Source organism: Equus caballus, chromosome 22 (assembly GCF_041296265.1).
Source record: "Equus caballus isolate H_3958 breed thoroughbred chromosome 22, TB-T2T, whole genome shotgun sequence".
NCBI classification, from domain to species: domain Eukaryota; kingdom Metazoa; phylum Chordata; class Mammalia; order Perissodactyla; family Equidae; genus Equus; species Equus caballus.
The window spans coordinates 25,311,121-25,426,261 of NC_091705.1; the positions used below are offsets into that span (position 1 = coordinate 25,311,121).

The following is a 115,141-nucleotide window of genomic DNA, read 5'->3' on the forward strand; positions in this document are numbered from 1 at the left end:
TGAATGAAAAGCTCCTGTTGGCATAGACATACTCAACTTTGACTTACAACGCAGAGCCCACAGCTTTAACACTGGACATTGACATCTGTGGGCCAGTTGGGTGGAAAGGAACAGGGCCAAAACAGAGACAGCTACAAACATGTCTTAAAGTAAATGTTTAGCCTTCTGAAACCTCTTATGCTTTTGTGACAAGGTGTATTCACATGTGTAGTTGTAGTAAAAAGTGTCAAGATAGCTCTATCCTCCCACTGAAAATAAAAACTTCGGAAAGACATTAAAATGTCTCTATACCTGCCTTCATTCTGGTAAAAGCAGTGTAAAGGATCCATTTTGGGGGTAAAGAAAGATGCCAAACAATCATACCTTCTTGTTGCAAACAAGGTGTAAATAGCCACCAAAATCTAGGTAAAATCTAGGGAAATGGTATAAAATCTGACATAAAGGTGGGGAAAAAGCTGAAAATAGCTGATGCAATAGTAGATGATGATGACCGTGATGATAGTAAATTATGGAAAACTCACCTGTGCCAAGCATGGTGCTAATCACCTGACATAGTTCATCTCATTTAATCCTCGTGGCAACCCTCTGATAGGTACAAAATTACTCCTACTTTATGGATGGGTGTCTAACTGAAATGGGTAAACAGTTAGACATTGATGATTAGGTAGCTAGTGACTAAGCTTCTTTTTCAACTACTAGTTATAGGTTTTACTTGTTCACCCGCCCACTATTAACTGTGCTGCCTTAGCAATAAGCTATCTGACTCCCTATAGATAACATCTCCCGGGCACCTGGGTCACCATGGTAATGGATGTTTGAGCTGTTTTTCAGGACAATCAGCCTTTTCCAGATCAGGCTGGTTGAGACCACCAACTCATCAACCGGACCGGTGCAGGTGCCCATAAGTGACCTTAAAAATTATAATCATCCTCATCAGTTCATTCAGCCCTGTGTGATTGATTCTTGATCTGAGTCTCTGTCAGCAGTTTCATGAAGTCACAGTTTCTCCGCAGGCTTCTGTAATTTCTTACCCAGGTCCGCTTTACGATCTGAGGTTTATCACAAACATGTATTCTAGAGTAAGTGTCAGAACCCTTTCCATGAATCTCTCTGAAGGTGAAACATATTTGCAAAAGCATCAGAGTAAAACAGCAACTGTCTGCAAATGACAACAGACTCAAAAGGGTACTTAACAAAGAAATTTGGCAATTTCTGTGATATACAACACTTCAAGATAAACACTAGAATCATGGCTGACAACCAGGATAGATCAGAATTTTAGCAAGGTCATAATTTTTACAACACTTCTATCAATGACATTTACCCACATAATACCATGGGTCCCTGTGAAACAGCACTTAGTTATCCATTTAACCAAAGTGTTACCAGCTCTTAGTTAATATCAGCGCTGATATTGGTTAAAACTAAAAGTATGCATTCCCAGTTCCCCCGTCTTTATTTACACTCATATGTAAATTATTTGTTTCTTTAACCTCTGACTCCCTGAGCTTTACAACAAAATAGAAGTTACAAATTGTTAAAGCCCAGATGGCCTCAAACTGGGCTTCCACCAAAGTTGCGGCTGATCCCAGAACCTTGAGATCCTTTTACAGAGAAACTAATGTCCAAAAAATATCAAGAAACCGAAGCTTCCCAGGCCGAACTCCTTGGCTTCCCGACATCGGGGTCTACCTCCACTATGGAAATAAACAGCCAAGGACACTCATCTGAGAAATCCTTCGTCTCCAAGCAGCCCCAGACACAGGCCGATGGGAAAACTCTGACCAAGAAGTCCATGGCCCCCCTCCCCTACCTAAAACCCCAAATAAAAACCCCTACTCATTTCTTAACGGGGAGCAAGTAATTTGGGAGTCACTAGCCCTTGCTTTGCTCCCTCTGCCTGGCAAAATAAAGTCTTTCCTTTTTAATCCAAGACTCTGTTCTTGTTATTTGGACTGGCATTGGGATCAGAGCCTGAACTTTCAGTAACAAAAGTAACAACAGATGTGCAAACAGTTAAGAAAAATAAAAATAAAAATAAGAAATCTTAGTTCTCTTAATTGAGAGAGTTTAGCCTTTTAGAACAGAGGAAATTATTTTGAAAAAACAGGAAATTTATATCTTTTAGGTAGATTTACTCAAAGGTAAGGAAAAATCTTTATAATCTTATTATCAAGAGCAGACTAAAAGTCCAGGGAAATTATCCTTTTAAGAGAGATAAAACCAAATACTAATTTTGCAGCAGCTTACCCAATCTTAGCCAATTTGACCAGGTACAACACTCTTCTCTCAGGGTTTCTCTTCCACAAACCTTCTATAATTCCGCTTTCACATTCAGAATTTGTCCCATGCCTTCTTTTTTCCCTCCTAGTACTTTAGGACAAATTTATCTTTCTTAGCAAAACAAACAAAAGTTGTCCCATTCTTTATAACTTCTTTACTGAAAACATACTCTTACTTTCCTTCCACACATAGATGTTTCCTGATTGATTTTTAGTAGCTTTAATCACATACATTAATTAGAATTTTTAGCCCTTACAGACCTTAGTGAAAACTAAAACGTAAGCAATTATGAACTGTCTTTTACATTAGCATTCTAAACGCTTTTCATAATTTCTAGAAACATGCTGGTTCATAGTACAATTGTTAACAAAATACAAGACATTTACTAATAGATGCAAACATCTTTTAGTTTCTCTGTAATAAGAAGCCAAAAGTGGATAAACTTAGACATATTTGGCAATGTTTCAGTATTTTCTCCTATATGAAAATGACGCAGATATTCAACAAACTTTTTATCACTTAATTTCACCTAGCAAAACTCAAAAGTTTCAAGGTACCTGAGAGATTTTGGAAGTCATCTTAAATATCAATGCCGTAACACATAATTATTGTTAAAAAGTTCAGCCAACATTTTTATTTTTTTCACACCTATTGAGTTCACTCATTGCCAATAATTTTGTTTTTTGAGGAAGATTAGCCCTGAGCTAACATCTGCTGCCAACTCTCCTCTTTTTGCTGAGGAACACTGGCCCTAAGCTAACAGCCATGCCCATCTTCCTCTATTTTATATGTGGGACGCCTACTACCACAGCATGGCTTGCCAAATGGTGCCATGTCTGCACCCCGGATCAGAATCAGTGAACCCCAGGCCGCCAAAGCGGAACGTGCACACTTAACCACTGCGTCACCAGGCCAGCCCCCATCATGTGGTTTTTACTCCTCAATTTGTTGATGTGATGTATCACGTTGATTGATTTGCGGATGTTGAACCATCCCTGTGTCCTTGGTATGAATCCCTCTTGATCATGATGTATGATCCTTTCGATGTATTCCTGAATTCGAGTTGCCAAAATTTTGTTGAGGATTTTTGCATCTATGTTCATCAGCAATATTGGCCTGTAGTTTTCCTTTTTTGTGCTGTCCTTGTCAGGCTTTGGTATCAGCGTGATGTTGGCCTCATAGAATGTGTTAGGAAGTGTTCCATCTTCCCTAATTTTTTGGAATAGCTTGAGAGGGACAGGTATTAAATCCTCTCTGAAAGTTTGGTAGAATTCCCCAGGAAAAGCATCCGGTCCTGGGGTTTTACTCTTTGCAATGCTTCTGATTATTGTTTCAATCTCTTTCCTTGTGATTGGTCTATTCAGATTGTCTGTTTCTTCTTGACTCAGGATTGAGAGGTTCTAAGAGTCTAAGAACTTATCCATTTCTTGTAGATTATCCATTTTGTTGGCATATAGTTTTTCATAGTATTCTCTTATAATCTGTTGTATTTATGTGAAATGTGTTGTTATTTCTCCTCTTTCATTTCTAATTTTCTTTATCTGAGCTTTCTCTCTTTTTTTCTTTGTAAGTCTGGCTAGGAGTTTCTCAATTTTTTTTATCTTCTCAAAGAACCAGCTCTTTGTTTCATTGATCCTTTCTACTGCCTTTTTTGTTTCAATAGCATTTATTTCTGTTCTGATTTTTATTATTTTTCTCCTTCTGCTGACTTTGGGCTTTGTTTGTTCTTCTTTTCTGATTCAGTTAGGTGTAATTTGAGATTGCTTATTTGGCATTTTTCTTGTTTGTTAAGGTGAGCCTGTATTGTGATGAATTTCCCTTTTAATATGGCTTTTGCTGCATTCCATATGAGTTGGTATGGCATGCTATCATTTTCATTTGTCTCCAGATATTTTTTGATTTCTCCTTTAATTTCTTCAATGATCCATTGCTTGTTCAATAGCATGTTGTTTAGTCTCCACATCTTTGTCTCTTTCTCAGCTTTTTTCTTGTAATTAATTTCTAGCTTTATAGAATTATGATCAGAGAAAATTTTTGTTATTATTTCAATTTTTTAAAATTTATAGAGGCTTGCCTTGTTTCCCAACGTATGGTCTATCCTTGAGAATGTTCCATGTGCACTTGAGAAGAATGTGTATTCTGCTGTTTTCAGATGGAATGTTCTTTATATGTCTATTAAATTCAACTGATTTAGCTTTTCATTTAATTCCACTGTTTCCTTGTTGATTTTCTGTCTGGATGATCTATCCATTGATGTGAGTGGGGTGTTGAAGTCCCCTACTATTATTGTGTTGTTATTATTATCTTCTTTTAGGTTTGTTAATAGTTGCTTTATGAACTTTGGTGCTTCTGTGTTGGATGCCTAGATATTTATAAACATTATGTCTTCTTGATGGAGTGTCCCTTTGATCATTATATACTGCCCCTCTTTGTCTCTCTTTACCTGCCTTATCTTGAAGTCTACTTTGTCTGATGTGAGTACTACAACACCTGCTTTCTTTTGTTTGCCATTAGCTTGGAGTATCATCTTCCACCCCTTCACTCTGAGCCTGTGTTTGTCATTGGAGCTGAGATGCATTTCCTGGAGGCAGCAAATTGTTGGGTCTTGTTCTTTAATCTATCTCATCACACTGTGTCTTTTTATTGGAGAATTCAATCCATTTACATTTAGGGTGATTATTGATGTATGAGGGGTTAATGCTGTCATTTTATCATCGTTTTTGGGTTTTCCTGCATTTCCTTTGTTTCTCATCCTCTGTATTTTGGTCTACCCATTGAATTATGTAGTTTTTTTTATGTTGTTCTTCTTTTTTTCCTCCTTATTTATTATTTATGTCTCTGTTCTGCTTTTTTGTTTAGTGGTGACCATGAGATTTGTATCCAGAATCTTGCGTATTGAGATAGTCCATTTTCTGATGGCCTCTTATTTCCTTAGTCTAAACCAATCCAGTCCCTTTCCTCCTCCCCTCCTAAGTTGTTTTTCTCATATCTTATTCCAACTTTGTTGTGAGTTTGTGGTTAAAGCAGCAAGATCGTCTTTGTTTTTGGTGTTTTCCTTCCCTTTAGACTGATGCTATAGTTGAATATTTGCTATCCTAATCTGATTCTGTCTACCTGTTTATCTCCTTACTCTGCATTTTGTGACCCTTTTCTCCCTTTTTTCTTTTTTCAGATATGAGGGCTTTCTTGAAGATTTCTTGTAGAGGGGTTCTGTGGCTATGAAGTCCCTTAGCTTTTTGTTTGTCTAGGAAAGATTTAATTTCTCCCTCATATCTAAAGGGTATTTTTGCTGGATAGAGTATTCTTGGCTGAAGATTTTTGTCTTTTAAAGATTTGAATATGTCATTCCATTCTCTCCTAGCCTGTAACATTTCTGCAGAGAAATCTGCTGAAAACCTGATAAGGGTTCCTCTGTAGGTTATTTTCTTCTGCCTTGCCGCCCTTCGTATTCTTTCTTTCTCATTCATTTTTGCCAGTTTTACTACTATATGCCTTGCAGTAGGTCTTTGTACATTGACAAATCTAGGAGATCTGGAAGCCTCTTCCACACATATTTCCCTCTCTTTCCCTATATTTGGGAAGTTCTCTGCTATTATTTCTTTGAACATGCTTTCTCCTCCATTCTCCTTCTCTTCACCTTCTTGAATTCCTATAATTCTTATGTTACATTTCCTCATTGAGTCGGATATTTCTGGGAGACTTTCTTCATTTCTTTTTAGTCTTAGTTCTCTCTCCTCTTTCTGCAGCATTTCAGCATGTCTATCTTCGATTATGCTGATACACTCCTCTATGATGTCCATTAGAGCATCCAAGGGATCCATATTTTGTTTTATCTCTTCCATTGTGTTTTCCATCTCTAATATTTCTGACTGATTCTTCTTTATAGTTTCAATCTCTTTTGTGAAGTAGCTCCTGAACTCGTGGAATTGTTTCTCTACATTCTCTTTTACCTTTTTGAGTTTTTTGATGATAGCTATTTTGAATTCATTGTCATTTAGCTTTATATTTCTGTGTCCTCAGGACTGAGTTCTGAGCACTTGTCGTTTTCTCTGTGGTCTGGAGATTTGATCTAGTGTCTGATGTGGGGAGGTTGGGTCTTTCTCATTCTGATATTATTTGGTTGCAGTTACCGCCTATTGCCACCTGGTGGGGGTTGAGAGCCCTCCACCTTCAGCCGAGGTCCCAGGCAGTGGAGGGGCACCAGGGCAGGTGGAGAGAGGGGCGCTTTCTCCTGCATGCACTCTGGAATTTTTCAATCAGCTCTCTATGTGGTCTCCTGGGGTGTTGTCTTGATGAGGTCACACCCTGTGAAAGGTTTTGCCCCATTAGAGGGCTACCCAGTAGGCTGAAAGGGCCCTATGGAGTCCTTCGTGATCCTGCAAATGAGCATCCCCTCCCCTACTCCTTCCCTCACAGATCCTCCTGTGGTCCCAATCGCAGTCTTTAGGGGAGGGAGCAAAGATCTCTCTTACCCAATTCCAGCTCTTCTGAGGGGAGCTCCAGGCTCTCCACCCTCCATCGTGTGGCTGCATGTCTCTCCAAGGTTTTTGTATTGTGTTAGGGTGTCCTCTGTTGGAGTATGGATGTCCCTTTTTGTTGTATGTTGCAGGGGAGAGAGTCCTGGACAAGTTCACTACTCCATGATGCTGACATCATTCCTTCTTTTTCTTTTTTTCTCAGTCCCAGGAATAAGTGATGGGCTAGATATTCCCTGGAGAGTTTGCAAGTTCTTTGAGATAAGGGAAATGGGTGGAATCTGAACTGCCTCTAAAAGTGCATTTCTAGTCTTGTAAGGATTTTTTTAAGGACAGTTACTCTAATTCCTCAGAAATTAGTTTGCAACTTAAATGACATTATAGATGGATGTACTTGTCCAAATGCATCACAAAGGCAGAGAGAAACCACTTAAGTTTTCTCCAAGATGCAGTTTCTGGGGCATATTTGCCTTATCGGTTTCTAACACCCCAATATCCAGGAGCATTTTGAGAGGAACAGGGGAGGCTTTGGGATTGGAAAAGGACAAGTCAACTTTGAACCACCTTCTAGAGCCCTAACTCTGGCCCTGCAGGGATTTGCAAGACAAAGATGGTTGTTTCGAAGAACTGGTCCCCAAAGAACTGGAGTACAGTCTGAATGATAAGTTGACTCACCTTTTCAGTTACATTTTTCCAATTTAAGGATCTACCCTCTGACCATTGATGAGTAGGACCTTAATAGTGACTCAAACCAATAAGCATTTATGTCTTAACTACAGATGCCATAGTGTCCCCAAAAGAGAGTGAAAAAGAAGCAGCTCTCACAAGATCCAGACAGTTCACTCTCAAAAATAATCCAAGAAAGTAAAGGCTTCTGCTGCACAGGTGTAGCGCACTGACAAGCAATGAAGGCTGAGATGACAAAGGCCCCCAGTGGACTAGAACTCCTCATGACAAACTTCCCTGAGAGATGAAATAGCTGGGAAAATACAGTACATCTTGGAACCCCTGGCCAACTACCCACCAACATGCATGTCAGTATGTGCATCCTCCAGATGGCAGAGACCAAACAGGTCACAAAGCCAGGATCTTAAGACATAGAACAAGACAAAAGAAAAAAAAACCCATTCATCTTCTATGCACATTAGGACCTTCAGCTATGCTTTGGGTCTCTTGGAACCAGACTCATACCTAGGCGGAGAGGTACCACAGTGTTGGGGATCGTGTGTGCTTTACTGAGTACCTCATTGCAAATTTTCTTGAGGTTGGCAGGAGACCTGTCATCATCTACCCCTTTCTGTAACCAACTTATCCTATCACAGGGAGTCTTCTTAAGGTGGTGAGTGCCCTAATGGCTCTCAACTGCTCAACCTGTGCCCACCAATTTTGCGCCTTTTTTGGCTTCCAAGAGGCCCCTTAGCAATAGCTTTCACCTTATGCACACTCTTAACCTACAGAAAAGTTTACTGAGGGCCCGTCCAGACAACAGAGTTATGATGATTCCTGCAGCTTGCCCTGTGCTTTTTCCTTTTTATGACAAATGACACAAAAGACAGAGGCAAGAGAAAATAGTGACCATCTCTGGGAGGCAGGATCAACAAGCCAATGAATACTCAGTAGCTTGTATGACATACTCATAGCTAAAAGTCACCCCATTTGGGGAAAACGTAGCCTAAGGGGCTACACGCAGGGATCGCACTAGTGTCTCCCATTGTTTCAGAATCTCGACGTGACCAGTCAAGAGTATATTAATGCTGCAGCTAGAACCAGATTGCAAAAATTTCAGGCGTCTCCAAAACCAATATGATTCCCCTGAGGCTGATGGCAGTTTGGTAGGACCCTTAACCACAAACAGGAGTGCACCAAGAATTTCTCTCTGACCATCTCTGACCACTAAATGGAGTGCAACTGCATTTTGGCCCAACCATCTTCTGGGATCTCCAACCTGATGATTATTAAGCCAAGCCCTCAAGACACTAAACAAGCTTGGTCAGATTCTGCAATTCTCTGTAAACAGTTACAGCTTCTGGAACCGTTAGGCTTTGGACAATGGTGCCAGAAGGTGGCAAGTTTGACTCTTTAAAAAATTCCTCTATTACCTGGCTCTTAAAAAGGAGACCCAAAGTGGCCTAAATTATCCAGGGTTATCTTGCCAGCTGTTTACAATTATCCCCATTTTAGGGGGTTTTTCCCAAGGTGACCGCAATAAACAAGGTAATTTCTAAAGAGAGTTTATTATGATCACTGAGAAACTCAGTCCCCAAACAGCCAATGTTGACAAATAAAACAGTAAGACATACGTAAACATAAAGGGACACAGAAATCCAATATTCTGGGACTCTAACCCAGGGCACTTTGGGACCCTACCCCAGAGCTCAGGACTCTACCTGATCCTTTGGAGTGCCGCAGAGGCTGTAACCCTTTTATGTTGCCTCCCTTGAATCCACAGTCCTAGCCTTGGGACTTCAATCCAGCAAAAGTCTCACCACTGGGGCCTCTAACCCACAATCCAGACGAGATATAGACAATTTTAGGCACAGACGAGTTTTCACGAGGTCACTCACCCTAAAGACATATGATCCTGGAACTGTTTTCTTCTCCCAAAGGAAAAAAAAAAACATCCTGGGGCCTGGAGCAGGAAGTGGGAATCTGGTCAGTCAAGCCTCTAGATGAAATCGTCTAGGTGGCCGCTTAGGGTAGACGAAAAGATCCACACCACTGGGGGTTCCAGAGCTTCAGGCAGGTAGTCATAGGAACTTGTCCCTTCATGGTCACCAATAATTACCACACAAAATTGGGATTCTCTGGCCTGATGCACATAAACAGTCAATTAATTACGGCATCCCCTTCGGGAAGGAGATCAGCTTTATTCTTTATTCAGCATCCCTGAAATGAATGTAATTCCTCTGAGGCTGATGGCAGTTTGGTCGGACCTTTTGCCACTGACAGGAATGCACCCTGCATTTCTGCCCAACTATCACTGACTGCAAAATAGGGTGCAACCAAATTTTTGCCCAACCATCTTTTGGGACCTCCAACCTGATGATTATTAACCAAAGCCTTCAGGACAATAAACAAGCCTGCTGAGATTCTGCAGTTGTTTGTATACATTTGCAGCTTCTGGAATCTTTAGGCTCTGAAGAGTTGTGCCAGATGGTAGCGAGCTGAAATCTTTAAAACATTTCATCCACCCTAAGCAGCCGTCTAGACAATTTCGTCTAGAGGCTTGACTGATCGGATTCCCATTTCCTGCTGCAGCACCCGGGTCCTAAGGTTTTTGTTTTCCTTTGGGAGAAGAAGACAGTTCCAGGATCAGACATCTTTTGGGTGAGTGACCTCGTTAAAACCTGCTTGTGCCTGAAATTGTCTAATATCTTGTCTGGATCATGGGTTAGATGACCCAGAAGTGAGATGTTTGCTGGGTTAAATCCCCAAGGATAGGATTGTGGGTTCAAAGGAGATAATATTATAGGGTTACAGTTGCTGGGGCACTCCAAAGGATTGGGTTAGAGTCCTGAGCTCTGGGATAGGGTCCCTGAGTACCCTGGGTTGGAGTCCCAGAGCATTGGGTTTCTGTATCTGTTCATGATGTCTGACTGTTGTATTTGTTAAAATTGGCTGTTTGGAGACTGAATTTCTCAGTGATCATAACAAGCTGTCTTCAGAAATCACCTTGTTTGTTGCAGCCACCTTGGGAAAAGCCCCCCTAAATTGGCGATAAAGTATAAACAGCTGGCAAGATAACCTGGAGTAATTTAAAATTACAGTGGCCACTTTGGGTTTGGTTTTTGGACCAAGAAACACAGAAATCTTTTAAGAGTCAAGGGCTCCACCTTTCAACCTAAAGCTTCCAGAAGTTGTAAATGTTTACAAAGAACTGTGGAATCTTACCAACCTGGTTTTGTGTCCTTAGGACCTGGCTTGATAATCATCACACTGAGGGGGTCCCAAAACTATGGTGGGACAGAAATGCAGTTGCATTCCATTTTCTGGTCAGAGATGGTGGGGCACAAATGCATGCTGCACCCCCATTTGTCTTTAAGAGTTCTACCAAAGTGCCATCAACCTGAGGGCAATTACATTGATCATTAGAAGGAAGCTTTGGTTTGGCCTTCATTGTGAGTTTCTTGGTTTCAAGGGTGGCCAAAATTTTTGTGATCTGGTTCTAGCTGTAGCATAAATATACTTTTGACTGGAAGTATCCAAATTCTGAAACAATGGAAGACACTAGTTTGATCCCCACCTGTAGCCCCTTAGGCTGCATTTTCCCAAAATGTGTGAATCTTAGCTACAAGTATGTAGTACGAGCTACTGAGTACTCATTGGTTTTTTGATCCTTCTCCTCCCAAAGATGGTCACTATTTTTCCTTGTCTCTGTCTTTTAGGTCATTTGTCATAAAAAGGTGAATCCTTAGGACAAGACACAAAACATCTCCATAAGCCTGTTGCCTGGGTGGGCCTTCAATAAACTTTGCTGTAGGGCCCACCTATGGAGTCTGTGCTTAAGGTGGAACCCGTTGCTAAGGGGCCTCTTGGAAGCCAAAAAAGGCCACAAAATTGTTGGGCACAGGTTAAGCAGTTAAGAGCCATTAGGGTACTCGCTACCTCACAAAGACTCCCGTGACAGGATAAGTTGGTCACAGAATGGGGTAGATGACAGCAGGTCTCCCGTCAAGAAAACGTCCATGCAACAAGGTACTCTGTAAAGCACACACAATCCCCACCCTGTGGCACCTCCCTCCTACATATTAATCTGGCTCCAAGAGATCCAAGTTGTAGCTAAAGCTGTTAATGTGTGTAGAAGATGAAAGGTTTTATCCTTTTGTCTTGTTTTACGTCTTGAGAGCTTAGCTTTGTGACCTCTTTGGTCCCCGCCATACGGAAGATGCACATTCTGGAATGCATGTTGGTGGCCAGTCAGGTAGACCGGGGTTCCAAGATGTACTCTTTTTTTCTGGTTGTATCAGCTCTCATGGGAGTTTTTCATCGGGGGGGTCCCAGTCCATCAGAGCCCTTTGTAGTCTCAATCTTCAAGGCTTGTTAGTGCACTACCACCTGTGCAGTGGAAGCCTTTGTTTTTTTGGACTATTTTTGGGAGTGAACTTTCTGGATCTTGTGAGGGCTGCTTCTTTTCCACTCTCTTTTGGGGACACCTCTTGTGTCTGTAGTTAAGACATAAATGCTTATTGTTTTGAGTCACTATTAAGATCCCACTCATCATAGGTCTGAAGATGGCTCCTTTAATTGGAAAAACTTCTAAATTGAAAGAAATGTAGCAGAAAGGATGGATTAACATCTTTCCTGTTCTTTGAGGAGCTGGAAACAACCACCTTTGTCTTTCAAATACTTCCAAGACTGGAAATGCAGCTCTAGAGGCATTTCAGATTCCACCCATTTCTTTTACCTCAAAGAGCTTGTAAACTCTGGGAAATGCATAGCCCATCATCAATTCCTAAAAGTTAAGGGGAAGAGGGAAGAAAAGTGGCCATAAGAGCACCTTTGCCAAAAATCTAGCATCTTTAGTGTCTTCTCCACAATTAGAAAAAAGGCTTTGGATAAAATTTGGATTCATAACTAGGGAGTCTTGTGTTACTGTACCTGATTCAAGGTAGTAATTTTAAAACAATACCTGTGGAGTCTCTGTGTATGTGTGCCTATATGTACGTTATATATGTGTGATATTTTACCTCCAGATGATATAATTTCTAAACAGCTCTATTCAACTGGCATAGGAAAAGTGCTTATATGAATTATTCCTAAATGTAGTAGCAACTAACCCAAATGTCTTTCAAGTTAATAGGATATAAATTAATCTTTGGTAAATGAGAGTTCATTTAAGATCATTGGTTTGATTAAAATGGACACATCCTCAGAGTTATTGGCATTGGATATGATGCTGACATGGAACCTTTATTCTATGTTCATTTGTCAAATAAGCTGATATTATCTCTATTACAAAACTGGTTAGCAAAAATAACAACAAAATGACGGCTAATTTTGCCTAGTGCTTCATGAATTTTTATAGGCAATCTAAATAATTATTGGGAAGGAATGAACTAAATGTGAAAAACATAAAAGTGTTGGGTGAATTTTTAAAAAATAATTATATGTTATGGCATGGATATTTCAGATGACTTCCAAACTCTTTCAGGTAACTTGAAACTTTGGAGTTTCGATAGGTGAAATTAAGTGGTAAAAAAATCAGGAATTGTTGGGTTATTTTCAGAGGAGATAAAATGCTGAAACATTATCACTAAACATGTCTAAGTTTATCCACTTTTGGCTTCTTATTACAGAGAAACTAAAAGGTGGTTGTGTCTGTTAGTAAACATGTCTTGTATTTTGTTAACAATTGTATTATGAAGCAGCATGTTTCTAGATATTATGAAGAGGATTTAGAACGCTAACGTAAAAGACAGTTCATAATTGCTTACTTTTTAGTTTTCACTAAGGTCTGTAAGGGTTAAAAATTCTAATTAATATATGTGATTAAAGCTACTCAGAATCAATCAGCAAAATATCTTCGTATTGAAGGAAAGTAAGATGTATGTTTTCAGTAAGGAAGTTATGAAGAATGGGAAAATTTTTGTTTGTTTTTTTAAGAAAGATAAATTTGTCCTAAAGTACTAGGAGGGAAAAAAGAAGGCATGGGACAAATTCTGAATGTAAAAGGAGAGCTATAGCAGGTTTGTGGAAGAGGAACCCTAAAAAAGAGTCTTATGCATGGTGAAGTTGGCTATGATTTAATTAGATCTAATTAAGTAAATGAATTATACTGTCAAAAGTAAGCAGGTAAAAAAGTAGAATTTGGTTTTCCCTCTCTGACTTCAATTTACTTGAACTTTTTGTCTATTCATTTTTTTTTTTTTCTTTTTTTAAAGATTGGCACCTGGGCTAACAACTGTTGCCAATCTTCCTTTTTTTTTTTTTTAAAGATTGGCACCTGGGCTAACAACTGTTGCCAATCTTTTTTTTTTTTTCTGCTTTATCTCCCCAAACCCCCCCATACATAGTTGTATATCTTAGTTGCAGGTCCTCCTAGTTGTGGGATGTGGGACGCCACCTCAATGTGGCCTGATGAGTGGTGCCATGTCCACGCCCAGGATCTAAACCCTGGGCCGCCACAGCGGAGCGCACGAACTTAACCACTCGACCACAGAGACAGCCCCTTGTCTATTCTTGATAAAGAGATTATGAAAAGTGTTTTTGTGAGTAGCCTACCAAAAGGGTAGGGATTTTATGTTTTATCAGAATAAATTTCCTGTACTGTTTTTATCAAGTCTTTAATCACAAGTGCTAAGGTTTTTCTTACAGCTATTTAATTTTCTGCATTGGCCTGAAAATCTTTGTCACCATGATTAAATGGATAACTAAGCATTGTTTCATTGTTTGATAGATTATAGATCATCTGTGATTTTCAGTGGGTAAATCTTATTGATGTAAGTGTTTTAAAAATTATATAACATTCCTAAAATTCTGATCTGTCCTGGTTGTCAGCCATAATTCTAGTGATTATCTTGAAGTGTTGTATGTCACAGAAATAGACAAGTTTCTTTGTCAAGTGCCCTTTTGACTCTGTTCTCATTTGCAGATAGTTGCTGTTTTACTCTGATGCTTTTGCAAATATGTTTCATCTTCGGAGAGATTCATGGAAAGGACTCTGACACTCCAGAATACATGTTTGTGATAAACCTTCAGATCATAAAACTGACCTGGGTAAGAAAGTACAGAAGTCTGACAGAGAAATTGGTGACTTCATGAAACTGCTAACAGAAGATTCAGATCAAGAGTCGATTACACAGGACCAAATGAACTCATGAGGATGATTATAATCTTTATGACTTTTCATTTGAGATATTCCTGATTTTTTCATGTTTTTTTTTCCAGATTTAAAGAAAGCTTTTTCTCTTTTCTCTTAAGCTAACTCTGACTTACAGCAATTTAGTAAATTATAGCTTTGTAAGCAGAATTGAAACAAGTATCTTTTCCTCCCTACCTGATTCCTCCAGAATTTGGAAACTCTTAGTGAGTGAGTATTGTTTTCATGGCGATACAGTTATTTGCATAAGTTCAATAATAATCTGTTCTCCTTCTAACAGGACACAATTGGAAACATTGGTTATATTACCAAGGCTTTCACTGGGATGTCATATTTGAGAGAAACATGCAGACTCAGATATGACAAGACAGCTTTTGATTTTATGGAATAAAGCTGCTTGGAAATACTGGCCTGGTACCTTGCTTATAGGATCCCCATCAACCTTACCAAGCGAGTAAAGAAGGTCACTTCCCTGACAGGTGCAAAGAACCTCAGGATATTTGAGGGAACCTCAAAAGAAGGGAGGAATTCACCAAAATCTATAGGTTTGCAGACGGAGCCTGATGCAGAGTCCTTGGCTTGGTTTTCCTGGCCTTGAGAGGCCTCTAAAGTTCAACCTGAGATTCCATATGAAAAGTTCCAGCAAAGCAGATTTTTAAAAGCCTATATGACAAGCAGAAGGACCTGCAACTAGAGTATACAACTATGTACTGGGGGCTTTGTGGAGAAGAAAAAAGAAGATTGGCAACAGATATTAGCTCAGGTGCTAATCTTAAAAAAAAAAAAAAGCCTATGTGATCAATTCTTCCTGTGCTTATGTAAGTAACTGGACCAATTTTATTGAAACTAGACTTATTCTGCCAAACAGTGAGGTAAAAATGAGGGTGATTTTAGAGAGAAAAGTTATGTTTCAATAAAAACTATAGTCTACATTCAGTGGTATTAGGTTCTAGTTCTGTTAATTGTCTTTGAGGTTTCTGGTTTCTATCTGTAAACTGGACTGAATCCTAAATTCTTCTAGTCTCCTGAAATATCTGGGTATAAATCTCCAAACTACAGTTTTCCATTTTTCCATCATTTTCATTTTGACTCACTGAGAAGTGAAACTGCCCTTTTTCATGAAGCCCCACAAACTGAAGCTGGACAACTTGATATAAACTTAACAGAGATTCATGTCTGTTGCTGTGTAAGCCACTCAGAAAGACACCTGAACACCTGATCACATCATCAGAGACATTCAAACTGCAAAAGATGTTTCAACTCTGACATCTAGAAATCTTTTTGACTGGCTGCCCCCTGGACTCAGAAATTGATCTATAATTTGCTCCAACCATTAATTTTGTTTTTCTTTTTGTTTCTCTAGAAATGCTTCTTATTAAATGCCTGGTTACTTGCTTACACATAGAGGCCTAACTTTGGGAGCTCACTTGCATCACTGGATTACTAAGAGAATGACTCAGTGAGATGGAACAACCTATGCCCCTCATCAGCAGGAATAAGCTAGAGCAGTCATTGCCCTATGTCCCTCAAGACTGAGGGATGAACAAAAAGGCAGGATTTGTAACCATGGGCCCTCCAGGACCAGTTCAACTGACCTCCTCTCTTATCAACAGAGTGATTAAGAAATGCCTTTAGAAAATATGCAAAGTCACATAGCCAGAGAATGCACAAAAGAAAAAATCCTGACCTGAAATGACTGCAGAACCAAAGATCCTCCTTCCTGTGGAACCCAAGGACTGGGACAGGATCAAAACTTGAAAGTTGGACTCTTATCAGAAGTGAGGCCTCCCTCATTCAGGAAAATCTGGTGTGAAAATTCCTTCCCCACCTCATCATAAATGTTTAGAACCCATTTAGTCATAAACATCTAAAACTTTACCATAAATGTTTGAAGCCCACCAATCAAAACTTGTCCCACCTGCATTTCCACATGCCAGCCTGTTCTCCCTAACCTCATAAATTTTGCCCCAAATCATGAATCATGGAGACAGATCTGAGGGCACATGGCCACTGTTCTCCATGGAGATCAATCTCGCAGAACAAAGCTGATCTCTTTCCTGAAAGGCTGACGTCATAATTAATTGGCTTTTTTTATACGCATAGGGCAGAGAACCCTAATTTTGTGCAATAACAGTACCTGTGCTATCACCCGCAATTGTGATCCAAGCTAAGCCCTGGCCAGCCTTGAAAGGACCCTCTGTCTCAAGAATCAGCAGGTCAAATCACTTAGGGCTTGGGAACAAGCAGGTCTTTGTGCCCAGCCTGCTAAACCACCCTGTGTGAAACAGCTTCACGTGGATCCTGGATTATCCAAATTCAATAGATGCCCCACCTCCTAAAGTTAAAGGATAGAGAGAGACAAAGAACCAGGAGGCCACGAGGGCCGTCAGAGGCTGCATCCGGATGTGTCCCTTCTCAGCCTCTGGAGTTGGGTTCATTCTTTGGGTCCAGAGAACCATTAGAGGCACGGAAATCAAGGGCCACGCCCACCAACGGACATCACAAATTTCACCTGAAAAATTACTCCATTTCCCTCAAATGTCCAAGAAAAATAAGACCCAAGACAGTTGGGTTTTGTCTTCTACTTATCATCATGTATAAAACTCTAGATTCTGCTCTCTGAGAAAAGGTCACCTGTCATGTGTTCTATGCATCTGACATCTCAGCAAAGCCCATAATGGGACCTTTGGCAAATGGAACTATAGTTGAGATTCATAGTATGAAACCACCTGGGCTTGGAGAGGGCCCTGCAGCAAATATGCTGAGCCTGTTTGAATGCAGGGGCCCAGCCCAATCCCCTCCCCCAATTCAGGCATTAACCATCCCCTTAGTCAAAATCATCTCCCTCTCTCAGATTCCTGCATTGTGAAGCTGTGGTAACCCATAGCATGATGATGACAGGACATACAAAATCTCAAACCTTCGAGTGTCAGGAACCTAACAGATGACAGGGCGTTCTCCTAAAAGAAGGGAAAAACCTGAGGCCCAGAGAACATGCTCTAGAATTTTGAGAGCCATTAAATGAAATAACTGATGAGAAGGAGAATGGCCTACAGACTGGAATTCTTGAATACAATGAGGACCACAGCAGGCTACTGACACTATTCAAGTTTCATTCCAGGGGCAATAAGGGAAAGAAAAGGGGACTGAGCAAATTATATAACAACGACACTTAAAATCCTCCAGGCCAGCATTCATGCTCTCACCCATGTCAGACACTGTGTACTTTCCAATCCGCTTGCATCCATCACTTCTGTCCCAAATCTTTGCATGTTTGTATCCTTCATATCACACACATCTGATATAAAATGTCGCTTGACAGGGAGACCATCCTTAAACACCACGTCCAAAGGGACCACATGCCCTCTCCTTCAGATCACCACCCTAGTGTTTGTCACTCAGTGCTGAGTGCCGACTATGCCCAGGACACAATGCTGGCAACACAGAGGGCTCTCATTAGATTGGCACCTGCCTGACTGACAGACCTCTCTGCTCTGTCATTCACCCAGCACCCACATGGCTCAAAGGTAACAGGACTGTGCACATGAAAAGATGCTCATCATCACTGATCATCAGGGGAATGCAAATCAAAACTACACTAAGATATCACCTTACACCCGTTAGAATGACAAAAATATCTAAATCTAATAGTAACAAATGTTGGAGAGGTTGTGGAGACAATGGAACCCTGATACACTGCTGGTGGGAATGCAAACCGGTGCAGCCACTATGGAAAACAGTATGGAGATTCCTCAAAAAATTAAAAATAGAGGGGCTGGCCCCGTGGCCGAGTGGTTAAGTTCGCGCGCTCCGCTGCAGGCGGCCCAGTGTTTCGTCAGTTCGAATCCTGGGCGCGGACATGGCACTGCTCATCAGACCACGCTGAGGCAGCGTCCCACATGCCACAACTAGAAGAACCCACAACGAAGAATACACAACTATGTACTGGGGGGCTTTGGGGAGAAAAAGGAAAAAATAAAATCTTAAAAAAAAAAAAAATTAAAAATAGAATTACCATATGATCCAGCCATCCCACTACTGGGTATCTATCCAAAGAGCTTTAAGTCAGCAATTCCAAAAGTCCTATGCACCCCAATGTTCATTGCAGCATTATTTACAATAGCCAAGACATGGAAGCAACCTAAGTGCCCATCAACAGATGAATGGATAAAGAAGTTGTGGTATATATATACAATGGGATACTACTCAGCTGCAAAACAGAACAGAATCATCCTATTTGCAACAACATGGATGGACCTTGAGGGAATTATGTTAAGTGAAATAAGCCAGTTAGAGAAGGATAATCTCTGTATGACTCCACTCATATGAAGAATTTAAAAATGCGGACAAAGAGAACAGATTAGTGGCTACCAGGGGAAAGGTGGGGTGGGGGGTGGGCACAAAGGGTGAAGTGGTGCACCTACAACACGAATGACAGGCCTGTGAAGGTTTAAAATAAGGAAAGCACCGATAATTGGCCTGGTTGCCCCCTCCAGCAAAGGTCCAAGCACTCTGAACATCTCTCAGAAGGACAGTGAGACAAATGTCAAATGTCACAACCATTAGCAGGTGCTGATCTTGGAAGTCAGCCTGTATGACGCCACCCTTATCAGCACACTTGGATCATCACCCTTCGTATCTGACAACTTTTCTGAGAGACATTGGTCTATAAAAACAGGATGCAGCTTTCCCTATGACAGTTTGGAGGCAAGAGCAGGAGGAGAGGCAGCTTCAAAACTTTCACCCATCAACAAAGACCCATCAACACTGCGCAAGGTAAGAACTCACTGAATCAACGAACAAAAAAAACTCAAAACTCTGAGGCAGGAGCAAGCAAAGGACAATTAATCAAAGGTGGGATAACAAGGGTTTTGCATTTAGAATCTCTTTAGCAATGCTCCTTCCCTGCTGAACGCACAGCACCCTGCCTAGCATGGTCGGTGTTAACAACCGCCTGGTATACAACTATTACCGAGCAAGGGCTTTCCACCCAACGTACATAACAAGCCAATTTATTACAGCATCAGCCTTTGGGAAAAGAAACACAGCTTTATTTTGTGAGATCAATCTGCAAGGAGGCAGGGGTCATGTGCCCTCAGATCTGTCGCCCCGATTCAGGATTTGGTGAAATTTAAGAGATTAGGCAGAACAGGCTGGCACGCAGAAACACTGGCAGGACAGGTTTTGATTGGTGGGCTTTAAGCATTTATGGTAAGGTTCTAAACATTTATAGTAAGGCATGGAAGGCATTTTAACACCAGCTCTTCCTGGATAATGGAACCCTCACTTCTGATGAGAGTCTGACTTTCAAGTTCCAGTCATGTCCAATCCTTGGGTTCCGTGGGAAGGAGAATCTTTAGTCCCTTGGTCATTTCAGGTCAAGATTTCTTCTGTGCATGCTCTGGCTATGTAACTTTTCAAATTTTCTGAAATACAATTCTTAATTATTCTGTTAACAAGACATAGGGTCTGTTCAAACTGACTCTAGTGGGCTAGTGGTTACACAATTCCTTTTAAAAATGAGGAATTTATTACTGAGATTCTCAACTGGTTCCACTCAAGACAATGTCTCACAATATTGTTATCAATTCAGTCACAGGCATGGAATTTTATTATTTTTTCCTCACAGGACACTTACATGTCTCCTGAAACACTAAATTCCAATTTCTTGCAGATGAGGGTAAAATGAAAAAATAATAAAGATGTAATGAGTTTTTTCAAATACCTAATTTATATAGTGTGAAGGATTGTCACTGGCTTCCCATTAGGTCTTTCCCAACATTTCCGCAATCACAATTCTTCCTATGTTGTTGGCAAATGGCAGGCAGTTTGATTTGGGCAATGCCTACCAACGGAAAGAGCAAAGATGGACAAGCCCTGTTTTATACAACTTGTCTGGTTAAGAAATCCAAACAGAGTACTGGTACAAAAACATGTGCACAGATCAATGGAACAGAACTGAAAGCCCAGAAATAAAACCACACATCTATGGACAGCTTATCTTCGACAAAGGAGCTGAGGGCCTACAATGGAGAAAAGAAAGTCTTTTCAACAATTGGTGCTGGGAAAACTGGAAAGCCACATGGAAAAGAATGAAAATTGACCATTCTTTTTCACCATTCACCAAAATAAACTCAAAATGGATCAAAGACCTAAAGGTGAGACCTGAAACCATAAGGCTTCTGGAAGAAAATGTAGGCAGTACACTCTTTGACATCAGTATTAAAAGGATCTTTTCGGACGCCATGTCTTTTTAAAGAAGGGAAACAATAGAAAGAATAAACAAATGAGACTTCATCAGACTAAGAGCTTCTTCAAGGCAAATGAACACAGGATTGAAACAAAAAAACAACCCACTAACTGGGAAAAAATATTTCCAAGTCATATATCTGACAAAGGCTTAATATCCATAATATATAAAGCACTCTCGCAACTCAACAACAAAAAATCAAACAACCCAATCAAAAAATGGGCTGGACACATGAACAGACATTTCTCCAAAGAAGATATACGGATGGCCAATAGGCACATGAAAAGATGCTCATCATCGCTGATCATCAGGGAAATGCAAATCAAAACTACACTAAGATATCACCTTACACCCATTAGAATGACAAAAATATCTAAAACTAATAGTAACAAATGTTGGAGAGGTTGTGGAGAAAAAGGAACCCTCATACACTGCTGGTGGGAATGCAAACCAGTGCAGCCACTATGGAAAACAGTATGGAGATTCCTCAAAAAATTAAAAATAGAACTACCATATGATCCAGCCATCCCACTACTGGGTATTTATCCAAAGAGCTTGAAGTCAGCAATCCCAAAAGTCCTATGTACCCCAATGTTCATTGCAGCATTATTTACAATAGCCAAGACATGGAAGCAACCTAAGTGCCCATCAGCAGACGAATGGATAAAGAAGATGTGGTACATATATACAATGGAATACTACTCAGTTGCAAAACAGAACAAAATCATTCCATTTGCAATAACATGGATGGACCTTGAGGGCATTATGTTAAGTGAAATAAGCCAGCAAGAGAAAGATAATCTGTGTATGACTCCACTCATATGAGGAATTTAAAAATGTGGACTAAGAACAGTTTAGTGGCTACCAGGGGAAAGGTGGGGTGGGGGGTGGGCACAAAGGGTGAAGTGGTGCACCTACAACACGAATGAAAAACACTAATGTACAACTTAAATTTCACAAGATTGTAACCTATCATTAACTCAATAAAAAAAAAAAAAGAAATGGGGGAAAGAAAGAAAAAAAAAGAGTAACAGTTGGAAATTACAACACCCTACTTTCAATAGTGGAAAGAACAATTAGAGAAAGGATAAATAAGAAAAGAGAAGATTTGAACAACACTATAAATCAACCAGACATAGCAAATATACATAGAACACTCTACCACCAATGGCAAAATACACATTCTTCTCAAGTACACATGGAACATTCTCCAGGATAGACCATATGTGAGACGACAAAACGATTCTCAATAATTTAAAAAGATTCAAATCATACAAAGTATCTTCACTGACCACAATGGAATGAAACTGGAAATCTATAAAGGAAGGAAATTTAAAAAATTGAAACTATGTGAAATCAAATGATGAACTCTTAAATAAACAATGGATTAAAGAAACCAAAAGAAAAAATTAGAAAATACTTTGATATGAATGAAAACAAAAACCCAACATACCAAAACCTAAGGGATACAGTAAAAACCACTCAGGAGAAACTTACAGCTGTAAATGCCTACATTAAAAAAAGAAGAGTGGGGGCCGGCCCGGTGGTGCAGTGGTTAAGTGCGCATGTTCTGCTTCGGCAGCCCGGGGTTCGCCGGTTTGGATCCCAGGTGCAGACATGGTACCGCTCAGAAGGCCATGCCGTGGTAGGATCCCACATATAAAGTAGAGGAAGATGGGCATGGATGTTAGCTCAGGGTCAGTCTTGCTTAGCAAAAAGAGGAGGATTTGCAGCAGATGTTAGGTCAGGGCTAATCTTCCTCAAAAAAAAAAGAAAAAAAAAAAAGAAGAGGGGCCAGCCTGGTGGCATAACAGTTGGGTTCACACACTCCACTTCAGTGGCCCAGGGTTTGCCAGTTTGGATCCACACAGACCTATGCCATGCTGTGGCAGTTTTCCCACATACAAAATGGAGGAAGAGGGCACAGATGTTAGCTCAGGGCCAATCTTCCTCAGCAAAAAGAGGAGGATTAGCAGCAGATGTTAGCTCAGGGCTAATCTTCCTCAAAAAAGAAAAAAAGAAGACAAAGAAGAAAGAGATTTCAAAGAAGAAATCTCAAGAGAAATTTTAAAATATTTTTAACTTAATGAAAATACTACTTATCAAAATTTGTGGAATACAGCAAAAACAGTGCTTAGAGGGAAATTTATGGTATTAAATGCATATACTAAAAAAGAAGATGTAGAATCAATAATCTAAGCTTCTGCTTTAGGAAACTAAAAACAGAAGAGCAAACTAATCCAAAGTAACCCAAACTTCTTTTCTTTTCCAAAAGAAAAGAATTAAAAATTAGAGCAGAAATCAATGAAATTGAAAAGAGGAAATCAATTTTAAAAAGGAATGAACCAAAAATTGAAAAGATAAATAAAATTCTTCCTCAAAAAGATCAATAAAACTGATAGCCTCTAGCCAGGTTACTAAGAAAAAAAGGGAGGAGACACAAATTACTAAAATAAAAACTGAAACATGAGATACCACTACAGACACCCTGGACATTATAAGGATAAAAAATGACTATTATGAACAACTCTATGACCAGAAATTTGATAACCTAGATGAAAGGGACCAATTCCTCGAAAGGCACAATCTGTCAAAACTCACACAAGAAAAAATACACAATTTTAATAGGCTTATATCTATTAAAGAAATTGAATCAACAGTTAATAATCTTCCAAAACAGAAGCCCCAGGCCCAATGGCTTCACTGATTAATTTTACCAAACATTTAAGGAAGAAATTATACTAATTTACTACAATCTCTTCCATAAAATAGAAGTAGAGGGAATACTTCCTAACTCATACTATGAGGCCAGCATTACCCTAGTACTAAAACCAGACAAAGACATTACAAGAAAAGAACCTACAGGTCAATAACTCTTGTGAAAATAGATGCAAAAATACTCCACAAAATATTACCACACCAACTCCAACATATTACAATAAGAATTATACATCACAACCAAGTGGGATTTATTCTAGGTATGCAAAGTTGGTTCAATATTTGAAAATCAATTAATGTAATTCATCACATCAATAGGCTAAGAAAATTCACATATCAAACAATAGATGCTGAAAAAGTATTTAACAAAATCCAACACCCACCATTCATGATAAAAACTCTCAACAAGCTAGGAATAGAAGGGAACCTCAACTTGATAAAGAACATTCACAAAAAGCTACACCTAACATCACATTTAATGGTAAGAAACTAGAAACTTTCTCATTAAGATCAGGAACAAGGCAAAAATGTCCCCTCTCTCTCTCGTCTGCAACATCAGGAAGCCCTGGCTATGCAATAAGACAAGAAAAGTAAGGAAAAGGTACACAGATTGCGAAGGAAGAAATAAAACTCTTTGTTCACAGATGACATAATTGTCTATGTAGTGCATCTGGAAGAATCAACGAAAAAAACCTCAGACGTAATAAGCAATTATAGCAAGATTGCAGGATACAAGGTTAACATGTAAAAGTCAACTGCTTTCCTATATACCAGCAATTAACAACTGGAATTTGAAATTAACATCAAATTTACATTAGCATCCAAAAAAATGAAATATTTAGGTATAAATCTAATGACATTTACAGAAAATCTATGTGGGGAAAACTACAAAACACTGATGAAGGAAATCAAAGAACTCAATAAATGGAGAGCTATTCCATGTTCACGGATAGGAAGACTCAATATTGCCAAGATGTCATTCTTCCCAACCTGACTGACAAGTCAACAGAATCCCAACATCATCCCAGCAAATTATTTTGTGTATTCTTACGCTTATATAGACAGACAAAAGACCCAGAATAGCCAAGATGTACTGAAGGAGAACAAAGACTGACACTAGCTGACTTCTAGACTTACTATAAAGCTACAACACTCAAGACAGTGTGGTATGGGCAGAAGAACAGACAAATCGATCAATGGAACAGAATAGAGAGCCCCAAAATAGACCCACACAAACATAATCATCTGACCTTTGACAAAGGAACAAAGGCAATACAGTAAAGATAATCTTTTCAATGAATAGTGCTGGAACAACTGAACAGCCACATGCCCCCAAAAAAGCGAATTTAGAAACAGAACTTACATTTGTCACAAAATTTAACACAAAATGAATCAAAGATCTAAATGTAAAATGCAAAACTGTAAAAATCTTAGAAGATAACACAGGAGAAAATCTAGATGACCTAGGGTTTGGCAATGGCTTCTCAGGTACAATACCAAAGACACAATCCAAGAAAGAGATAATTGATAAGGCAGACTTCATTAAAATAAAAAATTTGACTCTGTGAAAGATGCAGTTAAGAAAATGAGAAAACAGCCACAGTTTGGGAGAAGATATTTGCAAAACACGTGTCTGATATAGGACTGGTGTTCAAAACATACAAAAGAAAACTCTTAATAGCCAAAAATAAGAAAATTAATAAGTTGTAGACAAAAGATCTAAACAGCCACCTCACCAAAGAAGATACAAAGATAGCAAATAAGCATATGAAAAGATGTTCAACACATGTCATTGAGGAATTGCAAATAAAACAAGACACCACTACACACCTATTAGAATGACTAAAACCCAGAACACTGACACCACCAAATGCTGGCAAAGATGTGGAGCAACAGGAACTCTCATTCATTGCTGGTGGAAATACCAAACGGTACAGCCACTTAGGAAGAGTTTGGCAGTTTCTTACAAAACTAAACATATTCTTACCATATGATCCAGCAATCACACTCCTTAATATTTATCCAAATGAGTCATAAACTTATGTCCACACAAACACCCATGCTTAGGGGTTTATAGCAGCTTTATCCATAACTGCCAAAACTTGGAAGTAACCAAGATGTCCTTCATTAGATGAAGGGAAAATACATCTATCCATTGTGGTACATCCATACAACGGAATAATATTCAGCACTAAAAATAAATGAGCTATAAAGCCATGAAAAGATATGGAGGAACTTTAAACACATATCACTAAGTGAAAGAAGCCAGTCTGAAAAAGCCACATATGATTCCAACTACATGACATTCTGAAAAGGGCAAAACTATGAAGACAGTAAAAAATTCAGTGGTTGCCAGGGGTTGAGGGGAGGGAGGGATGAACAGGCAGAGCAGAGAGGAATTTAGGGCAGTGGAACTATTCTGTATGATACTATAATGGTGGATACAATTCATTACACACCTGTCAAAACCCATAGAATGTATAACACCCAGAGAGAACCCTAGTGTAAACTATGGACTTTGGGTGATGATGATGAGTCAATGTAGGTTCACCAATTGTTACACACGCACCACTCTGGTGTGGGATGTTGACAGTGAGGGAGGCTATGCATGTGTGGACACAGGAGATGTATGGGAATTCTCTGTGCCTGCCAGTCAATTTGGCTGTAAACCTAAAATTGCTCTTAAAGAATAAAGTCTATTTTTAAAAAGAAAAAAAATAAGATCTCAAATCAATAACTTACCTTCCACCTTAAGAGATAGAGAAACAAGAGAAAACTAAACCCAAAGAAAGCAGAAAGAAGGAAATAATAAAGATTAGAGCAGGGGCTGGCCCCGTGGCCAAGTGGTTAAGTTCGCACGCTCTGCTTTGGCGGCCCAGGATTTCACCGGTTCGGATCCTGGCCTCGGACATGGCACCACTCATCAGGCCATGCTGAGGTGGCATCCCATATAGCACAATCAGAATGACCTAAAACTAGAATATACAACTATGTACTGGAGGGCTTTGGGGAGAAAAAGAGAAAAATTATAAAAAGAGGAGTTTGGCAACAGATGTTAGCTCAGGCACCAATCTTTAAAAAAAAAAAAATTAGAGCAGGCATAAATGAAATAGAGAATAGAAAAACAGAAGTTGGTTCCTTGAAAAGATCTACAAAATTGAGGTCATATTGGCTTTTAAAATAGTGTAAATTTCAAGTGTACATGTTTTTCCCCCCAGAGGAAGATTTGACCTAAGTTAACATCAGTTGCCAATCTTCCTTCTTTTTTCTTCCTTTTTCCCCCCACCCCAAAGCCCCAGTACATAGTTGCGTATAGTTGGAACTTCTTCTGGTTCTTCTTTGTGAGCTACCCTCACGGCGTAGCTACTGACAGACGAGTGGTATGGTCCAGCATCCAGAGAACTGAACCCAGGCCCCCAAAGCAGAGTGCACCAAATTTTCCCACTAGGCCATCAGGGCTGGCTCTCAGGTGTACATTATTATATTTCAGTTTCTGTGTTTATGGCATTGTGTTCACCACCAATAGTCTAATTTTAATCCATCACCATACACACGTCCCTTTACCCCCTTCACCTTCCCCCCACCTCCTTCTCCTCTGGTAATCACAAATCTGTTCTCCTTATCTATGTGTTTGTTTATCTTCCACATATGAGTGAAATAATATAATATTTGTCTTTCTCTGTCTGACTTATTTCACTTAACATAATACCCTCAAGATCCATCCATGTTGAAAATTGATAATATTTTAGTTAGACTGACAAAGAAAAAAAAAGGGAAGACAAATTACTAAATCAGAAACAAGAGAGGGGACATTATTACCAATCTCAGAGAAATGAAAAGGATCATAAAAGAGTAATATGAACAATTATATGCCAACAAATTAGATAACCTAGTTGAAATAGACAAATTCCTAGAAACACACAAACTACCCAATCTGACTCATGAAGAAATGGAAAATATAAATAGACATAACTAGTAAGGAGACTGAATTTGTAATCAATACATTCTATTAACAAGGAATATTATATTGATTGACATTATTCAACCATAAAAAAAGGAAGTAATGACACATTATGCAACATGGATGAACCTTGAAAATATTATTCTTAGTGAAAGAAGCCAGACACAAAGGCCACATATTGTATGACTACATTTATATGAAATGTCCAGAATAGGAAAATTCAGAGACAGAAAGCATATGCTCAACATCATTAACTATCAGGGAAACGCAAATCAAAACTACAATGAACCTCACTCCCATCAGAATGGCTATAATTAACAAGACAGGAAACAACAAGTGTTGGAGAGGATGTGGAGAGAAGGGAACACCCATACACTGCTAGTGGGAGTGCAAACTGGTGCAGCCACTATGGGAAACAGCATGGAGATTCCTCAAAAAGTTAAGAATAGACCTACCATATGATCCAGCTATTTCACTGCTGGGTATTTTTCCAAAGAACATGAAAACACAAATGCATAAAGATACATGCATCCCTATGTTCTTCCCAGCATTATTCACAATAGTCAAGACTTAGACGCAAACTAGGTGCTCGTCAAGGGACGAATGGATAAAGAAAATGTGGTATATATACACAATGGAATACTATTCAGTCATAAGAAATGATGAAATCCGGCCACTTGTGACAACATGGATGGACCCTGAGGGTATTAAGCTAAGTGAAATAAGTCAGAGGGAGAAAATCAAATACTGTATGATCTCAATCATAAGTAGAAGATAAAAACAATGACAAATAAACACATAGAAACAGAGACTAGATTGGTGGTTACCAGAGGGGAAGTGGGGAGGGAAGAGGGTGAAAGGGGTGATTAGGCACCTGTGTGTGGTGATGGATGCTAATTAGTCTTGGGTGGTGAACATGATGTAATCTACACAGAAACTGAAATATATAATGATGTACACCTGAAATTTAAATAATGTTATAAACGAATGTTACTGCAACATAAAAAAATTTAAAAAAAAAAAAAAAAGGGGGAGTATAGTAGTGCTTGCCAAGGGATGGAGGGAGGGGAAAACGAAGAGTGACCACCAACAGATATGGGGTTTCTGTTTAGAGTGATGAAAAAATGTTCTCGAATTAGATAGTGATGATAGTTGCACAACTTTGTGAATATACTAGAAACCACTGAATTGTGAACTTTAAAATGGTGAAATTAATAGAATATGAATTATATCTCAATATAAAGGGAAGAAGAGAGTGAGCCAAAGTGGTTATAGTAATATTACACAATGTAGATTTCAAAGCAAAAACTACTAGAGAGACAAAGAAGGTCATTTCATAATGATAAAAGAAGCAATTAATCAAGGGTACAGAAAAATCTTAAGTGTTTATTCACCCATTAACAGAGCTTCACAATACACAAAGCAAAACATGATAGAACTACAAGGGGAAAAGAGACAAATCCATAATTATCTTCAAAAATTTCAATACCTCTACAGTTGATAGAAGATCATGATTAGAATATTACAGACGTGAACAACAACCTGAACTGACTGACATTTATAGAAGTCTACACCCAACAACAGCAGAACACATATTCTTCTCCAGCGTACACCAAACATTTACAGAGACAGATCACATTCTGAGCCATGAAATAAGTCTCAATAAATTCAAATGACTAAAATCATACGAAGTATGTTCTCTGACCACAATGGAATTAAATTAGAAATCAATAAATTAAGATCTCAGGAAAATGCCCAAATATGTGGAAATTAAATAACCCAGTTCTAAACAACCCACGGGTCAAAGAAGAAATCAAAAGGAAAACTATAAAGTACTTTGAAACCAATTTGAAAATGAAAACACAACATGTCAAAATGTCTGAGGGAAAAATCCATGGTAGTTTGGGGATGGAAGATCAGAAGAAAGAAGGACTACAAAAGGACACAAGAAAAACTTCACAGGTGATGGTAATATTTACTATCTTGATTAGTGATGGCTTCATGAGTATATACATACATTAAAATTTACCAAATTGTACACTTTAAATACGTGCAAGTCAGTTGTATGTCAATTACACATACCTCAATAAAGCTGTTAATAATGTGTATGGTGTATAACCATTTACATAAAACAAATATGCACACTAGTCAGTGTGTATACAGAGATGATCTCTGAAAAGACACATTAGAAAATGATAAAAGTGCTGGCCTTCATAAAAGGGAACCAGAGGAGGGGCCAGCCCCGTGGCCAAGTGGTTAAGTCCGTGTGCTCTGCTGCAGCAGCCCAGGGTTTCGCTGGTTCGGAACCTGGGTGCGGACATGTCACTGCTCATCAGGCCACGCTGAGGTGGCATCCCACATGTCACAACTAGAAGGACATGCAACTAAGATATACAACTATGTACTGAGGGGATTTGGGGAGACAATGCAGAAAAAAAAGAAAAAAAGATTGGCAACAGTTGTTAGCTCAGGTGCCAATCTTTAAAAAAAAATAAATAAAAGGGAACCAGAGGATTAGGAGAAAGTGGTAGAAGGGAAACTGACCAATTATAGATACACACTGTATTGTTTCAATTATTTACCACATATATGTTTTACTTTTTCATAAAAAGTAAAATAAAATTTCAAAACATCTTTTTAAATGCCTTTTGAATAAAGAACTGAGGTGAAGAGCCATAACAAATATTTTCCTTACTAGAAAATGGACCTTGAGAGCAGAAACCAATCTTCCCAGGCCAAACTAGCACCTGAGGAAGAGGTTCTCAGTTTGGGGTTCCCAAAGGCTGTCAAGGTCAATGGAAAGATCATGGTTAGACACACAATAAAAACCTCAGCATATCCTAACAGACACAGTCTATTTTAGAAGGAAAATCTTTCAGTGATCACTCCCATGTGATAAGAACTTACCATGTTCCATACACCGTGCAGAACTCTTTGCAAGCTACAATCTCACCGACCCTGAACTGCATATGAGATAAGCATGTTATTATTATCCCCACATCACATGAGAAAACCAAGGCACAGAAGAATAAAGTAACTACTCAAGTTACACAACGCTTCAGCAATGGAGTGGGGACTTGAACCAAAGTCCTTCTGACTCCAGATATTCTGTTACCATTTTTTGGATTTTTTCTCATGAAATCCACAAAATGACACAATCTTGGTAGTGAATGGGCCAAGAATGACTGATCAGGCCTATTAGCAGGTAATGACATTTCCCCACACTGTTCCAATGTCCAAGTGCTGTCAGAGTTGACAGCAAAGAATGAACTGACAAGCTAAAAAAGAGCTCCATGAGGGAAATCCTCAGGTAAAATATGAGAATAAAGTGAGGAGAAAGGCAGCTGAGTCACTGTCATCAAACCAAAACGAGAGCAAGATCTAGAGCAGTTTTTCCCAAGCAAATGGTTCTCTTCACCTCCCCTCCTTCAGTCTCTAACTCCTAGGGCCCAGGGGAGAAAATCAGAATGGTTATCAGTGTCCACAGCAGAAACTGGGTTGGGAAACACTTAAAACAGACACTGTAAGGAAAATTCCAGAAACAGTAACCAAGGCAAAAATAAAATAAAAGAAGAGAGACAAAGGGATGATTTTAGGTAAATTTAATGACTGTAAAAGCTGTCCACACAGCAGCAAGGAAGTGCATTTTCCATTTGACATAATGTGGCTTCACCACTTGCAGCTTATCTCCAAAGCTTCATTACCTCTTTCTTTCAGTGCCCAATCTGAACAACCGCTCACGTCAACTCTGAGGCCATCCACTCAGGTTAACAATATGCTGAGGAGCCCTTCAGAGTGGTCCTGCAGAGAACATGTCCTTTAAGTGTCTGAGAGCTGGCAGAGGTGATCTGAAAGAAAACCAGTCAGAAGAAGGCAAGGTAAGAATGACGTCAGCATCATGGCAGAGTGAGCTATCCCGGTAATCTCTCCCCTCCACCATACAACAAAAAAGACATACATACTCCAACAGAGGACATCCAAACACAACACAAAACACGTCTGAGACCCAAGCAGCCATATGACAGACAGTGGAAAGGCTGGAACCCCCCTCAGAGGAGGTGGAATGGGGTAAGAGAAAACTTCACTCCCTCCCCTAAAGATTGTGATCTGGGACCATGGGTGGCCTCCAAGAGGGAAGGAATGGGGGGAGGACAAGCCCCTTCACGGGAACATCAAGGCCCTTGCAGCCTACAGGGAAGCCCTCTACCAGGGGCAAAGCTTTCTCAGGGGATGACCTCATCAAGCCAACACCACAGGAGAACAGATAGCGAGAGCAGAGCCAGAAAACTCCAAGAGCAAGCATGAGAAAGTACCCCTCCTCCTACCCTCCCAGCACCTGGGATCTCAGTGGAAGGCAGAGGGCTCAGAATATGTGGCTCTTGACCCCCACCCAGTGGTAACAGGTGGTAACTGCAACCAAATAATACCAGGATGCATAAAAACAGAGAAAATACCAAGTACCCAGAAATCACTCCTGAAGACAAAGAAATATGTAATCTAAATGAAAAAAATTCAAAAAAGCTATCATCAAAAAACTCAACAAGGTAAAAGACAATGCAGACAAACAATTCAACAAGTTCAGAAGCTACTTCACAAAAGAGACTGAAATTATAAAGAAGAATCAATAAGAAATATTAAAGATCAAAGACACAATGGAATAAATAAAACAAAATATGGATTCCCGGAATGCTTGAGTGGACAGCATAGAGGAGTGCATGAGAATAATCGAAGACAGACATGTTGAAATGCTCAAGATAGACGAGGAGAGAGAAGTAAGACTAAAAAGAAATGAAGAACATCTCTGAGAAATATCCAACTCAATTAGGAAATGCAACATAAGAATTTCAGGTATTCCAGAGGAGAAGAAAAGGAGCATAATGGAGCAGAAAGCACGTTCAAAGAAATAATAGCAGAGAACGTCCCAAACCTAGGGAAGGAGAGGGAAATCCATGTGGAAGAGGTTACCTGATCTCCTCCATACGTCCACGTAGAAAGACCTACTGCAAGGCATCTCGTAGTGAAACCGCCAAAAGTGAATGAAAAAGAAAGAATACTAAGGGCAGCAAGGCAGACGAAAATAACCTACAAGGACCCCCTATCAGGCTTTCAGGGCATTTCTCTGCAGAAACTTTACAGGCTAGGAGAGACTGGAATGACATATTTACATCTTTGAAGGACAAAAACTTTCAGCCAAGAATACTCTATCCAGCGAAAACATCCTTCAGATATGATGGAGAAATAAAAACTTTCCCAGACAAACAAAAGCTAAGGGAGTTTGCAGCCACAAGACTCCTCCTACAAGAAATCCTCAAGAAGGCCCTCATACCTGACAAAAAAAAGGGAGGAAAGGGTTAAAAAGCAAAGAGTAAGGAGATAAATAGGTAGACAAAATTAAAATAGGCTAGCAAATACTAAAGTATAGCACTAAAGATAAAGGTAAGAAAACACCAAAAACAAAGATAATTCTGTCATTTTAATCACAAACTCACAACACAAGATGGAATAAAATGTGAGAAAAACAACTTAGGAGGGGAAGAGGAAAAGGACTGAACCAGTTGAGTCTAAGGAAATAAGAGGCCATCAGAAAAGGGACTATCATATCCACGAGATTTTGAATAGAAACTTCACGGTCACCACTAAACAAAAAAGCAGAACAGAGACACAAATAATAAATAAGGATAAAACAAAGAAACACAACATAAAAACATACATAATTCAATAGGTATACCAAAATACACAGGACGAGAAACAAAGAAAATGCAGGAGAAATGGAAAACGAGTCATAAAATGGCAGCATTAAGCCCTCATAGATCAATAATCACCCCAAATGTAAATGGATTGAATTCTCCAATCAAAAGACACAGAGTGGTGAGATGGATTAAAGAACAAGACCCAACAATATGCTGTCTCCAGGAAACACATCTCAGCTTCAATGACAAACACAGGCTCAGAGTGAAGGAGTGGGAAGACAATACTCCAAGCTAATGGCAAACAAAAGAAAGCAGGTGTCACAATATTTATATCAGACAAAGTAGACTTCAAGATAAGGCAGGTAAAGAGAGACAAAGAGGGGAGTATATAATGATAAAAGGGACACTCCATCAAGAAGAAATAACACGTGTAAATATCTATGCACCCAACACAGAAGCACCAAAGTTCATAAAGCAACTATTAACAAACCTAAAAGAAGATATCAAAAATAACATGATAATAGTAGGGGACCTCAACACCCCACTCACATCAATGGATAGATCATCCAGACAAAAAATCAACAAGGAAACAGTGGAATTAAATGAAAAGCTAGACCAGTTAGACTCAATAGACATATAAAGAACACTCCATCCTAAAACAGCAGAATACACATTCTTCTCAAGAGCACACACAACATTCTCAAGGATAGACCATATGTTGGGAAACAAGGCAAGCCTCAATAAATTTAAGATGGAAATAATAACCGGCATCTTTTGTGATCCCAATGCTATAAAGCTAGAAATTAATTACAAGAAAAAAGCTGAGAAAGGGACAAAGATGTGGAGACTAAACAACATGCTACTGAACAAGCAATGGATCATTGAAGAAATTAAAGGAGAGATCAAAAAATATCTGGAGACATAAGGGCCGGCCCGTGGCCGAGTGGTTAAGTTCGCATGCTCCGCTTTGGCGGTCCGGGCTTTCGCCGGTTCAGATCCTGGGCGTGGACATGGCACCGCTCATCAGGTCATGCTGAGGCAGCGTCCCACATACCACAACTACAAGGACCCACAAGTAAAAATACACAACTATGTACCGGGGGGCTTTGGGGAGAAAAAGGAAAAGTAAAATCTTAAAAAAAAATCTAGAGACAAATGAAAATGATAACATGCTATACCAACTCATATGGGATGCAGCAAAAGCCATATTAAGAGGGAAATTCATCACAATACAGGCTCACCTTAAAAAAGAAGAAAAATCCCAAATAAGCAATCTCAAACTACACCTAACTGAATTAGAAAAAGAAAGCCCAAAGTCAGCAGAAGGAGAGAAATAATAAAAATCAGAGCAGAAATAAACGTTACTAAAACAAAAAAGGCAGTAGAAAGGATCAATGAAACAAGAAGCTGGTTCCTTGAGAAGATAAATAAAATTGAGAAGAAGGCACGGTAACTAGGACTGTACTTTAGGGACTTAATGTGGAGCCTCCAGCAGAGAGGTGACCAAAAGGGATCTGAGGGAGATGACAGGCCAGCAGAGACTGCATGGTTCCTGGGTGCCCCCAATCCTGGGAGGAAGAGACATCTGATGCAAGATAATGTACATAATTTAAGAAGTCCGAAATAGTTCAGTCCCAAATAGCCACTTCTCCTTTTCTCTTGAGAGATGGCTCCTCCCCAGCACCAACTGGTACGGTAAGGTTCAGCATGAGCTGCCCATCACAGACCCGGCCCTGATACTCCAGGGGTAAGCCATGATCCAGGATGTACCAGTCAAATCCTTCCTTAGGATATTAATGGCCAAAATTTGGTGAGAAAGGCTCTTTTATCTCTCTGAGATTTGAAAGCATGTGACAAAGTAACGAGTAGTCTCATTTCTTACCATGAGAACAAGTCAGTCCATTAGTAAATATTTACTGAGTGCTTATTATGTTCTAGGAAATGTCCTAGATGCTAGAGGTATCCAGATGAACAAAACAGATGTTTTCCCTGCCCTCAAAGGTACTTTCAGGAGAAGACAGACAACAAATATGTAAACAAACAAAGATGATTTCAGGCACTGAAAAGTGCTACAAAGATAAAATGGGCTACTGGGGTAAAAAGTAACAAGAGCAAGGCAGAGGGAAGCTGCTTTAGCTTCTGTAAAGACAAAGCCTCTCAGGGAGGTGACATTCGAGAGAGAACCTAGTAAAAGAAGGTGGCCAGGCAAAGATCAAGAGCCTCCCAAGCAACAGCATGTCCAAAGTCTCTGACACCAGAATTAGGTGTGAGGGGCAAAAGGAAAGCCACCAAGGCTGGAGGAGAGAGAATAAGAAGAGTAGAGGTTGGAGAGGTAGCTGGGACAGATCATATAAGGCCTTGGACACCCTACATTTGGCTCCAATAACAAGCCACTGGAAGGCTTAAGCAGAGGAGTGAGTGATCTGATTTAGCAAGGGTATGATGACTGCCATGGGCAGACAGACTAGCAGACGGCAAGAATGGAAGCAGGGAATATGAAGCCTCTGGAACTCTCATGCACTGCCAGTGGGAGTGTAAAATGCTACAATCACTTTGGCTATTTCCCTTGGACACACCCCATGACCCAGCAACTCTAAGCCATATACCCAACAGAAATGAATACATATGTGCACTAAAACACATGTTCAGGAAAATTCATAGCAATTCCATTCATAATAGCACAAAACTAGAAACAACCAAAATGGCCATCGACAGTACAATGCATAAATAAATTGTGGTCTATTCATATAATATGGATAAATATAATCATGCATGAATTGCACAACATAAGATTGAGGGAAAGAAGACAGGCACCAAAAATATATATTGTATGATTCAATTTTATAACAATAAAAACAAGCAAAACTGAACTATTATGGTATTAGAAATACCATATAAATAATAATACTTTATAATAATTCATCAAGTAGTACACTTATCACGTGGGCAATTTTCTACATTTATGATATGATTCAGTAAAATAATTCATTCTTTAAATATAGAAGCAAGAGACCAGTGAGGAGGCAACTATAATCTCCCAGCCAAGAAATGACGGTGGCTTGGAGATGGAAAGAAATGGTCAGGTTCAAGATGCATTCCATAGGTAGAGCTGAAACAGACAGGCTGCTGTTGGAGTGCAGGAAAGCAAGTATCTAGGATGACTCCTACATGTGTGGCTTGAGCATCTGAGTGGTGCCATTTACTGAGATGGGAAAGGCTAAAAAAGAAGAAAATTGCAAGAAAGTGGGAAGGATTCATTCTATTTTGGCCACATGAAGTTTAAGATGTAAGAGAAAAAGGAGATAAATGCAAATCTCTTGAGGATAGGAAGGAATGGAAAAGAAGGCACAAGGGGCAGCATGACAGAAGATGAAGACACTTCCTAAACAGTCCCATGTGAGCAGACAGCATGTGTGAGTAGACATATGAGTGAGCTGGTGGAAATAATGATGCGACAATGAGGTTTCATGAAATAGGCAGAGACATCAGTTGAGACTAGAGTTTGTATAGGTAAGTGAAGATTTAAGAAGAAAGTGGGAAAGTCAATTTACCAGGGAAATACAGTAGGATAAGGATTTCAGAGCCATGCTGAGTGCTCATTTGAGTTTTAAGGTCATGAATTTGAACTAAATGCATTTGCGTTCAATGTGGCAGAGACTTTTTCTTGTCCCCAACATTTCTCCTCTTCTTCCTCAGTAACAAAACTCCCAAGATTTAGCTGCGCCCCTGGTCATTCAGAATGAAGAACACACTTCTCAGCCTCCTTGCAGCCTGGTGTGGTCTGTTACTACGGCGGAAATAAAATGCGAAACTCATACAAAGAATGTTGAAAGGAAGAGGGCATGCCCTCCCCTCACTTCTTCCTCCTTCCCGCTAACTAGAACACGGACGTGGTGGCTTGGAGCCACCATTGTGGATCAAGAGAGGACCTTGAGAATGGAGGCCACACACAGTAGAGCAAAAGAGAGAAGGAGCCTGGATTCCTGATGATCATGGAGCCATCACAATCACCAGTTCTGGACCTTCCATATCTAGGGTTTTATGAGAAAGATAACTCCTACCTTATTTAAAGCACTATATTTTGAGTTTTCAACAACCATCGTCTGACCTAATCCATGTAATACATATTAACTGTGTGCTTTTCCCCAGCAACATTCAGCTGCAAGGGTGCAGATGCACAGTAAGCAGTTAACCGCTTTCAGCAGGGTTGGGTTTAGCCAAGTAAGCACCATAGAAGAAAGGGATGCACGAAAGTGAAATTTGATTTATGGTTCTCAAACAGCCCAGAGACTCTGAGTGGAAAGAAATGAGAACAGCAGAGATGAGCGACAGAGAGAGCCAGCATACTTCTGGTTCCACAGCTCCTCCTTCATTTTGATCCTTCCACTAAATCTTACCTGAGGAGTTTATGTCACTTGGGAACAAAAAAAGAGTCCCAAGTAACACAGCATCCCTCTCTTTCTTGACAAATGAAGTTTTCCCATTTTACAAAAGAATATGATATTAACAGTACAACCCAGCCCACCAATCTCATCCCATTTTTCAAGCAACCCTTAGCTACAGTGGAAAGAAAGCAGGAGGAGCTGTGGGAAAGTGACTAAAAATCAAACAAGGAACATTCAGAAGACAGAGAAATAAGAAAACAAGACAGTGTCCAAAATAAAAAAGAACAAAGAATAAACGGAAAAGCCTTAGGAGGGACTGTTTCCAGAGCAATCACATTAATGTTTAAAGTAAGACAATCCTCAGGCAGGACAAGGCCAGAAGGCAGTGGGATCATAAAGTCCCCAACCTACAAATTATGTTTTAAGTTTTTGTCAGATGGAAGGAACAGAAAAATTCTGAGTGGTCATAAACTTCCAGGCCAACCCAAAGAAGTTACATGCCAGGGGAGTGAGCCTTTCTCAGCTGCAAGCCATGGACCATGGCTCCCATGACTCACAACAAAGGTGACACTAAGAGTGAGGACAGAGAGTAGAGCAGAGGGCGAGGCAATAAAGAACAGGGAGGAGGACATAACACTGACCGACATCAGCAGAAAAAGAATCCCCCTACTCCATCTCTCTCTTGCAGATGCTCCAGAGCTCAGGGTTGGAGAAGCACTTTGCTCCTGCCTACCTCATCAGTACATGTCCTGCCAGCCTCTGATCTGGGGCAAAGTGGACATGAGGACCAGAGAAAGGAAGATGAGAGTGGCAGTCCTGCAGTAATGTAAGAAGAAAAGGAGAAAGGAAGGAGGGAAGAAAGGGGAAATCCCATGGCCATTCAACTAGATCGGCTCCAGGGAAGGAACACAGGCACCTGGAGGACATGTAAGTTTGGGATGCTGGGGCATCAGAGACCTCGAAGGGCATGATGACCTGCGACACAGACAACTATCAACTCACTCAAGATCACTTACACTTCCTGGCCTCTCGGCAACAGGAAACTATATACCATTATGTATTCCAACCTCATCAAATCCCCAGAAAGAACCCTTTCAGGGAAGGAGAAGAGAGAAGAAAAACGAGAAGGCACTAATTAGTTAGGAGCAGTTTAAAACTCAATTCAAGGTGTCCTCAGGTTGAATGTTCAGGTTGAGAAGAGATTTTTATTTTACTCAAGAATTTCTCCAGGAAAAAAATCCATTCCCCCGAAATTATCCAATCCAACACCCATTTCACAGTGCAAGCCAGAAGTGCAACAGCACACCTTACCTTCACCAGCACATAGTCCCCAGGCTGAGCTCTGACCCTGAGCCCAGAGTTAGTGACATCCTCTATCTCCACATCAGGGAAGATCACCTTAAGGTTTCCATCATTCCGGCCACACAGGTCAGTGGAAGAGCGTTTACTGTGCTGCAGAAAGAAGAGAGGAGAGTTTATGAATCTGTAACAGTCATCAGTTCTTGGAGGTCAGAAATTATGCCTTCCCTTTCTCAGATCCCCAAGGGTCTTACTCATAGAGCATTCCTTAACCAAGGAATCAGTAAGTGTTTCCTGCTGCTTCACCAACAAGGGCAGTACACAGCACACAACAGAAACTTCATAAAGTTTGGACAACTCTATGTTAATGAATGACTCAATCACTGAGTCTTTGCAGAATTACCTTCTGCAGGAACAGAACTCCAACAGGCCTGAAGCCAAGGATATATAGATAATGTGCTTAGCAAACCAACTGTCACTTTACCCAGTCTCACAGTAATCACTGAGTAATGTTCTGGGGCTGTTTGGCCTGGGTCACCTGCCCCTAATGAATAGGTAGACTCGAAGCCAGAGTCTCCATCACAACTTGCAGAAGACGAGAAGAGGGGAATAAAACCAGTATGAGAGTGTTAACTTCTAGAATATACACAAGTCTTCCTCTTCCAACTATGATGAAGTGAAAAGAACCAAATTTATCCTCCAGCCTTAAATAACCAGGAAACTGGAAAAAATACATGAAACAACTATTTCCAGATATTGGACAACAGATTATGCAAGACTGTGATCCCTAAAAGAAGGAAAACAAATGAGATGAGCCCTCCAATCATCTCCGCATTCTGCCAGAAGGCACACGCCAGACCAGAGAATGCAAAGCAGGGAGGGAGATCTAAAGGCAGAGCATGGTAGTTCTCTCTGAATTGAGAAAAGAGGCATCAGAGTTCAGAGAACTTGTAAGAGCTAGACACTGTGGAGCAAGTTCTAGAGAGGGGGAGCTAAGCAGAAAAAGAGCTGCAGAAATATGCACAGACACCATAACCCCTCACATGAGGGAAACAATAGAAAGAATAAACAAATGGGACTTCATCAGGCTAAAGAGCTTCTTTAAGGCAAGGGAAAACAGGATTGAAACAAAAAAACAGCCCATTAATTGGGAAAAAATATTCACAAGTTATTTATCCGATAAAGGGTTGATCTCCATAATATACAAAGAACTCACACAACTCAACAATAAAAAATCAAACAACCCAATTACAAAATGGGCAGGGGACATGAACAGACATTTCTCCAAAGAAGATATATGGATGGCCAATAGACACATGAAAAGATGCTCATCATCACTAATCATCAGGGAAATGCAATCAAAACTACAGTAAGATATCACCTTACACCTGTTAGAATGGCAAAAATATCCAAAACCAAGAGTGACAAATGTTGGAGAGGCTGTGGAGAAAAGGGAACCCTCACACACTGTTGGTGGGAATGCAAACTGGTGCAGCCACTATGGAAAACAGTATGGAGATTCCTCAAACAGTTAAGAATAGAAATACCTTATGACCCAGCCATCCCACTACTGGGTATCTATCCTAAGAACCTGAAATCAGCAATTCCAGAAGTTCCATGCACCACTATCTTCATTGCAGCATTATTCACAATAGCCAAGTCATGGAACCAACCTAAGTGCCCAGCAACTGATGACTGGATAAAGAAGTTGTGGTATATATATACAATGGAATACTACTCAGCCATAAAAAAGGACAAAGTCGTCCCATTCACAACAACATGGATAGACCTTGAGGGTGTTATGTTGAGTGAAATAAGCCAGACAGAGAAAGACAAACTCTGTATGACTCCACTCATAGGTGGTAATTAACATATGGACAAAGAGAACTGATCGGTGGTTGCCAGGGGAAAGGCGGGTGGGGGGAGGGCACTAGGGGTGAAGTGGTATACTTACAACATGACTAATAATGATGTACAACTGTAATTTTACAAAGATGTTAACTTTTATAACCTTAATAAAAAATATATATATATAATAAAAAAAAAAGCACAAAAAAGGCAAAAGAAAAAAGTTGTATGTCACTTCATAAGATACAATTACAAGAACACAACATTTCTCTGGTATTCCTGCCTAAAATTGCATAAATTGAATCTTATCATGAGAAAACTCATCAGACAAACTCAAATTGAGGAACACTCTACAAAATAACTGGCCTATCATCTTCAAGTGTCAAGATTATGAAAGCCAAAGAAAGACTAAGGAGCTATTCTAGACTAATGGAGACTAAAGAGACATGACAATGAATGAAACATGTGAGACTGAATCAAATCCTTTTCCTACAAAGGACGGTTCTGAGACAAGTAGGGAAACTTAAATGGGGCCTGAGGATTGGATGTATTCAGACAAGGCTAACTTCCTGATGTTGATGGTTGGACTAGGTTATGTAGGAGAATGTCCGTTTGTATCAGACACACACTACAGTATTTGGGGGATTAGGAATATCAAATCAGCAACTTACTCTCAAATGGATTCTAAGAAAAAAAGTTCTTTGTACTATACTTGCAATTTGTCTATTAGTATGTGATTGTTTTACAACAAATTTTTAAAAAGAGAGTGTGTTCAGGCTCCATGATTTGAACAAATCAACTGTAAAAGAACATTTATAAGACAAACAGGGAAACTGGAACACTGACTAGATATTTGATAATATTAAGAAACTACTGTCAATTATTTCAGATATGATAATAGGATTGTCTTTTTTTAAAAAAAAAAAAAAAGTCTTACCTTTTAGAGATATATACTGAAATATTTACTGACAAAATAATATGATGTCTTATACTTGCTTCAAAAAAACTCAGTGGGGGCAGAAGAGATGGAACAAGATTAGCCACGATTAACACTGTACTGACAATTGTTAAGGCTGGCTAATGAGTATCTGGGCATCCATTGTACTACTCTCTCTATATCTATATTGGAAATGTGAATTGGGGCTGAGACACACAACTTTGGTCTGTGAATAACCAGAACTACAAAGTGAAACACAGGAACTATAAGGCCGCTGTACTCTGCCACACAGGTGAAGTAGCAAGAAAAGCTGGCCTGAAGAGGAGACCAGGAAGTCTGAGCCGCAAGGGATTCCCAGGCTGGTAGTCCCTTCCAGACACCTGGCAGTATTCCTGCCCTTGGGCTCCACGCACATCCCTGAAGTCTGGTACAAGATAAAATTAGTTCTGGCTTAGGCTGAATGACTTGAACAGATTTCCCACTGTTACTCACTACTAAAGAGTTCTAACAAGCACAATTACCAGGCAAATGGTGGCTTTGATGCTGCCATATCCTAAGGAAGGAAGCAGGACTCTCTCAAATCAGGACATGGGGGAAGGCACAGAAAGGGCCATGTCTCTCTCTTTCCCCTTCTCTCCACTGGCTGCAGCATGCAGCTTCACAAAAAGTCAGGTTTCCAAACTCACCTCATACCCTGTCTCTTTAGTGCTGTATATGATGGCCAGGCTCCCAGGCTTTACAATAGAAGCTACCGGAAACCCAAACTTCCTGAAATGCAGTACATGTCTAAGTAAGTGTAACTAAAACAAGGATTGAAGACAGGAGCCGGCCTGGTGGCACAGCAGTTAAATTCACACGTTCTGCTTCAGCAGCATGGGGTTCACTGGTTCAGATCCTAGGTGCAGACCAACATACCACTTATCAAGCCATGCTGTGGCAGGTGTCACACACATAAAGTGGAGGAAGATGGGCATGGATGTTAGCTCAGGGCCAATCTTCCTCAGCAAAAAGAAGAGGATTGGCAGCAGATGCTAGCTCAGGGCTAAAAAAAGAAAGAAAGAAAAAAAAAAAGGAAACACAAAAAAAAGCATTGAAGACAGACAATAAAATTGATTCTAAAAATATACACATAATACTGCTTCCAGAAAGATGCAGTAGACATATTTTTCCCTAATCCTTCCACCAAGTACAAAAATATCTTTCAGGAATGAAGGAGAAATCAAGACATCCTAAGACAAAGGAAAACTGAATCTGCTGCCACTGTCAATGTAAATTCTCTAAACAGAAAGAAAACGATAAAAGAAGGAACCTGGGCCATCAGGAAGGAAGAAAGACTACAATGACATAATTATCTCCACAGAAAATTCCAAGCAAACTACTCAAAACCTACTAGAACTATTAAGTGAATTCAGCTAGGTCACAAGTAAACAAAATCAATTATTTCTATATAATAGCAATGAACACATGGACACCCAAAATTAAAAATAGTAATTACAATAGCTCAAAAAAAAACCCAAAATATTTAGATGCAAATCCAATAAAACATGTACAGGATCTGCGTGCTGAAAAATACAAAAAGTCATAAGGAAATTAAAGAAGATCTAAATAAAGGGAGATATACTGGGTCTTAAAAAATAAAAAGCAAACAAACAAAAAATATAAATATATATATGGCCTCACCCCCTCAACCAGCACCAGCTGGGTACAACCCACAGAGGTCTTGTTGGCTTTTGTTGCTTCTTTTCGGAAGACAGTGATAAGTTCCTCCAAACGCCTTAATTTTACCTCTTCTGGAACATCATCCTTCAGCCTGTGATACGCCCGTGTCTTCTACAAAAACAAAAAGGAAGAAGATGGAGGTGACCAAGGACTGGTAGAATCCATTCTTGAAGCAGAGAGGGTGACCATGTTCATTCCACCTGCAACTTACAGACATATGTACAGAAACCCAAGCCATGCCAGGATGGTTCTCTAGCTCTAGGAGCCATCTAAGAGAAAAACCTAACTATGCAGTAGAGTCGCATTTTTACAAGGGTTAAATTCTAAATTTAGTACATGAAAACCATAAACTCAAAATTGCTGATATTTTTATAGAATACAAAGGTAACCTTTATCCTTAGGATATCCTTAGGATAAAAGTTACATGTGTACATATACTAAATAACTCACATACAGTGTTTATAAAGACACAAGATGCAAAGCAGCCTAAATGTTTATTAATAGGTAACCAGTAAAACAAATTATGGTTTATCTACACAATAGAATATCACACAGTTATTAAAAAGAATGATAGGATACACATCAGCATCAAGGCAGTGTGGGCTCTTCCCTCAGAATCTCCCCCGTAAGATACACCGAAAAGGACATTTGTAAACCAAGAGAGGACATACACAAAACAAAAGATGTCTGAGAGACCCACGCAGCCATATGTCTGAAGGTGGAGGTGCTGGAACCCCCAGGAGGAAGTGGAAGGAGGTAAGGGGATCTCCTCTCCCTCCCCAGCAGCGATCTACTGAGCAGGACTGTGCGTGGCTCTGAGATAAGAGGGAGCAGGAGGAGGCTCTCCGTGGGAATGCCTTCACTCCCCAAGCTGCCTCCTAGCCATGGGAAAGCCCCACACAGAGGAGGCTAAGCATTTGCGGTGCTGTCTTCGTCAAGCCAGAACCCCAGGAAGGCAGACAGCAAGGACAGAGTGAGAACACCCCCGGGATCACGCAGGTGAAAGAAAGTGCCCTTCCCCCTGCCCAGCACTCCAGCTCTGCCAAGTGGCCAGAGCAAGTGACCCCAACCAGAGCACCTGTGCATACGTTAGAAAAGCAGCAGCTGTGAGCAGGCAATCACAGATGGGCTCTGTCAGCATAGATTCCAAAGGACTGGCACAGACACCAGGGATAGCTGCGGGCTCAGAATACACAGCTCCTGATCCCCTCCCCTAGTGGTGGCAGGTGGAATCTGCAACCAGAAACTCTCACTATGCAAAGACACAAATCCACCCCACCAAACAGTATGAAGAAATATGTTAATTCTCCAGACCAAAAGGAAAATGACAAGCACCCAGAAATCAATCCTGAAGGCACAGAAATTTATAATCTAAAAGACAAAGAATTCAAAACAGCTATCATAAAAAAACTCAATGAGTTAAAAGAAAATTTAGATAGTTCAATGAAATCGGGAAAAAAATTAACAAGCAGAGGGAATTCTTCACGAAACAGATTGAAACTATAAAGAGAAACCAATCAGAAATGTTGGAGATGAAAAATACAATGAATGAGAAAAAGAAAAATCAGGAATCCTTGAATAACAGAGCTGATATTATGGAGGAAAGAATGAGCACTCTGGAGGAGACAAATATAGAAATGCTTCAAATGGAGGAAGAGACAGAACAAAGACTAAAAAGAAATTAAGGAATTCTCCGAGAAATATCTGACTCAATTAGGAAATGCAACATAAAGATGATAGGTATTCCAGAGGGAGAAGAGAGAGAGAATGGAGCAGAAAGCTTGGTCAAAGAAATAATAGCTGAGAACTTCCCAAACCTGGAGAAGAAGCTGGAATTACAAGTAAAAGAAGCTAATATAACTCCTAATTCTATCAATGTAAAAAGACCTTCTCCAAGACATATAGTAATAAAACTAGCAAAAGTCGATGACAAGGAAAAAATATTAAGGTCAGCAAGGCTGAAGAAAATAACTTACAAAGGAACCCCTATCAGGCTTTCTGCATATTTCTCAGCACAAACCTTACAGGCTAGGAGAGAGTGGAATGATATATTTAAAATTGTGAAACATAAAAACTTTCAACAAAGAATACTCTATCCAGGGAAAATATTCTTCAGATATGATGGCAAAGCAAAAACTTTCCCAGATAAACAAAAGCTGAGTAAGTTCACTGCCACAAGACAGCCCCCCAAAAAACAAGAAATGATCAAGAAAGGTCTCAAACCTGAAAAAAAAATAAAATAAAGGGTTTAGAAAGCTTTGAGCAAGGAGATAAATAGGCAGACAAAAATCAGAAAATTGCAGCTCTCTATCAGAATAGATTAGCAAACCCTTAATTATAACATTAAAGATAAGGGAAGGAAAACATCAAAAATAACTTTAATTTCATCATTTTAACTACAAACTCACAAGACAAGACAGAAGAAGTTGTGGCAACAATAACTTAGAAGGGAAAGAGAAGAGGGATGGAATCAGCTAAACTAAGGAAATAGGCTATCAGAAAATGGACTATCTCATCTATGAGATTTTTAATACAAACTTCATGATAATGACTAAACAAATAATCAGAACACAGACACAAATGATAAATAAAGAGAAAACTGAGAAAGCCATCATAGAAAACTTCCAAACTGAATTGGCAGTCCAAAATACATGGGATGAGAAATAAGGGAAATACAGAACTGGAAAACCAGTGATAAAATGGTAGCATTAAGCACTCATATATCAATATTCACTCTAAATGTAAATGGATTGAATTCTCCAATCAAAAGACACAGAGAGGCAGGATGGATTAAAAAACGAGGAAAAATATGCTGCCTCCAGGAAACAGCTCTAAAGACAAACACAGGTTCAGAATGAAGGGAAGTAAGATGATACTCCAAGCTAATGGCAAACATTAGAAAGCAGTGTTGCCATACTTTCATCAGACAAAGCAGATTTCAAAATAAAACAGGCAATGAAAGACAAGGAGGGGCAGTATATAATGATCCAAGGAACACTCCACCAAGAAGACATAACACTTATAAACATATATGCACCTAACACAGGAGCACCAAAGTACATAAAGTAACTATTAACAAATCTAAAAAGAGATATTAACAACAACCCAATAATAATATGAGACCTTAACACCCCACTAACATCAATGAATAGGTCATCCAGACAGAAAGTGGACAAGAAAATAGTGGAATAAAATGAAAAACTAGACCAGATGGACTTAATAGATATATAGAGAACACACCATCCAAAAACAGAATACACATTCTTCTCAAGTGCAAATGGAACATTCTCAAGGACAGAGCATATGTTGGGAAACAGGGGAAGCCTCAATAAATGTGAGCAGATTGAAATCATATCAATCCAACTATAATGCTATCAAACTAGAAATCAACTATAAGAAAAAAAGTTGTGAAAGTGACAAACATGTGGAGACTAAACAACAAGCTACTGAACAACCAATGGATCATTGAAGAAATTAAAGAAGAAATCAAAAAATTCTGGAGACAAATGAAAATACACCATACCAACTCACATGGGATGCAGCAAAAGCAGTCCTAAGAGGGAAATTCATAGCAATACAGTCCAACCTTGACAAACAAGAAAAATCTCAAACAAGGAATCTTAAACTACACCTAACAGAATTAGAAAAAGAAAAACAAACAAAGCCCAGAGTCAGCAGAAGGAGGGAAATAATAAAAATTAGAGCAGAAATAAATGCAACCAAAACCAAAAAACAGTAGAAATGATCAATGAAACTAAGAGCTGGTTCTTTGAGAAGATAGACAAAACTGGCAAATCCTTAGCCAGACTCACTAAGAAAAACAGAGAGAAGATTCAAATAAATAAAATTAGAAATGAAAGAGGAGAAATTTCAATGGATACCACAGAAATACAAAGGGATATCAGAGAATACTATGAAAAACTATATGTCAACAAATTGGACAATCTAGAAGAAATGGATAAATTTTTAGACTCATGCAATTTCCCAAAACTGAATCAAGAATAAATAGATGGGGCTGGCCCCGTGGCCGAGTGGTTAAGTTCTCGCACTCCGCTGCAGGTGGCCCAGTGTTTCGTTGGTTCGAATCCTGGACGCAGACATGGCACTGCTCATCAAACCACTCTGAGGCAGCGTCCCACATGCCACAACTAGAAAGGACCCACAATGAAGAATATACAACTATGTACCGGGGGGCTTTAGGGAGAAAAAGGAAAAAAAAATAAAATCTTTAAAAAAAAACTAAAAAGGGGAAAATCTTTAAAAAAAAAAAAAAAAGAATAAATAGAGAATCTGAATAGGCCAATCACAGGTGAAGAGATTGAAACAGTAATCAAAAACCCCCCAAAAAACAAAAGTCCAGGACCAGATGACTTCTCTGAAGAATTCTACCAAACATTCAAATAAGATTTAATACCTATCCTTCTCAAACTATTTCAAAAAGTTGAAGAAGATGGAACACTTCCTAACACATTTTACGAGGTCGCAAAGCCAGACAAGGACAACACAAAGAAGGAAAACTACAGGCCACTATCACTGATAAACACAGATGCAAAAATCCTCAACAAAATATTAGCAAATTGAATACAGCAATATATTAAAAGGATCATACACCACGATCACATGGGATTTATACCAGACACAGGGATGGTTCAACATCTGCAAATCAATCAATGTGATACACCACATTAACAAAATGAGGAATAAAAACCACATGATCATCTCAATAGATGCAGAGAAAGCATCTGACAAGATATAGCATCCATTTATGATAAAAACTCTGAATAAAATGACTATAGAAGAAAGTACCTCAACATAATAAAGGCCATATAAGACAAATCCACAGCTAATAACATACTCAATGGAGAAAAGCTGAAACCTATCCCTCTAAGAATAGGAACAACGCAAGGATGCCCACTTTCACCGCTTTTATTCAACACAGTATTGGCAGTCCTAACCAGAGCAATCAGGCAAGAAAAAGAAATAAAAGGGATCCAAATTGGTAAGGAAGAAGTGAAACTGTCACTCTTTGCAGATGACATGATTTTATATAGAGAAAACTCTAAAGAATCAACCAAAAAACTTTTAGAAATAATAAATGAATATGATAAACTTGCAGGAAAAAAAGCTGCAACAAAATCAGTTGTGTTTCTATACACTAACAATGAAGTGGCAGAAAGAGAATTTAAGAACATGGGCCAGCCCGGTGGCCAGTGGTTAAGTGCGCACGTTCATCTTCGGCGGCCCTGCGTTCGCCAGTTTGGATCCCGGGTGTGGACATGGCACCGCCTGTCAAGCCATGCTGTGGTAGGTGTCCCACATATAAAGCAGAGGAAGATGGGCACGGATGTTAGCTCAGGGCCAGACTTCCTCAGCAAAAAGAGGAGGATTGGCAGCAGATGTTAGCTCAGAGGTAATCTGCCTCAAAAACTATATATATTTTTTTTTTTTAAAGAAAGAATACAATCCTATTTACAATTGCAACAAAAAGAATAAAATATCTAGGAATAAATTTAACCAAAGAGGTGAAAGATCTATACACTGAAAACTATAAAACGTTAGTGAAAGAAATTGAAGATGACATCAAGAAACAGAAAGATATTCCATGCACATATATTTAAATATACATACTACCTAAAGCAATCTACAGATTCAATGCAATCCCAATCAGAATCCCAATGACATTCTTCAGAGAAGTAGAACAGAGAATCCTAAAATTCATATGGGGCAACAAAATAGCCAGAAGAGCTAAAGCAATCCTGAGAAAAAAGAACAAAGCTGGAAGCATCACAATCCCTGACTTCAAAATGTACTACAAGGCTACAGTAATCAAAACAGCATGATACTGGTACAAAAACAGACACACAGGTCAATGGAACAGAGCTGAAAGCCCAGAAATAAAATCACACATCCACAGACAACTAATCTTCCACAAAGAAGCTAAGAACATATAAAGGAGAAAGGAAAGGCTTTTCAAAAAATGACACTGGGAAAACTGGACGACCACATGCAAAAGAATGAAAGCATACCATTACCTTTCACCATACACAAAAATTAACTCAAATTGGATCAAAGACTTGAAGGCAAGACGTGAAACCATAAAACTCTTAGAAGAAAATATAGGCAGTAGACTCTTTGACGTGGGTCTTAGAAGGATCTTTTCCAATACTATGTCTACTCAGGCAAGGGAAACAAAAGAAAAAATAAACAAGTGGGACATCATCAGACTAAAGAGCTCCTGCAAGGCAAAGAAAACAGAATGAAAAGACAGTGCACCAACTGGGAGAAAATGTTTGCAAATCATATATCTGACATGAGATTAATCTCCAAAATACATAAAGAACTCACACAACTCAACAACAAAAAAACAAACCACCCAATCAAAAAATGGTCAGAGGATATGAATAGGCATTTTTCCAAAGAAGATATATAGATGGCCAATAGGCACATGAAAAGAAATTCAACATCACTAATCATCAGGGAAATGCAAATCAAAACTACACTAAGATATCACCTTAAACCCATTAGAATGGTTATAATCACCAAGACATTTTAACAAATGTTGGAGAGGATATGGAGAAAAGGAAACTCTCATACACTGCTGGTAGGAATGTAAACTGGTGCAGCCACTATAGAAAACAGTATGGAGAGTTCTCAAAAAATTTAAAATAGCAATACCATACTACCCAGCTAACCCACTACTGGGTATTTACCCAAAGAACTTGAAATCAACAATACAGAGAGACTTATGCACCCCTATGTTCGTTGTAGCATTATTCACAATAGCCAAGACATGGAAGCAACCCAAGTGCCCATCAACTAATGATTGGATAAAGAAGATGTGGTATATATACACACAATGGAATACTACTCAACCATAAAAAAAAGACAAAATTGTCCCATTTGCAACAACATGGATGGACCTGGAGGGTATTATGTTAAACAACATAAGACAAACACCATATGATTTCACTCATACATGGAAGATAAACCAACACATGGACAAAGAGAACAGATTAGTGGTTACCAGAGGGGAAGGAGGTCAAGGGGTGGGTATAAGGGATAAAAGGGCACATTTATAGGGTGATTGGCAAATAGTAGTGTACAACTGAAATTTCACAATGTTATAAACTATTATGACCTCAATATAATAAAATAATGAGATAGTTCTATATGTACTGATATGACTACTCTCCAAAATACACTCTTAACAGAAATAAGCAAGGTATAGATTAACATGTATGAGAACTTTGGTGTAGAAAGAATACATATATGTTTATAAATACATGAAATGTCTTTGGAAGGTTATAGAAGAAATTGCTAAGAGCAGTGCCTTCAGGGAAGGAACTGAAAAACCAGACAACCTAGGAAGAAGGAAGAACTACTACTTTCCACTGCACACTGCATCAACCTTTTGAATTTTATACCGTGAGTATGTATTACCTAGACATAAAAAAAGAAATTTGTCCTTGAAAAGCCTTTAAATCATCCAAAACCACACTGTGCATACATGTTAATATAAATGTCTTTACTTTATGTATATGGACTCATAATATAGTTGGAGAACCACTGAGGTAAACAAAAGTATGGAATAAGAGAAAAATCTATACACCAAAGTCTGGACATTCAAACCAATCTGCCTTTGAGAGAACTACATTTTCCACAGAGGAAAATGGAGAATGGATAGAAAATTCTAAAATAGAATTCCCTTACAGGATTTATTCTATTCTGTCTTATTATTAACAACAACTTACCTCTATTGTGCACTTATTACGAAGCACTACTCAAAATGCTTTATACATATCATCCTCAAAATGATAATTCTCAAAATAACCAGATAAGGTTGGTACTAATGTTATCCACATTTCACAGATGAAGAAACCAGGGACCTTTCCCAAGGTCGCATAGTTATTAAGTGAGAGAGGCACAATTTGAGGGCTTGCTCTCATCTACTAGGCCACTTGATTAAGTCTCTATAACTGTAACCCTAACCTAGGAATTAGATCCCAAAGTGAACACTCATATTCAGTGCCCATAGGATATGCTTCTACCACACACTGAAAACCATTTCCCAACTCAAGCACTATACAGACTTTCTCGTGCATATCTGTGATACAGAAAAGAAGCAAAATGGAACCAAACAGCTTCGCTGAAGCTTCATCCCTGAAATAGTTCTGTAAGAGACATGAATGTAGACATTGGCCCACTTACAGTGTCTACAGAACACTAGGCAATGGGCTTTAACAGACATGAATTAGCTTGGTTGATGGCAGCTGGGTGACAGTGGTGGCCAAGGTCATGGGTTCAGTCATTCGTCAGTCAGCTTTCCACTGCACCCTGGCCAGAGGCCCCTCAGCCTCCAGCCCAAACACAAGGCAAGCTGCCCCTGAGGCAACTGGGGGGAAGAGCAGTGACCCATGTGAATTCATCCCTACCATCAAGAAAATGGCAGCAGACCAAGACTATAGCCTCTCTACAAGAAATATGCATTACCCTCCCTTTCCTTTCTCATCTCCTTCTGCTTTGTTTTCCAAGGAATCTGTGTTATAGGACAATCTCTAAAGTGGGTATTGGTGGGTTCACTTGGCCTAGAAAATGAAAACTAAAAACAGCTGAGGCAGGCTGTGAGGGCAACAAGGTACCTCTGTAAAATCAAATCTGTAGGCCAAAAAAGAAGTTCTACATGTTGAGAAGTGATTTTAGGTTTCTTGTAAAAACAACAGTGTCTCTCCCTCCACTTTCAAATTCTAAACACCCTAACCATAACTTAAAATATTCTAATGAAGAGGAATACTGGCACAAGTAATCATTTTTCATCTCAAATTGCTGAATTGTGTAAAATAGTAGACAGGGTGATTAGAAAAAGTAAAGAAATTAATGGTAAGATCCTTGTGGTTTCTCAAGGGCTGCCAAGCTGCCACTTTCTTTTCTTCCCAGTTGTCTACATTGAAACAGACACTGGTCAGGAATGACATCAGTCTCAGCACAGAAGTAGCTCCTGCACCATCCCAGGGCTCACCTGTCGCATGCTGTAGGCAAAGAGGAAGCCCATGTTGTACTGAACTTCCCGAAGCAAAGAGACCGTCTGGAGGTGATCTTCCTCTGTCTCACCACAAAAACCAGCAATGAAATCACTGCTGAGGCTCACACCTGTGACACACAACAAAGGACAGCACGTCAGTGCTGCTTACCTTCAAGAGAAGCCTTTGGCACTTGGGGGTTAGAGAAGGAGGGAGAGCAATCATAAGGCCTCCCCTGAAGATACCCAGCCCAGATTAAGCAGAACAGCACTTATAGAGCAAGTGGGATAGCCTTGCTTGTCTACAATGTTCCCATGCCAGAGCCTGGCTTCTCAGTCCACATTCCCCTCAGCACCAGAAAGGGGATTTTCACTTCAAATGTCGGATTTACAGACATGGTAGAAGTCCACATTTTCAAACTGGTCCTGCTTTTACTAATGAAAACCTGGCACTGCCTCATACAAACATATACTTTTGAAGTTAGTTTTAACACAATGTTCATTTAAGATAGCAGTAACTACTAGTTACTGAATACTTACTAAACACTCTACTTTACAGTCTATTTCATTTAATCTATTTAATTATCCCAACAATCCAATGAGGTGAGTACTATTAACTCCATTTTGTAGATGAGGAAACTGCAGCGCAGAGAACCTCCACACTCAAAATGACAGTATGTGTGCGTAACACAGGTACAATAATCTGAAATTTGGAAAAAATTATAGACATTGTCAACCAAATCTAAACTAAAAGACTACAGAGTAATTGTATTAGGAGGAAGAGAAAAGAGAAAAAAGTGTCAGGGTTGGGATAAGAGAAAAGGAATTACCCTTAAGTACACAGTTTCAAAGATCTCAATTGCCCCAAATCAGAACTAATTTAAACCATAACTTTGCCAGCTAGCAAGATGGAACAAAGTCTCTCTCTTACGTTCAGAAACACAAAGACCATAGAAAAGGAATCTCTTTAACCTTGACATCACAAGCCGATCCACACCTCTGAGGATTTCTAGCACAACCAAGAGAGAAGTAAAAAGAGAGAGAGAGAAGTGACGAGGAGGAAAAGAAGTGTAAAGGTGTCACAAGGTACTGCCACAGGTGTTGCCTGTATCTCACCAAGAAGACTGCTGTCACCAGTAGAGTAATGTGGTCAGCAGAGTATGTTTCTTAAATGTACCTGGAATAGACTCTCTGATATGATGAATTAACTCCACATAAGCCTCTCTTGAATATCTGCAACAAACAAAAGAAAAGAAAAGGCTTAGATGAACCCATTTTTTTTAAATGAATGGTATAAAAAGATGACACTATGACTTACCACACATAACCATTTCTCATCCACATAGGATGGTATAAAAGTAGGTTAAAGTATCCAAAAGGGCCCTTTTGATCCAAATCCTGTACTGTAACCTAGTCCAGAGGCTATGAATTTTTAGCTCAAGACCATAAATTACTTTAAATATTAAAAATACATATTTTGGGGCCAGCCCTGTGGCAAAGTGGTTAAGTTTACACATTCCGCTTCAGCGGCCCAGGGTTTGCCAGTTCAGATCCTGGGTGTGGACATGGCACCACTCATCAGGCCATGCTGAGGTGGAATCCCACACAGCACAACCAGAAGGACCTACAACTAGAATATACAACTACGCACTGGGGAGCTCTAGGGAGAAGAGGGGTAAAAAAAAAAAAGGACTGGCAACAGATGTTAGCTCAAGTGTCAATCTTTTAAAAAAAGATACATATTTTTTATTTAACTAACAATTGAAGACAGATTAACATTTAAGAGGATCTCTAAAACTCTTGGCCAATGTGGAAAACAAGACAAAGCATAGTTCCTTACAGCGTGCCATTTGTCACATTCTCCTTTCAGTCTTACCTCCGCAATATTTATTGTTCCCAAAGTAAGTGAACACATAGAGCTATATTTAAATTCCAACTCAACAACATTAATGTTAAAAACTAAAGGATTAAAACCTCAGAGTGTGCCACACAGTAGGTGCTTAATAAAAAACATGCTACAAATGAAATTGAGTCCTTAGTCTATACTTATAGACGGAACAGAAGCAAGTTTCAATGTCCACAGGTCTATTCATATATAATAAACATTTACTAAGCAGCTACTATGTGCCACACAGTGTGCTAGGTTCTTAGACCCTGTCTGGTCCTTAAGGAAACATGGAAAAGGTGCAGGATGCCCCCTCCCCAAGCAAGTCTGACCCCCTACGCATGGCCTCCAGTACACGGCTGCTCCCGCTCTGGGCTGGTACGTGGATCTGTTTACAGATGTTGTCTCTCTCATGAATCAGCTGCAGAACCTGGTCAAATAGAACACACAGAAGGTCATTAAAGTCTCACCAAATCTTGTCGAAAGAAAACAACCCCCACTGTTTCTCCACCAAGCTTAATTTTCAAGTAATTAAGAGGCTGATTAACCCAAACACATGAATTACCCAAATCCTTTACTTCTGCTCAAGCCATGTTCTATCTGCCTCAGACATTTCACCTGATGGCATCTCTGCTTTCAAAGAGTAAAGAATGCAAGTAGAGGTCAGATTTAAGCGAGAGGGCCATTCACAGGTAGTACTGACACAAGAAAAATAAATGGCATTCGTTTCGTCTAATATAAAAACTAATTAGCCACTTTAAAAGATACCATCAAGAAACTGAAACTAGGAGAAAACATTTGAAAAAATATATTGACAAAGGATTTGTATCAAGAACACATAAAGAACTTTTACAACTCAGTAAGAAGATAAATAATCCAGAGGGGTAAAGGTAGGGAGGAGACCAAAAGACATTCCACTGAAACAAAAAACCTTTAAAGAAAAAAAGGTTCCCATTACAGAGTGATGTCAGTATCACAGCGGAGTGAGTTCTCCGGCAATCGCTCCCCTCCAATACACAATGAAAAGGACATTCATACTCCAACAGAGGACATCCACACAACACAAAAGACGTCTGAGACCCAAGCAGCCACGCATCGGAGGGAAGAGAGGCTAGAGTGCCCCCTCGGAGGAGGTGGAACACAGTAAGAGAAAACTTCGTTCCCTCCCCAAAAGACTGCAATCTGAGACTGCACGCAGCCTCTGAGACGGAAGGAAAGGGGGACGGGGATGCTCATTCATGGGAACATCAAAGATCCCCAAGGTCCCTTGCAGCCTAAGGGAAGGCCCCTACCAAGGTGAAAGCTTTCGCAGGGGGTGACCTTATCAAGCCAACACCCCAGGAGATCAGACAGTGAGAGCACAGCAAGGAAACACTGAGAGCAAGCAGAAAAAAGCGCCCCTCCCCCCGACCCACCCACTGCTGGCTCCAGCGCCTGGGATCCTGGCAGATCACAGAGGGCTCAGAATACGCAGCTCTTGGCCCCCAACCAGTGGCGACAGGTGGTAACTGAGACCAAATAACACCAGGACAAATAACACCAGCAAAAGAACAAAGCCACACCCTGTAGTAGTATCAGAAATTATATCTCCATACAAGAGAGAAAATGACAAATACCCAGAAATCAGTCCTGAAGACACAGAAATATGTAATCTAAATAAGAGAATTCAAAATAGCTATCATCAAAATCTCAACGAGTTAAAAGAGAATGTACAGAAACAAATCAATGAGTTCAGGAGCTACCTCACAAGAGATTGAAACTACAAAGAATAATCAATCAGATATATTGGAGATGAAAGACATAATCAATGAGATAAAACAAAATATGGATTCCCTGAACACTAGAGCCAACACCATAGAGGAGCAAATCAGCATAATCGAGGACAGACATGGAAATACACCAGATAGAAAAGGAGAGACAACTAAAACTAAAAAGAAATGAAGTAAGCCTCCGAGAAATATCGGACTCAACTAGGAAATGCAACATAAGAATTATGTTGTATTCCAGAGGGAGAACAGAAGGAGACTAGACCAGAAAGCGTGTTCACACAATAGCAGAGAACTTGTCAAAGTTAGGGAAGGAGATGGAAATCCACGTGGAAGAGGTTACCATATCTCCTAAATATATCAGCGTAAAAAGACCTACTGCAAGGCATATAGTAGTAAACTGGCAAAAGTGAATGACAAAGAAAAAAATACTACAGGCAGCAAAGGGAGAAGAAAATAAACTACAAAGGAACCCCTATCAGGCTTTCAGCACATTTCTCTGCACAAACCTTACAGTCTAGGAGAGACTAGAATGACATATTCAAATCTTTAAAGGACAAAAACTTTCAGGCAAGAATACTCTATCCAGTGAAAATATCCTTCAGATATGATGGAGAAACGAAAACTTTCCCAGATAAATAAGAGCTAAGGGACTTCGTAGTCACAAGACCTCCACTATGAGAAATCCTCAAGAAGGCCCTCCTACCTGAAAAAAACAAAGAAAGGGAGACAAGGGTTACAAAGCATGGAGTAAGGAGATAAATAGGAAGACAGAATCAGAAAACTGTAACTATACATCAGAACAGGTTAGCAAATACTCAAGTGTACATTAAAGATAAAGGGAAGGAAAACACCAAAAACAAAGATAATCCTGTTATTTTAATCACAAACTCACAACACAAGATGGAATAAAATGTGAGGAAAACAACTTAGGAGGGGAAGAGGAGAGGGACTGAATCAGTTTAGTCTAAGAAAATAAGAGGCCAACAGACAATGGACTATCTTATCTAAAAGAAAATAAGAGGCCATCAGAAAAGAGAGTATCATATCCACGAGATTTTGAATACAAACCTCATGGTCACCACTAAACAAAACAGCAGAACAGAGACACAAATAATAAATAAGGAGAAAAAAACACAATATAACAAACTACATAACTCAATTGGTAGACTGAAACACATGGGACAAGAAACAAAGGAAATGCAGGAGAACCGGAAAACGAGTCATAAAATGGCAGCATTAAGCCCTCATAGATCAATCATCACCCAAAATGTAAATGGATTGAATTCTCCAGTCAAAAGACAGAGTGGCAAGATAGATTAAAGAACAAGACCCAACAATATGCGGCCTCCAGGAAACACACCTCAGCTCCAATGACAAACACTGGCTCAGAGAGAAGGGATAGAAGACGATACTCCAAGCTAAAGGCAAACAAAAGAAAGCAGGTGTCACAATACTTATATCAGACAGAGTAGTCTTCAAGATAGGACAGGGAAAGAGAGACAAAGAGGGGCAGTTTATAATGAGCAAAGGGACACTCCATGAAGAAGAAATAACGCTTATAAATATCTATGCACCCAACACAGGAGCACTGAAGTTCATAAAGCAACTATTAACAAACCTAAAGGAAGATATTAAAAATAACACAATAATAGGAGGGGACCTCAACACTCCACTCACATCAAATGATAGATCATCCAGACAGAAAATCAACAAGGAAACAGCCAAATTAAATAAAATAGACCAGTTAGGCTTAATAGACACACACAGAACACTCGATCCAAAAGCAGCAGAATACACATTCCTCTCAAATGTGCATGAAACATTCTCAAGGATAGACCATATGTTGGGAAACAAGGCAAGCCTCAATAAATTTAAGATGGAAATAATAACCGGCATCTTTTGTGATCCCAGTGCTATGAAGCTAGAAATTAATTACAAGAAAAAAGCTGAGAAAGGGACAAAGATGTGGAGACTAAACAACATGCTACTGAACAACCAATGGACTATTGAAGAAATTAAAGGAGAGATCAAAAAATACCTGTAGACAAATGAAAATGATAACATGCCCTACCAACTCATATGGGATACAGCAAAAGCCGTATTAAGAGGGAAATTCATCGCAATACAGGCTCACCTTAAAAAACAAGAAAAATCCCAAATAAGCAATCTCAAACTACACCTTACTGAATTAGAAAAAGAATAAACAAAGCCCAAAGTCAGCAGGAGAGAAATAATCAAAATCAGAGCAGAAACAAATGCTATTGAAACAAAATGTAGTAGAAAGGATCAATGAAACAAAGAACCGAATCTTTGAGAAGATAAACAAAACTGACAAACCCCTAGCCACACTTACAAAGAAAAAAAGAGAGGAAGCTCAGATAAATAAAATTAAAAATGAAAGAGGAGAAATAACGGATACCACAGAAAATACAAAAGATTATAAGAGAATACTACAAAAAGCTATATGCCAACAAAATGAACAATCTAGAAGAAATGGATAAATTCTTAGACTCTCACAACCCCCCAACAAAGAATCAAGAAGAAACAGATAATCCGAATAGACCAATCACAAGTAAAGAGTGAAACAGTAATCAAAAGCATCCCAAAAAACAAAAGCCCAGGCCCAGACAACTTCCCTGGAGAATTCTACCAAACTTTCAGAGAGGATTTAATACCTATTCTTCCCAAGCTATTCCAAAACATCAGGCAAGACGAGCGCTTCCTTACATATGCTACGAGGGCAATGTCACTCTGATAACAAAGCCTGACAAGAACAACACAAAAAATGAAAACTATAGGCCAATATCACTGATGAACATAGAAGTAAAAATCCTCAACAAGATACTGGCAACCTGAATACAACGATACATCAAAAAGATCATATATCATGATCAAGTGGGATTTATACCAGGGACATAGGGATAATTCAACATCCACAAATCAATCAATGTGATACACCACATTAAGAAAATGAGGAATAAAACCACATGATCATCTCAGTAGATGCAGAGCAAGCATCTGATAAGATCCAACAGCCATTTATAAGAAAAACTCTTTTTGTTTTATAATAAAAACTCTTAACAAAATGGGGATCGAAGGAAATTACCTTAACATAATAAAGGCCATATATGACAAACCCACAACCAACATCATACTCAATGGAGAAAAACTGAATGCTATTCCTCTGAGAACAGGAACAAGACAAGGATGCCTACTATCACCACTCTTATTCAACAAAATACTGGAGGTTTTAGCCAGAGCAATTAGGCAAGAGAAAGGAATAGAAGGAATCCAAACAGGGAGTGAAGAAGTGAAACTCTTGCTGTTTGCAGATAACATGATCTTATATACAGAAAACGCTAAAGAATCCATCAGAAAACTATTAGGAATAATTAACAACTAACTACGGTAAAGTTGCAGGGTACAAAATCAACTTACAAAAATCAGCTGCATTTCTATACTCCAATAACAAACTTACAGAAAGACAACTCAAAAATACAGTTGCGGGGGGGCCGGCACAGTGGCACAGCAGTTCACATGTTCCGCTTTGGTGGCCCTGGGTTTGCCGATTGAGATCCTGGGTGCAGACATGGCACTGCTTGGCAAGCCATGCTGTGGCAGGTGGCCCACATATAAAGTGGAGGAAGATGGGCATGGATGTTAGTTCAGGGCTGCTCTTCCTCAGCAAAGAGAGGAGGACTGGCTGTAGTTAGCTCAGGGCTAATCTTCCTCAAAAAAAAAAAAAAAAAGAATACAATTCTAGGCCAGCCTGGTGGCACAGTGGTTGAGTTTGTACGTTTCACCTTGGTGGCCCAGGGTTCACCACTTCAGATCCCAGGTGCAGACCCATACACCACTTGTCAAGGCATGCTGTGGTAGGCGTCCCACATATAAAGTGGAAGAAGATGGGCACGGATGTCAGCTCAGGGCCAGTTTTCCTCAGCAAAAAGAGAAGGATTGGCAGCAGATGTTAGCTCAGGGCTAATGTGCCTCAAAAAAGAAAAAAAAAATACAATTCCATTTACAATCGCAACTAGAAGAATAAAGCACCTAGGAATAAATTTAACCAAGGAGGTGAAGGACTTACACAATGAAAACTATAAGACATTATTGAAAGAAATAGATGACGACATAAAGAGATGGAAAGAGATTCCATGTACACGGATTGGAAGAATAAACATAGTTAAAATGTCCATACTACCCAAAGCAATCTACAGATTCAATGCAGTCCCAATCAGAATCCCAATGACATTCTTCGCAGAAATAGAGCAAAGAATCATAAAATTCATATGGGGCAACCAAAGACCCTGAATTGCTAAAGCAATCCCGAGAAAAAAGAACAAAGCTGGAGGCATCATAATCCCTAACTTCACAATGTACCACAAAGCCATAGTGATCAAAACAGCATGGTACTGGCACAAAAACAGGCACACAGATCAATGGAACAGAGCTGAAAGCCCAGAAGTAAAACAACACCTCTATAGACAGCTAACCTTTGACAAAGGCGCCAAGAACATACAATGGAGAAAAGACAGTCTCTTCAATAAATGGTGTTGGGAAAACTGGACAGCCATATGCAAAAGAATGAAAATAGACCATTATCTCACGCCACACACAAAAGTAAACTCAAAATGGATCAAAGACTTGAAGATAAGTCCTGAAACCATAAAACTCCTGGAAGATAATATAGGTAGTATACTCTTTGAGATCGAACTTAAAAGGATCTTTTCAAACACCATGTCCTCTCAGACAAGGGAAACAAAAGAAAAAATAAACAAGTGGGGGACTTGATCAGACTAAAGAGCTTCTGCAACGCAAAAGAAACTAGGATCAAAACAAAAAGAGAACTCACCAATTGGCAGAAAATATTTGTAAATCATATATCCAACAAGGGGTTAATCTCCCTAATATATAATGAACTCACACAACTGAACAACAAAACCTGATCAAAAACTGGGCAGAGGATATGACAACATTTTTCCAAGGATGATATACAGATGGCCAACAAACACATGAAAAGATGTTCAACATCACTAATCATCAGGGAAATGCAAATCAAAACTACACTAAGATACCTCTTTACACTTGTTAAAATGGCTATAATCACTAAGACTAAAAATAACAAATGTTGGAGAGGGTGTGGAGAAAAGGGAACCCTCATACACTGCTGGTGGGAATGCAAACTGGTGCAGCCACTATGGAAAACAGTACGGAGATTCCTCAAAAAACTAAAAATAGAACTACCATATGACCCAGCTATCCCACTATTGGGTATCTACCCAAACAACTTGAAATCAATAATCCAAAGTAACATACATACCCCTATGTTCATTGCAGCACTATTCACAATAGCCAAGACATGGAAACAATCCAAGTGCCCACTGACCGACAATTGGATAAAGATGTGGTATATATATAAAATGGAATACTACTCAGCCATAAAAAAGCCAAAATTATCCCATTTGCAACAACATGAATGGACCTGGAGGGTATTATGCTAAGAGAAATAAGCCAGACTGAGAAGGACAAACACCAGATGATTTCACTCATATGTGGAATATAAACAAATACAGGAACAAAGAAAACAGTTCAGTGGTTACCAGGGGAAGGGGGGTGGGGGGTGGGCACAGGGGTGAAGGGGAGCACTTCTGTGGTGATGGACAAGAAATAATGTACAACTGACATTTCACAATGATGTAACCTATTATGAACTCAACTAAAAAAAAGGCTTCACATGTGGGCTACATACTGCATACCAGGCACTTTGCTAAGTACCTTCCACATGTTATATCTATTACCTAACAACCCAAAGAAGAACGTGATTATTAACCACATTCTACAGATGAAGATGGTAAGTTGAAAAGGTCACATCTACTAGTAAAGCCCTGGAAAAGCTAGGATTGATCTCAGGTCTGTCTGAGGCCAAAGTCTGGATACTTCCCACTGCTATCATATTGCCTCCCTTCTTGTCCAACCCATACCACCTTGTACTAAAACCTCTCTCTGCACAGCCTTCATGGTCCCAACAGGTGGTCTTAACCTCCCGTTAATATCAGACCTATCTCTGCCCCTACCTTGGTAGACTTTAAATCTTTCCAAAGGACCAGTAGATTCAGAGGGCAATATAGCAATACACCACAGGATCCCTGAGCAAGACTCGAGGCCTCTGCTGCATCCTACTGGTTCAGCCTTTGGCATGCTTAAGGATACTGATATCAGATTGGCACAGTTAACTATCGATACTCACCTCATCAGGAAAGTCCTTGGGGTGGGGAGAGGTGAAACGGATCCTCATTTCAGGATCTATTCTGGAGACCTGATCCAGAAGGTGAGCAAAACGAAGCCCTCCTTGCTTGGTTTTATAGTTGGTGGAGAAGCCACGACTGAGGCTGGTGGACATTGCATTATTGAACTGGACTTCTGAATTGTCCCGAAAACTATTAACATTCTGACCAAGGAGTGTCACTTCTTTCAGCCCCTGAAAAAGGGAAAACATATTGGAAAAAATAAGTATATTGGAGGCAATTTAAAAACTTGTTTGGTACCTTCACACCAAATCACTAATTAAAATTAGCTGAACCTACCAAGAGCCATCCATAAATGTGATCTGTCTTTAACCCAATAATTTCATGTTTGGGCATCTCGTCTGAAGAATTGAACTTGAGAATAAAAACTTACATAAAAAGCAATCTTCAAAGTATTTTTTAGAATAGCAAAAAACTAGATGTAAACTCAATGCTCAATAATAATGGTTAATTTATGACACCATAAATCAAATTATAACACCATTCTGTCAGTTGAACGTCATATAATCATCGCCTACAAAGTATTCTTGCCAAAAATATCTAGCCTAAATCAAATCAAGCTTTTACACCTAACTTTCAGTTTACTAGAATTCAGGGGAATATTCTAAATGATGACATGAGGAAGCAATCAGACAAATTGCTTCAATTTGGTCTCTTCAAAAGATTAATGCATGATTTAAAGCTAACAACAAAAACATGGAAGAGCTATTTTAGATTAAGATAGATTGAAGAAATATAAAAACCAAATAAAACTATACAAATCTTGACTGGATCTTGGTTTGAAAATACAACAGCAATAAGAAATTTTTGGACAATTAATAAACTTTGACTATGGACTACGTATTACATAATATTAGTTAATTGCTAGATTTCCTACATGTGATAATAGTATTATCATTATGAGGGGAAAAATTCTTATTCTGTGAAGAGTCATATTGAAGTATCTGGGGTTAAGTAGCCTGATGTCTACAACTTACTTTCAAATGGTTCAGAAAAAATATATTTATATATCTATAGAGATAGGCAGATAAAGCAAATACAACAAATGTTAACAGTCATGTTTATTGCACTAGTCTTTCAACTTGTGTTTGAAAATTTGCATCATAAAATTTAAGAAAAAGAATAATGGTTGCTATAAAGACTATTTTTTGTAACTTAATTTTGCCATAATTTCAAACTTACAAAAAAATTGCAATAACAGTACGAAGAACTCCCATTTACTCTTTGCCCAGTTTCACTGATTGTTAACATTGTGCCCCACTTGTTTATCATTCACATTAACACATTCATATACACTCTCTCTACACACGTGTGCAAGCACACATTTTTCTAAGCCTTCTGAGAACAAGTTGCAAACATCAGACTCTTTTACCCCTACATATTTCAGTATATATTTCCCAAAAATAAGAACATTCTCCCACATAATCTCAGGACAATTATCAAAATTAGAGGTATTGATACAATACCATTATCTAATCCACATTCAAATAAATCAAACTTTCACAAATTGTCCAAATAATGTCCTTTATAACTTTTTTCTAACTTTTATTCAATAATGGCATGTCTAGGAATTTATCTTATGGATATAACCATAAGATGAACAAAGATTAATGCATAGAGATGTACTTCTACACAGCACAGTTTTAATAGGGGAATAATTGAAAGCAATTTGAAAGCTGTTGTCCTACAAGTAAATCACAGTGTGTCCACACCAAGGAAAGCCACACTGATACAAAAATAAAGCTAAAAGCTATCAGTGACATGGGAAAATGCTCACACCATTAAGGACAGGATACAAAATTGCTTAGACAGTAAGATCACAACTACATAAAAATATTTTTTTTAATAACTTTATTTTTCCTGATCATAATCCCACTCCAGGACAACGCAATGCATCTTTAACTGTCACATCTCTAGTCGCTATAAAGACTATTTATTTTTACAAGTTGTGACATAATGTTAATTTAAAAAACAGGATATACTAAATGCAATGTCGATCCTGGATTAGATCCTGAAAAAGAAAAAAGACACTAGTGGGGGAACTGGCAAAACCAGAATAAAGTCTGAAGTAGTTTAATAGGAATGTACCAGCAGTCTTAATCTTTTAGTTTTGACAAATACACCAAAGTAAGATGTTAACATTACAGGTAACTCTATCTTTGCAACTTTTCTGAAAATTTAAAGTTATTCCAGAACAAAAGGTTTATTTAAAAAAAAAGCAAGATACAAAACTAAGTAAAATACAAACACATATAAAAAGAAATAACAGGGCCCACCCAGTGGCACAGTGGTTAAGTTTGCACATTCCATTTTGGTGGCCCGGGTTCACTGGTTCAGATCCCAGGTGCAGACATGGCACTGCTTGGCATGCCATGCTGTGGTAGGCGTCCCACATATAAAGTAGTAAAAGACGGGCACAGATGTTAGCTCAGGGCCAGTCTTCCTCAGCAAAAAAAGAGGAGGATTGGCAGCAGATGTTAGCTCAGGGCTAATCGTCCTCAAAAAAAAAGAAAAGAAATAACAACCAAATGCAAAGAGTTATGGGACAATTGGGAAAATTTGAATATGGGTGGACGAGGAGGAGATGATAGTAGTAGATTTTGTTAACTGTGTTAGAATAATGGTATCGAAAATATCCTTATTTTTTAGAAATGCATAATTACTTAATGGTGAAATATCATGCTGTATTTTGAAATACTTTATTAACAACAAAAAAATAGATAAAAGTAAGTAAGGCAAAAAGTAATAATTATTAAATTTAAGTGATTGTTAGCTGGGAGAGAGAAGTCATTATACTATTCTGCTTTTCTGCATATTTAAATTTTTTTTCATATAAAAAGATAATAAAGAGTCTTTAAAAAAAGGCCTCTTACTTAAACAACTTCCAATCAATAACCATTGTTTGAATGCATAAACAACATTCTGTTAAAGGAACAATATTCTATTATCTTTGCAACTGTAGTTTAAAAATCTAAATAAACAAAAATCTTTTAAAAAGTTACTCTCTAAGCAAAATAAATGACTAACAACTACTTTAAAACACAATGCAGAATCTTAATTCTTCACAAGTCAATAGCTTTGAATTCACTAAGATTCACTTTAATGTTACTAAGTTTCTTCCTTATATGCAAATAACCTAGAAAGGTTAGGGAGTTTCTGTCATTACCTCAATCTGCTTAAACAGACTGTCTCTATCTTGAAAGAGTGAGTTGTGGTACTATGGGGGAGCTGGAAGGGGAGAAGGGGACAACTTGAGACCAGAAAGCACTTGGAGAGGTGGGCTATGGAGAAGACCTCACAGTGCCTGTGAGCGGCCAGGGACCAAATCAGGGAACTGAGAATCTGGTGATAGGGGAAGAGAAGAGAACATTGCCAGAGCATAAGAACAAAAGCAGAGTGCTGACTTAGAAGTGGAACAGGCTGTAGAGAAAGCCTTTGACAGATAAAGCATCCATTTATGATTTAAAAAACTCTGAATAAAATAAAGGAAATAAAATAAAAGGAAAGTACTCAACATAAAAAGGTCATATATGACAAACCCACAACTAATATCATACTCAATGGAGAAAAACTGAAAGCTATCCCTCTATGAAGAGGAAGCAGACAACGATGCCCACTTTCACCACTCTTATTTAACATAGTATTGCCAGTCCTAGCCAGAGCAATGAGGCAAGAAAAAGAAATAAAAAGGATCCAAATTGGAAAGGAATAAGTAAAACTGTCACTATTTGCAGATGACATGATTTTATATCTGGAAAACCCTAGGGGGGCCAGCCCCATGGCTGAGTGGTTAAGTTCACGAGCTCCACTTTGGCAGCCCAGGATTTCGCTAGTTCGGATCCTGGGCATGGACATGGCACCGCTCATCAGGTCATATTGAGGCAGCGTCTCATATAGCACAACCAGAGGCACTCACGACTAGAACATACAACTATGTACCTGGGGGCTTTGGGGAGAAGGAGGGGAAAAAAAAAGAAAACCCTAAAAAATCCACGAAAAAACTTCTAGAAATAATAAATGAATATGGATGAATATGGTTAAGTTGCAGGATACAAAATCAACATACAAAAATCAGTTGTGTTTCTATACACTAACAACAAAGTAGCAAAAAGAGAAATTTAAAATACAATCCTATTTACAATTGCAACAAAAAGAATAAAATACTTAGGAATAAACTTAACCAAAAGGTGAAAGAACTGTACACTGAAAACTATAAAACATTGCTGAAAGAAATTGAAAAAGACACAGGGAAATGGAAAGATATTCTGTGCTCTTGGATTGGAAAAATTAACATAGTTAAAATCTCCAGGGGCCAGCCCCATGGCTGAGTGGTTAAGTTTGCGGGTACCGCCTCGGTGGCCCGGGGTTTCACTGGTTTGGATGCTGGGCATGGACATGGCACTGGTCATCAAGCCATGCTGAGGCAGTGTCCCACATAGCACAACCAGAAGGGCCTGCAACTAGAATAAGCAACTATATACTGGGGGCTTTGGGGAGAAGAAGGAAAAAAAAAATGAAGAAGATTGGCAACAGTTGTTAGCTCAGGTACCAATCTTTAAAAAAAAAAAGTCCATACTTCCTAAAGCAATCTACAGATTCAATGCAATCCCTATCAAAGTTTCAATGACAGTTTTCACAGAATAGAACACGGAATCCTAAAATTCATATGGAACAACAAAACACCCCGAATAGCCACAGGAATTCTGAGAAAAAAGAGGTAGAGGTGTCACACTCCCTGCTCTCAAAATATGCTGTAAAGCTATAGTAACCAAGACAGCTTGGCACTGGGACAAAAAAGACACACAGATCACCAGGGCCGAATCAGGAGCCCAGAGACAGACCCACACATCGATGGACAGCTAATTTTCAACAGGGAGCCAAGAACATACAAAGGAGAAAGGAAAGTCTCTTCAATACATGGTGTTGGGAAAATTGGACTGCGACAGGCAAAAGAATGAAAGTAGACAATTAGATTACACCATACACAAAAATTAACTCAAAATGGACTAAAGACTGGAATCTAACACCTGAAACCATAAAAATCCTAGAAAAAAACATAGGCAGTACGCTCTTTGACATCAGTCTTAGCAGCATATTTTCAAGTACCACGTCTGACCAGGCAAGGGAAACAAAAGAAAAAATAAACAAATAGGACTACAGCAAACTAAAAAGCTTCCGCACAGCAAAGGAAACCATTAACAAAACGAAAAGACAACCTAACAACTGGGAGAAGATATTTGCAAACCATATATTCAATAAGGGATTAATCTCCAAAATATAAAGAACTTATACATCTCAACAACAAAAAAACTAACAATCCAATTAAAAAATTGGCAGAGGATACGAACAGCTATTTTTCCAAAGAAGATGTACAGATGGCCAACAAGCATATGAAAAAACTACAATGAGATATCACCTCACACTCATCACGATGGCTGTGATTAACAAGACAAGAAATAACAAGTGTTGGAGAGGGTGTGGAGAAAAAGGAACCTCATATACAGCTGGTGTGTGTGCAAACTGGCGCAGCCACTACAGAAAACAGTATGGAGATTCCCCAAAAAATTAAGACTAGTACTACCATACAATCCAGCTATTCCACTGCTGGGTATTTATCCAAAGAACACAAAAACACAAATGCATAAAGATACATGCACCCTACGTTCATCACAGCATTATTCACAATAGCCAAGACTTGGAAGCAACCTAGGTGTCTATCAAGGGACAAATGGATAAAGATGTGGTATATATACACAGTGGAATACTCCTCAGCCATAAAAAAAGATGAAATCTTGCCACTTGCGACAACATGGATGGACCTTGAGGGTATTATGCTAAGCGAAATAAGTTAGAGAGGGAAAGTTAAATACCATATGATCTCACTCATAAGTAGATGATAAAAACAATGACAATCAAACACAGAGAGATAGAGATTGGATTAGTGGTTACCAGAAGGGAAGGGGGTTGGGTGGAGGATGAAAGGGGTGATTAGGCACATGTGTATGGTCATGGATAGTAATTAGGCTTTAGGTGGTGAATATGATATCATCTACACAGAAATCAAAATATAATGACGTACACCTGAAAAAAACAAAAATAAGAACTTGAGCAGGGACTAGCCCCTATGATTCCCAAGCCAAGCAAGCAAGGAAACAGAGACTCTAGTGGAAGAAAAGGTCAATATTCCCACCAACTGTCCTCTTCTGCACGGCTGGAGGATTCGGGCCTAGGGTTAGGCAACAGACCTCCTCAAGGGCTAATGAACCAGCTCCCAATAGGAGGAAGGCAACAGTTATCTCCCCTATGGCCTCTGATCTAATTCAATACCCTCATCTATTCTCTGTCCCTCAACTAGTGAGCTGGCTCAGCGATAAGATGAACCAGAGATTTGGGAGGTTTCCCTAGAATAGACAGACTAATAAATCATTCTCTGAAAACTTACCATGTGCCAGGTAGTTTAAAAACATTTAAACTACTACATCCTTCGAATAACAACCCTTCCAATAATCCATCAAGGAAGGTACTTTTTTATCCTCTTTTCACAGATGGGGAAATTGTGAAGAAGAGAGTTAAATGACCTGTGCCAGGGTGCCAGGGCACCAGGCCAGAGAAGAGGGAAGCCAGAATTCACAATCATCTGATTCTAAACTCATCTCTCTCCATTCCACTGTACTGCCTCCTATGTAAACTTCACACTGGATCCGCCTATAACTTACGGAGAGCAAATCAAAGATGCACACCAAGGTCTTTCTTTCTGGAAGGTATGGTTCTAAACTTGTACAGCTTAGAAATAGCACAGGCTACAAAACCAGAAAGGTTGTCCTCATCCTACTACAAACATGCTCACAGTAAGAAAGGCTGGAGAACTCTTTACCTGCTCAGAAAGCTTCCTCACTTCCTCTACGATGGAGGCAACAGGACGACTCCTCTCTCGGCCACGTGTGAAGGGAACAATGCAGTAGCTGCACATGTTGTCACAGCCTCGCATGATAGACCTTAAGAGGAAAGCACGGGAACTTAGCAACAGGAGCAGGATGTCCTGGTCCAACCCAAGTAGCAGGTCACAGCTCCCTTGGCGTTATCCTTTGGCTCTGAATTCTCTTGGCAACATGCTCACCCTCGACCAATCTGAGATCTAAGAAGCACTAAGGCAGACACTTTTTATCTTTAAAATCTAGCATCTAATCGCAGGATACAAGCCAAACTGTAATTAGTGGATACAGTGATTACCCTGAGGCACCACACTGGTGAGGGAATGGGGTGTAGACATACCTCACCTGGACTTTCTACTGTTTATATGTATAAATGGTTTGAACTTTTTATATGCAGACCAGAAAAAAATAAATATTATAAAGTATGTATAAAGAGCTGAGACCTTGGATTTAAAACACAGGGTTCTACATTCCTCACTCATTCTTGATCTAAATGCCAGGTTAAATCACTTCCTTTCATTTGCATCCTGTATATGAAAGCCTCAATTTATCTTAAGGAAATAATTATGGATAGATATGTATCAAAGGTATTCACTGAAGAATTGTTAAATAAACGTCAGCTGTTTTTTTATTAAACATTTCCAACAACAGAGTATCAGACAGCCATTAAAATGACAGAGGTTGTCAAACTTCTTCTGTAAAAATTCAGATAGTATGAGCCGGCCCAGTGGCCAAGTGGTTAAGTTAGTGCACTCCGCTTCAGTGGCCCAGAGTTTTGCCGGTCTGGATCCTGGGTGCAGACATGGCACTGCTCATCAGGCCACGCTGAGGCGGCATCCCACATGCCACAACTAGAGGGACCCACAACTAAAAATACACAACTAGGCACCGGGGGACTTTGGGGAGAAAAAAGAAAAATAAAGTCTTTAAAAAAAAAAATCAGGGGCCGGCCCAGTGGCTCAGCACTTAAGTGCGCACATTCCACTTGGGCGGCCTGGGGTTCGCCACTTCGGATCCCAGGTGCGGACACGGCACCGCTTGGCAAGGATGCTGTGGTAGGCATCCCACATAGAAAGCAGAGGAAGATGGGCGCAGATGTCAGCTCAGGGCCAGTATTCCTCAGCAAAAAGAGGAGGATTGGCAGCAGATGTTAGCTCAGGGCTAATGTTCCTCCAAAAAAAAATCAGATGGTAAATATTTTAGGCTTTGCAAACCATATAGCAGAGACTCAACCTAACAACTACTTAATTCTGCCACTACATTGGCGAAAGAAGACACAGACAATATGTAAAGATATGGGCATGGCTGTATTTCAATAAAACTCTATTTACAAAAACAGGTTGTAAGTCAATTTGCCAATCTCTGTTACAGAAAATTTAATGACATAAAAAATGTTCCCCATTTTAAATAAGAAAAGGCTATAAAAGCAAGTACACCACAAGCCAACTTTTATAAATAAACACATACACAAAGCATACACACATAAACACATAGGAAAGAACAGGAATGATATACACCAAAATAACAGTGTTTATCATTAGGTGGTAGGAATATAGGTAATTCTTACTTTCTTCTTTATGTTTTTCTATTTTTCCACATATTCTTCAACAAATATGAACTACTTCATCACCAGATCTTTATCTCTTTTTTTAACTTAAAAGATCAGGGTAGGGGGAAAAAAGATGTGAGGAAAGCCTCACATATGTTCTTCTGCTTTTTTTTTTAATCTCCCCAAATTCCCCCAGTACATAGTTATTTATTATAGTTGTGGGTCCCTCTAGTTGTGGCATGTGGGACACCGCCTCATCGTGGCCTGACGAGCAGTGCCATGTCCGCGCCCAGGATTAGAACCAGCGAAACCCTGGGCCGCCGAAGCAGAGCGCATGAACTTAACCACTCGGCCACAGGGCTGGCCCCCATATATTTTCTTAAAAAATAAGAATATAGAAAAAAATGAGAATAAAAAAATAAGAATATAGAAGGGAGGGTAGGAAAGACCTCATATTATGTATATGAATGTATATGCAAAGAATACTCCTGAAAGGATTACACAAGAAACTACTAACATGGCTGCCTCTGAGAGGTGGCCTAGGAGACTGCGGATGACCAGTGTGAGGGAGCCTTACTATGTCATTTTTTGTCTTTGTACTATGTGCATGTATTAATTTTTTTAATGTAATGATATTAACATTATTTTAAAGGTGAGAAAGGAGAAGTTCATTCCCTGTCTCTTGGTAAGTGACTCACACAAAGGCAGAAGTAGCACTGGGGCTCGTCTGGACCGGCATGATGTCAGCATAGGTCTCATCCAGAGAGAGCAGCACATTAGCAGCTTGCTGGCCTGACTCAGCAACAGCCAGCAGTCGAGGAAGGTCCCGATAGGCGTCTGGACCAGCCAAAATATCCACTATTTTCTCCCTGTTGAGGATCTCCTCCTTCAACCTCTCAGCCATGCAGCCTGGGAGGAAAAAGAAATAAGCACCCGTTCCCAAATTCATCTGTCTCATGGCTTCTTCTCAGTATACATTATCTCCAGCTGGATCAGAGACCAGGACACAGAAAGTTCTCTAAGAGTTTAGCATCACTGCTCAAATCTGCCCGACGATTCCACAGCTCTGAAACTGCATCTTCCTACACAAGAAAACCACAGGAAAAATGGCCCTAGAGTAATTCAATTAAATGCCCAGGGAAAGTTCAACCACCACCCAAAAATCTTTCCAGACATCAACCACCCTTTTTTTCAACTGAAAATTACTTGGTGCTACAAATAAAACTATTTTGTGTCAGGAACTTATTTTTAAAAATAAAACTCAATTGTAAATTGGTGCAGCCACTATGTAAAACAGTACGGAGTTTCCTCAAAAAATTAAAAATAGAAATACCACATGATCCAGGTATTCCACTTCTGGGTATTTATCCAGAGAAAACGAAAACACTAATTTAAAAAGATATATGCACCCCTATGTTCACTGTAGCATTATTTACAATAGCCAAGATATGGAAGTAACCTAAGTGTCCATCGATAGATCAACAGATTAAGAAGATGTGATATATATATATAAATGGAATATTCCTCAGCCACAAAAAAAATGAAATCTTACAATTTGTGACAACACAGATGGACCTAGAGGGTATTATGCTGAGTGAAACGAATCAGAGAGAGAAAGCCACTGTATAATTTTACTTATGTGTGGAATCTAAAAAACAAAACAAACAAACAAAATAGAAAACCAACTTATAGACACAAAGAACAAACTGGTGGTCACCAGAGGGGAGTGGGGTGAAGGAAGTTAAGAGGTACAAACTTACAGTTATAAAATAAATAAGCCACAGGGAAATAGAGTACTGCATAGGGAATATACTCAATAACACTGTAATAACTTTACACGATAACAGATGGTTACCAGACTCGCCATGGTGACCATTTCATAAGGTGTATAAATATTGAATCCTTATGTTAAACACCTGGAACTCATATAATATGGGATGTCAACTATACTTCAATAAAAAAATAAATAACTAACTTATATACAACTGCACTTGTGCTCTTTATCCCTTTTCTTGCCCATAATACTTGTAAAACCCATAAGAAATGAGTTAATCATCTATGCTGGTATCTTCCATATCCTAAAAACCCATCGTTATTAGTAAGGCTATTGAATTAAAAAGTCCATTTTATTATAATCACCCTTTGAAAACATTTGTTTAAGAAACATTCTTGGTTGTATACCCATGTTTATAGCAGCATCATTCACAATAGTCAAAAGGTGGAAGCGACCCAAGTGTCCGTCAACAGGTGTGGTATATACATACAATGGAAAATTATTCATCCTTAAAAAGGAAGGGAATTCTGCTACAATATGGATGAACCATAAAGACATTATTCTAAGTGAAATAAGCCAGTCACAAAAAGATAAATATTGTATGATTCCACATATATGAGGTACCCAGAGTAGTGAAATCCATAGAGACAGAAAGCAGAATGGTGGTTGCCAGGAGCTGTGGTGAGGGTGGAATAGGGAGTTACTGTTTAATGGGTATGCTGTTTCAGTTTGGGAAGATGAAAAAGTTCTGGAGATGGATGGTGGTGATGGGTACACGACAACATGAATGTATTTAATGCCACTGAACTGTACATCTAAAAAGGGTTAAAATGGGAGGCTGGCCCCGTGGCCAAGTGGTTAAGTTCGTGCTCCGCTTCAGCCACCCAGGGTTTCGCTGGTTCGGATCCCGGGCGCGGACATGGCACTGCTCATCAGGCCATGCTGAGGCATCATCCCACATGCCACAACTAGAAGGACCCACAACTAAAAACGTACACAACTATGTACTGGGGGAATTTGGGGAGAAAAAGCAGAAAAAAAAAAAAGAAAGATTGGCAACAGTTGTTAGCTCAGGTGCCAATCAAAAAAAAAAAGGGTTTAAATAGTAAATTTTATGTTACATATATCTTACCACAATTTTTTAAAAAATTATTTTGAGGATTTCCGAAATTCCTAACAGATATATACTCAGGGGCTTCTATAATGAAGGAAGTGAAATGGGACCAAACATTTCAGCTAACCCTCCCATCCTCCTGCATCACTTAGTCCATTAATCTGTGTAACAGCACATGCTCAACCATGTGTTGATCCATCATCAAGAGGAATTAATTTAACTATTCCACAATTGAAACAGTCTGTTTTGAGGTTAAATAAATTAACTAAATTCTGGGACCAAGAGGGTACAATATATTATTTTTAAAATATGCTTCCCAGCTATCTAGATCAAAGCTGCAAAATACAACTTCCTAAGACGATGGAAATGTTCTTTATCTGTGCTGTTCAAAATAGTAGCCACTAGTCAAGTGTGGCTAAGCAGTCAATATGTGACTGGTGAGACTGAAGAAGTGAGTTTTTACTATTACTTCAGTTTAATTAAGCTTAAATAAGCACCTGTGGCTAGTGGCTACCACACTGGTCAGCGCAGATCCAGATCTTCACCGAGCATGCTTCAGGGGTCACGATGAAAGGGGCCTACATTGTAAATTCACGCTTCCCCTTCAGACCCCAAACTCTCTCCTACCCGTGACTCTGTGCCACAACAAGCCACATTAGACTCTAGGAAGGACAGACAAGTTTCGGAGTACCTGCTACTTTAAGGCACTACAGAAAGCCCATTCATGAGCTTCATTTCATTTAATTCTACAGTCTCTGACATTAAGTACAAGAGTTGCAGGGGGTGTATAAGATTTCTTCATACACTGGGAATCCAGCCTCTAAGGGAAACCCTAGCATGTAAAGCTCCATGGAGCCCAAGTCTCAAAACTCACAAAATTGGCAAATTACCGGATACCTAGAATCCCAATCCTCAGAGGCACTCGGGAGCGAGGCCGCTTTGTCTTCAGGGCTCTGAGCTGATGTAAACGATTCCAGATGGTCTGTTCGGCCTTCTCCCTACAGAGATCAAAAGAGGTAGAGATAAACCTGAAAATAAACTGCAGAACAATCTAAAAAGTAGGTCAGTGGGAAGAAAATAAAAATAACCATCAATTCTTTAAATGAGTATCTACCTCTTAGGCTTAGGGAAGGCAGGCAGGGAGCCAATGGAAGCACCACTTGCTGTAATTTACCATTCCCAGAACGACGCCCTTCCTGCACATCTCCAAATCCCGACAAGCCTTCCTCAACCCTCCTCTGTTGGAGAGTTTATTCTCCGCTTAACTACTCTATCACTTTAACTCTCCCGTTCCCTCCACTTAGCAATCTCTCCTTTTTATTGACTTTTTTACCTAGTGCTTTCTGCCACATGTTAAAGCTATTTATCCGTCTTAGTATCCGTCTTAGTTCCCACATGAGACTAAGCTCCTTAAAGCCAGGTTCCAGGGAAGGTTCATTTCTGAATCTCCCAAAGCACCTACTTCCGTGTCTTGCAGAAGAGACCCTCAGAACAAAAATGCTGGATTAATTCATCAAGAGTACAGCTAGCTGAGGAAACACTAACACTAACACGTCTATGCTTGTACATAGAAACAAAGTGAGAAACACGGCACGTTCACCTCTCACGATGCCACCCGTCTCTGTTCAGAAGAACTCTGTCCCCTGGCCACTGACTGCACCCTAGCCCTTACGATGGGCGCTACCTCAGAAGCATGCGACATTAGCTACAAGAAAATCCTTAGGAAAAGTTGGGTGATTCAGCACACTCTCCATTTCCTCCTCTATAAAATGTGTTTGATAAGAGCACCTAGGTCATAGGGTTGTTGTGAGAATTAAATCAGTGCGTGTACAGTGCTCAGCACAGGACCTGACATACAGTACGTGCTCAGCAAATGTCAACCAGCTCTATCATTACTATCACCATTGCTGTAAAATGGCAAATCCACTGGCTTAGCTCCATAGCAGGCCAGCCTGGCATTATTATATAAGATATACCCATTCCCTAGGTAAAGAACAAATTCCCACCTGATAGAACATGTGACAAGGAGGATCACATCAGCCTGAGTGGAAAGCAAGGAAAAAAACGAAAATTATGATCTTTGAAATGAACCTTGTAGAATCACTGCCCTCGGCCCCTTCTTTTTTGACTGTAGTAAAACACACGTAACATAAAATTTACTATTTTAACCATTTTTAAGTGTACAGTTCAGTAGCATTACGTACATCCACAGTGTTGTGCAACCATCACCACGATCAACCTCTGGAACTATTTCATCTTTCCCAACTAAAACTGCGTATCCATTAACCACTAACTCCCCATTCCCCTCCTCCTCGAAGCCCATATTTAACTTAGTTACTTGCCTGAAGGTGAACACCACCATAAAAGTTTCAAAAATCACTGGAACAAAAGTACATCTCAGTCCCATGCTACACACTTTACCCAAGGAACTCACTCCCACCAGGCGGTACCCTGCTCCTGAAACTGCATCTAAGAACTGGCACAAATGCAGTTTCCCTGAGGGCCAGGAAATAAGGAGAAGCAGGAAACGCATGTACCTCTTGGAGGTTATTGGTCCGCAGGTAGCCACTCTTCTGTAAGATGGACCAGGCTATCTCCGTGTCATTCACATTCATCTGGCAGCCATAGGTCTCCAGGTAGACTGCAATGAGAGGATGATTCCATGGTAGGCAGACAAAAAGAGACCACATGTCTCAAAAGGGCTCCTTCCCAAATGCCCCAGAAACACCTAAGGTAACTGGTTATCCACTAAATCCCCTGCTGCCTCAATTCGAGGACACCATTAATTGCCAGATGTACCCTCAAATTAATGACAACCTTTCAGACAAAAGACATACAACATTATAAACACATACCAGTTATAAGCCATGTCATTTAAAATATGGGAAAAACATGCACCTAAGAATCAAGGAAATACGGTTAAAAAAACAATTAGAAAAGGGAGGACTAGCCAATAGCACTGATTACCCACCTGAGGGAAAAAGAAATTTAAATTCACATGTTACACTCCTTCTCAAAATGAGGTTCCCTAGCCTCTAGAGGTAGCAGCAGTGGGCAGAGGGTACATAAAGACACACAAAAAAAATGAGGCAACTTCCTACAGTAACTCCAAACATCTTCAATGAAAGCAAGCATGGCTATAATGACATAAAACACATTTGCACAAAGTTTCTTAATTTTTTTTAAAGATTTTATTTTTTCCTTTTTCTCTCCAAAGCCTCCCATACATAGTTGTGTATTATTAGTTGTGCGTCCTTCTAGTTGTGGCATGTGAGATGCCACCTCAGCATGGCTTGATGAGCGGTGCCATGTCCAAGCCCAGGATCCAAACCGGCAAAACCCTGGGCCGCCAAAGTGGAGAGCGTGAACTTAACCACTAGGCCATGGGGCCGGCCCTGCACAAAGTTTTAAGAACACAATTTCACTCTGGCAAGCCTCTCCGAACTAAATTCCTGTTATCAACCCCAGCCCCCACCTGCACACTTTAACCCACGGACCCAGATAAATTCCAAATGGAGTTAAAGTTGAATGACAAAGAATCACATGAAAACCACTAGAAGATAGCAGTATTTTTAAAAAAAAGAAAAGAAAGAAAGAAAACATCAGAATTTTTTTAAACCTTCCTTGGCTCACTTTCCTTGTCAAAAAAAGAAAATACCAGCACCAGCCCAGTGGTGTAGTGGTTAAGTTCGCACACTCCGCTTCAGTGGCCCAGGGTTTGCCAGTTCAGATCCTGGGCATGGACCTACGCACCGCTCATCAAGCCATGCTGTGCCAGCATCCCACACAGAAGAACTGGAGGGACTTACAACTAGGATACACAACTGTGTACTGGGGCTTTGGGGAGGAGGAAAAAAAAAAGAGGAAGATTGGCAACAGATGTTAGCTCAGGGCAATCTTCCTCACCAAAAAAAAAGAAAGAAAAACAACACCAACACTTATGTCAGAGAGGGATTGAGGGGGACAACAAATTATAAAGGACGGCAAAATACTTAGCAGAAGTCACAAGGTGTACATACTCCTTGATTTACTAATTCAACTCCTAGAGATTTATTCTGGAAAAAAAAATTAATAGAAGCAATATCTATCTATACAGGTATACGTGTGTGTGTGTGTGTATGAGACACTTATTATAGCGTTATTTATAACATAAAAATTTTTGAAACAACCTAATGTCTAACTATAGGGGAGAGGTTGGAAACATCATAGTACAACACAATGTTATATTTTGTACCAAGTTTTTCTAAAATTTAATTACGAAGAGGATAGTATTTGGAAAAATATTAAATGAAAATAGCAAGTTACAAATAATTTGCAGCAAATGACTGCAACCTAATTCTTTTGAGAATGATAAAAGGGAAATACTTTCTAGAAACAGCACAAAGTGGGAGAGGTCTGGTTGTCCCTTAATGTCTCTTCAAACTTTTTTTTTAAGGCATTTTAACTGACTGCATAACGTTTCTAAGAAAATCTCTGCCTAAGCATAAAGAGTGAATTTCTATAGCACCAATTGTGAAGCTGCCTTATAACTTACGACAATCTAAAAATTAGAACAGAGATCATAGGGTTTCCACAGGTAACCAAAGAGAGGACTCCCCAGGTCTTCTACCCTCAGTCACCTGGACCACCACCATAAGTTTCTTTCTGTTAATGTTACTTCATGCAGTTTGACAATCCCAGAATTTAGCAGCCTTCCCACACTGTTAACCCTCCAAAGCCAGGTCTGTAACGAAAGAACAGTTAAGAATCAGCCCATGGATGCTGGAAAGCAACAAAGCAGCAAGCCCAAAGAAAAGTAAAACCAACCTTTTCTCTGCCTTCCTAAAAGCTGATCCACTGTGAGGTATGGTGGTGGGTCCTCCACGTCGAGAGAAGACAGATTCTCTTGAGGAACTGAAGCATTTCTCAAAAAATGCTGAAAAGTCGGTCCAGTGGCCAGCCTGGAGCTGAAATCCTTTTGAACTCCATGCTCCTGCTGCCTCTCTGGACTGGGACATGTGGTGCTGGAGAGATTACAGGATGCCCTGCAGGTCCTGAGCAGCAGCCAGGACACAGAGGCCAAGGGCCGCCACCTCAGACACCTGTGTGCTCGGAGGACACACCGTAAAGGATGCATGGCACTAAAACAGCCCAAAGTCTGCAAAAGAATGACAGACATTACCAACATTTACTGAACACTATGTACAAGGCACTGTTCTAAGCACTTCAAATGTATCAATACATTTAATCCTCACAAAAACCCAAAAAGAAGATACTCTTAATAATATTATCCCTGTTTTACAGGTGAAAAAACTGAAGCAACTTGCCCGGGATCACACAAAGGAGTGCCAGAGATGAGATGCAAATTCAGGCAGTCTCTTTTCAAAACAAAGATGCAGTGGAGATGAGATGAGAAACCCTGACAAAATACCAAAGTAGCCTCTTGTGCCAGGAACAGTTATAAGAAGGGTTTTTTTCCTCTTTTTTTTTTTTTTTTTTTTGAGGAAGATTAGCCCTGAGCTAACTGCTGCCAATACTCCTCTTTTCGCTGAGGAAGACTGGCCCTGAGCTAACATCCATGCCCATCTTCCTCTACTTTATATGAGGGATGCCTGCCACAGCATGGCTTGCCAAGCAGTGCCATGTCCACACCCGGGATCCGAACCCGGGAATCACGGGCCGCCGAAGTGGAACGTACACACTTAACCGCTGCGCCACCAAGCCGGCCCCTCCAAGGGCTGTTTAAGTGTATTAATTCATTAAATCTTCACAACATAGGCAACAGACACTATTATTACCCCCGTTCAGAGATGAGGAAATAGAGAGGCTGACCAATTTGCCTAAGCTCCCACAGCCAGTAAGCAGCCGAACCAGGATGCAAACAAATGTCTGTATTACTGCGAAGCCCATGCCCCTAGCCATCTTGCTACACTGCCTCCCGATACTGTGAAAACCACTTACCGTCTGAGGGCATCTTCCTTGGAGTTCCTTCAAAAGGAAAGTATCTAACATGGGACACTGTATGTCTGATCAGTGACTCCTTCTACCCTCCAAGAGTCTCAAATTACCGCCTTCAAACTCCCCACCCAGGCCCTCTCACACATGGCTGGGGGAATGGAAAATGGCACAACTTTTACAGTGGACAATCGGCCACTTTCCAGCAAAGTTACAAACATAACAAACCCTTTGACCAAGCAGTTCCATTCCTAAGTATTTATCCTCTGGATATACTCTTACACGTGCAAAATGACCTACTTGTAAATGCGCACAGTATCTCCAGAACCCATAAGAAACAGCGGTTGCCTCCCAGAAGGAACTCAAGTGACTCAAAGTACAAGACAGAGACACACTCCCACCACACATTCATAATGGACCCCACATCTCTGGCCCGACTGCCTCACTCCAGGATACCAGACATCCTTGTAGTGACCTTCACTCACTTCTAAGCTTTTACACATGCTGTTCTCTCTAGCTGGTATCTTCTCTCTACTGACTTGGCCAACTCCTCTGCTACTTTCAGGTCTCTGCTTCCTCCTGGAAGCCTGTCCTAGCCACCATCCCCAAAGTCTAGGTTGGGGTCGTCCTCTTGGTTCCCAAAACCTCCTTCTCTCACAAGACTCACCACACTTTGCTGTTAATTACTACTTATACTTCTGCCATCCCTTATAAGCTGGGAGGTCCCTGAAAGCAGGGAACAAATCTCATTCTACATCCGCAGCGTCTCCCATTCTAGCAGGTGCCGTACATGTAAAATGAGCCGATGTGGTCTGTTACCTCTCCAACCTGATCACCTGCTGTATATACCACCAGCACCTTAGGCAGGAGCAATGTTAACCTACTTTCAATGTCAGATAAGAGCAGACTTTTAATGTGAGCTTTAAAGTCACCCATTCTGCCACTTACTTGTTGTGTGACCTTGGGCAAGTCAAATTCCTGTCTCTGACTGCCAATTCCACATCCCAAACAAAAGGATAAAAGTAGTACCTACCTCCGAGGGGTGCTGCGAGAGTTAAAGAGGCTATTAAAAACCCAATGTGGCATACAGTAAGTTTTCAGTAACTTCACATTTGCCGCCCACACCCCCTTTCACCGTGGTTATAGAGCATTGTGGTTAAGACCCTAGAGTCAGAGTCTGGCCCAACTGCTGCCTAGCCAGGTAACTGGGAGCTTCCATTTCTTCATGTGCAAAATGGGGAAAATACTGGTACCTATCTCCACGTCTGCTGCCAGGACCAAATGTGAAAACACAAATAAAGTGCTCGCATAGCACAACGTAGGGGCCTCAGTGGAGGCCCGGAAATTAATTGGTAGTCAGCACTAACTGTGAGACAACAGTCTCATCTCAACATAAATAAACATAAACAATAAAGCATCCCAAACATTTCACGGCGTGGTCACCCTCTGTCAGGCGCGGTGCTAAGCGCTCCACCGGGATTACCGTATCCGATGCTCAGGGCACCCCCGCGAGGCAGGTTCTGCTATCACGCCCACTTCACGGATGACGAAGCTAAGGCTCGGGAGGAAGAGGGGTGACCCGCCCAAGGTCACCAGCGAGTAGGCAGCGGGGCTGGGGGCAGCCCCCGACTGTCTGACTCCAGGGTCCTCGCCGTCCTCCCCTTGAACGCCGCGCGCTTCCCGGTCCCCGCCGCCCCTGCTGCGCGGGCCTTGGGCGCTGCACAGGCCGCCGCCACCGGCGCGCCGCTCACCTCCCGCAGCCCGAGGGCCCAGCGTCGAGCCACGGAAGCTCCTCGGAGCCGATCCGCAGCCCCGCTCGGCCGTCCGCCGCTGCGCGCGCACACGCGACTTCCGTTCCGCCGCGACTTCGGTCCGGGATGTCCCAACGGAAGTGCCTCCTCTGAACGGTCCGGGCGCGTCTGGGTACCCGGGTTTGAAAAACCTGTCCCGCTGCGCTGAAGCATCGGGAGGCCCTAGCCGGCCCGGGGCAGGTGAGCGCTTGAAGTGTGGCGAGTGCGAGTTAAGTGAGCTCTAAATGTAAAACACACGCCTGATGTCGAAGACCAGAATGCACAACATCTCATCAATAATTTTTATATTGATTACATGTTGAAATAATATGTGGGATATATTGAGTTAAATACATATATTATTTAAATTAATTTCACCTATTTCTTTTCACTTTTTTAATGGGGGCACTGGGGAATTTTAAATTACATACGTGACTCTCATTCTATTTCAATTGGACAGCGCTGCACTATAGGTTAAAGACCTCGTGAGTCATGGCTCCAACCTGGACCAGACCTCTGGAGTTACAGACCCATAGTTTAGCAGTTTAGTGGCACCTCTCCTTGGGTGTCTAATGACCACCTTTAAGTTAATACAGACCTCTTCGTTTCCACACACACATCCTCACCCAAAACCTGTCCCTGCCCGTCTGGCCCTTCTCAGTAAATGACCCAAGCATCCTCTCAGTTGCACTAGGAGAAACAGAGGAGTCATTTATGTGTCCTCTCCCTCCATCTCCACGCTCCGTCTGTCAGCAAGTCCTGTCAGCCCTAACTCCAAAATGTCTCTAATCTATCCACTTCCCACTCTCTCCTTCCCCTGCTTCCACTCTAGCCCAGGCCACCATCATCTCATCAAAAACAACTACAGGTAGCCTACTGCCTGGTCTCCTTGCTTCCACCCTTGCCCTTGTCTCCTACACACATTTCCCACACAGAGCCTAAGAGAGTTTGTTGGTTTGTTTTATTAACTCAGATCACATCACTCCTCTGCTGAAAACTCCCAGTGGCTTGCCATTGCCTTTGGAATAAAACCCAGGTTTCCTACAGTGTCCTAGGGCCTGCATGATCTGGCCTCCACTTACTTTTATTTCTCCAACCTGCTTACTTACTTCTTACTACTTACTTCTCCTGATGTTCTCTCTAGTTGACTCCTCTTTGACTACATAATTTTATTTTGCTCCTTCAATACCCCAAGCTCATGTTTATCTCAGAGCCTCTGTACTTACTATTCTCTGTCTGGAATGCTCCTCCAAATTGTTTCATGGCTGACCCTTTTCTCATCCTTCATGTCTCAGCTTAAATACCAGCTCTTCAGAGAGGCCCTCTCCGACCACTCCATATAAACTGCTCCCATCACCATCACATCATTTTCTTCACAATACTTGTCATGATCCAAGATGACAGCATTATTTGTTTTCTTGCCATTGCCTATTACCCAGCGTTTGAGCTCCCCGACAGCAGGGACACCTTCTGTCTTGTTCACTGCAATACCCCCAGGATCTAGCACACAGTCTGACTCCTAGAAGAGCTTAATAAATACCCGTTGAACAAATGATTGCTTTATGTTTTAGTTTGCATTCCCCAGAAGCAGACCCTGAGACAAGGATTTGAGTGCTGGCAGGTGATCTCAGGAAACACTATAGTCAGGGAATGAAACAGGGAAGGGGAGACAGACAATAAAGAGTGTTTTAGCACAACCAGAAGGACCTAGAACTAGAATATACAACTATGTGCTGGGGGACTTTGGAGAGAAGAAGAAAAAAAAAGATTGGCAACAGATGTTAGCTCAGGTGCCAATCTTTAAAAAAAAAAAGTGTTTTATCAAACCAGTTAGCATGGTGGGCATCTGGGTCTTAATTCTGTTGGGGAGCTCTGGGAGATGGTAAAGAACACATTCCTCAGAATTACTTCACCCAAGGGGAGAGGAAGCTAGGGTAGTCATGTACTACCAGTCACGGTGCAAGGATGCTCCTACGTGTGTTAATTCCTCTGTGCTTCTGCTCTGCCTGTGCAGGGAGGCCTGTGCTGTCAATAAGATGCAGACACTGGCCCAGCACTCTGAATTAGGCACTGACGGCCTCTGCTACAACTGACCTCTTTGATTCCTCATTAGAACTGAGGTCATTATTGGCCCATTTTACAGGCAAGAAAACTGAAAATACAAAAGGTAGTCAAGTGCCGAAATTCATACAACTAGTGCACAGCAGAACTGGGATCCACGCAAAGGCCAGTCTGATCCCAAAGCCCTGTTCTTACCACTGGTTGACTGATTCGAGGGCAGACTGGCTGGGTTCCCATCGCGGCTCTGCTGCTTGCTGTCTGATAGCCATGGTCAAGTTAGTCACCCCTGCTGACTCCCAGCTTCTTTGCCTGCAAAGCAGCTTCTGTGTAGAGAATACACTGCACTGGGGGTGGGAGGGTGGGTAGACACATCAGGAGAGCATCTAGGAGGCTGTGCCAGTCGTCCAGAAAGAGATCGTGGAGCTTGGGGCAGTGATTCCGATTCCAAGAGTTTGAGACATACTGCAATAAAGTTCACACTGTATCCTTAGACGATTGCTGGGTGCCAATTCAGTCAAAAGAATAAAGGCAAAAATGGGCCAAGAATTGTATTATGGGTCTTGGTTTTTATTGTGGTTCTCCAGATAACCTAGGATGTGGTCTGATCATTTGGAGGAATTAGCACAGTGAAAATACAAAATTTCAAAATTCCTGGAAAACCCTTGGACTCTAGAGACAAGTTCCTGGACACTCTGTGATCTACACTCCAACTGGAAAAATATTCAGGTTTACTGCCAGATTTTTTAGTCCAAAGGGAAGATGTTCTGTCCTAATTTGGCCACGGACGGGAGCACGCATGCCTCACAGCCCCATCACGGTAGCAGCACCTGCATCCCGACGGGAGTTATGTTGAGGGGAGAAGCCTCTCACCCACCATGCCAAGGACAGACAATGCCCCTTCTCCTTCCCTGGTGACCCCCAAGCTTGGACCCTATCCTTCGAGGTACAGCAACTCCCTGTTTCAGGTCCTACTTATTGTTTCACGGTGGCCCTTCCCCCATTACTCTCAGTGTTGTCCCCAGAATCACAAAAGAGAGGAATTCGAGAGCTGGAAGGAAACCACTTTTAGGACTTCCAATGTGGGAGTCAGGGAGGAGCCAGGATTTGAACCCAGGTTTCTCAGCTTCTTAAAACTGTGCTCATTCAAATCTGGACCTTCTCCTAGCAGCCCCACAGGGAGATGTCAACTTCCCCCTTCATGACCAGAGCAGGAGGCAGGAGGTCAGAGGGAGTTAGAGCTACCCCTTTCCAGTTTTGATTGCCCAAGGGACCAAGCTGGTAGTATGAGGGGTGTTCCCTAGTGCCTGTTATGCTGCTCCCACCTATACCAAACTCAATGGCCATTGCCAACATCCCCTGCTATCCTACCCACATACCATACTACACATACCAGCCCATATAGGAGCCAGGGACTATTTCCCACCACCATCCCCATCGCCCACCATATTCCATCCACAAGGGTCCACTTTCAGTTGCCATGTTGTGGAGTTTTGGACGGTGTTGTGTCTTAGGCAATGAAAGTGATGGAAAAAAAACCCAGATTCCAGGAGTTTGGAAGCCCTATGTTCCATCCCACCTCAAATCTCTCACCTGGGATGCTATTCCCCCTTCTACCTGACTGACTCCTACTGGTTGACGATAGTTCTGTTATCGAACAATTATTCCTCCCCTCTTCCTTCCCCCTCAACATCAGGCTCAGCTCCATGACTCATTTTGGCAAGTGGAGAGAGAGCAGACATAACACAGACAGAGGACACAGATGTGCTCGTGCAATTTGCTTGCCTTGGAACTCCATGGACTTGCCATGAGACGAGCATACCCTGGGAGCTGATGCCCCTTCATCCTGGGCTCCAGAAGGAACAAACATAGGGTAGACCTGAGCCCAACCCACAGCCCGGACCAAAGCCACTCAGCCAAGCTTAGCTTCTAAGAGTCAAACTGCAGTCAACATGCAGCTCCTGGAGCATGAAAATAAATGTTTGTTGCTGTGGCCACTGAGATTAGGGTTGTTTTTTCCTACAGCATTATTGCAGCAGTAGCTGATTTTTAAAAGCTTCAGATGGACATCAGCTTCGGGCCTCCTTCTGAGAGAAACCTCCCCTAACCACCCAGAGCAAGTCTGGTCCCCACTGGCCTCTTTGCTATTTCCATGTGTCTGTCCAATCTGAGTCACACATTTGGTTATGAGAGCCCTGCTGAATTTCTTTCCCCCATGCATAGGGACATGTCAGTCTTGCTCCCAGCAATCAGCCCCTAACCCCAAGGACAGAGCAGGTATGCACTAGATATTTCTCCAATGAACAGTGGACTGACGGATGGGCAGATGGATAGGTGGCAAAGGCTGGAAATCTCTCTGCTTATCTGCATTTCCCCAGGCTTCCAGAACCAGCTCTGGCTCTGGCTTGTTATGTGACTTCATGTGGGCCTCCATTTCTTCATGTGGAGGCTCGATTAGAACTGCTTAGTCTAATACAATAGCCACAAGCCACATGTGGCTACTGAGCACTTGATATGTAGCTAGTATGAATGAGGAATTAATTTAATTTAACTTTAATTTAAAAACTGATATTCAGGTCAGTTACTGGAAAACTTTAGTAGGTTTGGAACAACTTGGGTATGTGAATCTACCTTTTTCAACTGTAAATTTTATGAAATCTAAATACGAATCAAGTATTTCCAATGAAAATTTGGCATCTGAATAGAGACGTGCTATAGACATAAAATACACAGCAGATTTCAAAGACTTAGTATGAGAACAAGAATGTAAAAGATTTCATTAATAATTTTTTTTTTAAGATTGGCACCTGAGCTAACAACTGTTGCCAATCTTCTTTTTTTTTCTTTTTCTGCTTTTTCTCCCCAAATCGCCCCAGTACGTAGCTGTACATTTTAGTTGCAGGTCCCTCCAGTTATGGTAGTGGGATGCTGCCTCAACATGGCCCAGTGAGCAGTGCCATGTCCATGCCCAGGATCCGAACCGGTGAAACCCTGGGCCGCCAAAGCGGAGAACACGAACCTAACCATTCAGCCACGGGGCCAGCCCCAATAAATTTTTATATTATGTGTTGAAGTGATAATATTTTGATCTACTGGGTTAAATAAAATATATTCTTGAAATTATGTTCATCTTTTTTACTTTTTCCAATGTGGCTACTAGAAAATTTGTGATTACATATGTGGCTCACATTGCATTTCTAATGGATAGTGCAGGGCCAGAAAGTATCTAAGGGGAACAGGGCTCTGAAGTCAGAGAGACCTAGTTTGAATCCAGGCTCAGACATTTCATAGCTGTGTGACTTTGGGCAAGTCACTCTCTCCCTCCAAGCCCCAGCTTCCTTACCTGTGAAATGGAGCTCGTCGTGCCTACCACACAGGTGTGTGGTGAGGATCCGATGAGGAAATGTATGCACAGTGCCTGGCAGAGAGCAAGCACCCTCTGAATGTAAGCTGCCATTACTGTTGTCGCTGTGATTTTGTGGACAACGCACAAGTGGGGAGTTATAAACATGGCAAACATATCCAGCTAGCATAGTACAGCTTCCAAAGAATGTTCCACGAAGCACACTCCAAGTGTCCTCCCTTCTGCAGGAAAGGGGCCTCAGGCTGTCAATGATGGTTTTAAACTAGGTCCACAAATTCTCTGACACTCCTCTTCTCAAGAGGTGGAGCCTAATTCCCCTCCCTTGAGTGTGGGCTGGGCTTAGTGACTTACTTCTAATGCAGAGAATAAAGCGGAAGTGACAGTATGTGACATCCAAGACTGGGTCATAAGAGGCACTGTAGATTCCTCTTGGCTCTCTTCTGTCACTCACTCTGGGGGAAGCCCGCTGCCTTGTCATGAGCACGCTCACCTAGCCCTGTGGTTAGGCCCGTGTGGTGAGGAACTGGAGCTTCCTGCCAGCAGCCATGAGCAAGCAATATTGGAAACAGATCCTCCAGCCCCAGTCAAGCCTTCAGATGAGCGCAGACCCAGCCAACATCTTGGTTGTAACCTCATGAAAGACCTTGAGATGAGAACAACCCAGCTTAGCCCCTCTCAAATTCCTAATCCACAGAACTTAAAAGATAATAAATGTTTGTTGTTTTAAGCTGCTAAATTTGGGGGTAATTTGTTACTCGACAAAAGATAATCAATAAACTCTCTTCTGACCCTGGGGCTAAAGGCCTGCTCTTCTCCAGGGAAAGGGGCCCCCATCCTGGGTCTGATCCATCTTGGCACTACAGGGGCCACCACAGGACCCAAGGGCCAAGGCACAAACCACAGACACTGGGCCAGGCTGCCTATGTGCTCACAGGCTGTTTATTTATCCAAGAGTGAGGAGGAGAGGGAGAGGATTAAGAGAAAAACCAGATGCCCCACGGTGGGGAGCTGAGGGGAGAAAAGAACAGAAAAGCTCCTCCTCTTTCTCTTGCCTAGGACCCCAGCTTCAGATGGGGCCTCTGAGGGTGGCATAGGGGCCTCTAGGAGGACTGGCAGTTGTTGGCTGGGGTCAAGATCCCCACAGGGGCAGGTCCCAGGCTCGGAATGGCTCTGTGTACACAAAATATTTCTCTGCAAAAGGCACTGGTGGGGGTTTGGGGGGGCAACAGGGAGGCTACCCCATCACAGGCAGGATCCACTGTGTCCTGAGTCTGGGTCCCAGTTCCCAAGAATATCCCAGCCTCCCTCAGGGGCTGGGTCTCTGCACCCTTGTTCTTTTCCTCTCCCTTCCCTCAGCCCAGCGGTGAGCAGGCAGTCAGCGGAGGGCCAGGTCAGGCCATGTGGTGGACACACCCTCTTCAGGGCTAATGCATCTGGCGACCTCTAGGCCAAGAGCCCCAGACGGGTGACTTTGGCTGAGAGGAAGGAGTGGATGATGAAGACCATGGTTTTGGGGCACGAATGCAGGTCCAGCTGCTGCGGGGTGGATGGAGAGAAGGGTCAGGAGCCCCATCCAGCCTGGCCTCCAGGTGAGCACAGCCCCCTGCCCCCTCCACTCACAATCTCTCCTTCAGCGCCCCCGAAGTCCAGGAAAAGGAGACTGGCACCATCATCTGAGGACATCTGCAGCTTCTCGAAGGGCTGTCGAAGCAGCACAGCTCGGGCTGCACCTGGCTCAGCCGCCCACAATGTGAAGCCCTTGTCGATGTGCACAGAGAGGGTACAGGGACGGCCATTCCATGTGCAGGCTGCAGGGAGGGCACATGGGCACAGGGAGGATACATGGGCATGAGCACCGGCATAGCCAGCACCTTGGAGACCACAAGCCCCAGCTCCAACCCCCACTGGCAGCTCCAAAAGTGGGGCTTGAATACCACCAGGGATGGGAGGCTCACTGTCTCTTATGCCATCTGTACATCCACCCTGCATAGAGTCACTCCCACCCTAAAATGCAGAAAGATGGGCCCACAAAGAACCAACAGCCCACTTCTAGTCCCACTTCCAGTAGTACCAAAAGTGGAAAAGGGGAGCTTAAACTCTGCCATGGACAGGTGGCCCACTCCCTATAGAGGCAACAGCAAACCCACCAAGCATGGCTTTTGGAGATCTTAGGGACCTGCAAAATTGCCCAGTTAAACGTGAATTTCAGATAAACAGTGGACAATCTGAAGATACTTATGCTAAAAAAGTATTTTTTGCTATCTGAAATTCAAATTTAAGTGGGTGTCTTGAATTTTTTCTGGCAACCTACCCCAAGTGCCATCTCTCACCAGCAGAATCACAAAGCTAGGGCAAGAAAACCCAAGAAAAAGAGTCTCCCAGGGCCGGCCCGGTGGCACAGCAGTTAAAGTTCACATGCTCTGCTTTGGCAGCCCAGGGTTCACTGGTTCGGAGCCTGGGTGCAGACCTTGTCAGGCCATGCTGTGGCAGGCATCCCACATATTAAAAAAATGGAGGAAGATGGGCACGGGTGGCAGCTCAGGGCCAATCTTCCTCAAAAAAAAAAAGGGAGGGGGCTGGCCCCGTGGTCGAGTGGTTAAGTTTGTGCACTCCTGCAGGCGGCCCAGTGTTTCATTGATTCAAATCCTGGGCACGGACATGGCACTGCTCATCAAACCACGCTGAGGTGGCGTCCCACATGCCACAACTAGAAGGACCCACAGCAAAGAATATACAACTATGTACTGGGGGGCTTTGGGGAGAAAAAGGAAAAAAAATAAAATCTTTAAAAACAAAAGAGAGTCTACCTACCTGGCTACCTTCCAGGACACCTGCACATCCAAAACAGAGGGCCCTCAGAGACCTCAAACCCCACTTTCTATCCCTCTCCTGAAGCATCCTGAAGAAGGAAGCTTGAATGCCCCTGGGGATTAGAGGCCCAACGCCAGAGAGGCACTCCCAGATCCACTCAGCCCACCTGTAGACACCTCCTGCACACCCTCAGCGGCCCGATGACAGCCATCCACCAGCTGGCGGGTCCAGGCAGCCAGCTCCTGTGGTGACTCCACACTGAACAGGTGAGTGTCCACACCGTGGCGTGTGCCCGTGCGCAGGGCAAAGGAGAGCTCTGCATCGTAGGGCACTGAGCCCTTGGAGGGGCCTGAATGCACCAGCCTGGGGGCAGGGGGGGCAGAGGGCTAAGCATGAGGCCTCAGGCAACAGAAAAATAGTTCTGGGGCAAGGTGGGGAGTAACCTGGCAAGGGACTCTGTGACTCCTTCACCATCTAATGGGGGGAGATAAGCACTGATTCAGTCATAGGAGACCATCTCCTGCCACCCTCCCCCTTGCTCCCATGGCTCCAGCCATACTGGTGTCTTCAAACACACCAAGCACACTCCTGCCTCAGCACCTTTGCACATGCTGTTCCTTCTGCCAAGTACACTCTTCCCTGATTATCTGCATTGCTCACTCTCTCACTTCCTTCAGGTCTCCGCTCAAATATCATCTCCCCTGAGAAGCCTTTCCTGACCTCCCTATCTAAAACAGCACTCCTGCCACTCACTAGTCTGACTTTTCATCATGGTACCAGAAATTATACTTATTTTTTGTTTCAGTTGGGCTTTTGTTGTCTTTTTCACTAGAATATCATCTAGGGTATGAATTTTTTGTCTAATTTGTTCATCACCATATTCCCAGCAACAAAAACAACGCCTGGCATACAGTAGGTGTGCAATAAACCCTTGTGGCCTGCATTAATGAGTCACTTGATTAGGTAGGCGATCCATGACCTGCTTATCCTTAGTAGCCAGCAGGCTCCTGACACATGGGCCAGAGCCCAGCCCAGAGTGAGGAGACATGGGCCATAAGGGTCTATACTCTGCAGTTTGACTCCCACTTGCTGTGTAACCTTGGGCAACTCACTGCCCCTCTCTGGGCAGCAGACGTCAGAGTTCTGGCCCTTAGCCCTCTTTTCTCCTCACTCCTCACTCCACACATACTCTTGTAGCCTCAGTTCCCCCTTGGAGCCGCTGCTAATATCCAGTCCCCTACTTTCCAGCCCTGAACTACAGACACATAGTCCCCAGGCTTCCTGGCCAAGCTCCCTATCCATCCCCCACACACTGAACTCAACTCAGCATCTTGCTGTGGCCTCCTCCCACCCCTAGTCCCACTGCCTGCCCAGACACAAGCTCCAACCTCCGGTTCTTCCATTCATCCGGGACACCTCCCTCACCCTCCCCATCTGGCAAATTCTAAGCCCGGTTAATTTTACCACCCATGTGTCTTCCAATGCAAATGCGGCCTTTCTTCTCCATCTGCTGCCTCCACCCACCTCCACCTCCCCAGCCACCAGGTCTCTCCTGCGTGACTGCAGCAGCCTCCCAGCTTCCCTCCTGCCTCCTCCAGGGCATTTTCCAGGTGGCAGCCACAGGGATTCTTTTCAAACACTTCTTCTTTTAAAAAAATTCTTTTTTAAACCCAAGTCACCTCCCTCCCAGGCTAAAACCCTTCAACTCTGTCACAACTCTTAAGATAAAGCTAATGTTCCCTAACCAGGCAATGGAAGCTCTGCAAGATCAGGTCCTGCCAACTCCCTGTCTCATTTCTGTCCATTTCCTGCAGAGCTTCTACACGTGGGTACAGCACACTCACAGATCCATGAACAGGCCATAGCCCTTCAGGCCTCTGCACCTCTGACCATGCCATTCTCTCTGTGTGAGATGTTCTTCTGCCCTTTCTTAAGAAGCAGACTTCTACTCATCTGTCAAAGTCCCGCTCAGATATCACCTCCTGCCTGAAGCTTCCCCTACCAAGCCAGGCAAAGTTAAGTGGTTCCTATAATTCTGCATCGTAAAGGCTGTTCCTGGGTCAGTCTCCCCAACCAGACTGCTCCCTGAAGGTAGACTGCTGGGGTCAGCTCTCTGTCCCCCAAACTGTGAAGCACAAGGTTGAGCAGAGTAGATGTCAATGAAGGAGGACAGGCAGGACCTCACATCCTTCTCTTCCAAGCCCCCATTTTACAGATGAGGAAACTGAGGCCCAGACAGGGTAGAGATTTGTTTCAGGTCAGCTGGGGAATAACTCAGGGCAGAATGGGGCTGGAGTCTCCAGCTTCTGAAGTCTCCATAGAACATCTTCCCCCAAGCTCTGGGGGAGACACACACCCTCGCCTGCCCATGGATACCTGGTGGCGATGAGTGGGGCGGTACGGGCTGGCCGGCTCAGGGCCTCACGGGTCTTGGGGAGACAGCCATAGAGGAGGAGCTCCTTTTCAGTCAGCAGGGCCAAGGTGGGTGCTGTGCCCCCACTGGGCAGCTGTAGGGGGCAAGACATCAGTGAGGAGGACTGGGAAGGGAAGAGGTCGGGGGCCAGAGTGGGGTGAGACAGTGAGGGGCAATGGGAAGGGGGTCAGCTCCAAGGAGGGGATGAGAGGGAAGGATAAGTCCCGGGCCCAGCAGGCACCTGCTCAGTCAGCCAGCCGATCTGCTTGATGTCTTGGTTCCCAGGTGTGCTAGTGGCTGCCAACAGTGCCTGCAGCTCGTCCTTGACCCAGGGCATCAGAGAGGTGACCTGGGCTTGGATGGCAGCTGCCCAGGATCTCGCACTAGCCTCATCCTTGGCCCTCAGGAAGAGGGTGTCTTGGCCATCTGCCGAACAGATCTCCAGATACCTGCAGGCACAAATGGGTTGGAGGGAGGACCTAGCCACTGGGCTGCAGCTGCCCACCCCTGAAATCTGGTCCAAGAAATCCCATCTACTGCTAAACAGAAGAAACCACAGGGGATGTCCATGAAAGAATCAGGAGCGACACACCGCTGGGGCTCCAGCCATAGCTGTTGGGGCCTCAGGGGGTCTGGGGATAAGAGACTATGACATACACACAAGCGTATACACACACACTCAGACATGTGTGATAGGGACCAAAATTACCACTGTGTGAGGATTCATAATCTTGCCCATTTCTCCTGGTTTCTAAGGAAAAGGACTGGCTTGATGGGCCAGCTCCCAGGTTCTCGTTTGTGGCGCATAACCAAAGTAATGTACTAATTAGGGGGACAAAAACACAGAAACTGAAGAGGCTTTACAGGCCAAGTTGGTCTACATAAAAAGAGCTGGAGGAACGAAGCAGGGAGAAGGGAGGGAGACAAAAAGCCACGTGGGCAAGTGTAGGGGAAGGGTTGCAGGGAGGTACCAAAAGGAGTCGTGACAGGGAGAGCATTTTAAAATGTCTTGTGGGCATTAAAGACTCACTTCCCTTTCGCATTTCTGTAACAGATGAAGTGGAGCAGAAACTGGAAGATGGCTCACACAATACCCGCTCCAACCACCTTCACCATCGCCCTCCTCTACTGCAGAGCTAGAAAGCAAAACACACGAATTCCCAGCCTCCCTTGCAGCTAGGGCCGGCCGTGTGAAGTTTATTTCTCTTCTCTTTGACCTTGTGACTTGGTTTGACAAATAAAATGTGGCAGAAGTGACATTCTGGCATTCTCAAGCCACCATGAAATCCAGCTACCTTGAGACCAACTACCCTGAGAGGAAGAAGCAGCTGGCCATGTGGAAAGGCTATACAGAGAGAAGCATGCTCAGCCCCTAGCTGTTCCAACCATACCAGCTGAGGTAGCAGACACATGGGTGAAGCAGCCATCTTGGACTTCCAGACCCAGCAGACACCACATAGAGCAGAAGAACTGGCCAGCTGAGCCAGCCCAGATTATACAATTGTGAGAAATAATAAACTGCTATCTTCTAAGCCACTAACTTCTAGGATGGTTTGCTATGCAGCAATAGAACAAAACACCAGGAGAAAAGTTCCTTCGCCTTTTGCCTTCTTCCTGTCTAGAATATGGACACAGTGCTTCCAATGGTGCAGCCACCATTCTGCCTCCAAGAAGAAGAAAATCTACAATAAAGATGACAGAGGAAGCAGCTGGAAGCCTGATTCCGTGAGGCCATCCCTGAGCAGCTATAGCAGCCTAAATAGCTGACTCTTAGACTTCTTTTTAAGCCTGTGGAAAACTAAACCCCTTATTTATTTAAGCCATTGCTTGTTGGGGTTTCTGATACTTGCAGCCAAATGTAATCCTAACACTAAGTCAAAGTTTGAAATATTTTTCATTACACTTTGGACTATGTTCCTTTGACTGGGATACTGTGCTAATATGGAACCCAAGTTCCCCAGTTATATTCCAAGTTTATTCCTCCTCTCCTTGACCTTGAATATAACTCTAGTTATATTCAAGTTACACATGTAGTTACGCACGTATGCACACACATACATGCATAAACACATAAAAATATTAACACAAACACATATGCACAAATCTACACCCAAACCCATGCAAATGCTCACATAAACACACAAGCTTGCATTCACAGGCCATCTACATGAGCACATACATAGAAGCATGTATACCCATGCTTTGGCGACATCTGAGATCAGGCTGGGAACCACAAATAACCTAAGGTCCTCAGGAAGACTCTCTGAAGGGTCTCAGGAAGGACTAATACCACCTTGTCTTCACTCAACACAAAAAGCCCCTTTGGTGGAGCACCCGTAAGTGACCTGTGAATCACCAGTTCTCGCCTCATGGGAGCAGGGTGGGAGTGGGGCATCAAGTAGGGCCAGGAAATTTGGATGCTGGACATTAATCAGCCCTCAGGCCAATGTTGGGCATTTGCCTGGCACTGAACCCAGGCTGTAACTAGGACCCACAGCACATGCCTTTTATGCTTATGCCATTTATACACCACCCCCAATACTGACATCTCACTTGATCAACATATGCCCCATTCAACCACCGCCATCACTCAGGCACCTGCAGCTTCTAAAGCAGAGAGGGCTACCTGGAATGAGGCAAATTCCATCACTTCCTGGTTGTGTGATCTTGGGCAAGTTACTTCCTCTCTCTGTCCTCATCTATAAAATGGGAGTGAAATAATAGGACTTTGCTCATAGGGTCACTGTGAGAGTTAAATAAAATTGTGCATGGTAAACACTCAATAACGTTGGCTGGTATCAATCTTATCATCAATGAACTGTTAAGGGCTGCTCAGATGTGAGGGAAGGTAATCTTCCATGGCATCGACACGAATGTTGTCAGACATCTCAGAACCTCAGTCGAGTTAGAAGAGACTTGAGAAGATCACTGAGTCCAACAACCTTACATCACCATGGGGAACCTAAAGGTGGTGAGGAAAAGGGACTAGCTCTGGGAGAACCAGGACTGGAATCCAGAGCTCCTCCGCAGACCAAGTTCCTCCTCAGATGTGAATGCCCAGAGGAAGAAGAGAGAAGCAAAGCACACCATCATCCCCATAACTTCACTCTTGCATCCATTCAAAAAGCACCTCTTAAGCACCTACTATGTTCAGATGTTGTACTTGTCACTTACAACACAAGGGTATCTTTCCTTTGGCCGCACCCCCTAACACCAGGGCATGTCTGTCTGAGTTACCTCCCACCCCAGGCTTACCTGGGCTCCGGGTCAGTGGGGGTGCACCTCCTTGAGACATATGCCATCTTCAAGGACACATGTTTGGCATTGCTGAGGTCCTGGGGCTGGAGGCCAGGGGAGGAAGGTTGTCGCTGAAGGGGTGAGGCAGGAGGCGAGTCCCAGCCAACCGAGGTCCCACTGGCAGAATTCTTGAAATATGGTGAGACCTCCTTCATGTACTTGACTGGTCAGGGGACAGGTCAGTAGTTACCACTGTGACATGGGCTCCCATACAGCACACATCATGGTTGTCACTAATTCATTAAGAGTTTAATTTATGTCCAACACCACTATCCTCCTCTAGGCTAAAGTCGCTGACAGGGCAGTGTGGTAGAAAATACTGAACACATACCAACATCTGTTCTCTCACTTTTTCCCTGGTTTATAGACACAGGGCACCTAGAAGAAAGACTACATTTCCCAGCCTCCTTTGCAGCTAGGTATGGCCATGTGAGTAAGTTCTAACCAAGCAAATAGAAGAGTTTAGACCTTCAGGATGGCTGCTTAAAGGGAATGGACAACAGCTGCAGCACAGCAGTAAACGATCACTGAGACGGGAGTCAGGAGATGTGACTGCTCTGTCACTGTCCCATTGTTTGCCTCTATCTCTTCAGTCCTCTCATCTGCAAAAAGGAGGGGTTGAAGGAGATAGCCCTGTGGCAGAGGCTACTAATTGTCCTCCAATATAGTGACAGTCTCCCAGTTTAAGACTTCATTTTCCAGGCTCCTTTACAACTATAAGTGACCAAGTCTAGCCAATAGGATGAGAGCAGAAGAGATGGATTCAGCTACCAAATTCTGCCCATCAAAGAAAGGGGCATAGCCTTCCTTTCTCCCTCTTTTCCCCTGACAGGGTTGAGCTAGCTAGAACGCAGACTGCTGGGGCACCATCTTGACTATGAGGACATGAGCCACACTCTAAGGAAGGCTGACCAACAAAACAGAAATAAATGGATGCTGACATTTCAGAGATGCCATGTCAGACTTAGACAGTTACTTAAGAAAGCAAGGAGCTTCTATTATATTTAAGCCACAGTACTTTATGGATCTCTTAGTACAGCAGCACAGCTTGAACCCTAACCAATATAGGTACCTAGGGGCCCCCTTAGCTCTGACCAATCATCACTGAGTGAGTATAGTAGACTAGATTATCATTCTAGATTAGCGTTGTCCAACAGAACTTTCTGCAACTATATAAATGTCTACATATACACTGCCCAGTACAGTAGCCACTAGCCACATGTGGCTATTGAGCACTTGAAATGTGGCTAATACAAATGAGGGACTGAATTTTTAATTTTTATTTAATTTTAATTAATTTATAATTAAATTCATATAGTCACATACAGTCATATGGAGCTAATGGCAACCATATTGGACAGGACAGTTCTAGAACAACAGTCTAGACCTACTTCCCTGCCCAACTAACCTATAAAGTCATGCTCTGATATGTGACCCTGCCCTCCTGGCCATGCTAGTTGGACCAGGGGTGAACATCTGACCCACACTAGGCTCCCCAAATTGAGACTGGGAGAGATCCTAGACTGGGGACTTGAACAAACTTGAATGATATGGGAAAAACACTATCTGCTCCGGGGACAGAGAAGGGGGAAAAGCTACTCAGTAAAGAGATAAGATTAGTGGAGACAGATGTTAAGAGACAGAGGGAAGGTCAGCAGGCACCTGCTAATATTCCAGTTTCTAATATTCGTCCTGTAGAAAGTCGAACTGCCATCCCAACAGCAGTTCTGATATTTACAACCAACAGAGTCTTGATTGGGGTCTGGATCCCATGCCTTTCCAGAAAAGGAAGATCTCACTAACAATGGTAGCTAGAAGTGCAAGGCAACATGATAACAGGGTTGATCTGAGAAGAGCTTGGTGGGAGTAGAAAGATTCAGAGACAAGTCAGTTTTCTTGAGCACCTATTATGTGCAAGGTATTTGAGTGGTCCTAGGACTGGGATGGTAAACATCTGACATTTGTGCTACCACTTCTTTATCCCTTGTTCATGGTAGATATCACTAATCAATCATGGTGTTCTACAGCAGCCATTATCAAGCAATTAAGGCTAACAGGTAATAAAACATTCTGGTCATTCTTGCTGTATCAATTAGAAGAGTTTGGCTGCAAATAATAGTGCCATAAGCAATACAGATATTGATGATTTTACTTAACAAGAAGTCTAGAGGAAGGCAATTTTGGGATTGGTTCAGTGGCTCAAGGACACTGGATTCAGAGCAGGCCTCTCTGCCATTCTCTTGGTCTTCCCCACATGACCACAAGATGGCTGCCACGGCTCAAGCCAATCATTCCTTGCATGACAAAACCCAAAGCGGGAAGAGAAGAGACAGCAGAAAAACTGTCTCCTCACACCTCCATCTTATCAGAGAGGTAAACACTTCCATGAAGCCTCATATCTCATTGGCCTGACTGGGCTGCATGCCCATTTCTAGCACAATCCTTAGTAAGAGGGACCAGTCGTGAGTTAGACCAATCACAAGTCAGCCTCCGGGGTTGAGCATATTTCTTCCCAATAAAAGCAGGCTTCTGTTAGCAAGGAAGGAGGAGAAACAGTTGACAGGCAGGCAACCAACAGTGTCTGCCACATTTGCCCTGGCATCTGGACTGTTCCCAGTTCTGATGAACAATGTCCCAGTCTCCCCATCTCTAAAAGCTACTAGGAAAACAGTGTGTATGTCAAGGTGGTTAAAAGACTTGCCCAAGCACTGGGCTCTCTTCCCGCAGCCAGGCTGTCCCTCTGCTGCCCTACTGAAAGGTGCCTATGCACCTTTGGCCCCCTTCCTCTCCCCTGGAGCCACCCCTGCCCCCACGGCCATCTGGCTCACTAGCCATCTGTGTTTGCAGTGAAGGCCCAGGCAGCATGCCCTGCCTGTGAGTGGACAGGCCAGGAAGGCATGAGGAAGCAGTCCTTGGCCCAGCTCCCTGGAAGAACCAGACAAGAAGCTATTTCTGTCGCAGGAGACTGCCCCTGAAGCATAGATAGGATCCAAGGCAAACAGAGTGAAAGTGAGAGGGAGTGACAAACACTATCAGAGTGGGAAAAGAAGTTATGTTGAAAACAAAGGCAGTTTTTTTGAGAGAACTAGGCACAGGCCCGAAGTTTGGGAACCAGAACTAAAATGACTCATCCTCAAAATTACAGCAATGACTTACCCCAGGACTAACTATCAAATTATGTCTCAAGGGGCAATAGAGGTCAGACCAATCACAGCCTGCCTGACAGCCAAATCATTTCCTCCCTTTCTCCTTGCTAACAGAACCCTGAGTGCCACAGGCTTGGCTTCTCCCCAGCCCAGGCGGAGGGTCTTGATTGGACAAAGCTAATCATGATCATTCCATCCCTCTTGCTTGTGATTGGTTTAGAAAGGGGCAGATAATACAATTCTGGCCAATGAGATGGGAGAGAAAGTACAATCCCTTCCCCTCTCCTCTAACCTTTAGAAGTTGCTGAGAGAGGAGTTGGTCCTAGAGGAATGATCGTCACTGTTTGACCACAATTGAGGATGGTGAGGCCCTAAATTAATCTACCCTTGAGCCACACAGCCTCAAGGTATTCTTGAAGAAAACACATTTTCTTCAATGTTGAAACCTCTTTGAATTGGGTTCTTGTTACTTGTAGACAAAAGCATCCTAACACACCTCCACTGTGGTGCAACTGCTACATCTCCCTGCTATGACTGGCCATGCCCCTCCACTGCTCAAAGTCCTGCTCTGGCTCCCCTGTACCCTTCACTCAACTTCAAGGGTCTCCAGGACCTGGGTCTTGCCTACCTCTCTGGCTTCACTTCCTGCCACACCCCTAACATCATCCTCTAGTCCAATTACACTGACCTCCTCAGAGCTCTCAGAAGCTGTATGAGCTTCCAAACTTCCACACCTTTGAAAATGCAGTTCCCTCTGCATAGAATGCTCTTAGTACATGGTTTGGAGACAGGCACTCTTGGATTTAAATTCCAGCTCCAGCACTGTTTAGCTGTGTGACCATGATCAAGGTAATTCACCTCTCTGGGCCTCAATCTGCTAGTCAATAAAAGAGGAATAACAATGTCTACCTTAGAGATGTTAGAGTTAAATGAGATGATGTAAAACATGTGGCACATGTTAGGGACTCAAGAAATACGAGTTTCTTATCTATCAGCCTCCCCTGCCCACATTTCTTAGAACTCTGTTGTGATTTTGTGTGTTAGGGCTGTCTCTCCCACCAAAATGGGAGCTCCTAGAGGACAGAAATTGGGCTTGATTTGAACCCAGAGTATGTGTTCCATGAGTGGAGAAATAAATGCCAGGGCAGGACAGGTTCATTCAGCAGGAAGGAGAAGGTACCACAACCCAGGAGGTCCAGGCTCAGCTTGAACATCACTCCTTTAGGCAGCCTTCCCAGATGCCTAGTCTGGATCCATCACACTCTTCATGTCTGCAGTTCCCTAGACCCCACATGGGGTCTGTGTCCCCCACCAGAATGGGAGCACTGTGAAGGCAGAGGCCTTATCTGACTCATCTCTGCACCCCCAAAATGCAGCAGAAATCTCCAACGCTACGTGCTCAGTAAATGAACACTTGTCACCTTTGAAGCCAGGAAACTGCTAGAGCCCTGCTCACCCAGGCCATCCCAGTACTGGGTCCTCCTCCTTTCCCACAGGAATATGCTATAAATGGACAGCACTCCAGCTGGTGCCCAAAACAGGGCCTGGATTTCACAAACCAATCAGCTTGTCCCAGAGTGGGGGTGGGGTCCTAGGGGCCCCAGAGTGTGGCCATAAATAGCCCAGCTCTGAGGCCTCCTCCCCACTCTGATTTCTGCCTGAGTCACCCGACCAGGCAGGGCGGGGCTGCCCAAAGGCGATGGTCTGGAGAGCTGAGGGCACAACCATGGCCCTGTGGCCAGCATTCCTGAGACTCCAAAGATAGGCCCAGCTGGTGTCCACACCCTCCCCAGCCAAACCCCTGGCCCAGAAGCCTGCTAAATCAGTGACACATGGGCCTCCTCAGGGAAGCTGAGACAGACACAAACATAGGACACGCTGCCCCAGCTCTGCTGGGTCTTCCAGCTCTGCTAAGGAGAGAAGCCAGGACTCGGGCCTGGCCCCAGGGAGCCAGGAATAGATTCCACTAGAAACACAAAGAACAGAGACAGGGCAGGACCATTCTCCTGGCCCAGTACAATTGGGAGGGAACATACGTGTTGCAGAGAGAAACGGATACATCTGTTTTGGCGCAACACGGTAGACTCAGGACTTATCCCAGCGCTCAAAAAAAGTTTGTGACTCAATGTCCTGGCTCTGAGTCTTGGCTGAAGCCCGTCCTCTAAGCTCAAGCTGTTCCTTGTCTGTTCAGTGGTTGGTCACTTACTTGCCCTTGCCTGAAATTACATGATGTATCCATTTGTTTACTACTCTACGGCCTCTCTCCTCCAACCAAAATGTCAGTTCTGTAAGGGCAGGGACCTGTTTTCTTGTTCACGAGGGTATCCTCAGTATCTAGAATAGTACCTGACATATGCAGGTAATCGGCAAGTAAGAAATTTGTTAGGGGCCAGCCTGGTGGCGCAGCGGTTAAGTGCACACGTTCCGCTTCGGCGGCCCAGGATTCACCAGTTCGGATCCCGGGTGTGGACATGGCACCTCTTGGCAAGCCATGCTGTGGGAGGCGTCCCACATATAAAGTGGAGGAAGATGGGCATGGATGTGAGCTCAGGGCCAGTTTTCCTCAGCAAAAAGAGGAGGATTGGCTGCAGATGTTAGCTCAGGGCTAAGCTTCCTCAAAAAAAAAAAATTGTTAAATGAATAAATATTGTCAGGCCTGGGGCTTCTCCGCCTGGAAAGAGAACGTTGAATGTGGGCTCTGGATTGAGGCAGGCTTGGGTTTAACTTTCTTGCTCTGTGACCTCAGACAAGTGACTTGACCTCTGTGAGCCTCTATTTCTTCATCTTCATAATGGGAGTAAAATAGATCTACTTCCCAGAGTATTGAGATTCAATATTTGTAAAACCCCTTCCCTGTCTAGCACAGAATAAGTCTTCAATAAGTACAGACATGCACTGCTTAAGGACGTTTTGGTCACTGACAGACCGCATATACAACAGTCATGCCAGAAGATCAGTCCCATATGGCCCAGGTGTACAGTAGGCTATACCATCTAGGTTTGTGTAACTACACTCTATGAAGTTCCCTCACTGACAAAATCGCCTAACGACACGTTTCTCAGAACGTATCCCCATGATTAAGTGATGCATGACTGTAGCAGTGTGGTTATTATTTCTGCTGCTGTTCTCAGCATGATAGTATGGGGATGGGCACAGGATGCGGTGACAGGCAAAGATTTCAGTGCAAGCCCGGTCACTTGCTATCTAGAATCCCAAGGTTTCTCTGAGCCTCAGTCTCCTGGCTATAGACTGGGCACCGATGCGCCAGCTCTCTGAGTAAGGCATTGTGAAGATTCAAGTCCAGGCTGCCAACCCACCCACCCAGGGTGGTGTGGAGAGGACATAGGATTCCAACAGGCCCTGGAAGCGATGACCTTTAAGGTCCCACTGGTCCAGCAAGGCTGGGCTATATATAGTTCCCAGGCCCTGGCAGGCCCTTGTGGCAGGGCTGACCAACAGAGCCTGGGCTGCCACACTCAGGGACAAAAATCTCACCTTACTATGCCCTTGTGCAGAATGGGGGGCACCAGCTACCAAGATCCTAAAGGCACGTGAACCCTTTGACCTAACAATACCCCTTACAGGAACTCCACTTCAGATTAATGCTCAGAGGTGCATGCAGGGGTCACAGCTCCATTGTCTATGGTGCAAGAGGCTGGGAACAACTTGAACATCTGTGAACAGGGGCTGCTAAATACAAGATGGAGCTCCCTGACTGGCAGACCACTCCGTCTTGTTCATGACTATGTCCCCGGAACCCACATCAAGTCCTGGCACAGAGCAGGGGCTCAGTAAATACTTTTTAAATGAATGCACAAATCTCAATAATGGGATATTATGCAACCACTAAAAGGAAAGAGATGGAATTACGTGTACTGAGTTGGAAGGATGTCCTTAAGTTGTTAAATGAAAAGAACAAATATGGAAACTTTCTGGAAGCATGAGAAAATATCAACAGTAGTTATGTTTGTCTGTTTTTTTTGTTTTGAAGGAGAGTGCCACAGACTTTGAAGGTATTTCTTTTTTTTAAAGTATGCTTTTTTTGGTGAGGAAGATTGGCCCTGAGGTAACATCTGTTGCCAATCTTCTTCTTTTTTATTTTTCTTCTCCAAAGCCCTAATACATAGGTGTATATCCTAGTTGTAGGTCATTCTGGTCCTTCCATGTGGGACACCGCCACAGCACAGCCTAATGAGCAGTGCGTAGGTCGGCGTCCCGGATCCAAACCAACAAATCCCAGGCCGCCGAAGTGGAACATGCAAATTTAACCACCCGGCCGCAGGGCCAACCCCAAAAGTGGTTATGTGAGAATTGCTGTGCACTCTCCTGGGGGTTTTTTTATAAGTGTATATTACTTTTTACATTTTTTCAAAATCTAGTTTATTTTTCAAAAATATACCACCACATTCCATCTTAGCCAGATTTCAGATAAGGCTCTCGTCAGCTCAGGAAGTGTTCTATGATCTTAGTAATGGGAGAAAAAAGAACTTATTGAGCACCTACTATATACCAAGCACCAAACTGAACTCTCACAAACACACCTTCCCCTAACTGCACCAATTCAATGAGATGGATCCATGTCCTTATTTAACAGTTGAATAAATTGAATAAACTGAGTCTCACAGGGGTGACATAACTTGCAATGCAGTATAAATTTTTTAAGAACGTGGGTTTTGGCATCTGACAGATCTGATCACAAATTCCATCTCCGCCACTGTGTGACCTTGGGCAAATAGCTTCACCTCTCTGAGTTTCAGTGTTCTCATCAGTACAATGGGATGAACAATGTACTAATTCACAGGAGTGGTTTTGAGGATTCAATGAGATAACAAATGGAAGGCACTTATCACAGTGTCTAGCACATCGTGGGTGCTCAATAAGCAGCAAACATACCATCACTAGTATTATCATCACCATTATTATTTCCTCCACCACCATCAGCAGCCAGGCTCACACAGTGAATCAAGGCCAGAACCTGCCTCCAGAGCCCCACAAGCATTTTAATCAAAGAGCCAGGGAACAGGCCAGGGTTAGATTAAGCCCAATTTTGTCTGTGGGGAGTCACATGGCCAAAAGCCTTGTGTGCATGTGTGCGTGTGTGTGTGTAGCCAAATAAATGCTTCCTTGAGAACAATGATTAGAACAGGTCTTTGCAGCCATGGGAGGACTAGATAAGGGGCTTGATTCATGACTCCTCCCAGGACAGGAGTCCCTCAGGCTCACGGCATCACTCAGCTAAGCCGAGTAGGGCGGCCTCAAATTAGCTGCATCCATTAACAACATCCCACTTTTGACACTGGTGATGCATTCAGCCAAATTTGGGTAAAGACACCTGGCAGCATCCATCTCCCAGGAGAAAAGCCAGCAGGGGCCTGCCCTTGGAGTTCTGAGGATTCATAACAGAAACTCTCAGGAGTCAGGTAAGCCCAGCTTGGGCCTTGAGCTCCACCTTAAACATTTAAGAAAGTCAACTTCAACTGACAAGGTTAAAGCTAAAGTAGAAAGGGTCAGAGATGTACCCTAGTGATCATTCCCAAATGCTCACCCAGATCTAACGGGTGCTGGGCTCAGTGCCAGGCCTGGGGCTCAGAGACAAACTACCCATGGTTCCTGCCCTCAAAGACCTTTGAATTTACTGCAGAAAACAAAAATGATGCCGCTGCTGCTGTGATGATGATAAAGGTTGACATCTATGGAGTGCTTCCCGTGTGTAAGACAGTGCGCTATGCACTTCAAACACATAGTCTCATTCTTATAAATAGCAAATACAATAAATAATTGAGTACCTTCTATGAGCACTGGCCTTGGCATGTTACATGTGTTATTTTTTAATCTTGCAAATAATCATGCAAAGTAGATATTACCCAAGGCTGAGGTCACAGTGGCCTTTGCAACACAGTGGCCTCAGTTTGAATTCTGAGTCTGTCAACTTAATAGCCATATGACTTGAAGAAAGTTATTTATTTTCAACAAATCTTCATGATCTTGTCCGTAAAGTGAGGATTATAGCAATTCCTATGACTCTGTGCTGCCTTTTATCATGTATATTTATAGACACGCTACTCTATGCCTATATATTTTAAAAGCCTACATAAGGTACATGTGGGATGCACTTTCCATACTTTGTACAAAGTACTAAAAATGACTTTATTTTTACTGTCCTTTAGCATTTTTTAAAGATTGGCATCTGAGCTAACAACTATTGCCAATCTTTTTTTTTCCCTCTTGTTCTTCTTCTCCCCAAAGCTCCCAGGTACATAGTTGTATATTCTAGTTGTGAGTGCCTCTGGTTGTGGCATGTGGGATGCTGCCTCAACAGGGCCTGATGAGAGGTGCCATGTCCGCGCCCAGGATCCGAACCAGAGAAACCCTGGGCCGCCGAAGCGGAGCGCGTGAACTTAACCACTCGGCCATGGGGCCAGACTCTAGTATTATTTTTTAATGCATCACAGGTTCACTGTTGTCTCTGTCTTGCCAGCCACACTGGGGGTGGAGGGAGGGGAGGCATTTGACTGTCCCTCCCTTTTCTCCAGGCCTGGTCTCCAAGGGCCCAGGCTGGCCCTGGCTCCAGGTCTGTGCACACAATGAGCCTCTCTAAGCAGCAGAACAGGCGTACTGGCTGCCAGCTGGGGCCCAGACTCTGGTCACAAACACATCCCTATGGCTGAGAACAGGCTCAAGACATTTGTGCAAACCCTGGACCTAGTAGAAGAAAAGGTCCAGAAGGCAGGCTGGGGTTACTGAGGCCCAGCTGAGCCCCTGACTTAGGTCAAGGAAGTAGGGCTCTGGCTAGCACCCAGGGTTTGCTGGTAACATCTGTCCTTCTAGGATATTCCCAGGGGGCTCTGTACCCATTGAGCCCTAGGCCTCAGGAAAGATGCCCAGCTGCCCTGCCAAGTTCACATCCAAAGGACAGGCCACCTTTCCATGGCCCCTGGGAGGTGGCCTCAGGAGTGGGACCAGTGACTGGGCTCCAGTGGGGAGCCTTGGCCCAGAGAGGCTCCCAGGAGCCTGGCTCCAGACTAAGGCAGCTGCCAGGCCCTTAGCTGCTCCACAAACTCCCCCAGATCTCAAGGACTAGCCATATCCCACCATCCTAGCTCCCTCACATTCTCCAAGCTTCTCAGCAATTCAAAGATTCTGACCCCAGTGCCTGCCACCACCTTGCTCCCTTGGGTGGAATTACCTCCTTCCACAAGCCTCTGGGCCAGGAGAGCAACTCAAAACAGACTTCATCTAAGAAAAAGCTGTAAACTAACCAGAAGTCCACAACCTCTCGACTCTTCCTCTTACCCAAGCCTGCTTAGGTCAAACCACCACCATCTCCCCCCATTCATGGCCCAGCCTCCTCATCGCCATTCTGCATCTGTTTCTGCCTCTCTCCAAACCAGGCTGATGCTGCTAAAGCCCAGAGCTGACCATGTGAACCTCTGCTGAAAACCCTTTAATGGCTCTCCGTTTCCCTCCAGGGAAGTCCAAATTCCTTTAGCCTGGCATTCAAGGCCCTGTAGGATCTGACAGTCTGAATAGGCTCCTCTTTCTCCACTCCTTTCCTCACACCCTAGGCTTAGGAAAAGCTGAATTACTTCTCAAGCAATTCCCCAGGTACGTCAAGTCATTTTACCCCTCTACGGTTTTGCTCACACAGCTCCCCTGCCTGGAATGCCCTTCCTCCACCCCATACCCACATCTGCTTACTGTTCATGAAGTGCCAGCATCCTCTCCTCCAGGAAGCCTTTCCTGACCACCCAGAGAGAAGTGACCACTGCCTGCTCCAACCCCTGGACAGACCCTATCTCAGAACCTGTGACACGCTGGTGATCTGGTAAGTTTGCTCAGCTCTCTCCCCCATGGGACTGAGAGTCCCCTCGAATCCACTGAGCAGAGCAGTACAAAGGGAGGGGAAGAGAAAGAGAAAGAAAAAGAGGGCTCTCATCCAAAAGGGAGGAATAATACAGGAAGATTATAAACAACTTTACGCCAGTGAACTTGACAACTTAGATGAAATGGACAAATTCCTTGAAAGATATAAGCATCAAAGCCCATTCAACAAAAATAGATAATCTAAATTGCCCTATTAAAGACACTAAAAAAACACAGTTAAAAACCTTTCTACAAAGGTGGCTTCCCTGGAGAATGCTACCAAACATTTAAGGAGGAAATAATACTAAGTCTATATAAATGCGATGGGACAGGAAGGGAGTTACACGTATAGAGTGCCTACTATGTGCCAAATCCTATGCTGGGTAAGAGATGTGTCAGGCTCCACCTGGGGCAGGGTTTGCCAAGGAAAGCCCTTATCCTATGAGAAGTCTCAGAGAGCATAAGCGCTGGAGACCCTCAGTCCTGGGATGGTACACATGTCACTTCTCTTTCCTACTGTACCCACAGGTAGACATTGCTAATCAATTCCAGCTCCTTTTTGCTGAGTCCAGACAAGACCTCCCAATCCTTCCAAATATGGAACGCCCAGTAGCCACCAGGGAAGCTGACACAAAATGAAAGCTATTGCTCATCTCTGATCTAGTCTAATCCCAACTGATATGGAAACTGAGGCCCAGAGAAGGCAAGGGTCTTACCCAAGGCCAGAGATTCATCACAGAGCAGACAGGATTTTAGAAACTGACTTTTAAATAGTTTGTGTGGAGGAGACAGTGTTTATATTTTGTCTCCCCCACCAGATGGTGAGCTCCTTAAGGAGAGGGCCTGGGTCTGGTTTAGCTTCTGACCCAATGTTCTGCAAATCAGGTACATAGCAGTTGTCTACAAAGGTTTCTTGGCTTAGTGAGGAAGGAATGGATGAACGAGTTAGACAGAAGCCTTGGGTATCAGCTTCTAAACCAGGAGATACTTTAAGCATCCCACATTCAGAGATGCTACCTTCTCAGAATGATCCATGCTGAGAACCCAGATTGAGACATTCTCAACCTAAAGGTGGGAGGATGACGGGGACTAGAAATCTGTCTACAGTAGAAATCTTACCATCTATAGACTAAACTTTTAAATAGTAGAAACTAAAAGAGCTTTTCAAGCCAACCAAAATATGACATTTTGATGAATTTCAACAGTTTCAAACTGTATTACTGCTATAAATGTCAAAGTAATGAGGGGTCTGGGGGGAAAAATCTCCTATATCCACATCATTTATGTGTGATCTTGTTATCTAACTTTGCTGTTAAAATATGATTGATATACTTAAGCTTTTAGGGAGCAAATACTGCAGAGTCGGCTTTTTTTAAGTATTTATATATTTTTAAAGGACCAGTAGCATTGAAATAGATATACTTAAAATGTAAAAATAAAACAAAACTGAGAGACAACTGAGGTTGGGGCCACAAGAATGCCAACGATTACCAGGGACCCACAGCCCATTTGCCTTGTGGCTTCCTGGAGACCCATCTGGACAAACAAAGGCGACCTATCAGGATCGGGGCTCGGCTCAGCAGCTTCACTAGCCATGGCATTCTCCCTCAGCCCCCGCCACCTCCCTGTGCCTGTTCTGGGCCATGAGCCAAAGACACATTCCTCAGGCCCCCACGGCTTCCGGAACTGACAGAGTGGAGTTTGAGGGAAGGGCTGAGCAAAGCAGAAACCTGGGAGAGACGGCAAAAGGCAGACATGGGACAACCATAGAGAGAAGCCTATAGCAACCAATGGGGAAACTGAGGCCCAGAGAAGGCAAAGGTCTTATTCAAGACCATACGGTGAGGGGATAGTGGAGGGGAACCACCAAGGTTGCCCCCTAAAAAGACTCCTCTCTGATCCTTGCGAGAAGTATTTGATGTCCTTCTACATAAAGGCCAAATACTCTCCCAAGGGAGGGTGGGTCTCAGGGTTTTAGGGCCCCTGAGTACTAGAAGAATCTGGAGTTGAGAGCTCTCCTGGTTCCTCAGGAAAGAATCTTAGCCACCCCTTCTCCAGTCCCTGTCCCTCTTCCCAAGTCACTCACTGGATGGCGGATCCTACCATGGACATTTTGTCCTGTTCACACAACCCAGCAAGGCAGATGTCACATCTCAGTTTTACAGATGAGGAAACTAAGGCTCAGGGAAATGAAGTGGCTTGTCCAAGGCCACAGAGCCAGGCAGTGGGAGCAAGGAAATGACAACCAGGTCTGTCTGGCTCTGTGCTGACTCTCCCCACCACCACCCCACACCGTCTCAAGGCAGGTCTCCAAGTTCTGTTTCTGTTTTCAACCCTGCCCTCCTCTTAGCTCCCATTGCTTGAGGCCTGGAGGAGGTAGGGACGAACTGAACATCCCGGGGTCCCCAGCGCTTACCCTCCAGCACCACTTCTTTGCCTGTCTTCTTCAGGGCTTGCACCGCCTCATCATGGGTGGCAGAAGAAAGGTCTTCCCCATTCACGGACAGGATGGCATCCCCCACAAAGAGGGCCTCTGTCTGGTCAGCTGCCAGGCCCTTGAAGATCTTGGAAATGAGAATAGGCATCTTGTTCTCCCGGCCTCCTGCAAAGGCACACCAAGAGGAAGAAACTCCAGTGAAATGAAGTGGCTTGGGAGTCACGTCAAGGCAAAATTATTTCCAAAGGCCTCCTGCAGTGCCCAGCCCAGTGCTGGGAAGAGGGGATAGAAGATAAAGAGAATCTCAGAGAAGAGTCTTACAAGTTTGGGGCGCTAACAATACTTATAAGTCATTTTCTGAATTCGCAATGTCATAGTTTGGGCATTGGATCTTTTGGTTAAATGCTTTGGGTGTTCACCAGTGTTTGAGTAACTTACCAGCTACTTCAATGGCTTTTGTTTAAATTATTTTGGATTTTAAGCAATTTTCCACAATGGGGGAACCCAATGATACCCCCTAATCTGGCATTAAGATAGAATTCAGCTATTGCTATGGGCCCAAAGAATCTCTTTAGCATCAGAAAGTTTTACAATCCAGAATCCAGGCTGGAAACCAAGGCCTAAAAGTCTAGAGACATCAAAAGGCTATCTCAATTGCATCTCTGATGCAAAAAAAGCTAATACATTTTACTGAATTGCTTTACTGCTAAACTCTTAAATGTCCTTTTAAATAAGAAACATTAGGGGCCCGCCCCGTGGCCGAGTGGTTAAGTTCGCGCACTTCGCTTTGGCGGCCCAGGGTTTCACCGGTTCAGATCCTGGGCACGGACATGGCACCGCTCATCAAGCCATGCTGAGGCGGCATCCCACATGCCACAACTAGAAGGGCCCACAACTAAAAATACACAACTATGTACCGGGGGGCTTTGGGAGAAAAAGGAAAAATAAAATCTTTTAAAAAAAGAAAAAGAAACATTAGTTCCATGTACCAAGTGCCAAGCAGTGTGCTAAATGCTTGCAGCGTTGTCTCATTGCATCTTCACAACCACCAATTACACAGGCATGCTAGTTTCCTACTAGGAGCACTGAAGTGTGGAGAGAAGCCCCCTACCCAAGGTCCTCCAGTTAGGTAGTGGCAAAGGCGGTATTTGAACCCAGGTCTCCTGGCTCCGGAACTAACACTCTTAACCCTATGGCAGACTGCAAGTCAAATCCTCAGATATCTCACTACCGGTCCATCCCCAGAATACTGAAGATGAGGAACTAGAGGCCCGAGAGGAGAGGTCATTATTCCAAGATCACACAACAAACTGGTAGCAGAGGGGTACTGGAACGCGTCTCCTGACCTCCACACAGGCCCAACGATTTGCTCGTTGCACTGCACAAGCTTGAGGCCTAGGAAAGGAAGGGGTTTCTATTTATATCTGTCCTCCTCCCCCTGAAACTAGGGACTTCAGTTCAGTTTGAAGCTATGATCATTCCTGGCTGCCTTGGGGTGGGCTGGACCCTAGAGGGGAGGTCACCATGGTAACAGGAGCCCAGTCTCCAACCATGAAGAACTGAATGGAGCCGGTACTTCCCCTGACGCCTCCTAAAAGAATCTTCACCCCCTCCCCCGACCTGGGAATACGGAGCTGGGAAGTAAATTTATGTGACCTTGGAAAGTCCCTGCTCCTCTCCAAGTCTCAGTTTGTCCATTTGCACAATGGAACTCTATGAACTCTAAGTGCTTTCCTACTTTGACATACTGAGTGTACAGTTTCTGGATTGATCTTTTGTCCTATCACATGCTGGAGTTTGGAGGCAAGACTGGTGCTCACTCCCTGGCTTCCCTATTTCACCCTTTTCGATGCTTTGGTTGGCTTCCACAGGGAAGAACCAACTCCCCTGGGCACTCTCTAGCGTCCTGATAATTGAGGTTCAAATCTCAGTTCTGCCATTCGATGACTCATGATCCTGGTTAAAATCATTTTACTTTCTGAGTCTCAGTTTCTTCACCTACAAAATGGGAAGTATGCTCCCTACCTTCCACCCCTTGTTGCCGGGATGAAGTGGATCACGAGCCTAGAATACGGGGCACAGCAGTCAGCACACAGTGCTGGCTGAATGACCACTATCGCCAACTCCTCACCCAAGCCAAAGGGTCTGGAGGCACCAGCAGTGAACAGAGTCACTACTCTGGGAGGGGGAACTGCACATCCAGGTGATCCAAGAGCTGAGAGCTTTCCCAGGGCAGACAGTACTCTGCTAGGAGCTGGGCCCCTGAGAAGCAGATAGGTAGGAACGGCGAATCCAATAGCTGGGGGTGTGCAGGGATTTTAAGCACTATGGTTAGTTGCTTTGGGAGTCTCTCCTGACCTCCATTTTTTTTTCTCATCTAACAGCAATAATTAACTAGGCCCTACTATGTGCAACAGAGTGAGTACTTTAGAGTCCTGTTTTCACAGAAACATCACAACTCTATCATTATCCTCATTATATGGTTGAGGAAATTGAGGTTCAGAGATGGGAAGCAACTTGTCCAAGTTCACACAGCTGATCCTGGACTCAAACACAGTCTGGTTGCACCCTAAAGAAAGCTGTCAGTCTTGGGCGCTGGGAGCTCTCAAGAAAAGTAGCGCCTTTATGTCCTCCCCTCTCAAACCTGTATGGGGCCAGCCCAGTGGCACAGCGGTTAAGTTTGCACATTCCATTTCAGAGGCCTGGGGTTCACTGGTTGGAATCCCAGGTGTGGACCTACACACCACTTGTCAGGCCATGCTGTAGCAGGTGTCCCACATGTAAAGTGGAGGAAGATGGGCACAAATGTTAGCTCAGGGCTAATCTTCCTCAAAAAAAAAAAAAAAGCCCCATGCAAGATAGAGATGGTCAGATCAGGAAACTCAGGGGCCGGCACAGTGGCGCAGCACTTAAGTTCGCACGTTCCGCTTCTCAGCGGCCAGGGGTTCGCTGGTCCGGATCCCGGGTGCAGACGTGGCACTGCTTGGCAGCCATGCTGTGGTAGGCATCCCACATATAAAGTAAAGGAAGATGGGCACGGACGTTAGCTCAGGGCCAGGCTTCCTCAGCAAAAAGAGGAGGATTGGCAGTAGTTAGCTGAGGGCTAATCTTCCTCAAAAAAAAAAAAAAAAAAAAAGGAAACTCAAACCCAGCTGTCGGGACCCTCTCCTGGCCCCCTGTCTGTGAGACTAGCCTGTGCTTTCACCTATCTCCCTGATTCCCTATCCCTTCTCCGCGCCCCTGCTGTGCTCCTGACTTCAGGCCTTCCCCTTCGCCCCCAATCTTGATTATGCCTCACGGACTTGCCCTCCCTGCCCTAGCAGCCTCCCAGGCCTCAATCCTCTTTCTCCATCCTTTGCTTTCCTGGGGCCCCTCTTGTCCTTGATGCCCACGCAACCCCTGAGAGGCAATCCCCTGAGATCTCTATGCTTCCACACAGAACTCCCCACCCACGTGTCCTTGATGCGCCCCCAAACCCCTCCACACCTGTCCTTCCAACTGAGACCTCTGACCCCCCCAAATGCCCTCCGACCTTGGTGCTCCCCATGCCCTCGGGTCCATCTGTCCGCTCAGGCCCCCTTACCCCAGACAGAAGTCCTCCAACTCCACGTCCTCGGTATGCTGCCAGCCCCCGCAACCCCTCTGCCCTCGGCGGCCCCACAGACGCCAGGACCCCGTGCCCTCGGTGCCCCCGCGCCCACCTTTGATGCTGATGCCCAGCCCGCCGGCGTCGGCCTTGCGCACCGTCACGCGGCGCCGCTGGAGCAGCAGCGCCTCAGGCAGCTGCGGGGGCGCCGCGCCCGGCTCGGCGGCGCCGTTGAGCTGCCCGGGCTCCGGCTCCCGCGGGGCGCCGAGCTCCGGGTCGGGCTCGCCGTCGGCGGGGCTCACGGTCAGCGTGTCCTCCGCCAAACTGAGCAGCACCCGCTGCCACCGCTCGCCGCCGGCCCCCGAGCCCGCCCCGGCGCGCAGTTCCAGCAGCCCGGTGCGGGGGGCGCGCCTGCCTGACGCCATCTTCGCCTCCGCGCCCCCGGGCCGCCGCGCTCGCCCTGCCCCGCCGTGCCCGGCCCGCTCGGCCCGAGTGCCCAGGGCAGAGGGCAGCGGGGGCCCGACTGGGCCAGCCGCCACCCTACCCCGGGCCGCCGGGGGTGGAGCCTCGAGGGGCGGGGCTACATGGGGGTGTGGCTAACCGCGAGGGGCGTGGCCGCCGGCAGGCTCGCGGGAGGCTGGGGCGGGGCCCAGGAATCGAAGGATGCTGTGTGAGACCATTCGGGGTTGGGATCATAAGGCGTCGGGGCGGGGCCACGAAGCAAAGAGAGGAGCAGGTGAGGTGCGGAAAGGGCGCCGGGGCCACAAGGGGGGCGGGGCTTCGTGTCGGGGGCGGAGCCCTAGGATCCGGTGGAGGACGCTCCGCGCTGGGCCTGGCCGTCGAGGTCTCGGACCGTGGCTCACGGACGTAGGAACACGAGAAAAAGAGACATGGTTCCCGGTGCGAGGCTTTGGGCGTCGGGGTGGGGCTACATATGGCAGAGCGCTGGACTCCAGGGACAGGGCTTGAGTGTAAGAGGTAGACCCGGCTCCACGAAGGACTTGGCGGGAGGACTTGCTAACTGAGGAGCTTCCGAAGGAGCAGGTTTCCCGCTGTGGGGCTGGAGCTTTGGTCTGTAGGCTTGGCTTAGTGTGGGGCGTGGCTTCTAAAGCTTGCAGGCCCCGCCCTCTGGGATGAGAGTGCGGCTGACTCTGCTTAGGGCTTTGGGAAGGGCCTGGCCAGGGTCCCCACTTTAAAGGGAGTTGAGGAGACTAACCCGCTGTTCTGTTCACAGTCGAACAGAGAAAAGCCTGAAGTCCCACCCTGAGAGACCTGGCCTGAGAAGAACTCAGAAGTCCTGCTGTGAGGAAAAAGGGCTGGAAGGTGGGGCTCTGAGTCTGGGCGACTGAAGATCTGGTTTAGGATCCCTGCTCAGACACAGTTAGCTCCATGTCGACCTTGGTCCCATCACTTCACTTCTCTAAGCCTTAATTTTGTCATCTTTGAAATGGGCAGTCATAATAATCCCTACCTCACAGGGCTTGTGTCAAGATTAAATCAATGTGAAAACACATTGTAAACTGTAGATCCGTATGCAATCAATATAACCACTTTCATTTATTGAATGCTTACTATTGGTCTAGATCTGAGCATTTTTCATGTATCTCATCTTTACAGTAGTCTCGTGGAGTAGCTACAGTTAAGAATACCCCCATTAAACAGAAGGGAAAACTAGGATTGAGAAAGTCATACATTTGTGAGTGGAGCAGAGCTGGGATTCAAACCCAGGCCTGTTTGACACCAGTGCCTGGGCACTGACCCACTCTGCTAGACAGCTGCCAAGTACAGAGGTGAGGTGTAATTGTCATCAGAAAAATCCCACCGCATCGCATACCTCAACCTGCCTTCATATCTACCTGTTGTCTCCATTCTCCACTCCGAGCTAGGATGAGTTGGGCAAAAATTGTTAGGGCCAAATCAGTATGTAGATTCCTTGCATCTTCAGGTAGAACCCTCCAAATAAGATACCCTCAAGATGGCCGATAGGCACATGAAAAGCTGTTCAACCTCACTAATTATTAGGAAAATGCAAGTCAAAACTACAATGCGATATCACCTCACACCCATCAGAATGGCTATTATTAAAAAGACAGAAATAACAAGTGTTGGAGAGGATATGGAGAGAAGAGAGCATTCATACACTGTTGGTGGGAATGTAAATTGGTGCAGCCACTACGGAAAACAGTACGGAAATTCCTCAAAAAATTAAAATAGAACTACCATATGATCTAGCAATTCCAATTCTGGGTATTTATCCAAAGAAAACAAAAATACTAATTCGAAAAGATATATGCACTGCTATGTTCATTGCAGCATTGTTCACAATAGCTAAGACTTGGAAACAGTGTAAGTGCCCATTGATGGATGAATGGATAAAGAAGGTGTGGCACATATATACAATTAAATATTACCCAGCTTTAAAAAAGATGAAATCTTGCCATTTGCAGCAACATGGATGGACGTTGAAGGTAGTATGCTAAGCGAAATAAGTCAGATGGAGAAAGACAAATACTGTATGATTTCACTCATATGTGGAAGATAAACACAAAGATACAAAGAACAGATTGGTGCTTACCAGAGGGGAAGGGGTTAGGGAAAGGGCAAAAGGGGTAAAGGGGCACATATGTATGGTGAAAGATGGCAACTAGGCTTTTGGTGGTGAACATGATGTAGTCTATACAGAAGTTGAAATATAATGATGTACACCTGAAATT

General features: G+C 42.5%; 2 protein-coding genes and 1 long non-coding RNA gene across 7 annotated transcripts; 1 reads left to right on the forward strand and 2 right to left on the reverse strand.

The window, feature by feature from the left end:
- Nucleotides 1-31,093: 31,093 nt before the first annotated feature.
- On the reverse strand, nucleotides 31,094-87,646 carry CDK5RAP1 (CDK5 regulatory subunit associated protein 1). Of its 5 annotated transcripts, none has more exons than XM_070247304.1 (14): nucleotides 86,854-87,646; nucleotides 78,535-78,865; nucleotides 76,266-76,369; nucleotides 75,735-75,769; nucleotides 74,626-74,726; nucleotides 71,539-71,749; nucleotides 69,234-69,354; nucleotides 62,302-62,532; nucleotides 54,618-54,715; nucleotides 53,578-53,633; nucleotides 52,401-52,531; nucleotides 43,346-43,495; nucleotides 38,893-39,033; nucleotides 31,094-31,354 (listed from the first exon to the last, which is right to left on the reverse strand). In XM_070247304.1, exons 1-14 carry the CDS (start codon nucleotides 87,028-87,030, stop codon nucleotides 31,274-31,276), a joined length of 1,968 nt encoding a protein of 655 aa, XP_070103405.1. In that variant the 5' UTR covers nucleotides 87,031-87,646; the 3' UTR covers nucleotides 31,094-31,273. The 5 variants fall into 5 exon arrangements, with proteins under 5 accessions (XP_070103405.1, XP_023482133.2, XP_023482135.2 ...); XM_023626365.2 differs by lacking the exon at nucleotides 86,854-87,646 and adding an exon at nucleotides 81,414-82,203; XM_023626367.2 differs by lacking the exon at nucleotides 86,854-87,646 and adding an exon at nucleotides 81,146-81,515.
- A 140-nt stretch (nucleotides 87,647-87,786) lies between these two features.
- Nucleotides 87,787-112,991, reverse strand: SNTA1 (syntrophin alpha 1). Its single transcript, XM_023626368.2, has 8 exons — nucleotides 112,543-112,991; nucleotides 108,821-109,006; nucleotides 95,354-95,558; nucleotides 92,340-92,547; nucleotides 92,062-92,192; nucleotides 89,852-90,048; nucleotides 88,495-88,682; nucleotides 87,787-88,410 (listed from the first exon to the last, which is right to left on the reverse strand). The coding sequence occupies exons 1-8, from the start codon at nucleotides 112,850-112,852 to the stop codon at nucleotides 88,318-88,320; spliced, it is 1,518 nt and encodes a 505-aa protein (XP_023482136.1). The 5' UTR covers nucleotides 112,853-112,991; the 3' UTR covers nucleotides 87,787-88,317.
- A 158-nt stretch (nucleotides 112,992-113,149) lies between these two features.
- Nucleotides 113,150-113,998, forward strand: LOC106782438 (uncharacterized). Its single transcript, XR_001379504.3, has 2 exons — nucleotides 113,150-113,327; nucleotides 113,662-113,998. It is a non-coding gene; the product is annotated as an uncharacterized lncRNA (long non-coding RNA).
- Nucleotides 113,999-115,141: the final 1,143 nt, after the last annotated feature.

Bases quoted from the DNA above. Each gene is read 5' to 3' on its own strand.
- CDK5RAP1 (XM_023626365.2), bottom strand. From the start codon at position 81,626: ATGCTTCAGCGCAGCGGGACAGGTTTTTCAAACCCGGGTACCCAGACG. The intron at 54,716-62,301 runs GTGAGTATCGAT...CTATTTGACCAG, and splicing joins CCAAGGACTTTCCTGATGAG to GTTCTGCAGCTGATTCATGA. The intron at 53,634-54,617 runs GTCAGACTTGCT...TGTTTGTTGCAG, and splicing joins CTGGAGGCCATGCGTAGGGG to ATATTCAAGAGAGGCTTATG.
- SNTA1 (XM_023626368.2), bottom strand. From the start codon at position 112,852: ATGGCGTCAGGCAGGCGCGCCCCCCGCACCGGGCTGCTGGAACTGCGC. The intron at 109,007-112,542 runs GTGGGCGCGGGG...GTGCCTTTGCAG, and splicing joins GCTGGGCATCAGCATCAAAG to GAGGCCGGGAGAACAAGATG. The intron at 92,193-92,339 runs GTGCCTGCTGGG...TGCCCCCTACAG, and splicing joins TCGGCTGGCTGACTGAGCAG to CTGCCCAGTGGGGGCACAGC.